This window comes from Elaeis guineensis, chromosome 13 (assembly GCF_000442705.2).
Source record: "Elaeis guineensis isolate ETL-2024a chromosome 13, EG11, whole genome shotgun sequence".
In the NCBI taxonomy this organism is placed as follows: domain Eukaryota; kingdom Viridiplantae; phylum Streptophyta; class Magnoliopsida; order Arecales; family Arecaceae; genus Elaeis; species Elaeis guineensis.
This window is the reverse complement of record NC_026005.2, coordinates 53,014,075-53,158,253: the sequence shown is the minus strand read 5'-3', so window position 1 is coordinate 53,158,253 and position 144,179 is coordinate 53,014,075. Positions and strand designations below refer to the sequence as shown.

The window sequence follows — 144,179 nt, the reverse complement described above, 5'->3', positions numbered from 1 at the left end:
AAATCTGGCAGATGGATGTGAAGACAGCTTTCTTAAACGGAGAGCTGGACGAAGAGGTGTATATGATACAACCTGAAGGATTCACATCCACAGATGAGTCTAAGGTGTGCAGACTACAGAGGTCCATTTATGGACTTAAGCAGGCATCCCAGAGTTAGAACATACGTTTTGATAGGACGATCAAGACGTATGGCTTCATTAAGAATGGAGAAGGGACCTGCATTTATAAGTGGGCTAATGGTCCAGTAGTGGTATTTCTTGTATTGTATGTGGATGATATTCTCTTAATCAGGAATGATGTCTCTGCATTACAGGAAATAAAGATTTGGCTGTCGTCACAGTTCTCCATGAAGAATTTGGGAGAAGCTTCCTACATCCTAGGGATGAGGATCTATAGGGATAAATCTAAAAGGTTGCTTGGTTTATCCCAGTCTATGTACATAGATACTATGCTGAAGAGTTCAGCATGGAGAATTTCAAGAAAGACTATCTACCGATAGGCTATGAAATTTCTCTCTCGAAGAGGGATTGTCCGACAACACCTCAAGAGATAGAGCGTATGGGTAGGATTTCATATGCTTCGGCAGTGGGATCTATCATGTATGCCATGACATATACACGACCAGATGAGGCATACTCACTAGGGGTAGTGAGTAGATTCCAATCTGATCCAGGGGAGAATCACTGGAAGGTTGTTAAAACCATCCTGAAGTATTTAAGAAATACTAAGAACCAGTGGCTTGTTTATGGTGAATCGGACTTGAGACTTATAGGGTTTACAGACTCTAGTTTCCAATCTGATCACGATGACAGTAAAAGTGTGTCGGGATTTATTTTTATCCTTAATGGTGGGGCTATCTGCTAGAAGAGTTTCAAGCAACACACAGTGGCTGATTCAGTTTGCGAGGTGGAGTATGTCGCTGCATCAGATGCTGCCAAAGAAGTGGTGTGGCTGAGAAAATTCATCATCGAGCTCGGAGTAGCACCCTCCCTTGTTGGTCTAGTTTTGCTCTACTGTGACAGCTCTGGAGCCATTACTCAGGTGAAGGAACCCAAGGCACACCAGCGGACGAAGTATATTCTGCGCCGCTACCATCTCATCCGAGAAATTATGGATCGCGGTGACGTCGATCTTCAGAAGATCGACGGAAAGGAGAACCTGACCGACCCATTCACTAAAGCCATTGCGGTGAAGGAGTTCGATGACTACAAGTCGAAGATGGGTATTAGATACTGCACCGATTGGCTTTAGGCCAAGTGGGAGATTGTTGGGAATAGATCTCAAAGCCAATCGTCAGCCTGTTGACGGTTGTGCTCATTTTTGTATATGTACATGAATTATGAATTAATAAAAAATATTTTGATATTTTTCATCACAAAATTTTTCATCTTCTAATGAACTCCTATGTTGTGGTGAAGTTCTTAGGACTATTTAGCCCCGACAAAGAAGGATTTGTTGTTTAGTCCTTAAATCTGTTCGTGACCAAATGATATGTTGTTACCAAGGATGACAACGTTTATCAAGTATAGGTCATTGTATGCCATATAGGTTGGTTGTCCTCTTAACCAATGAGTGTGGAGACACTGGTATGGCATACAGGTGAAATATAAGGGTACATCTGCACTGAACGTGACCGACTCCGGAGCTATTTCTGCTGTCAAGATTTGCTCCGATGGAATATGGATATAAATATCTCTCCGATCTGAGACCACCACGGTGACTTGCAAGCAACTCACTGCACTTAGGCACTGGACTACTTAAATTTCTAATTCAGTGACGGAAGGCTGCTGGGTGTAGTCAAGTACTTGACTTATTGGTGCGTGTGTCGAGATGGGATTGACCACTCCAGTTTAGGAGCTATGTACAGTCATGTTTTAATTTAGCAAAACCTTGGCCAGGGTAGTCTTTGTGAGAAGTCACAGGGCTGTTTGAGTTGAGCACAATTCGGATGATCTAATCAGGGTTGATAGTTTAACCCTAAGTCGTTCTAAACACAGAGGTCAAAAGGATGAATTATACAGTAACCATATTCACGTAGGTTCTGAGTGTTGCGATTGTGACCATTCGACCTATCCGATCATCGGGTACCATTGCTAGATGGTCACTTCGATTAGTACAGAAATTGGTTCCTGTGCTACCGACTTAGGTTCGAACCTGCGGGGTCACACATATTAGAGGTTCCTATCTGATCTGATGGCTGATGAAGAGTCCTAATACTCGTAGACTATGAGTCCTATGTGTCTGGGACTCTGTGATCGAGAATCAAGATTCTCTGATCACGAGTCTCACACATTTTGGGTACCGGGGTCAAGAGTCCCACTGGTTTGGGACTCTTCGATCAGGGTTACATATCAATGAATTCTGATGCCCGATTATCCATCAGATTTGGACTCAATATTTATGAGAGATTTAATTAGTGATTTGATTGCTAATTAACTCAATTTGATTGAGTAATTATTTTTTGATCAAGTCCAATTGAATTGGATTCAGTTGGGTTTGACCCAATTAGGTTAAGAGTTGACCTAATCGTCGAGATGGTTTGGTCCCTGATTTGATCAGGGGTTGGGCTTAATCAATTTTTGATTTGATTAGGATTTTATTGAGCCTAATTAAGCCTAATTTAGTTAAGTTTAAATTAGTCTAATTGGGTCTAACTTATTTGGTTCAATTAGGTTGGTTTAAATAATGAAACCACCTTGACCCATTCTCCCTGCGCCACCTCACTTCCACTGTGCCCTTTTGATTTCACGAGAAGGAAGTTCTTATGAATTTTTTCTCATGCAAAACCCTCCTCACGTCCTACTTTAATGCACCATATGAGTGGATAAGGATGATTGGTTGGCCATTCAAATTCAAAACAAAGTTTGAATTTGAATGAGCAACCAATCTTAGCGCCTTGACCTTATCCTCTTTTAATGCCCCATTTATTACACGAGAAAATATTTCTCATAAAATCACTCATGCACAAATTAAGCCACACCCTCCTCTTCTCATGCCCTTTGTGGATAGGAATAAATTGATTTTCATTTGAATTCAAAATTTGATTTGAATTCAAATGTGCAATTACTCATTTTTATCCTTTCACGTGGATAAGACGTTTAACATTATTTTAAAAGGAGGAGAAGAGTGGGCCGTGTGCAAGAAAAATTTTGGAGGGAAAATTTGGACATGAGGAATCCTTGTGTGCAAGGTGAAGGTCTATACCCTTCCGAGAGAAAAAGAAAGAAAAGAAAGAAAAAGTGTGCGCAGGGTTTCAGTGAGTTCTTCAGGGTTTCAGCCTGGAGTTCGAGAAGTGAGAAGGTGAGCTATGAGTATCGTGAGCCCACCAAATTTTAGGAAGATCTTCAACATCCTCTCAAGCATGTTTGCTGATGATCTGGAGCATCCAAAGAATCGACAGACATCAATCGAAAGAGTTCGATCAGCATCAGCCATCGAAAGGGCTCTACAACGAGCTAGCACTCATGAGGAGTCGATCAGATCGGGAGCTTCATGTGGATGATCCACAGAGGCCAGACACGCTGTGTAGCTGTATCACAATGATCAGACTCTTTCAACGATGATCAGATTGCGGTGATCTACTATCCGCACAAAAGTATTATGTTCTGAACACATTACAGTAAAGTGTTTACTGTTCAAATTCGAATTTTAAATTTAAATGCATGCATGCTATATATCATATTTAGATCCTAGTGTAGGATAAATTTATGTTAATTAATTAATATTTTTCACTGTAAAATCATAATTTTAAAAAAAATTTAAAATTATCATTTTACCCCTGCACTGAATTTTTCCAACATTAGGAACATGCTAGCTTTCTAAGAGTGCTCCATCCTGACAGCAACCCATAGACAGAAAAATCGCTAATGGTCCACATCAATGTAGCTTTTGTCATAAAATTCTACTTCTTCAATGCATCAAAAGTACAAATGCCATCGGATTATAACAATTTTAGCTCATCAATAAGAGGCCTTAGATATACATCATTGTTTCCACCAAGATGTCATGGTCTAGGAATAACTAACGTAAGAAAAATGTTATGTTCTTTCATGCACATCCCAAATGGTAGATTGTATGAAATAATAAAAACTAGCAAACATGAACAAAGTGTTAGGAAACAGATAGGCTTGCATGCATGGATTTTAAAATAATTTTGAAACAGCAACAAAAGTAGATCTAGGTTAAATTTTTTAACCCCACATACAATAGATCGAATCTATTGACTATCCATGTCCCGATCTACGACATGCATATAATCTAAAAACAAAATAAAATAATATTGAGATCGGATCTCAATATCTTTGCACGGGTCGTACTACACCATAGCCGATGATCAGGGATCTAAACGGTTCCTCTAGCCATGCATGTGCCCAATCTCCACAGGTATCCACATGTGAACTCATTTTGATCAGAGGTGGGTGTCTTCACCGAGGTGCTAGCTCCTTTGTAGAAGACTTCTCTTTGATGGCTGAAGTAGCTTCCTCTCAGATGTCACAGACTCTCTTGAGATAGAGAAGAACGCGGGAGGAATAGGGAAGAGGAAGAGGAGAGGAGGCTCGGCTTAGAGAAAATAATTTTCTCTCTTTTTCTTTTCTGATAGGCATCCAACCTTTTGGAGCCTATTTACAAGTGAGGAAGAAATTAGGGTTAGGAAGGGGTGCCACCTTTCTTACATCCCACATCACATGGGGTGGCCAAAATATTTTTGCACCAAGAATAAGAGTAGCACGAGAAATCAGATCTGATTTTTCACGTTGCATCTTTCTCAACGCACAAAAGAAGAGTGGATAGGTGCCACCAAATTTTCCTACAATGTCTTGATTTGTTTCCATCCTTATCCATATCCTTTCATTTGAATCAAATTCAAATTTGAAACTGATAAGGATGATGACTCAAGAAGAAACCACCTTCCCTTCTTATCATTATCTCTTGATTTGAAATGAATTCAAATTAGGCAAGAGATAAGGTAATGACTCACCATGAGATGCCGCCCACTTTTCTTACGCCCTCTCCCTTTCATGCAAAACAATTTTTTCATGAGACATCTTTAGCATGGACTCCTAGGGCATGCACAAGGAGAGAGAGTCTCAGCTCCTTAGGACTCTAGAGTTTCCTATTTGGTTCAATCTAAATCTGATTTGGTTTGATCCAAATGAGAGAAAAGAACCTAATCCAATTAGAAACCCAATCTTTTGAATAAATTTCTAATCTAATTAGGAATTAACTGAACTCAAGTCCTGATCAAATCAGAAATTAGTGTCTCTCGCATCAGACTTGATCTAATCAAATCCAATCCAAGTCAAACTGAATCCAATTCAATTAGACTTGATCTGAACCTCATTGCTCAATCAAATTGAGTCAATTAGCAATTCAATTACTAATTAATCCTCTAATAATTTACTAACACTTAGTAAATTACATAATTATAACTTTTGCTCAGGATTATTCATCAATCATATTGATGATTTTATTCTTCAATGATTCATAATCATTAATCAATCATTTGATCGGATAAGAATTTTTTTTGTGTGTGACCCCATAGGTTTCCTTCTGATTGGTAGTGAGATATATTGTGATATCCATCACAATATCATCGAAACTCTATTCGATGGATTGGAATAATTCCAACTTTACCCTTCGAGGATCATCGATCATCTAGACGGTGCTCGATGGATCCCACAATCCATTAGTGATGTCTAGCAATATATAGTGGCAATCCAGTAGAATGAAAGTAATAAATTTCTAGATGTAGTTACCGTGCAGTTCAGTTCTTCTATCGTGAGTTCCAACAAGATGCAAGTCAAGGATAACTCGTCAACCCGTTTGTCTATTATATGTCAGATTCAATCGACTCGAGTTCATGTGAAATCTTATAGAAACTCTTTTCCATCATTCACCTACCATGACTATGAATTTTAGAACTTAGTCTCATGAATTGTATAGAATCTCTTCCTATCTATCAAGATCGACAGATCCCATCCAGGTGCACATCCTATTCCTACAATGGACCTACTGTAGCCAACAGACATCGCAAAATTTCGAATGGCTAGATAATCAAGTGATTGTGCAGTCAAACTACAGCAATCCTACTGTAAATAGTCGAGACACCATAGGTTAAAGAACTATCTACACCACTGCAACTTTGAGTAAGTCACTGACGAGTGGGTAGCCATCCTTGTGACTTTTCGTGTTGGTCCTGCTCAGTGTCTTTGATCTCTATCAAGCACCTGCACTCTCACTCCAATGTTCCTACACTATCGACTTAAGACTCGTCTACCCATAAATCAAAATGATCTGTGCACCGATCTATACAGATCAATCACCATCTTCGTGATGATCTATCAATTGAAAGTATTTAAAAATTAACCACTAATGATACATTCTTCAAATTCTCAACTCTTAAGAATATGTGTCATCATCCGTTAATTCTTCAGATGATTCATGGACACAATTAAAACACAATATTAAAGAAAAAATGATCCAAATTTTATTTATTTCAAAATTTAATTATAAAGTCATGCCTCTAGAATGTGTATATGTGTCAGCCTATCTGGCTTCTAGGATATACATCTAACAAACTCCTACTTGATCTAAAGCCAATTGGCCATGTACCTAAACCCCATCTTCTCGAGGTGAGCTTCAGTCTTTTATTGGCTCAGTGGCTTGATCAGCAGATCAGCCATATTCTCTGTGAAGTCGACTCTCTGCACTTCGATGAATTTTTTCTTGAGGTATTTGCAAATCAGATGAAATCATCGCTCGATGTGCTTGTACTTCTGGTAAGACCTCGATTCCTTAATGAGCACTATGGAATCATTGTTGTCGTAGAAGAGTAGAATGATATCTGATGGCATCACATCCAACTCCGTAATGAACTTTTTGAACCAAAATCCTTCTTTAGCAGCCTCCGATACGACGATGAACTCTACCTCCATGGTAGAATCTGCAATAATCAATTGCTTGAAACTCTTCCAGCTAACTGCACCATCGTTACACAGGAATACAAAACCTGATGTAGACTTTCTATCATCAATGTCAGACATAAAGTCTAAGTCTGTGTATCCTTATACCCGCAAATCTCCTCCTCTAAAGACCACGAAGAGATCCCTAGTCCTTCTCAAGTATTTAAGGATATTCTTCACAGCAATCCAATATTCTTCATCTAGATTTGACTGATATCTACTTGTGACACTCACAGCAAGAGCAATATCAAGTTGAGTACAAAGCATTGCATACATGAGGCTTCCTATAGCCGAAGCATAAGAGATCTTGCTCATATGCTGAATCTCCTTAAATGTGCTAGGGCACATCTTCTTGGAGAGATGAACTCCATACCTGGACCCTCTTGGAGTTTTTCATGCTGAACTGCTTCAACACTTTCTTTATATACAGTCGTTGTGACAAACTTAGTATCTCCTTAGATCTATCTCTATAGATCTTTATCCTCAAAATATAGGATGCTTCTCCAATGTCTTTCATTAAGAACTCTTTAGACAATCAAAGTTTCACAGAAGTCATCATAGGAATGTCATTCCCAATTAGGAGGATGTCATCCACATATATTATGAAGATTGTGACAACCCTCCTACTGACCTTCTTGAATATGCATGGTTCCTCCTCATTCTTGATGAAACTAAATAATTTGATCGCATCATTGAATCAAGTATTCCAACTTCAGGATGCTTGCTTTAGTCCATGATAGATCATTGCAATTTGCAAATCTTATGATCTCTATCACTGGATGTAAAATCTAGAGGCTACTCCATATAGATATCTTCCTCAAGATATCCATTCAGGAAGATAATATTTCTATTCATTTGTCATATCTCATAGTCATGAGCTGCTACAATAGCAAGTAGTGTTCGAATGGACTTCAGCATGACAACCGATGAGAAGATCTCCTAATAGTCAACATCTTCGCACTGACTATAACCTTTGACAACAAGCCTCGCTTTAAAGGTCTCCACCTTTTCATTCGAACCGATCTTTCTCTTAAAGATCCATTTACATCCAATAGAAACTACTCCTTCTGGCAAATCTACTAAGGTCCAGACCTGATTGGTAAGCATTAAGTCAATCTCTGACCTCATCACTTTCAATCATTTTTTGGAGTCGATGTCTGACATCGACTCATCATAGATTTTAGGATCATCATCATGGTCCATATCACCTATGAGAAATATTTTCTCTATATTCTCTGTCAGCATACCCATGTATCTTTCAAAAGAACGTGAGATCTTAGTGGATCTATGAGGTGGAATGGGTTTTATAGGCTTTATGGCTCGTCGCTCTTCAGAGATACTCTCTTCGAGTTGAATCTTCCTCTCACTACCTCCATCTTAGATAAAATCTCTTTCCAAAAATTTGGCATACCGGCTCACAATCATATTGTGATCCTTTGGGAGATAAAAATAGTATCCCAAAGACTCTTTTGGGTATCCTATAAAATGAGCTCTCATAGATCTAACCTCTAACTTGTCTGTCTGTTGTCGTATAACATAGGTCGGACATTTCTAAATTTTAAGGTAAACAAAATTTGATTTCTTATCATGCCATATCTCATATGGTGTGGTAGGAATGGATTTAGAGAGAATTTTATTAATTAAATAATTAGCTGTCATTAAGACGTGTCTCCAAAAAAATAAAGAGAGATCGGTGAAGCTCATCATAGATCGAACCATATCCAATAGGATCCGATTTCTCCGTTCTGAAAGTCTATTGAGCTGAGGTATTCCAGATAGAGTCTATTGAGAGACTATGCTATTTTCTTTGAGGTAACAGACAAATTCTCCACTCATATATTTTTTTTCTCGATCTGATCGAAGTATCTTGAATGATTTTTTAGTTGCTTCTCCACTTCATATCTAAATTCTTTGAATCTTTCAAAAGCTTCAGATTTGTGTCTTATAAGAAATACATATCCGTACCATGAAAAATCATCGATAAAGGTGATGAAGCAGAGATAATCTTCTCTGATCAGCACATCAAATGAGTTGCACACATCAGTATGTACTAGAGCCAGTACCTTAGTGGTCTTTTCCCCATGTCCTACAAAAGGAAGCTTGATCATTTTTTACCTAAAGACAAGACTCACAGACTGAAAATGACTCATCCAAGAACAAGTCTGAAAGACCATCTTTCACCAATCTATTGATCCTTTCTTCTCCAATATGACCTAGCTTAAGGTGCCACATGTACTTCAGGTTAACCTCATCTCTAGATCTCTTAGATCCAATAGCACTCATAGTATGCTCGGATAGATTAATTGACTCATTTGCATCAGCATGCAAATGGTAGAGTCTATTGATTAAGTGACCACGTGATATCATTTTATTTTCAAAATAAATGGTATAATGATCCTTATTAAAACTAATTTCATAATCATCCTATGTTAAGCATGAAACAAAAATTAAATTTCTGCTCGCATTAGGCACACAGTAACAGTCCCTTAGTTCTAAATAGAAATCAGACGGTAATCAAAGAAGATAGGTCCCCATGGTCATAGCAGCAACTCTTACTCTGTTGCCTACACGTAGGGTCATCTCTCCTAGCCTCAACCTTCTATAATTTTTAAGATCCTGCATTGAAGTACACAATGTACACTAGATCTTGAGTTCATTATCCAACTGGTAGTAGAAAAAATCATAAGATTAGTCTCAATCACGAGCAAGTCCGACATACCTCCTAAAGGTGTATCTTTGGAACTCTTCAAGGTCTCTATTAGCATTTTCTGGTCTAAGATACAACCTAGATTTTTAGAACTCGAAACACCTTTCAAGTCTCTTAGCCAATCCTTATATTTGAAATCTGATATTTGGTTGATTTCTAAAATTCGGGCTAGATTATTGGAGGCAAACAATTTCTTACAGAGAGAAAAAATTTCTAGTTAGACTTTTGTCATTGATTTTAGTTTATTTTAAAAATTTTATTTTAAAAATAAACTTAGCTCCCACTATTTCTATAGAGCTTCTATTAATTTTTTGGATCCTAACACTCCTTGGGTTAGGAAGCAAAAACCCCGTCATGAGTTAAGGATCCCAATGGATACTGCGGTTTCATCGATTGTCACACTATCTCACCTGATAGATCTTGACGAATGTGTCAAACAATAGGTGGATAATTTTTATCCAATGCTTTTCAAGTAAATTACAGCAGACTTGGTCTCTTAAGTTCTGAAACCTCACCTGACAGATCTTGACCTTATTCCTTAATTAAGTCAAACCCACCATTGAGCATGAGTGAAGCCGTCATTAGATCCTTACCTGATAGATCTTGGGCCCAACTGTATCTCCACCATGCATTTAGAGTGGTTGCTTCTTCCCTGATGCAACTGGCCCACTATATCCAGTCGAGTACAATCAATATCAGAGAGGGCATGATACTCTACAACGATGGAAGACCCCTCAACTTAATATTATTAAAGATGTTTTAAGTTCAGATCTCTTCTATATAGTCACATATATCTCATGTAAATGACAGGTCAGATTTAGATCAGCACATCTTATATCTGGCTAACTAGGTTCAGGTCAGCATATCTCATATCTGATTGATCTGGTTTAGATTCGCACATCTCATGTCCGATTGATCTGGTTTAGGTCAGCACATCTCATATCTGATTAATCTGATTTAGGTCAGTACATCTCATGTCTGATCAATCTGGTCAGCATGGGTGAACTTGAGTCAACAAGTAATTTAATACAAAATATAATCTTCCAAAATGGCCAGATAAGTTAAGATGAGTAAGGGTCCCCCTGTTACTTTTCATAAACACCAATGAATTAGCCAAATTAGACAATGAAACCAATTAAAGAACCACCATCTAAATACTTATCTTAGACACCAAATTAGTTGATTTGAATCAATCAGGTGGGCCTATTGATCCGGACCTGAACCACTGAGCCAAATTTGATTTTTGAGTCAATCAATTCATATTAAAATGTAAATCGATGTGATCAACTATAACTAAACTCGATTTTGAGTCTCTTTGATCTAATCCTAACCAACCATTGATTAGGTTCGATCAACTGCTCAAAATTGACAAAAGGTTCTAACCTGATTTAATCAATTGATTTTAATTGTAGCTTGATCACTAGACCTAATTTATTTAATCCATACCCACATGCAATAATATAAAATTTAGATTCTAAAATACTTTTTAGATTATATTTCATTGTATGCATTAATGACTTATATTCATGAAATTTTTTCAGATCTAAACCTAAAGTCATATATCTCATATATGCAGTTTTAGATCTAAACAACAAAATATATATCAAATATACTATTTTCAAATCTAAAACTAAAATTACACATATCTCATACGTGCTAAATTAGATCTAAAATAATGATTAAAATATCTTTAAAATATTTTTCAAAAATTGATTCGCATCGAACTAGGATAATCTTTTCAATATAGGGGTTAAATCCTATATCAAGACAACCTTATAGCAGTCCGATGCATTATTTAATCATTCTAATTTCAGATCTAAATATGAACAAAGATATATCATATATATTTATTTTTAGATCTAAAAGATTGATTTAAAAGTTTCAAAAATAATTTTCAAAATCGATCAACCTTGTGATAGGACAACCTTTTCAACATAGGGGGTAAACTTTATATCATGACAACTTTATAGCAGCACAAGATCGATTTTAAACACTTCAAACTTTCAGATCTAAAACAAAATCAGATCATACATGTCTAAAAAAAAATAGTGGCTCTAATACCACTATTAGAAAATAGATAGGCTTACATGCATAGATTTTAAAATAATTTTGAAACGACAACAAAAGTAGATATAGGTTAAACCTTTTAACCCCACATGCAATAGATCAAATCTATTGACTATCCGTGCCCGAATCTACGACATGCATATAATCTAAAAATAAAAAAAAAATAATATTGAGATCGAATCTTAATATCTTTATAAGAGTTGTACTACACCACAGTCGATGATCATGGATCTAAACGGTTCCTCTAGCCACGCACGTGTCCGACTTCCATAGGTATCGACACAAGAACTCGTTCTGATCAAAGGTGGGTATATTTACCAGGGTGCTAACTTTCTTGCAGAAGACTCCTCTTTGATGGCTGAAGTAGCTTCCTCTCAAATCTCATAGACTCTCTTGAGGTGGAGAAGAATGCGGGAGGAATAGGAAAGAGGAAGAGGAGAGGAGGCTCGGCTTAGAGAAAACAATTTTCTCTCTTTTTCTTTTCTTATAGGTGTCCAACCTTTTGGAGCCTATTTATAAGGGAGGAAGGAATTAGGGTTAGGAAAGGGCGCCTCCTTTCTTGCATGCCATATCATATGGGGCGACCAAAATATTTTTGTGCCAAGAATTAGAGTAGCATGAGAAATCAAATCTGATTTCTTACATTGCATCTTTCTCAACGCACAAAAGAAGAGTGGATAGGAGCCACCAAACTTTCGTACAATGTATTGATTTATTTCCATCCTTATCCATATCCTTTCATTTGAATCAAATTCAAATTTGGAAAGAATAAGGATGATGACTTGAGAAGAAACCACCTTTCTTTCTTATCATTATTTCTTGATGTGAATTGAATTCAAATTAGGCAAGAGATAAGGTAATGACTCACCATGAGATGCTGCCCTATTTTCTTACACCCTCTCCCTTTCATGCAAAACACTTCTCATGCAAAACAATTTTTTCGTGAGACATCTTTAGCATGGACTCCTAGGGCATATGCAAGGGGTGAGAGTCTCAGCTCCTTGGGACTTTAGAGTTTCCTATTTGGTTCAATCCAAATCAGATTTGGTTTGATCTAAATGAGAGAAAGAAACCTAATCCAATTAGAAATCTAATCTTCTCAATAAATCTCTAATCCAATTAGGAATTAACTGAACTCAAGTTCTGATCAAATCAGGAATTAGTCTCCCTCACAATCAGGCTTAATCCAATCAAACCCAATCTAAGTCAAACTGAATCCAATTCAATTAGACTTAAGCTGAACCTCATTGCTCAATTAAATTGAGCCAATTAGCAATTCAATTACTAATTAATCCTCCTATAATTTACTAACACTTAGTGAATTACATAATTACGATTTTTGCTTAGGGTTATTCATCAATCATATTGATAATTTTTTCCTTCAACGATTCATAATTGTTAATCAATCATCTGATCAGATACAAATCTCTTTTATGTATGACCACATAGGTTCCATTCTGACTGGTAGTGAGATATATTGTGATCTCTACTATAATATCATCGAAATATTTTTCGATGGGTTGGAATAATTTCAACTCTTTTCTTCGAAGATCATCGATCATCTAGACGGCACTCGATGGATCCCACAATCCATCAATGATATCTAGTAGTATGTAGTAGCAATCCAGCAGAATAAAAGTAATAAATCTCTAGATGTAGTTATCATGTAGCTCGATTCTTCTATCATGAGTCTCGACAAGACGCAGGTCAAGGATAACTCATTAAATCCATTTGGCCATTATATGTCAGATTCAATCGACTCGAATTCATATAAAATCTTATAGAAATATTTTTCCATCATTCACCTACCATGGCCATGGATTTTAGGACTCAGTCTCATGAATTGTATAGAACCTCTCCCTATCCATCAGAATCGATAGATCCTATCTAGGTGCACAACCTATTTCTACAATAGTCCTACTGTAGTCAATATACACTGTATGATTTTGAATGACTAGATAACTAAGTGATTGTATAGTCAAACTACAGCAACCCCACTGTGAACAGCTGAGGCACTGCAAGTCAAAGAACTATCTACACCACTGTAATTTTGAGTAAGTCATTGATGAGTAGGTAGCCATCCTAGTAACTTCTCATGTTGGTTACGCTCAATATTCATGATCTCTATCAAGCATCTACACTCTCACTTTAATGTCTCTATACTATCGACTCGAGACTCATCTACCTATGAAGGAAAGCGATCTGTGCACCGATCTATATGGATCAATCACCATCCCTATGATGATCTATCAATCAGAAGTATTTAAAAATTAACCACTAATGATACGTGTTTTAAATTTTTAACTCTTGAAAATATATACCATCATTCATTAATTCCTCATATGATTCTTGGACACAATAAAAACACAACATGAATGAAAAAAATGTAAATTTTATTTATTCCTCATATGTCAGCCAATCTAGCTTCTAGGACATACATCTAACATAAGGAGCTGCTGTATGACCGAATGGTATAAAGCCATCTGTAGATAGACCCAGTTAGATATCGCATGATTTTTGAGTAAATAAAGGATGACAAGCATCAAATTGCTTTCATGCCTCACTATCCGATGGATGATACATCATATCGAAGTGCTTGCGTGGTTCTTCTTTGTGCCATCTCATTTGCCCAGTAGTACTCTTGAACAAATAGAGCCTCTATAGTCTAGGAGTGAGGAAAAGATATCGAAGAACCTTGTATGATATGTCCTTCTGATTCCTACACTCTTGCCTCGACTTAAATTGATTTGCATCGCATACGCCGCATGAGCTCTTCTGTTGGTCCTCTTTATAGAAAAGCATGTAACTATTATGGCATGCATCTATCTTCTCATATTCCATGCCTAACCCTTTCACCATTTCTTCAAAGCATAGAAGCTCCCAACAAGCTTCTCATCCTTCAGTAGTATTTTTTTTTATTATTACTATCATCTTATCATAATAATTGACTATCATATTAAACTCGACCTTCAAGTTCAACAATCTTGATACACCTGATAGTACAGTGTGTGTTTTACATCACGACCATAGTAGTTCTTCAGCATTATTCAACATATAGTAGAAATCACCGCTGCCAGCTTTTGAATCATCCTCTACATCCTAGTTAAATTCAGGACCAGCCGCATCCACAACCATATCTACTATTTTATCCGTGTCCATGTCCTACTCGGTTCTAACCCTTGCAATTTTCTCCCATATCTCTCTATACAAGTACCAATGCTTGTAGTTGGACATAAATCCACTCTTATACAAATAGACAGTAATTGTATTCCTATCAAATATTTTTCTATTGCCACATTTGTTATAAGGGCAACGAGCCTGTCCTTGATATAAGAGTATCGCATTCTCAAAAATAAAATCGCAGAAGTACTCTACACCCTCCTTGTATTCAGCAGAAATCTCCTTGTTAACTACTCGATGGTCCATCCAACTATGGTCTATGGCAGACTATCAAAAAATTCTGCATATACATAAATATAAGATAATTGCTAAATACTATTTTATCATTCAAAATGGCTTACATAGTAAATGCATCCTATCATCAACTAATATATAAAAATAGGTCCTATCCCATTCAGAAAATATATTAATTCTATAGGTCTATTACAGTAATCAAACAATATGCAACAGAGATTGAAAGAAATTTCGACAGTATTTTTTCTTAGTTCTTTCGTGTAAGGAGAACAAAAAAAAAATACTATCTAAAAATTTTTTCAAACCCTCAGTATACCGTTTGATTATTGTAATGACCTATAGAATTACTTGTATTTTTTAAACTATCCATAGTAGACAATTGATTAACCAATGATATAATTCTTTTATCCATACAAAAATAAATAAATGTATGGATACATTAAAATATGTATATCAATCAACTGATGGATCTATCGCACTATGCAATATAAATTTTATTAAAATTAACATATAATTAATGCTATCCGGCACCTTCCATCGGCCTGAGCGTATAGGGCGCGCTAGGACTAGATGCCTTGGATGTCAACTATGACTCAAGGCTCGGGCATGTCTCGACCCTATGTTTGCAATGCTGTCCGACATGTTCCCTCGATCCAAGTACTCTGCATGTCGAGACCCAAGTCCCATACATCTAATTAATTAATTAATTATCTAACTAATTAATTAAATTAATATTTAATTAATTTTTAGTAACTGTACTAGCCATCGCTAATGCTATCGCTAATACTAGACAACATTAGCCAACGCCAATGCCATCGCCAATACTCACAATAGCGTGCTGGAGGGAACAGGGCTACGGGGCAGGGGCCATAGGGTCAGGGTCGTGGGTTAGGGGCGATGGGGCAAGGGCCATGTGATCAGATCGATGGGGATGGGGCCATGGGGAGGTCGGTGGGATAGGGACCACAGGGTCCGACCAACAGGGTTGGGGTGGCTGGCTCGGGGATACAGTGTAGGAGGCACCAACGGGGTCGAGGCAGCCATGGGCGAGGCAGTGTCGGGGTGGCGGTCGTGGGTGAGGTGGGGCCGGGGTGGTGGGCTCGGCGCCGCGATATAGGAGGTGCCGGTGGAGTCGGGGCAGTCGCAAGCGAGGCAGGACCGAGGTGCCAGCTCAGAGCCACAGTGTAGGAAGCACTGGTGGGATCAGGGCGGCTACAGGAGAGGTGGGGCTAGGGCCACGACGTAGGAGGCACCGATGAGATTAAGATGTCAGAAAGGAGGATGCGTGAAGAGTGGGGAACGTCAGAAGGATGCACCGAGGAGCGAGGTCGTCGTTGGTAAGGAGGAGGCACCGACGAGGTAGCACAAAGTCGAGAAGGAGAAGAATGAGAGGGGATTTGCGGGAAGAAAGAGAACGAGCACAGAATTTTTTTTCCCTCTGATGGGCTGGGGGTGTATTCTAGCAGGACTATTATCGATGGCAAGATTGCCGTTCGTACTATGATCAGTAAAACCCAATTTTACATGCCAGGGTATTAACGTCGGTAGTTTCCATCGCAAATATTCATTCACCGTCACTAATACTATTAAATTTTTGTTGAAATATTAAATTTTAATATAATTTTTTTAAAAAAAATTAAAATAATATTTTTTAAATTATTAATGATGGTAAATTATTCCATCGCTAATGCCGTAGCTAATACTATTAAATTTTAATATTAGTTTTTTTCTTCTTCATCATTTTTTGGGTGGTTAAAAATCATTATTAGATTTTATTAAATTTTTTAGCTTAATTAATTTATGGATTAAGTTCTAATTGATTTAAATTAGATTTAATTTAATTAGGTTTGACTTAATTTGAAGCTAATTAGATTTTAATATTTTAAATAGAATATAGATTTAAAGTCTAATTAAATTAAGTTTGATAGAATTTCGAATTAGATTCGAATCGGATTCGAATTGGATTCAAATCAGATTTGAATTGGACTCAAATTGAATTATAGATCAAACCCTAATTGATTTAAATCAGACTTAACTTAATTAGATTTTACTTAATTTAAAATTAATTAGATTCCATAATCCAAGTAGAACTTAGATTTAAATCCTAATTGAATTAGATTTGACAAGATTTCAAATTGGATTCGAATCAGATTCAAATTAGATTTGCATTGAATCAAGGATCAAGTTCTAATTGATTTAAATCAGATTTAATTTAATTAGATTTAACTTAATTCAAGGCTAATTGAGTTTTATAATCTAAGTAAGACTATGATTCACAGCTTAATTGAATTAGGTTTGACAAGATTTCAAATTGGATTCCAATTGAGTTCGAATTAGATTCGAATTGAATCATGGATCAAGTCTTAATTATCTTAAATTAGATTTAATTTAATTAAGTTTAATTTAATTTAAAATTAATTAAATTTTATAATCTAAGTAGAATTTTAATTTAAAGCCTAATTAAATTAGATTTGATAGGATTTTGAATTGGATTCGAATCAAATTTGAATTGGATTCGAATTGAAATATAGATCAAGTCCTAATTGATTTAAATTAGATTTAATTTAAGTAAATTTAATTTAATTTGAGATTAATTAGATTTTATAATTCAGATAAAATTTAGATTCTAAGTATAATTGAATTAGATTTGACAGGATTTCAAATTAGATTCGAATCAGATTCGAATTGGATTCGAATTGAACCTAAATTTAAAATTATTTTTATCTAATTGATTTAAATTAGATTAAATTTAAATTAATTTGAGAATAATTATATTTTACAATCTAATTAAGACTTAGATTTAAAGTTTAATTAAATTAGATTTGACAGGATTTCGAATTAGATTTGAATTGAACTCAAATTAAAAATTATTTCTTTTTAATTGATTTAAATTAGATTAAAGTTAATTAGAATTGATTTAATTTGAAAGTAATTAGGTTTTAAAATCTGAGCAAGACTTTGAATCATAGTCTAATTGACTTAGGATTGGCAGGATTTCGAATTAGATTGGAATCAGATTCAAATTGGATTAGAATTAAATTTAAATTTAAATTTATTTTTTAATTGATTTAATTTAAATTAATTTTGATTTATTTTAAAATTAATTAAATTTTATAATTCAAGTAGGACTTGAATTTAAAGTCTAATTAAATTAGATTTGACAGGATTTCGAACTGGATTCGAATTAGATTCGAATTGGATTCGAATTGAATCCAAATGATTTTCTAAAATATTAACAATAAAAAAATATTAACATCATTAATTCGATCACTAATAATATTTTCAAAAAAATTATTTTTTCAAATTAGTGTTCAAATTTTTTAAAAAAATTATTAGCGACGGTAAGATGTTCGTCGCTAATAACTCCAATTTATCATCGCTAATAATTATTTTATCTTTAAATATTATTAAAAAAATTGAAAAATTTAAGCACTTTTAGTGATGGCAAACACTATCTCTAATAGTTATATTACCATCACTAATAATATTAGCAATAGCAAGATTTTTGATTAATTTTATAGTGGTTAAAAGGTATTATTAGCGATGGAATTTTTTTCCATCACTAATACCATCATAAATATTCAATATTTTTGTAGTGATGATTATAACAACTCTCACTTATATTAAATTTTGACTTACAATTTAGAAGTTGTGAAATTGCAAACAGTTTCATATGCTTTTTGCAACCCACCTATAATAGCTTATCAGCATCTCTTAATAAATCATAAAATTTAGCAGCCTATGGATTAGGAATGTTAGATGTATGCCCCAGAAGCCAATATGACAGACACATTGTAATAAATTTAAGATAAATTTTGTACTTAAAATTTTGATTTGATCAGTAAAAGGATGAGTTTTATTTTCATTCAAGTGTGATATTGAAGAAAAAATTCGTCTGATCACATCAGATGTCAGGAAGAAAAATAAATTAGTAATTAAAATTTTTTATAATATTTATAAATTCATATCTTCATTCACAATGAAAAAAGATCAAGGTTGAAGAAGCTCCTCAATCAATATGCTTCATGTGATCCAGATGCACGGATCCTCTACTTCGCGTGCATGCCAAACTCTGTAGAAGAGAGAGATGAATATCTTCTTCTAAGATGAAGGGAAGAACCCTTGAGGTCTAATTTCAAAGCCTTGGAATAGCCCACACACTACCACAAAGGGAGGGAGCATGCCAAGAGGAGAGAGATGCCCAAGGAGAGGTGATGCCTAAGGAGACGGGATGCTTTCACCAAAAGGATATCCACGCTTAGGCCAAGGTTGATTCATTAATTATTTCTCTTCTCCACACTCCTCTTTATATAGGCAAGAGGTCCTAGATCAAATCAAACTTCTTTAGGTGCCAGGAAAAGGACTCTCTACATTTGAATCAAATACAAACTTCCTAAAGTACAAGAAATCCCAATTCAAATGGGAGAGGCTGAAAGAATTATGCCCTACAAGTCAATCACATATGGGATATGATAGGGTATTTATTGTAATTTATCTTTCAAACTCATGTAATTGATATTAATATTATTAATAAAATTGATATTTTTGATTCATTATATGCTGCATCTTATTAATTTTAAGATTATAATGAACCCCATAGGTCTGGACAATGATTTTAGGATCGTGATGAGATTATGTCAGTAAGATCTAAATTCTTAATAGTCCTGATCTAAAATATTTTTAATCATTGGTACATTGAATCAGAGATCAATGATACTGATAAGACTGGCATGTCCTATATATACTCAGAAATGAGGGTAGTTGATCTCATAACTACTTGTATGGTGACACTAATACAAGGATTTGGTGCTCATTAGAGAATGAGTTCACTGAATTGACCTACAAGAGAATAATCAGATGGAATCTTATTTACATGTCAATTGATAATTCTTTAGTGAGAGTTGTATAAATGATCCTTTGACCTGAGGTCACCATGGTACCTTATGTACATGGATCCATGTTTTGGTTCACTACCTAACTTGATTCTCTGATGCTTGCATGGGGTGTTCTGGATATGGTGAAGTATGCATGAAAGTTGTGAGTGATCAATAAGGGATCAGTCACTCCTAATAAGGGAAGCGAATATCTTATGTGATCTCATAGGATGGTGATTCTGGAAGTTTTTGACCAAAGCCGGATGATAATTAGAAAAGAATTTTTAATGTATCATCAACTAAATCATCACCTTCAGATCGAGATACATAAAGATAAGTAATTAGGTTTGACATATTTTCACACCTACAGCTCATCTGGGATGTTGTTTGACAGAAAGATTGAATTATACGGAAACTTGCCACTGAAGGGTATTTTGGTAATTTTTTATTAAAATTTTAAATCTTTCAGATAGTCATAACATATTGCAAGATGTCAATCTTAACTTATGAGCTGGACAAAAATTAAAAAAAATTGATTTTGAAATCAATTTGGAAGAGTCTAAGTTGATTGGGACTCTTCGAGTGACCTAATCGGATTAGGGTTACGTCGAAAGTTCGGATCCACTGCTGGCTAGATTTGGAATTCAATGGATCACACACTTTAAAATTTGACTTTGATCTAATTTAATTAGAGTTTAATATAAATTTTATGGATTAATTTGATATGCTAGCATATTGTATGAACCAAAGTTTCCAAATTGGTTTGGTTCAAAGTATTTGAGCTAGTCTAGACCAGTTAGCTTTGACCTAATGGGATTGGATCAATTTTAGATTGGATCCTTATCCAACTTAGACCAATTTTAAGTGAAGAAGGACTCCTCCACATTCACCAAAAGTCACACAAAAATATAATTGCCGCTCACCTCAAATCAGCATGAGAAATAAAGAGTCCTTCTTAAAGAAGGCTCTTTATTAAACATGTTGCCTTAGAAGATAAATCAGAAATCCTATGTTTTGATGCCAAAAATTAATAAAATTTTTTTGGCATGTAGAAAAGAAAGAGTTATTCTACTCTAACTATCTGAATCATTAAAAATTTACTCAATAAATTTATTTGGTCTCTGGGAAGTTGGAGTGCTAAAAGTTGGCACCCCTTCATCCCACGTAATGTCTCTTGGTCCCCTATTTATAGGAGATGCCCCAGATGGCTTCTGGTTGAGATTTTTGGGTGATCTAGAGAGAAGGGATGTAAAAATTATAAAAAAAAATTTAAAAAAATTCTTAAAAAAAAGAGAATAATTTCAGTGGCAAAAATTGCTACAAGGGTGGTGAGATTTTCAGCAAGTGTTACTAGAGTGCCCTAGGATTTGATTTTTTCATATGTTGAAGCTAAAAATTAAATCTTAGATTATATGATATCTGAAGAGTATCTTCTTGGTGTCATTTTGGTGGTAAGATCAAAAGCAACTGGACTTTGATGCGATCGTGATGCAAGTTTGAAGCCGACAGTGTTCTTGAGAAGACAAGGCTGCAACTGCGCACCGGTTGGGAAAGACCTTGGCCATCTTTCGTGTGGATCACTATTAGAGGACTTCTATCTTGGAATCCTATAGAGAACACCAATGTGCCACTTTTCTATTTTGGTTAAAATATAATATTCTATCTCTTTATATGCTTGAATTTGCTTTGATCGTGTTTGGCAAGGTGATTCTAAAGATTTTGGGTTTGGCTCGATAGTTTTATTTGATAAAGCTATTGATTTGAGTTTTTTAAAAAAAAATAAAAATTATTTTTTACTGCATGATCAGAATCCAATAGTGGTATCAGAGCCATCCTTATCTGATTCGATCAAACAAGTGTAATATCGTAGCTTAGAATTGTTCTTATTCATATCCTGCCAAAAATGTAGCATTATTATTGCATCGATTCTTCAAACTTAAAAAAAATATATTTTTAACTTTTTGTGAACCATGATTCTAAATATTAATTATTAAATTATAAATTTATGATAATTTAGAATTTTATTATCATGGTTGTATGATGATTAAATCGGTGTATAGCTAATAAGGGTGTTATGTATGCCTAATTAGATTAGAGTATGTTATATTATATGAATTTTTTAGTCATATATTATGACTTTGAATGCACCCTTATATATTTTTTGGTATGATAATGTGATTTTCATTTTGAATAGTAGAAGCATACAAATTTGCATAATTTGTAGTGTACATTTTATGTACTTATATAGTTAGGATGTGTCGAGACCAGTTTAAAGTCCCTCATAAAATTATATTAAGTTGTATTATCGGGATTCACTTTTAAATCAAAAGTCAAATTCTTAAGATCAATTGGTGTTGAGGAAAGTGTGAAAGTTGATTTTCTAATTAGGTCCGTATGCTGGCCTGACCGACTCTATTGGTGTCTAGAAAAGCTACGGGGAGCCTCCCACCTACTTACCTGGTCAATTTGGTCTTCTTGAATTTCGGACTTAGATAGATTAGTGATGTAGACACTACAAGGACTTTTCTTCAAACTTGGTTGATAGAGTATGTCAAGATCTTAGTAAGCTTGTTGTGCTATCCACAAAGCTTACTATAGAAATTGATATGATGTTGATCAAATACATATTGATGCTTATGTTATATTTGAATAGTGTTGCTTTGTTGTGCTATCCACAAAGGCAGCATTGTTTAAGTATGACTATATGGGATTGAAGGGTCAACATAACTACAACACTATAGTTTGTTGTGCTATCCACAAGACTATATGTGATCTAGAGGTCAGAAGGAAAGATGTTGAGAATTGTAAAGGTATAATTGGTAAAGAGTTACCTACTCCTGAATTCATGAATATTTGTTGTGCTATCCACAAGATGTTTGTGAGAAATAAAGATCTCAACCCTACTAAGAAATATTAGTATGTATCTCGATTTTCATATTTGAGAGCTATGAAATTCGATAAAATAGTAGAAGACATAATTAGATAAAAGTCCTAGTCTAGTTGTGAATATCTTCATGAGTTGTTCGCTTATATTGTGTTCTTGTCATTGTAGATTAATTATACTTATGGCATCCTCACTGTTCCTTAGAGGTACCCTAGATACTAACAAGTTGATCGAACCCAATTATGTCGACTGATTAAGAAACTTGAGAATTATTCTCACTCAGGAAAAAGTCTCCTATATTCTGGATACACCTACTCCAGATTCTCTTGGAGAAGATGCTTTCGAGGAGGAAAGAACCACATACAAGATATGAAAAGATGACAGTATGACTGTCAAATGTATCAGGCTTGCCTCCATGAGTAATGAGCTCCAAAGGCAGCATGAGGATATAGACGTTCCCTTTATTCTCCTTAATCTTAAAGAGTATATGGGGAGCAAAGTCGAAATGCTCGATATAAAATATTGAAGCAGTTGTTTCGTGTCCGTATGACTAAAGGCTCTTCCGTGTAAACGCATGTCCTAAAGATGATTGATTTGATCATTCATCTGAGATAGCTGGATTTTGCCATAGATGGTGAACTGAGCTAGAATTTGATCCTGCAGTCTCTTCCTAACTCTTTTTCTCAGTTTATCATTAATTATCATATGAACAAATTGAACATCAGCTTGTCTAAGCTGCTGAATATATTAAAAACAGCAGAGAGCCATTTCAAAGGTGAAAAGGCTCAGGTTCTTTATGTTGATAAGATTAGCAAGAAGAAGATGAAGAAGGGTTCTAAGAAAAAGTTGAACCCTAAGGCTGGCATCTCTAAGAAAAAGGTGAAAAAGATCTCCGCCAAAGATACTTGTTATCACTGTGGCAAGGAGGGTCATTGGAAGAGAAATTGCAAGGAATACCTTGCAACCATGAAATCAGCAAACGTTGCTAAAGATTTGTATATGAACAAACTAATTTATAATTAAGTACTTCAATATCAGATTCTTGGGTATTGGATACCGTCTGTGGTTCACATCTTCGCAAATCATTATAGAAACTATAAAAAATAAAGAATCTGAATAAAGATGACTTCGAGCTATTCAACGTAAGTGGAGAGTCCATTCAAGTCGAAATCGTTGGAACCAGAATTTTGAAGTTGCCTTCAGAAAAAATTTTAAAACTAAAGACTTGTTATTACATTCCAAATATTGTTAGAAATATTATTTCTGTACCATTATTATTGAAATAAAATTTTGAAATAATTACAAAGAATAATGGTTGTTCTATATATTTTTCTAATGAATATTATGGAAGTACTTTTATTGATAATGGTCTAATATTTCTTTCACTTAATGATAATATGCTTCATATTGATAATATGAAGAAAAGAAAGAGAGGGGATGTGAATGTCACATACTACTGGCACTGCCGACTTAGCCATATAAATGAGTCAAGAATTAATAAATTATACAAAGATAATTTCTTTGATCCTTATGATTATAAACCATATGAAACTTGTGAATCTTATCTCATAAAAAAAATGATCAAGACTCCACTTACTGGACATAGAGATCGGACGAGTGACATTCTGAACCTTATACATACCGATGTGTGTGGTCCAATATCGATTCCAGTCAGAGATGGATACTCTTACTTCATCACATTTACTGATGATATGTCTAGGTTTGGATATGTATATTTAATAAAATATAAATTCAAAGCCTTTGACAAATTTAAAGAGTATCAAAGAATGATCGAGAAACAAACTAATAAAAGTATTAAAGCTTTTCGATCGGATCGAGGAGGAGAATACTTGTCTCGTGAGTTTCTCGATTATTTGAAATAAAATGGTATACTCTCTCAATAGACACCTCCTTATACTCCATAATTAAATAATATTGTGAAAAAGAGAAATCGCACCTTATTAGATATGGCACGATCCATGATGTGTTTCACAGATCTTCCATTATCCTTTTGGGGATACATCCTCGAGGTTGTAGCGTATATTTTAAATAAAGTACATTCAAAATCTGTTTCTAACACTCTATATGAAATATGGAAAGAAAAAAGACCCAATCTTAAGTATCTTAAGATTTGGGACTGCCCAGCTTATGTGAAAAATATTGATGGATATAAGCTGGATGCTAGATCAGAAAAATATAGATTTGTAGGTTATCTCAAGGAGAGTATAGGATACTACTTCTATAACTCTACTCAACAAAGGATGTTTGTTGGTAGGCATGCTATTTTCTTGGAGAAAGAGTTTATCAAAGAAGGAGGTAGTGGGAGATCTGTTGAACTTGAGAAAGTTCAAAAACTATAATCAATCCAGGATTCACTAGATGGTTCTCAACCAGATGTGCCCATTGTTGAGCACAGCCACTACACACACCTCTCAGAAGGTCGAATAGAGTACGTAATGTACCACACAGGTATAAATTTATTATTGAGAATGACAACACAATCCATATCATTGAGAATGATGAGCCTACGACTTATTCAGAAGCTATCATGAGTAGTGCTCTGACAAGTGGCTCAATATTATAAAATTTGAAATAGACTCTATGTATGCCAACCAAGTTTGGACGTTGGTTGATGCGCCTGAGGGAGTGACCCCAATAGGCTGCAAATGGATCTTCAAAAAGAAGATTAGAGCAGATGACCAGGTAGAGACCTATAAGGTTAGACTTATGGTAAAAAGTTTCAGACAGAAACAAGGTGTTGATTATGAAGAAATTTTTTTGTCAGTAGCCATGCTCAAGTCTATTCGGATAATGCTTGCTATTACAGCATACCATGACTATGAGATCTAGCAAATGGATGTAAAAACTGTCTGTTTTAATAGGCACCTTGAGGAAGAAGTCTATATAACTCAGTCAGAGAAATTTATCTTTAGTGAGAGAGTAAATCAGGTATGCAAGCTGAATAGATCCATATATGGATTAAAGCAAGCACGAGGAGCTGGAACATCTGTTTTGATGAGACAGTCAAATCGTTTGACTTCATCAAAAATATGGATGAACCTTGTGTGTACAAGAAGAGTAGTGGGAGTACTATTATCTTCTTGATCTTGTATATGGATGACATGCTGCTCATTGAGAATGATATCCCAATATTGCAGTCAGTCAAGACTTGGCTATCATAAAAAATTTTCATAAAAGACTTGAGTGAAGCATCCTATATACTTGGTATAAAGATCTATAGGGAAAGATCGAAAAGGATGCTAGGCTTGTCTCAGTCTAGGTACATTGACCTTGTGTTGAAGAGGTTCAACATAGAGAAAAGTAAAAGAAGTTACTTGTCCATAGGTCATGAAATACAACTCTCTAAGGAGATGTCTCCTAAGACACCTGAAGAGAGAAATAGAATGAGTTCTATTCCTTATGCTTCAGCAGTAGGATCAATAATGTATGCTATGTTATGTATCAGGCCTGATGTGGCTTATGCCTTAGACATTATAAGCAGATTTTAGACTAATTCTGGGGAAGATCATTGGAAAGCTGTGAAAAACATACTCAAGTACTTGAGAAGAACTAGAGATATTTTTCTAATATATGGTGGATCTGATTTAAAACTGAAAGGTTATATCGATTCTATTTTTCAATCTGATCTGGATGATAGCAAATCAATATCTGGATATATGTTCACCTTGTATGGTGGTGCAGTAAGTTGGAAAAATTCCAAACAGTAAACTGTTGCTGACTCGATCACTAAGGCTGAGTATATTGCTGCAAGTGAAACTACTAAGGAGGCCGTCTGGATGAAAAAATTCATCACAGAGTTGAGTGTGGTTCCAGAGATTGAACAACCAGTGCTTTTTTATTGTGATAATACTAGGGCAGTTGCTGAAGCCAAAGAACTAAAGTTTCATAAAAAATCCAAGCACATCCTAAGATGGTTCCACCTCATTCAGAAGATAGTCGAAAGATGTGATGTGATTGTAGAGCGAGTTGACACCAAGAATAATATAGCGGATCCATTCACTAAGACCTTGTCAATGCAGTAGTTTGACTGCCACCTTGATAGCATGGGTATCAAGTATAGGAGCGATTGGCTTTAGTGTAAGTAGGAGATTGAAAGAATTATGCCCTACAAGCCAATCGCATATGGGATGCGATAGAGTATTTATTATAATTTATCTTTCAAACTCATATAATTGACATTAATATTATTAATAAAATTGATATTTTTGATTCATTATATGCTGCATCTTATTAATTTGAAGATTATAATGAATCCCATAGGTCTGGGCAATGATTTTAGGATCGTGATGAGATCATGCCAATGAGATCTAAATCTTTGATAGCTCTGATCTAAAATATTTTTAATCATTGGTATATTGAGTCGGAGATCAATGATATCGGTAAGACTGGCATGTTCTATGTATGCTCAGAAATGAGGATGGTTGATCTCACAACCACTTATGTGGTGATACTAATACAAGGATATAAGTGCTCATTAGAGAATGAGTTTACTAAATTGACCTATGAGAGAATAATCAGATGGAGTCTTATTTACATGTCAACTGATAATTCTCTAGTAGGAGTTGTATAAGTAATTCTTTGACCTGAGATCACCATGGTACCTTATGTACATGGATCTATATTTTGGTTCACTACCTAACTTGATTCTCTGATCCTTGTATGGGGTGTTCTGGATATGATGAAGTATACATGAAAATTATGAGTGATCAATAAGAAATCAGTCACTCCTAATAAGAGAAGCGAACATCCTATGTGATCTCATAGGACGGTGATTCTGAAAGTCTTTGGCCAAAGCAGGGTGATAATTAGAAAAAGATTTTTAATACATCATCAACTGAATCATCACCTTCAAATTGAGATACATAAAGATAAGTGATTGGATTTGATATATTTCTATATCCATAGCTCATCTGGGATGTTGTTTGACTGAAGGATTGAATTACACAAAAATTTTCCACTGAAGGGTATTCTGATAATTTTTTATCAAAATTTTAAATCTTTTGGATAGTCATGACATATTGTTAGATATCAATCTTGACTTGTGAGCTTAATAAAAATTAAAAAAATTTGATTCTGAAATCAATTTAGAAGAGTCCAAGCTGATTGGGACTCCTCGGGTACCTAATCTCATCGGATTAGGGTTACGTCGAAAGTTCGGATCCACTGCTGGCTAGATTTGGAATCCAATGGGTCACACACTAGGATTTAGTCTTGATCTAATTTAATTAAAGTTTAATATAAATTCTATTGATTAATTTGATATGCTAATACATTATATTAACCTAAGTTCCCAAATTGGTTTGGTTCAAAGTATTTGAGATAACCTAGACCAGTTGGCTTTGACCTAATGGGATTGGGTCAATTTAGATTGGATCCTTATCCAACTTAGACTAGTTTCAAGTGGAGAAGGACTCCTCCACGTTCATCAAAGGCCACATAAAAATATAATTGCCGCCCACCTCAAATCAATGTGAGAAATAAAGAGTCTTTCTTAAAGAAGGCTCTTTATTAAACATGTTGCCTTAGAAGATAAATCAGAAATCCTATGTTTTGATGTCAAAAATTAATAGAATTTTCATGGCATATAGAGAAGGAAGAGTCCTTCTACTTTAAGTATCTAAATTATCAAAAATTTACTTGATAAATTTATTTGGTGCATGAGAAGTTGGAGCACCAAAAGTTGGCGCCCCTTCATCCCATGTAATGTCCCCTGGTCCCCTATTTACAGAGGATGCCCCAGATGGCTTCTGATTAAGATTTTTGGAAAAACCAAAGAGAAAGAATGTGGAAATCATAAGAAAAAAATTGAAAAAAATTTAAGAAAAAAAAGACAGGAATTTGAGTGGCAAAATTTGCTACAAGGGTGGTGAGATTTTCAGCAAGTATTGTTGGAATACCCTAGGATTTAGTTTTTCTATATGTTAAAGCTAAAAATTAAATTCTAATTTGTATGACATCTGAAGAGTGTCTTCTTGATGTCATTTTGGTGGCAAGATCAAAAGCAACTAGGTTTTGGTGCGATCATGACGTTAGTTTAAAGCTGGCAGTGTTCTTGAGAAGACAAGGCTACGACTGCGCATCGGTTGGGAAGGACCTTGGCCAACTTTGTGTGGATCACCATTAGAGGACTTCTACCTTGGGATCTTGTGGAGAACACCAACATGCCACTTTTTTATTTTGATTAAAGTATAATATTTTATCTTTTTGTATGCTTGAATTTGCTTTGATCGTGTTTGACAAGATGATTCTAGGATTTTGAGTTCGGCTCGATAGTTTTATTTGATAAAGCTATTGATTTGAGTATTTTAAAAAAAATTTAAAATCACTTTCTGCTGCATAGCCAAAACCCAACCGAGGTGTCAACTAGCACCTCTCTTCAAAATGCCGCATGCCCAAGTGGAGGGGACTATTTTCTGCCCCTTCCCAACCATCTTGGTCAGCCTACATAGTGATAGAATGATTGGAAAAAATATCTAAGTACATCAATCAAATTTGGTTCAGATTTGGATCAATTCGAATCCAATACGAATCCAATTCGAACCAATTTCAAAAAATCTGCTGATTCTAATCTAATTAAAATTCTTGTTCAAGTCTAACATGATAAATTAACCCAATCAAACCTTAATAAAATTAAGTTCAATTAAATTAGCTAAAGTAATTAAGACTCAAATCAAATCTCTCATAATTACTTAGATCATTGATTTAATGTAATTCATCTCCAGAATTAAATCCGTACCTCATGTGCAGTGCTAGCTGAACATAGTTAGTATTTAATTCTGTATGACCTATAATTTAATTATCAATTAAGTTAAGCTATATGTTCAATCAAGTCTCATACTTCTAAATTGAACACATAAATATTTGGTTAATTCATTTCTTTATTGTTTGATTTTTGTGTGCGACTCCATAGGTTCGAATACTAAATCGATAGCATAGAAATTTTTTTCTACACTAATCGAAGTGACCATCTAGCAATGATATCTGATGTCTGGATAGGTGAAATATTTGCAAAGCAATATTCAAGAACTTTAACATATGGTTACCATATAATTCATCTCTTTGATCCTAATGCGCAAGATAACCTAGAGTTTAATTATCAACTCTGAAATAGTCATCCATATTATATTTCAATCTTTCAAATCCATCACATAGATTACCCTAGTCAAGATTTTACTAAATTAAAATATAGTGATATATTTACTCCTATAATACGGAGGGATCAATCCCATCCTGATCCACACACAGACTTTATAAGTATTTGACTGTACCCAGTAGCCATCCGTCACTACATTAGAAATGTAGGTAGTCCGACACTAAAGCACAGTGAGTTGCTTGCAAGTCATTATGGTAATCTCAGATCTGAAAGACACATGTCCATATATTTCACAAGCTGTTCTTGATAGTAGAGCGCTCAGCAGGTGAGTCACTTGTTCAGTGACGATATACTCCTACATCTCAACTATATGCCATATCAGTGTCTCTATACTCTTTGATTATGAGGACAACCAACCTATATGGTACACAATGACTTATACTTAATAAACATCATTATCCTATTAATGATGTATCATTAGATCATAAATATATTTAAGAACTATTCGATAAATCCTCCTTTATCGATCATAATATAGTTCTAAAGACTTCATCATAACACAAGAGTTCTAATAATGAAGATGCACACCTTATGATAAAAAAATCAAAATTACTTTATTTATTGATCAATAATTTATATATAAAATTTAATTATTTACAATAAATCAATTGGCATTAAGACATAATTTTTAACAACTTCCACTTGAACTAAAGCCAATTGAGACAGCATCTTATACCTATTTTTCACTTATGGTCATCGAACTCTTTGATCCCGAGAGCTTTAGTGAAGGGGTCGGTCAGGTTCTCTTTTTTGTCAATCTTTTCTAGCTCAACGTCATCTCGATCGATAATTTTATGGACAAGATGATAGCATCGCAGAATGTGTTTGATTCTGTGATGGGACTTGGCCTCCTTTGCATATGCTATGGCTCTAGTACTATTACGATATAGTAAAACTTGACCATCAAAAGAAAAAACCACTCTATAAGTTCAGCGATGAACTTCTTCAACCAAATAAATTTCTATAAAAAATCAGATACCGCAACATATTCTGTTTTGCACACTAAGTCAGCCACCATATGTTGCTTGAAACTCTTTCAGCAAATCGCTCTATCATTCATAGTAAATATGTAGCCCAACATGCTTTTGCTATCATCGTGATCTGACTGAAAATTAAAATTAGTATATCCTATAACTTTCAAGTCAGTGTCTCTATAGATAAGCCATTGGTCCTTAGTATTTCTTAAATATCTAAAGATTATCTTTACAACCTTCAAATGGTTCTCTCCCGAATCAGACTGATACCTACTTACTACTCCTAGTGAATAGGCCACATCCGATCTCATATACATCATGATGTACATGATAGATCCCACTATCGAAGCATATAGGATTCTACTCATATACTCTCTCTCCTGAGGGGTTGTCAGATAATCTTTTTTGGAGAAAAATTTTTTTTGACCTATTGATACATAGCCCTTTTTAGAATTCTTCATGCTGAACCGCTTCAGCATGGTATCGATGTACGTGGATTGGGATAATTAAAGTAATTTTTTAAATCTATCTCTATAAATCTTTATCTCTAGGATGTAGAATGTTTCTCCCAAATTCTTAATAAAAAACTATGATGATAGCCTTAGCTTTATATTTTGCAAAGCTGGGATGTTATTTCTTATTAACAATATGTCATGTACATACAGCACAAGAAAGATGACTACAGAATTATTAGCCTATTTGTAGACGTAAGGCTTTTCTCCAATCCTAATGAAGCCATACATTTTGATCATATTATCAAAACACATGTTCCAATTCCTAGATGCTTGCTTCAGTCCATAGATGGACCTATTTAGCTTACATACTTTAGATTCATCTAAGGATGTGAATCCTTCAAGCTGTATCATATACACCTCTTCTTCCAATTTCTCATTAAAAAAAGTGGTTTTGATATCCATTTGTCATATCTTAAAATCTAAGTATGTTGCTATCATAAGCATGATTCGGATGGACTTGAGCATTGCTACAGGAGAGAATACCTCATCATAGTCAATACTATAATGCTGACGGAATCTCTAGGCAACTAAACGGACTTTATAGGTCTCAATCTTTCCGTCCGCTTCTCTTTTTCTCTTGAAAATCTATTTACACTTTATGGATTTAATCCCTTTAGGTTGATCAATCAATGTCCATACACCATTGATTTTCATGGACTCCATCTCGGATTTCATAACATCAAGCCATTTCTAAGAGTCGGGCCTTTGCATAGCATCCATGTAGGTGATTGGATCCTTATCATTCTCATCTCATTCGATAGGATCACCATTCTAGATCAAAAAATCATAGTATCTATCTGGTTGACGCGGTACTCTATCGGATCTTCTTAATGGCACCTCTACAGACTCTGGATTTGATTCTTCAATCAAATCTGATTCTGTATGTGTCGGTATTTCTACCTTACAAACTTTATTAAGTTCAATTTTAATGGCATTAGTTCCTTCCCCAAGAAATATATTTTCTAAAAAGACTGTCCTATTGCTGATGAACATCTTCTGTTCTTCAGTGAGATAGAAGTAATACCCTTTAATTTTCTTTGGGTACCCTACGAATAAGTATTTATCTGACCTAGGTCTAAGCTTGTTTGTCTTTAAATGCTTATATAAGTCAGACATCTCCAAACTCTAAGGTGTGAGAGCACTGAATTATGTTGTGACCATATCTCATATGGTGTTTTATTTATAGACTTGCTTGAAATTTTATTATATATCAGGTAGTTTCAAGAGCATATCTCCAAAAGAAGATTAGCAGAGTCGCAAAATCCATCATAGATCGAACCATGTCTAACAATACTCGATTCTTCTTTTCAAACATCCCATTACATTGTGGTATTCCAAGAGGAGTCCATTGTGAGAGAGTTTCATTCTCTTCTAGATATGTCAAAAAATTACTGATGAGGTATTCACCTCCTCGATCTGATCGAAGAGTTTTAGTATTTTTTTAGTCTATTTTTCTACTTCATTATGAAATTATTTGAATATTTTAAATGATTCAGATTTATACTTCATAAGGTAGACATACCCATACCTCGATAGATCATCGATAAATATGATGAAGTAATAATATCCTCCTCTAGCGTCTCTGTTTATAAGTTCCCATACATCACTATATACTAGGCCTAGAATATCACTGGCTCACTCACCTTTTTTCTTAAAAAGTGACTTGGTCATCTTACCAAGAATATAGGATTCACAGATCCGTAATGATTCGTAATCATTAATCTCAAGAACACCCTCCCTAATTAACCTATCTATCCTATTCTTGTTCACATGACCCAGCCTACAATACCAAAAGTAGGAATCGCTGAAATTATCTATCCTGAGATATTTGTTCGATGTGAACATTACACTAATAAGCTATGATAGTAAGTATATGTCATATTTCAACTATCCTCACATGATTTTAGTATCATTTATAATGATATCATAAAAATTATTTTTTATTAAAAATTTAAAATCAAGTTTGGCCAAAAGACTTGCAAAGTGATATTCATCATAAAAGAAGAACAATAATGATACTCATCTAACATGATACTACTAGACTCAAAAATAAGCTGTTAGTTTCTAAGACTAGAACTGGAACAAGGCTTCCATCTCCAACGTTCAAGAACAACTCACCTTTTCTAAACTTCCTACTAACTTATAGTCCCTACAAGAAATTAGAAATATTAATTTAACTTTCGGTATCTAATACCCAGGTAGCAATATCACAGACAGAGAAATTATAAAGAGTTATTATATAAGTACCTTGTGACGCAACAAACTGCTTGCTTCTCTTATTCTTTGGCCTGTTTGGGTCAAGAGAAACTATATATGCAAGATAGTTCCTCTTTCGATGATTCAACTTCTTATAGAAGAAGCATTCTGCCTGACTCTTGTCGACCTTCGACTTTTTGCTCTGCTTTAGTTTTGGATCGACGGCACGACTCTTCTACACCTTCTTCTTTCCTTTCTTGGAGGAATGATGATCTACAGATGATCCTCCCACAACATGCACCGACTCCTTCTGGAGCTAATGATCTTTTTTGAATATCTACAGCAATCCTAACAAACTATGGTAGTTCACTGCAGGCTTGATCATTTTATAATGACTCAAAAAGAATAGGTAAGACTTCGGTAGCAAGTTTAGGATAGCATCTTTGCCCAACTGTTCATGTAATGAAAAGTCAAGTTTGCTCAAGTATTTAATCTACTCAATCATATACAATACATGATCGGTGATCAATTTTTCTTCTAGCATACGGGTATTAAACATAGCACAGAAGATTTTATATCTCTCGACATCCTCAAGAGTACCAAAGCACTCATTCAACAATTGAATCATCTTCTCGGATTGTGCATCCTTAAACTTACAGCTAAGTTTGTCGTTCATGTCTGCCCTTATGATGCAACGCACTATAATGCAGTCATTGAGCTACTTCATATAAGTTTCTCGTAGTATAGGGTGCGTTGGCAGTAGGTTCTTTGGGTGCAGGATCCATAAGCACGTACAAGATCCTTTGATGCTTTAGGATGATCTTAAGCTTTCGATATCAGCTATCGAAATTTGGTCCGATAAGCTTGTCACTGTCCAACAGCGATCGGAGTGATAATGTATTGGTCATTACTGAAAAAATCAAAAATCTATTGGTATATGAATTATTTAAATTCTAAAGATAAGGACTTTAATCTAAAAGTTTTTTCATTATTTTATACGAATTGATAGCCTCTACCTTCAATTCGAGAAATTACATTAATTTCATAGTGGGTACTAGAATCCACATAGACTGCATCGGACCTCAGTGTGGCTCGACCAACCCTAATACATCCATGGATAGGTTCTTAATCAATTATTTTATCAAATAATTTTCAGCAATTAGATTTTGCCTTAGGCATCTTTTCAGCAGACGTGTGGCACCTCCACTAAAAATTCTGATTGGGTCCAATCATTAACATGACTACACCAAGTGCATCCAACAAACGAATGCCCAAGTCTGAGTATGGCTCAGCCAATCTGATCATTGATCCGAAAGGCACAATAAGGTGATCATATAATGAATGATAATTTCAATACCCACTAGATACTAGGCATGTGGTGCCTCCAATGCTATTTAGAATATTGGACGTATTATCACACACTTTAATGGGAGGCTATGAACTAGTTATCTCCACAATTGTATTATTTTAAGGACCTAATAATTTAGAAGATTTGATAGAATGATTAGAGAATAAGAGAAGAGATTGACTTGCGAGTCATAAATCCTCCTATTGACTTCACCAAGTTATGAAGAGGACTTGATACAAGTTGGTTAAGAGATACCGAAATCAGTCACACTGATTTATCTTAATGGTATGGATTAGCTCGAATCAATTAGTGACCTAATCAAAATATGATCTACCGAATTGGCCAATTTAGTGAGATTGGTAGGAGGGTCTGCCTCGACTTGCCTTAGACACCATCGAAATGGGCAGGTAAGCAGACTATCAATTAAAAACCACCGATCGAATCATCATGCAATATTATCAAACTTATCTTAGACATCAATTTATGGATTAATTTTAATTTAGTCAGCCAAAGGACTCGAACTAAACCTTTGAGCCATGATCATGGTTCAATTGGTATGGTCAAAAATATGAACTTGATCAAGCTACAACTATTGAAGTTGATCTAAAAAAATTTTAATCTAATCTAATTCAATATTTAATAAGATATAATTAATTTTTTTAATTGATCCATATTTATTTCTAACCATAGATCTAATCCAATTAGATGATCTGATTCATGCTAACCCATTGCCTATTGATTTATGAAGTATCTTAAGATCTTCAATTCTCAAATCTAGATCTTTTTAAAACTTAATTTCAAATTAAGTGTGTGAAATATGTGTTTCAGTTTGTAAAACTATTCTACTAAGATTTTAAGTGAAGCATACTATATGTTTCAAATTAAAATCTAATTTTTAAATTTATGTTTAACAATTAAACATGTATCAATTTCTTGTATACATCATATGTATCATAGAAAATTCAGATTTTTACATCATATGCAACATACAATTCAGATCATAAAATTTAATTTTTATATATAAATTTATTTTATCAAAATTATAATTAACCATAAATCACATTAGATCTAATCTAAATATATTCATAATCAAAATAATTTTAAAATTTTTTTTACTGTTCTTCATCATGAGACTTGATCACAATGGCATCTCTACACATCATAAGAGTACTCCATCGAATAGAAAGAGAGGGCCTTTAAATCCTACTTGCTCTAATGATCGAATGATTTGGTGATCTTCTCAATTTGAGTACTGGACTACTAAAATCTAATTTCAAAACTAATTACATAAACATGTAAATTGTCATACAATCCATGCATGCACATGATCATACAAATATAATGTACATCTAATCTTATTATATCAGCACATAAGTATATTTTAGATCTGAACCTACTTTTATACAGTATATAAAACTATTAATTTAGATATGAAATAATATAGAAATCTATTCTAAATATATGAATGATTGCATAGAAAAATTTTGATTAGCGATGTGATCAAATATGCACAGATATTATGTTGAAATCAGATCTGAAACTTTATCAAACAAATTCAGATCTAAGCTTGATTCAAACATTAATTTTCTAATTGAATTATATCATAAAAAATCTATCAAAATAGATTTAAATCCATGCATAATCAGATATTAAATAAGCATAAAAATCTACACAAAAAATTTTAGCTAAAATAGATTTTCAGCAGACCGAATTCAGGGGCTGATTTAGATTCGATACTCTGATTAAAACTAGATGAAAAATATATAGAAGATATCAAAAGAAATCAAGATTTAATCATATCAAAAATCTTGATTTAAAACTAGATCTAAAAAATTAGAAAAATCTCAAAATTTGACTATGCGATCATGATATACAGGACTGGTTCTGATACCAATTGAAGAAAAATTCGTCCGATCGCATCGGATGCCAGGAGGAAGAATAGATTAGTAATTAAAAATTTTTCATAATATTTCTCATCTTGATTCACATTAGAAAAGGATCAAGTTGAAAAAGTTTCTCGATCAATATACTTCACGAGATTCGAATACACGAATCCTCAACTTCGTATGCACGTCAAACTCTGTAAAAAAAAGGGATGAATATCTTCTTCAGAGAGAAAAGAGAAGAATCCTTGAGATCTGATCTCAAGGCCTTGGAATAGCCCACACACCACCAGAAAGGGAGGGAGGATGCCAAGAGAAGAGAGACGCCCAGGGAGAGGTGATGCCCAAGGAGAGGGGACACCCATACCAAAAGGATCTCCATGCCTAGGCCAAGGTTGATTCATTAATTATTTCTCTTCTCCACACTCCTTATATAGACAAGATATTCTAGATCAAATCAAACTCCTTTAGGTGCTAGAAAAGGGATCTCTATATTTGATTCAAATCCAAACTCTCTAAAGCACAAGAAATCCCAATCTAAGTAGGAGAGGCGCCAACTTGCGCCTCCCTTCATAATGCCACATGCCCAAGGGGAGGGGACTATTTTCAGTCCCTTTCCAATCACTTTTGGTTGGCTCACATTGTGAGAGAATGGCTGGAAAAAGTGGCTAAGTACACCAAATCAAATTTGGTTTAGATTTGGATCAATTCGAATCCAATTCGAATTTGATTCGAACTAATTTTGAAAAGACTGCTGATCCTAATCCAATTAATATTCTTGTTCACGTCCAACTTGATAAATTAACCCAATCAAGTCTTAATAAAATTAAGTTCAATTAAATTAGATCTGATCTAAAGTAATTAAGACTTAAATCAAATCTCTCATAATTGCTTGAATCATTGAATTGATTTAATTCATCTCCAGAATCAAACCTGCACCTCATATGCGGTGCTAGCTAAACATAGTCAGTATTTAATTTTGTATGACCTATAACTTAATTCTTAATTAAGTTAATCTATATGTTCAATCAAGTATCATACTTTCAAATTAAACACATAAATATTCGATCAATTCTTTTCTACATTGTTTGATTTTTGTGCGCGGCTCTATAGGTTTGAATACTAAGTCAGTAGCATAAGAATTCTTTTCTATACTAATCGAAGTAACTATTTAGCAATAATATCCGACATTCAGATAGACCAAATATTTGTAAAGCAATATTCAAGAACCTCGATATATGGTTACTGCATAATTCATCCCTTTGATCCTAATGCTCAAGGTGACCCAGGATTTAACTGTCAACTATGAAACAGTCATCCATATTATATTTCAATCTTTCAAATCCATCACATAGATTATCCTAGCTAAAATTTTATTAAATTAAAATACAGTGATGCATTTACTCCTATAATTTGGAGGGGTCAATTTCATCTTGATCTACACATAGACTTCATAAGTACTTGACTGTACCTAATAGTCTTCTGTCACTGTATTAAAAATATAGATAGTCCGGCACTAAAGTACAGTGAGTTGCTTGCAAGTCATTATGGTGATCTAAGGTCAGAAGGATATTTATGTCCATATATTTCATGAGTTGCCTTTAACAGTAGAGCGCTCAGCTAGTGAGTTATTTGTTTAGTGATGATGTACTCCTACATCTCATCTGTATGCCATATCAATATCTCCATACTCTTTGGTTATGAGAGCAATCAATCTATATGGCATACAATGACCTATACTCGATAAACATCACCATCCTATTAATGACATATTATTTGATCGTGGACATATTTAAGAACTATTCGATAAATTCTTCTTTATCGATCATAATATAGTTTTAAGGATTTTATCACAACATAAGAGTTCTAATAATGAAGATGTACACCTTGTAATATGTTTAAGAACTATTCGATAAATCTTTCTTTATCGATCATAATATAGTTCTAAGGACTTCATCATAACACAAGAGTTCTAATAATGAAGATGAACACCTTGTGATGAAAAAATCAAAGTTACTTTATTCATTGATCAATAATTTATATACAAAATTCAATTATTTATAATAAATCAATTGGTTTTAGGACACAATTCTTAACATATGTGTCCTTGAATCATCTATAGAATTAATATTTTTGATATATATTCTTAAGATGTTAAGAATTAGAGGCATGTATATAATTTCTAAATGCTCCTAGTCATAGTATCATCATTAGGACGATGATCGATCCGGATAGATCGATGCATATATCATTTATTTCGGGATAGATGAGTCTCTGATTTACAGTGTAGAGATACTGAGCGACGAGTGCGGATAGTTATTAGAGAATAACTAGTACTGTGCATAATCATAAGAGAGATCACTTGAATTTTTACTCGATCATCAATAATCATCTCGATGCTGTAGTTATATGAATAGTTCTTTGATCTATGATAGTATGACTACTCGTAATGAGACTGTTGGAGTTTGACGGATACATAAATATGGTCTCATTGAGATTTTGTAGTGAATATTGATGATAGTTGATCTACTATAGGAGTAGGATGTGCATCTAAATAAAATCTATCGATCTTGATAGAGAGGAGTAGTCCTATGAGATTTAAGAGACTAAATTTGAGAGTCTGTGATCATGGCAGTGTGATTGATTGAAAAAAAAAATTATGAGGATCACAATTGGATTTGAACTAATCGAATCTAACATATGACTGATGATGAGATTTGACGATTTATCCATGACCTGCCATCTAATCGAGACTCACGATAGAGGGACTAAATCACATATGAACTATATCTTGAGGTTCTATTCGATTCTACTGGGTTGCCACTACATACCACTAGGTGTCACTATTTGGATTATAAGAGATCACTAGGGTTGCTTAGAATCGACAATCTTTGATGAGTTAGAGTGAAATCGTTTCGATTCATTGAAAAAAATTTCAATGATACTATGATAGAGATCATGGTATATCTCACTATCAGATAGAATTGAACATATGAGATCACACAATAAAAGAATTAGATCTGAAATAAGTAATTGGGCTTATGAAGTCTCAATTGAGTTTAAAGAAACCCTATTGGATTTAGGATAACCTTGCAAGCACATGGTTGAATCCAATTTTTTCTTTACACTTGAATTATTTATTTAATAAGATTAATTTAAATTAATTATCTACTTATAATCTAAATGAATTAAATTTATTGGACTCTAATTATTAGGTGCCTAGAATTTTAGATCATATGCATTAAGGGTTCAAACTCTTAATCAAATTTTTTGATTGTTTGCATGGGGCGTCATTTGATTTGATCAAGTTGGGTGTGCCCACTAGATCGAGGGTATGGAGGACCAGCTAGGAGGTATCCCAAATCCCTATATGGCATGTGAGGGAGTGGACTAAAGGGCGCCAAGTGTTGGTGCCTCATGGATCTCCTAAAGGGGGTCAAAAATTTAAAGCTACAAGATTCCTAATGCAAGTAGGACTTACATTAAGGAGCTATTTGGTTTTGAATAGGATTCAAACCTTTTGCCTATTTAAAGGACCTTTCTTTAAGGCTCTTATGATCAGAATTTTAGAAGTCCCCATGCCTCCTAAGAGCTCCCCATGGCTCCTTATCTTCTCCCTCTTGACTCCAACACCCAAAAAGGGTTGGGCGTCCATCATCTCCATGCCCAAGGAAGCTTGGACCGCACTTCTTTGGGGCAAATTTCAGAGCTTGGTTGCTGTACAATCAAAAAAAGAAGAGAAAAAAAAGAAGAAAAAGATCAAGAAAATGATCTAAGAGTTTATCGCGATCCAGACTTCCTTTAGATTCGCAGGGTGATCATTCTTGAAGAAGAAAGATCAACACCAAAGAGAGCTGTTCTAGGCTGATCCTAAGTGGATACCTATAGAGATCGAGCACTTGTGTGGTTAAAAAAAAATCTATATTCTTTCAGATCCAAATTTGAAAAAAAAAATACGAAGATCCTAAGTGGATACCTATAGAGATCGAGCACTTGTGTGGTTAAAAAAAAATCTATCTTCATTCAGATCCAAATTTGAAGAAAAAAATAGTGAAATAGGTATATGATTCGATCATATATTTAATTTCAGTATAAAATTCAGCATGTATTCAGTTTCAGCATATAAAGTAAATCCATGTGTTCTTTATTTTATGCATACATGATCTAAATTAAAAAATATTTTAATCTTCTATTCTGTTATATTATTTAAAAAAAATAAAACATACATGTATGCTCCTACACGAAATTCCAACAGTGATATCAGAGCCACGGATTTCATATGCATAAAATTGACAGAAATATTTTAAAAAAAATTTAAAATTTGATTAATTATAATTGATACATGAGATGTATGAATATTTAATTTAAATCTAAAATTTATTTTAAATTTAATTTTCAATTCATATATTTGATATATGAAGGCATGCACAGATCTGAAATTTATTTTAGATAGGATTCTAGTTCATATATATGTGATATATAAATACATACATAAATTTGAAAATTATTTTTGACTTGATTTATAATTTATATATAAAATATAAGATTATATATTTAGATCTGAAAATTAGTTTCAATTTGATTTATGATTTGTATATGAGATATATATAATATCATGATGTTAGGATTTAAATTTTGTTTAGATCAGAATTTTACATACATATATAAGATATATGCTTGCATGTTAAATCTAAAAATTAATTTTATAATTTAAAATTTATTTTTAATATAAAAAATTAGATCTAAAATTTAGTTTTAGAATCTCAAATTTATATTTGTGCATGAGGGTTCTGGTCATGGATAAATCAAAAATTAAGTCATGTAATTAGACTGCATCTAGGATTTTTAATTTGAACATAATGGGTCTAATTCGATTAAATAATTAATCAAACTGAGCCAAATATTGATTAGAATTAGATCAATTAAATTTTAAGATCATATAATTATTGTTGATCAAATCGATTAAATCCTATATATATAATCGATTCATCGAAGGACCTAATTTGGTTCGATGGCTAGAGCTTGATTCGCTTAAGCTAACCTACTTGGACCAATTAACCTATTAATATCTCAGATAAGTAATTGAGAGGTGGTTATTTAATTAGTTTTGTTCACTGATCTGATCAATTTATTGGTATATAAAGAAAGCAACAGAGAGACCCCGATCGATCTCCACTTATCTGGGCAATTTGGAAGATTGAGTCTTAAATAAAGTTGTTTGATGGTTTGGTTTAGCCCATGTCAATTAGATCGATCATATGATGACTGATTAGATGAGATCTAAACTTAAATCTCTCCATATATATTAAGTCCACAGATCTTTCATCATTGTAGATAAGCAGGCATGGTACTGGTGTTGATTGTTCTCGACTGGCTACAGTGGTTCAGTTACACCAGAAATATACAACACTTTATTAGCAAAGAGTTGCTCCAAGATAAAGATGAGATTAGGCTCAATAACTGTTCTATGAGGGATCCAATGACAGTTTTGCACCTACTTGTAAACAGTGGGTCAAATTTAACTACACAATGTGGTTAATAACTGTTAGGGAGTCCATATAATTTAGAGACCAAGTTGTTGCAATATGCTTAGAGAAACATCTAGACAAAGAGTTATCCATACATCAGTGTGCGTATTATCAATAACTATTAGGTGAGGTGCATAGCATCAGTGGGACTGCAGCACCCACTAGAAATTCAGTTGTCATGTTAAAATTTTGATTTTTCATCTAAAAAATATAGAAATCTAAAAAAAATAGGAGTCTTTGATTGCTTCTTAAAGTCCCTAGAGTAAATATTAATTTAAAGTATAAAAGTCTAACTTGAATCTCTACTCTCGCAGTTAAACCATGTCAGCTTCAAACCCTCTAGCCCGCATCCTTGAGTCTAATCGTATGATTGAAATCAATTTTAAAGATTAACTTAGAAACCTCAAGATTATCTTGACTTCTGAAAAATTAGGCCTTGTACTTGATCAAAAACCCCTAGTATTACTAAACCATCCTACTGTTGAGCAAAGAACAGCATATGAAAAGTGGATGGATGAAGATAGTCAGGTTAAGTGCTATGTACTGGCTTCCATGTCTAATAAATTATAGAGCTAGTATCAGCATATGCCCACTATCAAGGCTATAATCACTATCAGGGCTTATCCAATTGGTTTATTGGATAAGCCAAGTGGAAGAAAAACTAGTCCTAGTTCAATTAGGACTTGGATCAATCTAATTTCTAATTTGATTAAAAAATTAAATCTAATTTAAATCTAATTTAATCTGATTAAATTAGATTCTTAATTGGATTAAGATCTATTTTAATTGAGTTGATTTAGTTTTGATTTGATTTGGTTTGAGAAACCAGATTGGAACAAGACATAGATTGAATCCTAGTAAGACTAGGATTCCACCTTGCACCAATTTAGCCCCTACGCCCACTCTCTCTTATCCCACACCCACTCTCTCTTATTTTGTGCGACAAAACTTCTCTCCCAAATCTTCACACATGCCCAAAACTTTTCTCTCTTTTTCTCTTACATGAAAAGTGGTTGTGGATCAAGTCAAAGTAGGAATTAGTTTGGATTTCAAATTCTATGAGATAGAGTTTTAGGAAACCAAAACTCTTTCCTTATGGCATTGATTTTATCTAGATTTTTAAAATCTAAAATTTTTGTGACTTTTATAGCATATAATATGTGCCCTTTGTTGGTGGTCCACACACAAAAAGAAAGAGGGGGTGCCCAAGAGTTGGACGCCCCTTGTCTTGCCATGTTTGGATAATCCTTGACTAGGTATTTGACCTAGACAAGGACTCTATAATATCTCTCTATTTAAAATAAATTTCTTCATAAAATTCTTGTATATTATAGAGCATTGAGAGACCTTTGGGGCATCCAAAAATCAAGAAGAAAGAAGATTGGGGCGTGGAGATATAATAGGCACAAGACAAGGTGTCTAGGTGAGAGCAAAGAGAAAAAGAAGAAGAGGATCTTCTTCTAGAGTTGCTGGGTTCATCTCTTTCCTTTCTCCATCTTGAGTTTTTTGAGAGTGTCTCAGATTTAAAACTCCTTCTCATACTTCTCATCTTTGAAAGAGTCTTAATCAAGAAGGAGGCATCTGATCGACCATCGAAGAAGGATCAGTGCAGTACTAGCATACTGTGCTGATCTTCTGGATCAGGATTTCTGATCGTGATTTGTGGGCTCGTATGGATGACTCTTAGAGATCGGACGTATGTACGGCCCTCAACATCATCCTCAAGCCTGGATCAGCAAAGTTAGAACGTCTAACTTGCAAGGTAATAGATCTGATCTATTATATTTTACATACATTAGATGTAGTATAGAAACATGTTGATATGATCAACATGTAGTTCTTGCTCTTTATATTTTAATTTTTAATTTAATATTATGAAATAATCATATAATAGGATCATAGATCTAGAGATTCTCTGATTTTATAAGATAAATTTTAATTTATTTTAGTCTTCCGCTGCCTGATCTTGAAAAAATTTCAAGATCTAACCCTGAAACCCTAGATCTGGTTCCTTCAATTGGTATCAAAGTCCAGGTTATTTATTACATGATTATTTATACATGCTTAGATTATTTTTTAGATTAAATTTAATTTATAATCTAATTATTAAATCTAAAATTAAAATTTTTGGATCAATCACGAACTGTAGATTGTCCTGCTGTAAGGTTTACCCCTTACAATGCAAAGATTGTCCTAGTTTGTGTAGATCTATCTTTAATCATAAATTTGTTAGATGTAATCTAGATTAAATTTATGATTTATTAAATTTAAAAAGTATTTAAATCTAAAATAAAATCTCTTTGTTAATAATTCTCGCACAAAGAATCATCATATATTTGTTTGAAAAATTTGCGTAGTTTAAAGTTGAAATTATTTCAATTACATGAACCTGTTTAGATTAGATCTAAAGTAGTTTCATGCTTTTTTACTTGTATTTTGATTATAAATCAAACATGCAACTTGGTTGGTAAGAACCATATTATAAAAATATTTTACAAATATGAAAATTATTTTCGAAAAGCCGAACCCCAACCCTCAGCCCAAAACTTAATTGAGAATTAAGAAGTTGTTTGATTAGGTTCTAGGATTGTGAATTGAAGAATCTAAGACACAAACCATAACACATTGGGTTAATGGGTTAGTGGGAATTATATCCATTAATTGGGTTAGACCTAAGGTTAGATTAAAGATGGACTTAATTAGAGAATTGACTAAATCTAATTAATTATTATCCTAAATCAGGTCAAGGATTCTCTAGATCAATTATAATAGTTGTAGTTGGTCAAGTCCATATCTTTAACAAGAACCAAATGGACTTGATTCTTGGCTAAGCGGTCTAGTACGAACTGTTAGGTTGATCTAATCAAAACTAATTAAATCAGTTGGTGTCTAAGGTAAACCAGACTGGTAGTTTTTAATTGGCAGCCCACTTACCTGGCCATTTTTGATGGGGTCTAAGGCAAGCTTTGGCAGATCCTTCCATCGATCGAACTTACCTGACCTCTTGGTGAAATTATATTTTGATCGGATCATTTGACTATTCGAGCTGACCCATGTCAGCTAGGTAAATCAATGTGACTGATTCAGGTGCTCCTAGACCAGCCCTTTTAATGGTCTCTCTTAAGCTGACCTAGTGAAGCCAGTAGGAGGATCATGATAAGCTGGTTCATTTGACCTCATCCTCCAAATCAATTAAATCTTATAAAATTATTAGGTCCTTAAAATGAAATAGTTATGGTGATAACTAGATCATAGCCTCCCATTAAGTGGATGATAATGGGTCCACCAATTGGATAATCATTGGAAGCCCAAAGGCCTGGTGCTTATCGGCTGATAGAATTGTCATTCATAATATGATTTCTTGACTACATCTTTCTAAATGATGGTTAGGTTAGCCAACCAAAGTTGGGCCTAATCATTCATTAACTAGATGGGCCAAGTATGGTCATGTTAATTGTTGGACCTAACCAGACCTTTTCAGTGGAGGCCAAAGCCTACTGATTAGGGACTGGGGCAAAATTAAAATTACTAAAAATTATTTAGAAAAATAATTGGTTATGAACCTACCTTTAGATGTACATGGGTTAGCCAACCAAAGTTGGACTTGTATGCAGTCTAAGTGGATTCTAGCACCCACTAAGGAATTAGGATAATTCCTCAAATTGGAGGTAGAGGCTATCAATTTGAATAAAATAGTGGGAGAAATCTTTTGATTGAAGTCCAAATCTTTAGGTTTAATGAATCAATTACTAATTAGGTTATAATTTTTTTTGTGCAGATATGGCCATTTTCCTATCGCTCTAATCATTGTTGGACAATGATAAGTTGGTGGGATCCAAATTCGATAGCTGGTACCGAAAGTTGAAGATAGTCCTGGAGCATGAACGGATCTTATATGTGATAACAGATCCTGCACCTGAGGAGCCAACTGTCAATGCACGTGGAATAGTTAAATACACTTACCAGAAGTGGCTTAGTGACTGGACCACGGTGCGCTGCATCATCTGGCTGTCATGAGCAACGAGTTCAGTCACAGATTTGAAATGGCTCAGCCAAAGGACATGCTTCAAGTGTTGAAGGATATCTTTGGCACACCCGATGACATGGAGAGGCACAAGACTAGTTGTGCCATCTTCAGTACCAAAATATGGGATGGTGCCTCTGTCACTGATCATGTATTGTACATGATCGAGCTGATGGAGCGTTTGAGCAAGCTTGACTTTCTCTTGCATGAACAGCTTGAAAAAGATGCAATACTGAACTCGCTGCCCAAGTCTTATCTCACATTCCTCACTCATTATAGAATGACAAAGCTTGAAGTAAACTACCACAGGTTACTGGAGTTGCTTCAGAACTTTGAGAAGGATCACCAACTCTATAAGGAGTCGGTGAACTTAGTGGGAGGTTCGTCTTCTGGTTCTCGACCCTTTAAGAAAGGAAAGAAGAATAAGAAGAAGAAAGTGAAGAAGGTACAAGTTCAGGCTGGGACATCAGTGCAGGGCTAGATCAGAAAGATCAAGCCCGATAAGAGTCAAGTGGAATACTTCTTTTGCAAGAAGTGGGGGCACTGGAAGAGGAACTGTCCTCACCTGGATCCGAACAGGCAGAGAAAGAAGCAAGCTATTGCTGGGCAAGATATTTATATGATAATTCTTTGTAATTTCTCTATTTGTGATATAACTGACTGGGTATTGGACACTGATAGCCCTTACCATATTTATAATTCGTTGCAGGGATTACATGTCAGTAGGAGATTCGAGTAAGGCGAGAGGTTCTTGAACGTTGGAGATGAAAGACCAGTTCCAGTTCTAGCATTAGAAATCTTGAAACTTATATTTAAGTCCCATACTGTTGTTCTTAATGATTATCATTTCTATCCTAGATTCTTTTTAAATGTTATTTCTGTAGGCCTTCTGGCCAAAAATGATTATGAAATTTCAATAAAGAAATAAGTTTGTAATATCATTATGAATGGTGTTACTATATTTTGCGGATATTTGAACAATGGTGTGTATATGTTATCACAACCTGTTAACGTAGTCTATTCTATTGGCAAGCATCCTAGATTAGATAGTGTATCAGATATCTATTTATAGCACTGTAGGCTAGGTCATATAAACAAGAACAGGATAAATATGTTAACTCAAGAGAGAATTCTCGAAGTCTGTGATTGTAAATCACTTCCAACCTGTGAGTCCTGTCTTTTTGGTAAAATGACCAAGTCACCTTTTATTGAAAAAGGTGAGAGAGCTACTGATCTCTTGGGCCAAGTACATACTGATGTATGCGGGCCCATGAGCACAAGTGCTAGAGGTGGATATTTCTACTTTATCACTTTCACGGATGATCTATCCAGATATGAATATGTCTATCTGATGAAACATAAGTCGGATTCATTTGAAATGTTCAAATGATTCTGATGTGAAGTAAAAAAATAAATTGGGAAGAGTATTAAAACTCTTCGGTCTAACCGAGGAGGAAAATACCTTTCTGATGAGTTTCTCACATATTTAGGAGAGAATGGGATTCTCTCCCAATAGACTCCTCCAGGAACACCACAGCATAATGGTGTGTCTGAAAGGAGAAATCGGAACTCTGTTAGACATGGTCCGATCCATGATGGGTTTTGCCAGCTTGTCGATATCCTTCTGGAGATATGCACTCGAATCGGCCTGTTATCTGTTAAATAGGATTTTACGTAAGTCTGTAATTAAGACTTCATATGAGATATGGATAGGACGTAAGCCAGCACTTTCACACTTAGGGTCTGGGGGTGCCCAGCCTACGTCAAACGATTAGTTATCAAAAAATTTGGACCTAGGTCTGACAAATGCACATTCATAGGGTACCCCAAAGAGACCAAAGAATATTTTTTCTACCATGCTGATGAATAAAAGGTGTTTATTAGCCTTAAGGCAACCTTTTTAGAAAAGAAGTTTCTTGATGAAGGAACCGTTGCCTCTAAGGTTGAACTTGATGAAGTTCAACTGGTAGAAGGAGCGACACTAATAGCTGAACCTGAGTCGGATTTAATTAGATCAGATCGAAGCCCAATGTACCAGCACCATTAAGGCGATCCGGTAAAGTACCGCATCATCCGAACAGATACTACGATTTTTTGATCCGAAACGGTGATCCCATCAAACTCGATGAGAACAATGAGGATCCGAGCACCTATATAGATGCAATGCAGAGATCTGATTCTGAGAAATGGCTTGAAGCCATGAAATCCAAAATGGAGTCCATGAAGGTCAACGATGTATGGACATTGGTTGACCCATCTGAAGGGGTTAAACCCATTGGGTGTAAATGAGTCTTCAAAAGGAAGAGGGGCATAGATGGAAAGGTGGAGACTTATAAAGCCCATCCGATTGTCAAGGGGTATCGTCAACGTTATGGTATTGACTTTGATGAGACGTTCTCTCTTATGGCAATGCTCAAATCCATTCGGATAATACTTGCAATAGCTGCCCATCTAGATTATGAGATCTGGCACATGGATGTAAAGACAGCTTTCCTGAATGGAGAGCTAACCGAAGAGATGTATATGATACAACCTGAGGGGTTTACATCCATAGATGAGTCCAAGATGTGCAAGCTTCAGAGATCCATTTATGGATTGAAGCAAGCTTCTCGGAGTTGGAACATGCATTTTGATAAGGTGATCAAAACGTATGGCTTCGTTAAGAACGAAGAAGAGTCCTGCATCTCTAAATGGGTAAATGGTCCAGTTATGGTATTCTTTATCTTGAACGTGGATGACATTCTCTTAATCGAAAATGACATCCCCGCACTACAGAGAATAAAAATTTGGTTGTCATCGCAGTTCTCCATGAAGGACTTGGGTGAAGCATCCTACATCCTAGGGATGAAGATCTATAGGGATAAATCTAAAAGGATGCTTGGGTTATCCCAGTCCACGTACATAGACACTATGCTGAAGAGGTTTAGCATGGAGAATTTTAAGAAGAGCTATCTACCGATAGGTCATGGAATTTCTCTCTCTAAAAAGGATTGTCCGACAACTCCTGAAGAGAGAGAGCGTATGAGTAGAGTCCCATATGCTTCAATCGTAGGATCTATCATGTACTTCATGACATGTACAAGGTCAGATGTGGCATACTCACTAGGAGTAGTGAGTAGATACCAATCTGATCCTGGAAAAAACCACTGGAAAGTGGTTAAAACCATCCTTAAGTATTTGAGAAATACTAAGGATCAATGGTTGGTTTATGGCGAGCCAGATCTGAAACTTATGGGGTTCACTGACTCCAGCTTTCAATCTGACCATGATGACAGCAGAAGCATGTCGGGTTATATCTTTACTCTGAATGGTGGAGCTACCTGTTGGAAGAGTTCCAAGCAGCATCTGTGGCAGACTCTGTTTGCGAAGCAGAGTACATCGCAGCATCGAATACCGCGAAGAAAGCTGTGTGGCTGAGAAAATTCATCACCGAGCTCAGAGTAGCATCCTCTCTTGATAGTCTGGTCCGCTCTACTACGACAGCACTGGTGCCATAGCTCAGGCGAAGGAACCCAAAGCACACTAGTGGATGAAGCATATTTTGCGTCGCTTCCACCTGATCTGAGAGATCATAGATCGAGGTGACGTCGACCTTCAGAAGATCGATGGAAAGGAGAATCTGACCGATCCCTTCACTAAAGCCCTAGCGAAAAAAGAGTTCAACAATCACAAGTCAAAGATGGGTATTAGATACTATGTCGAGTGGCTTTAGGATAAGTGAGAGTTGTTGGAAAATATGTCCCAAAAGTCAATCGTCAACCTGTTGATGGTTGAGCAACCTTGTATTGTAATTGATTTGTTAATAAATAAAATATATTTTTGATATTTTCATCATAAGTTTTCATCTTCTAATGAACTTCATTATTATGATGAAGTCCTTAGGACTATTTAGGTTTGATAAAGAGAGGATTTATCGATTAGTCCTTAAAATTGTTCACGATCAAATGATAAACTATTAATAAGGACGACAACCTCTATCGAGCATAGGTCGCTATAGGCTATATGGGTTGGTTGTCCTCTTAATCAAGGAGTGTGGAGACACTGGTATGGTATACAGATGAGATGTAAGGGTATATCATCATTAAACGTGACTAACTCTAGAGTATTCTGCTGTCGAGAATGTCTCTGATGGGATATAAATATAAGTATCCCTTAGACCAGAGATCACCTCAGTGACTTGCAAGAAACTCACTATGCTTTGGTACTGGACTAACTGAATTTCTAATTCAGTGACGGATGGCTTCTAGGTACAGTCAAGTACTTACGAAGTCAGAGTGTGATCAAGATGGGATTGACCACTCCAAGAGTTGGAGAAGAATGAGTCGCTGTATTTCAATTTAGCAAAACCTTGGCCAGGATAATCTATCAGATGGATTTGATATTTTAAAATACAATGTGGACAATTTGATCAGAGTTGACAGTTGAACTCTGAGATATTCTATGAGCATTTTGGTCAAGGGAATGAATTATATGAAAACTATAACCGTATGGGTTCTAAGGATGTTGTTCTACACATTCGACCTATCCAGCCGTCGGGTATCATTACTAGATGGTCACTTTGATTGGTACAAAAATTTATTTCTATGCTATCGACTTAGGTTCGAACCTATGAGGTCATACACATTAGAGTTTACGATCCGATCAGATGGTTGATCAATGATTAAGAATCGTTCTAGGGTTAAATGATCAATACGATTGACATTTAACCTAGTGCAAGTGCTGCAGGAAGATCGATTAGCAATTCGATTGCTAATTGGCTTAATTTGATTAAGCCAATGGACTAAGATTAAATCTAATTAAATATAATTTAATTAGATTTAATTTAGATTTGATTGGATCAAATTCAATTGATTTATTGGATAAGCCAAGTGCAAGAAAAAACTAGTCCTAGTTCAATTAGGACTTGGATCAACCTAATTTCTAATTTGATTAAAAAATTAAATTAAATTTAAATCTAATTTAATCTGATTAAATTAGCTTCTTAATTGGTTTAAGACCTATTTTAATTGGGTTGATTTGATTTTGGTTTCATTTGGTTTGAGAAATCAGATTGGAACAAGACATAGATTGAATCCTAGTAAGACTAAGATTCCACCTTGCGCCAATTTAGCCCCCACGCCCACTCTCTCTTATTTTGTGCGACAAAACTTCTCTCCCAGGTCTTCACACATGTCCAAAACTTTTCTCTCTTTCTCTCTTACATGGAAAGTGGTTGTGGATCAAGTCAAAGTAGGAATTAGTTTGGATTTCAAATTCTATGAGATAGAGTTTTAGAAAATCAAAACTCTTTTCTTATGGTACTAATTTTATCCAGATATTTTTTAAGATTTTTATGGCTTTTATGGCACATAATATGCGCCCTTTGCTGGTGATCCACGCACAAAAAGAAAAAGGGGGTGCCCAAGAGTTGGGCGCCCCTTGTCTTGCCATGTTTGGATAATCTTTGACTAGGTATTTAACCTAGACAAGGACTCTATCATATCTCTCTATTTAAAATAAATTTTTTCATAAATTTTTATGGATTACAGAGCATTGAGAGGCCTTTGGGGCATCCAAAAATCAGGGAGAAAGAAGGTTGGGGCATGGAGATACAATAGACACAAGACTAGGTGCCTAGGTGAGAGCAAAGAGAAGAAGAAGAGGGTCTTCTTCTAGAGTTGCTGGGTTCATCTCTTTCCTTCCTCCATCTTGAGTTTTTTGAGAGTGTCTCAGATCTAAAACACCTTCTCCTATTTCTCATCTTTGGAAGAGTCCTAATCAAGAAGAAGGAGGCATCTGATCGACCATCGAAGAAGCATCAGTGTAGTACTAGCATACTGTACTGATTTTCTGGATCAAAACTTCTGATCGTGATTCGTGACTCGTGGGCCTGCAAAAGGTGATGTGTTCTGAATATAATACAGTAAAAAGTTTACTGTTTCAAATTTGAATTTCAAATTTAAATACATGCTGTTGTATCATATTTAGATCCTAGTGTAGGGTTAATTAATATTAATTAATGAGATTAATTAATAATTTCACTATAAAATAATAATTTTGAAAAAAAATTAAAATTACCATTTTGCCCCTGCACTGAATTTTCGCTTCAAATGGTATCAGAGCATGGTTCTAGAATATGATATACATATACATGCGTAGATTAAGGTGTAATCTATAAGTTTAAATTTGAAATTCAAAATTTTAAATTTGAAATTCAAAATTCAAAATTTAAAATTCAAAGATTGAAAATTTGAAATTTGGTTGAAATCTCAAATTTGAAATTTGAAATTTGAAATTTGAAATTTAAAATTTGAAATTCAAAATTTAAAATTTAAAATTCAAATTTTAAAAATTTGAAATTTGAAATTTGGTTGAAATCTCAAATTTCAAATTTCAAATTTCAAATTTCAAATTTGAAATTCAAAATTTAAATTTTGAAATTGGTATATTTAGATATACTTGATCCAAGTAGCAAGTAATCTAATTGGGTTGGTTGCCATGGCCGTCCGGTCATAGGAGAAAAGTAGGATTTAAAGGCCCTCTCTTCCAATTCGATAGGGTCTCCTATGGCGGTAGGGGTGCCGATGCAATTATATCCCATGCCGATGAAGCAGTGAAAGGACTTAATTATAAAATTTATCATGAATGTGTTAGATTAGATCTAAAAAAAAATTTATGATTTATTTTGAGTTATTTTCTATTATAAAATGAGCAATAAGATTGCTGTTTATGAAATGTGCTGACCCGTTTGTGAAATGAGTCAACACATTTGGTGAACAAAAAATAAAATCTTTCAAAATTTAAAAATTATTTTTGAAATGTCAAACCCTGACCCATCAGCCCAAGTACTTAATTAAAAGAATTAAGTGTTGTCTAGTAGGTCTAGAATTATGAATTAAGACCTAAGACAATTGCATAAACTTGTGGATCAATGGGTTAGATGAATTAGGTCCATAATTGGGTTAGACCTAAGGTTAGCTTAAAAATGGACTAAATGGAGTAATTGGTCAAATCTAATCAAAAGTTGAATTAGATTAGGTCAAGGATACTCTAGACTCAACTTCAATAGTTGTAGTTGAATGGGTCCATGTCTTTAACTAGACCAAGATGGACTTAATTCATGGCTACGCGGTGGAGCCTTATTTACTAAGTTGATCAAAATTAAAACTAATGAATCAGTTGGTGTCTAAGGTAAGTTCGGCAGTTTTGACCAGTGATTCTTAAGCGGGAGCTACTCACACTGATTCGATCATTGACGAGTTAATGGCAAATCTCTACCACTGATCTCACTTACCTGGCCAATCTGGTAAGTTAGATTTTGATTAGATCACTTGGTGATTAGAGCTCACCCATGTCATTAGGTAAATCAGTGTGACTGATTTAGGTGCTCCTAATACCAGCTTTAATTAAATCCTTTTTAATCTGACTTGGTGAAGTCAGTGGGAGGATTGAAATTGGCTGGATGATTTCTTCTCTACTATCCTTTAATAAAATCTTCAAAAATTATTAGGTCCTTAAAATGATTAAGTTATAATGATAACTAAGTTATAGCCTCCCATTAAGTGAGTGATAATGAGTCCATTAGTTCAATGATCATTGGAGGCCCAAAGGCCTGGTGCTCATTGGCTAATGGAATTATCATTCATAATATGATAATTTGGTTAAGTCTTTCTGATAGTGGTTAGGTTGGCCGGCCAAAGTCGGGCCTGATCATTTATTGGTCTGATTCACCAAATTAAGTCATGTTAATGGTTGGACCTAACCAGATCTTTTCAGTGGAGGCCAAAGCCTACTGATTAGGTTCTGGGGCAAAATCAATTACTAGAAGTTGTTTAGAGAAACAACTTGTTAAGAACTTACCCATAGATGCACATGGGTTGACCAACCAAAGTTGGGCTCGTGTGTAGTCTGTGTAGATTCTAGTACCCATTAAGGAATTAAAGTAATTTCTCGAATTGGAAGTTGAGGCTACCAGTTCGTAAAAATATTGAGAAAAACTTTAGACTAAAGTCTAAGTCTTTAGTATTAATTTATGTACTAATAGAGGTCTGGTTTTCCTTTATACGGCTATGGCCACTACCCTATCGCTGCGGTCATTATTAGATAATGACAAGCTCATGGAACTTAATTTCGATAGCTGGTATCAAAAATTAAAAATCATCCTTGAGCATGAGCGGATCCTTTATGTAGTAACGGATCCAGCACCTGAGGAGCCAGCTCCGAACGCTAGTAAGGCGATCCGAGACACTTACCAGAAGTGGCTCAATGACCGCACCACCGTCCGATGTATTATGCTGGCAGCAATGAATGACGAGTTCAGCCGCAGGTTTGAGAACGCCCAGCCACAGGAAATGCTTCGAATGTTGAACGACTCCTTTGGCACACCTGACGATGTTGAAAGCCATAAAACTAGTTATGCCATTTTCAATGCTCAGATGAGGGATGGGGCCTCAGTCACTGATCATGTACTGTACATGATTGAGATGATTGAGCACCTAAGCAAATTGGGTTTTCCTCTGCACGAGCAGCTCGGTAAGGATGCGATCCTTAATTCCTTGCCCAAGTCCTTCTTCCCATTCCTTACTCATTTTCGAATGACAAAGCCTACAGTAAACTACCACGGGTTGTTGGGGTTGCTGCAGAACTTTGAGAAGGATCACCAGCTCCATAACGAGTCAGTGAATGTAGTGGGAGGGTCTTCTTCTCGTCGTCGACCCTTTGGGAAGGGGAAGAAGAACAAGAAGAAGAAGAACAAGAAGGTGCAGCCTCATGCTGGGACGGTTGCACAGGGTCAGACCAAGAAGCGCAAGTCCGACCAGAGCCAGGCGGAGTGCTTCTTTTGCAAGAAGCAGGGGCATTGGAAGAGGAACTGTCCTCAATACATTGCCTCCCTGGACCTGAACAGGCCGAAGAAGAAGCAAGGTAATTATATGATAACTCCTTACAACTTTTTCATTTGTGATACTACTGCCTAGGTATTGGATACCGAAAGCCCTTATCATATTTGTAATTCGATGCAGGGTCTGCAGATCAGTAGGAGATTTGATGAAGGCGAGAGGTTCCTGAACGTTGGAAATGGAAGCAAAGTTTCAGTTCTAGCTTTAGGAATCATGAGTCTTGTAATCAATTCTCGTAATATAATTCTGAGTGAATGTCACTATTGTCCAAGCTTTTTATTAAATATTATTTCTGTAGGCCTTTTGGCCATATACGGTTATGATTTTTTAATAAAAAAAAATATTTACAATATCATTTTGAATGGTGTTACAATGTTTGTTGGACAATTAAATAATGAAATTTACTTACTATCACAGCCTGTTAATGTGGTTCAAAACTTTGATAAACGCTCTAGAATAGATAATGTGTCAGAAGTCTATCTTTGACACTGTAGGCTAGGTCATATCAATAAGAACAGGATAAACAGGTTGGCTCAAGAAGAAATTCTTGAACTTAGTGATTGTGAATCACTTCCAACCTGTGAGTCTTGTCTTCTTGGAAAGATGACCAAGTCACCTTTTATTGGAAAAGGTGAGCGAGCCAGTGAACTCTTGGGTCTGGTACATTCTGATGTATGTGGACTTATGAGCTCAAATGCAAGAGGTGGATATTTCTACTTCATAACCTTCATAGACGACCTATCGAGGTATGGGTATGTCCACTTAATGAAGCATAAGTCGGAGTCGTTGGAAATGTTCAAACTATTCCGAAATGAGGTAGAAAAACAAACTGGGAAGTGTATTAAAATTCTTCGATCTGATCGAGGAGGTGAATACCTTTCCAATGAGTTTCTGACGTAGCTAGGGGAAAATGGGATTCTCTCTTAGTGGACTCCTCCTGGAACACCACAGCATAATGGTGTGTCTGAAAGGAGAAATCGGACCTTATTAGACATGGTTCGATCCATGATAGGGTTTGCTGGTCTGCCTATCTCCCTCTGGGGATATGCACTCGAATCGACTTGTTACCTTCTAAATAGAGTTTCGAGTAAGTCTGTAGCCAAAACGCCATATGAGATATGGGTAGGACGTAAGCCAGTACTCTCGCACCTTAGGGTTTGGGGGTGTCCGACTTATGTTAAACGTTTAATTACAAACAAGCTTGGATCTAGGTCTGACAAGTATAATTTTATAGGATACCCAAAAGAGACCAAAGGATATTATTTCTACCTTGCTGATGAGCAAAAGGTGTTTGTCAGTCTTAAGGCAATCTTTTTATAAAAGGAGTTCCTTAGTGAAGAAACTGTTGCCTCTAAGGTCGAACTTGATGAAGTTCGACAGGTAGAAAAATCGATACATGTTACTGAACCTGAATCGAATTTGATTAGATCAGATCCGGAGCCCAATGATTATGCACCCTTAAGACGGTCTGATAGAGTACCACATCAACCGGACAGATACTATGGCTTCTTGATCCGGAATGGCGATCCTATCGAACTTGATAAAAATGATGAGGATCCGATCACCTACATGATGCAATGCAAAGATCTGACTCTGAGAAATGGCTAGAGGCTATGAAATCCGAAATGAAGTCCATGAAGGTCAATGATGTGTGGACATTGGTTGACTCACCCGAAGGAGTGAAACCCATAGGGTGTAAGTGGGTCTTCAAGAGGAAGAGGGACGCAGAAGGAAAGGTGCAGACCTATAAAGCCCATCTGGTTGCCAAGGGATATCGTCAACGTTATGGTATAGACTATGACGAGATATTTTCTCCTGTGGCATGCTCAAATCCATTCGGATTATGCTTGCGATAGCTGCCCATCTGGACTATGAAATCTGACAGATGGATGTGAAGACAGCTTTCCTAAATGGAGAGCTAGATGAAGAGGTGTATATGATACAACCTGAAGGGTTCACATCCACAGATGAGTCTAAGGTATGCAAGCTACAAAAGTCCATTTATGGACTTAAGCAGGCATCTCGGAGTTGGAACATACGTTTTGATAGGACGATCAAAACGTATGACTTCGTTAAGAACGGAGAAGAGCCCTGCATTTATAAGTGGGCTAATGGTCCAGTAGTAGTATTTCTTGTATTGTATGTGGATGACATTCTTTTAATCGAAAATGATGTCCCTGCATTACAGGGAATAAAGATTTGGCTATCATCACAGTTCTCCATGAAGGATTTGGGAGAAGCTTCCTACATCCTAGGGATGAGGATCTATAGAGATAGATCCAAAATGTTGCTTGGCTTATCCCAGTCCACGTACATTGATACTATGCTAAAAAGATTCAGCATAGAAAATTTCAAGAAAGGCTATCTACTGATAGGCCATGGAATTTCTCTCTCGAAAAGGGATTGTCCGACAACACCTCAAGAGAGAGAGCGTATGGGTAGGATTCTATATGCTTCGGCAGTGGGATCTATCATGTACGTCATGACATGTACACGATCAGATGTGGCATACTCACTAGGGGTAGTGAGTAGATACCAATCTGATCCAGGGGAGAATCACTGGAAGGTTGTTAAAACCATCCTGAAGTATTTAAGAAATACTAAGGACCAGTGGCTTGTATATGGTGAATCGGACTTGAGACCTATAAGGTTTACATACTCTAGTTTTCAGTCTGATTGCGATGACAGCAAGAGTATGTCAGGATTTATTTTTACCCTTAATGGTGGGGCTGTCTACTGAAAGAGTTCCAAGCAGCACACTGTGCCTGATTCAGTATGCGAGGCGGAGTATATTGCTGCATCAAATGCTGCCAAAGAAGCGGTGTGGCTGAAAAAATTCATCACCGAGCTCGGAGTAGCACCCTCCCTTGTTGGTCTAGTTTTGCTCTACTGTGACAGCTCTAGAGCCATTGCTCAGGCGAAGAAACCGAAGGCACACCAGCAGATGAAGCATATTTTGCATCACTACCATCTCATCTGAGAGATCGTGGATCGAGGTGACGTCGACCTTCAGAAGATCGATGAAAAGGAGAACCTGACCGACCCATTCACTAAAGCCATTGCGGTGAAGGAGTTCAACGACTACAAGTCGAAGATGGGTATTAAATACTGCACCGATTGGCTTTAGGCCAAGTGGGAGATTGTTGGGAATAGTATCCCAAAGCCAATAGTCAGCCTGTTGACGGTTGTGCTCCTTTTGTATTAGTACATGAATTATAAATAAATAAAAGTTATTTTGGTATTTTTTTCATCACAAATGTTTCATCTTCTAATGAACTCCTATGTTGTGGTGAAGTCCTTAGGACTATTTAGACTCGACAAAGGAGGATTTGTCGCTTAGTCTTTAAACCTGTTCGCGACCAAATGATACGTTGTTACCAAAGATGACAATGTTTATCGAGCATAGGTCATTGTGTGCCATATGGGTTGGTTGTCCTCATAACCAAAGAGTGTGGAGACACTGGTATGGCATATAGGTGAGATGTAATGGTACATCTGCACTGAACGTGACCGACTCCGAAGCTATTTCTGCTGTCAAGATTTGCTCCGATGGGATATGGGTATAAATATTCCTCCGACCTGAGACCACCACGGTGACTTGCAAGCAACTCACTGCACTTAGGCACTGGACTACCTGAATTTCTAATTCAGTGACGGAAGGCTGCTGGGTGTAGTCAAGTACTTGACTTGTCGGTGCGTGTGTCCAGATGGGATTGACCACTCCAGTTTAGGAGCTGTGTACAGTCGCATTTCAATTTAGCAAAATCTTGGCCAGGGTAGTCCTAGTGAGGAGTCATAGGACTAATTGAGTTGAGTACGATTCGGATGATCTCATCAGAGTTGATAGTTTAACCCTGAGTCGTCCTAAACACAGGGGTCAAAAGAGATGAATTATACGGTAACCATATTCATGTAGGTTCTGAATGTTGCGATTGCGACTATTCGATCTATCCGATCATCGGGTACCATTGCTAGATGGTCACTTCGATTAGTACAGGAATTAGTTCCTGTGCTACCAGCTTAGGTTCGAACCTGCGGAGTCACACACATTAGAGGTTCCTTTCTGATCTGATGGCTGATTATGAGTCTTATGTGTCTGGGACTCTATGATTGAGAATTAGGATTCTCTGATCATGAGTTCCACACATTTTGGATACCGGGGTCAAAATTTTGAATTTCAAATTTTGAATTTGAAATTTGAACTCTTTGATTAGGGTTTCATATCGATGGTCTCTGATGCCTAATTGCCCATCAGATTTGGACTCAATATTTATGAAAGGTTTAATTAGTGATTTGATCACTAATTAACTCAATTTGATTGAGTAATTATTTTTAGATCAAGTCCAATTAAATTGGATTCAGTTTGGATTGACCCGATTAGGTTAAGTGTTGATCTAATCGCTAAGGTGGTTTAGTCCCTGATTTGATTAGGGGTTAGGCTTAGTTAATTCCTGATTTGATTAGAATTTTATTGAGCCTAATTAAGCCTAATTATGTTGGATTTAATCTGGTCTAATTGTGCTTAACCTATTTTAATTAGGTTGGCTCAATTTGAATCAAACCATCTTGTTTTAAATTCTCTGCGCCACCCAACTTCCTTGCGCCCATTTGAATTCACGAGAAGAAATTTTCTTGTGAATTTTCTCCCACGCAAAGTTCTCTCACGCCCATGTTTCTGTGCGCCAATTATTTGGATTAACTTGGTTTGTTACCCATCCAAATTCAAAGGGGTTTTGAATTTGAATGGATAACCAAATAACCATGCACCAGCTTATCCTCTTTTGTGCGCCCCATATTCCACACAAGAAATGATTTCTCGTGAAAGTCTCCATGCACAAAAAAAAAAAAAGAAGAGATAAGGGGCGTGGGGAGGTTCTAAAAAAATTTTGAAGTGTTCAAAATTTATCGAGAGGAGAGAAAAAGGAGAGAGAAGTGGGCGCAGGGTTTTTGGTGTGTACCCTATGGTTTCTACCTAGGATTCGAAAAGTGAGATTGGTGTGCCACGAGTGTCGTGAGTCCACCAAATTTCAGGAAGAGATCCATCAGCCTCTCAACCAATCATGCAGATGATCCGAAGCGTCCGAGGAGTCGACACACATCGATCAAAGGAGTTCGATCAACATCAGCCATCAAAAGGATGAAATCACGAACTAGCATTCGTGAGGAGCCGATCAGATGAAAGCTTCGTGTGGATGATCCGCAGAGGCTAGACACTTGTGTGACTGTGACGTGACGATCAGAGCCCCCCGACGGTGATCAGATTGCGGTGATCGACTACCCGCAAAAGGTGATGTGTTCTGAACACAATACAGTAAAAAGTTTACTGTTTCAAATTTGAATTTTAAATTTAAATTTTAAATTTAAATACATACTATTGTATCATATTTAGATCCTAGTGTAGGGTTAATTAGTATTAATTAATGAGATTAATTAATAATTTCACTGTAAAATAGTAATTTTGAAAAAATTTTAAAATTACCATTTTGCCCCTGCACTGAATTTTCGCTTCACTTAGATCTCAGGATTCTCTAATTTTATAAGATAAATTTTGATTTATTTTAGTCTTCCACTGCCTGATCTTGAAAAAGTTTCAAGATCTAACTCTGAAATCCTAGATCTGATTCATTCAGAAGGTTGAAGCAAAGAGAAAGTATTTCCATTATGATGCTAACAGCCATTGAAGAAGAAATTTTCCACTCTAATTGGAGAGCCTAAAAATCAAAAAGAATGATAAATCTTTAGAAGGTATGCTCGTAATTGAATCTAACCTAATAGTTTCTTTTACTTCTAGTTGGATATTGGATTCTGATTCAAATGCTCATATATGTACTTCAATGTAGGATTTCATAGAAAGTAGAAGGTTGAGGGAAGGTGACAGGATCCTTCGAATCGATAATAGAGCAAAAATTACTGCAGAAGCTGTTGGCATCTATCTTCTTCAATTACCATCAGGATTTAGATTAGATTTGAAAGACTGTTATTTTGTTTCTATAGCTAGTCAAATTTGATTTTCGTGTCTATGCTAGCACAAGATGATTTTGATTTTAATTTCAATAAAGATTTTATTCTATTTATTTATGAAATAAATTAGTTGTACATGATCTTTTAATTGACAGTCTTTATCACTTGCATGTGGATATGAATGTGAATTTAAACGAGCAAATAGTAAGTATCATAAATCAAAAGAGATTCAAAGATGAAATTAACTAAAAGTACTTGTGACATCATAAACTAAGCTATATTAGAGAGGACAAGATAAACAGACTGAAAAAGATTGAGATCCTTGGCTCTTTTGATTTAGAGTCATACCTAACTTGTAAATCTTATTTTCAAAATAAAATGACCAAGTTACTCTTTGTGGGATATGAGAAAAGGGCCACTGAGTTACTTACCCTAGTATACATTGACGTGTGTGGGCCATTTGATATATAGGCCAGCGATGGTTATAGCTACTTGATCATCTTTATCGATGATCTGTCATGATACGCGTATGTGTATTTGATGAAACATAAATCTGAAACTTTTAAAAAATTTAAGAAATTTAGAAATAAAGTAGAGAAATAAATAAGTAAATCCATTAAGATTCTTCAATCTGATCGAGGAGGTGAATATTTTAGTCAAAAATTTTTGAGATATCTTAAGGACAACAATATAGTCTCTCAATAGACTTCTCCTAGAACATCTCAGCTCAATGGGATATCCAAAAAGAAAAATAGGATCCTATTAGATATGGTCGGATCTATGATGAGCTTCACTGATTTATCCTTATATCTTTGGGGACATATGTCATTAACTATAATTCACCTATTAAATAGAGTTTCATCAAAATTCGTTCCTACCATACCATATGAGATATGACACGGTAAGAAGTCGAGTCTAGATTATTTAAAGACTTGAGGATGTCCGACTTATATCAAAAGATAGATGACTTATAAATTAAAAGATAGATCAGTAATAGCTCATTTTATTGGGTATCCAAAAGAATCAATGGGATACTACTTCTATTTTTCATAAGATCACAATATGATTATGAGTCAAAATGCTATATTTTAAAAAAATAGTTTATCTAGGATAGTGATAGTGGAAGGTTAGTTGAGCTTAAAGAGAAAATCTCTGATAAGCAAGGAGTTATGGATCCTCAGAAACCCATTATTCATGAGTCAGTAGTTAAAGTTCCTCCACCATCTCATAGATCTAGTAGGATCTCCTGTCCTCCTGAAAGATACATGGGTATGCTTACGAAGAAAGTAAAAAAAATATTCTTTATGGGAGATAAGGATCATGATGATGATCCTAATATCTTTGACAAGATGATGTCTAACATCGATTTCAAGAAATGGTTAGATGTAATGAAGTCAGAAATTGATTCAATGCATTTGAACTAAGTATGGACCTTAATGGATCCATCTGAGAGTATAGTACCTATTGGGTGTAAATGGATCTACAAAAAAAAAATACAGATGGTAAGGTAGAGACCTATAAAGTTAGGCTTGTGGCAAAAGATTATAGTCAGCGCAAAGACATTAATTATCAGAAAATCTTCTCAATTATAGCCATGCTGAAATCCATCCGTATTCTACTTACTGTTGCAGCTTATTATGATTATGAAATCTGATAGATGGATGTAAAAATTACTTTTCTAAATAGATATCTTTTTCAAAATATTTATATAGAGCAGCCTTTAGATTTCATAGTAGGTGATAGTGATCACCGAGTCTGTGAGCTACAAAAGTCCATATACAGATTAAAGCAAGCTTCTCGGAGTTGGAACCTTCATTTTGATGAAGCGATCAAATCATTTAATTTTGTTAAAAATTAGAAGGAACCTTGTGTATATAAAAGGATCAATGGGAGCGCAATAACATTCCTCATATTGTATGTGGATGATATTCTCCTCATTAGAAATGATATTTTCATGCTGACCTCGATCAAAAGATGGTTGTCTAAGAAATTCTCTATGAAAGACCTAGAGAAAGTATCTTATATTCTTAAAATAAAGGTCTATAGGTATAGATATAAAAGGATGCTAGGCCTATCACAAAAGCTGTATATAGAGAAAGTATTGAAAATATTCGACATGGAAAACTCTAAAAGAAGACTATAACCTCTAAGGCATGGTATTCATCTTTTCAAGATGATGTGTCCGATCATATCTGAGAAAGTTCAGTGTATGAGTAGGATTTCTTATACCTCGATCATAAAAAATCTCATTATGCCATGCTGTATACGACCTGATATTATCCTTGCTGTGAATGTCACGAGCAGGTATCAGTTGAATCCAGATAAGGAGTATAGATAGTTGTAAAGAACATTTTTAAGTACTTGAGAAAAACTAAAGATTTATTCTTGATCTTTGGAGGAGGTGCTGAGTTACAAGTCGAGAGGTACACTAATTTAGACTTCATGTCTAATTTTGATAATAGAAAATCTACGTTACAATATGTGTTCATATGCAATAGTGGCACAGTCAGTTGGAAGAATTTCAAGCAACCATCATAGCGGATTTGACTATAGAAGCTGAATATGTTGCTGCTTCGAATGTTGCAAAAGAAGGCTTCTAGTCAAGAAGTTTGTTGTGGAGCTTGGGGTTACGACATTGGATGCCATACCACTATATTACGATAACAATAGAGCCATAGCACTTGCTAAGGAGTCGAAGTCTTATCAGAAATCAAAGCACATCGAGTGGTGGTTCCATATCATACGTGATTTTCTCGAAAAGAAATATGTCAAGGTGCAAAGAGTAAACTCTACGGACAACGTAGCAAATCTACTGATAAAGTAATTGAGCCAGCTAAAGATGGAAGTCCACTTTGAGAAGATGGGACTTAGATTAGTGGCTATTGACTTTAGTCCAAGTGAAAGATTGTTAGATGTATATCGTAGAAGTCAATATGGTAGACACATTGTAATAAATCTAAGACACGATTTTATACTTAAAATATTAATTTGATTAATAAAAAGATAAGTTTTATTTTTATTCAAGTGTGATGTGTCTTTGAATCGTTCATGAAATTAATATTTTCAATACATATTCTCAAGGTATTGAGAATTAGAGATATGTATATAATTTTTAAATACTTTCGATCATAGTATTATTATTACGATGGTGATCGATTCAGATAGACTGATGTACAGATCATTTTCTTTGAGATAGATAAGTCTTTGATTTACAGTGTAGAGATACTGGATGACGAGTGCGGATAGTTGTTAGAGAATAATTAATACTGAGTGTGATCGTACGAGAGATTATTTGTATTTCTACTCGATCATCAGTAATCATCTCGATGCTATAATTGTATGAATGTTCTTTTGATCTATGATGGTACGATTGCTCGTAACGAGACTACTATAATTTGACTGACAAATAAACATAGCCTTGTTGAAACCTTATAGTGAATGTTGGCGACAGTTGATCCACTATAGAAATAGGATGTGCATCTAGATGGAATCTAGCGATCTTGATAGAGATGAGTAGTCCTATGGGATTTGAGAGGCTAAGTCCGAGAGTCTGTGGCCACAGTAATACGATTGATGGAAAAGAATTTTCATGAGGATCATAATTGAATTGAGCTAATTGAATCTATCATATGATTGATGATGAGATTTGACGATTTATTCATAACTTGCCATCTAGTCGGGACTCATGATAGAGAGATTGAATCATATATGAACTACACTTTGAGATTCTATTTTGATTGTATTGGATTGTCACTATATACTGTTAGGTGTCGCTGATGGATTGTAAGAGCTTACTAGGGTTGCTCAGGATCGACAATCCTTGATGAGTTAGAGTGAAATCATTTCGATCCATTGAAAATAGTTTCAATGATACTATGATAAAGACCATAGTATATCTCACTATCAGATAGAATTGAACCTATGGGATCATACAACAAAGGGCTTATGAAGTCTCAATTGGGTTTATAAAGTCTCAATTGGATTTAGTAAAATCTTATTGAATTCAAGATAACCTTGCTAGTACATAGTTGAACCTAATTTTTTCTTTATACTTGAATTATTTATTTGATAAGATTAATTCAAGTTAATTACTTGCTTATAACCTAAATGAATTAGATTCATTGGGCTCTAATTGTTAGGTGCTTGGAGTTTTGGATCATATGCATTAAGGATTCAAATTCTTAATTAAATTCTTTGATTGTTTGCATGAGATGCTACTTGATTTGATCAAGTTGGGCGTGCTCACTTGATTGAGGGCATGGAGGACCAGCTAGAGGGCATCCCAAATCTCCATGTGACGTGCGAGTAAGTGGGCTAAAAAGTGCCAAGTGTTGGTGTCTCATGGATCTCCTAAAGGGGGTCAAAAATCTAAAGCTACAAGCATTGCTAATGCAAGCAGGAGTTATGTTAAGGGGCTATTTGGTTATGAATAGGATTCAAATCTTTTGCCTATTTAAAGACCCCTTCTCTAAGGCTATTATGATCAGAATTTTAGAAGTCCCCATGCCTCCCAAGAGCTCCCCATACCTCCCTCTCTTCTCCCTCTTGATTCCAATGCCCAAAAGGGGTTGAACATCCATCATCTCCATGCCTAAGGAAGCTTGGGCGACACTTCTTTGGGGCTAATTTTCAGAGCTTGATTGCTGCATAACCAAGAAAAGGAAAGCAAGAAAAGAAGAGAAGAAAAAGATCAAGAAAAAGATCAAAGAGTTGATCGCGATCCAAGCTTCATTCAGATTCACAGCATGATCGTTCTTAGATAAGAAAGATCAATATCAAAGAGGACTATTCCAGACTGATCCTGAGTAGATACCTATAAAGATCGGATACTTACATAGCTAAGAAAGAACCTACCTTCTTTCAGATCCAGATTCGAAGAAAAATTGTGAAACGGGTATGTGATTCGATCACATATTTAATTTCAACATAAAATTCAGTATGTTTTTAATTTCAGCATATGAAGTAGATCCATATGTTCTTTATTTTATGCATGCATGGTTTAGATTAAAAAATATTTTAATTTTCTATTCTACTGTGTTGTTTAAAAAAAAAAATTAAAACATACATGCACGTCCCTACACAAAATTCCAACAAGGAGTTTCATAATCAAACCCAATCACATCAACTCTATTCATAGGCCACTGATAATCATTACCTACTGCATCCATTACTATTATTTTGAATGGATTCACATCATCTCTTGCATATGTATACTCATTTCTGCTTGTTGAAGATTTTTCCGGCACCCATTGTTCTTCATATATTGGATTCACTATGTAAAAGCCACACAATATCTTCTTCAACAAATCTTTTTATATAATTATACTCTCACTTCATCACGAATACTCCACTTTTGATTGCGATACTTGAAGGATGGACATTTTATTTTGTTCTCACTCAAATACGTAGATTGAGAAAAAGCAAAATAAAGAAACTCTTCAACCTCCAAAATAATTTAGCATTTAGATGCACATTAGTTATTGATTATACGTCCAAGTACGATCCTCGGACACATTTTAGTTCTTCACTAATAAAAGAAACAAGATAAATATCATATACTAGTATAAGAAATAGGCTAAATAACATGTTTTAAAGCATCGGAATTCACTAAGATGGTAATAGATTTATGTCGGTCAATACTAAATCGTGACATTTATTGTAAACTTTGTTATATATTATTCAAAAAAAAAATTTATCTGATTTTAAAATATTTATACTCAATTTGAAGTTCCTTCTCCCTTTAGTTAACCTGATCATATTTTGTAGTGTCCCTTTTTATTTTATCAAAAAAAAAATATAAAGCTAGCATCGTGGGAAATATATATCTATGTGCTTATGCAGTTTGTTATTCCTATATGATATTCTTTTAAACATATTAGAGATAAATAAAGTTCTCAATTAAAAAATTTATTTTATGACTTTAGATAAATGAAACAATCGAGATATGGAAGTTGCTAAACTAACCAATATCTCTACCTTTAGACTTATCAATATTAGGTCCTTGTTGGTTATTGATCCATCGAAAGCTTACAGCATTTTTTTCTAGAAAGATTTGTTTTATATGATATCTTTCTATATTAGTAGATTCATACTTTTATGCCTCGGAACTCTAGATGACATCAATCCAAAATTGGAGAAAATTTATTTTCTACTTTGAAACTTGTGTTAGCAAGGACCAAATCATTATGATTAAAATTCTTGGCCATTACAAAATAATGCATATGTCTCATATACCAGTTTCTTCTACATCGTTAATACATTCGTTTGAACTAAAATGTTAAAGTCATTACTTAGATTAAACACTTGTGCCCATCTCAGGCATCTGGATGATATCCAAAAAAAAATGCCTATTGAAATACTAGGAATCAAACTAGCTAATTTTTAGCATGGTAGCTAGTTCTATGATGAATTTTAATCTTCAGAAGTCTAAAGCAAAACCCTAACCCTTAGAAGACCATGGTTCTTTTCCTTCCATTCTTGAGATCATATTTTTCAAAAAAATAGAAAGTATTTTCTAATCATTAAAAGATCATAGTTCAAAACCCTAATCCTCCAAAGACCATCAGATTTAGATCAAAATCCTAACCCTAGCAAGCGTAGAGAGGGTCAAAATTTGAGCTTTCTTTTAAAAATTAAAGCTTGAAATGGTGGGGTCGAAGATGAGGAAAGGGAGGGAAGAAAATCTTAAAGATTCAACAACATCCCCAAACTTTTGATAGGGTTTGAGGACTTTTTGTTTTTGCATTTGAAAAATAGTACAAAAAAGAAGGATATTCAAACTCTAATACTAGATATTCCTATTGACAAAATCTCCAAATATAAGAATTTTGAGAGAATCAAAATCCCATTTAGAGGAAAAGAAGCAAAGAGAAATTTCTAGAAAAAGGTCATACCTTTTAATTTTTTATCTTTCCTTTGTTTTCCTCTGATTTTTTCAAACATTTCCTCTGAATTTTCTAGAGTTTTCTGTTAATTTTTACTCAGTTTCTTCCATCCTCAAGAACCTCAATTGGATGAAGTTGGAGTGATCGAATAGAAAAATGTGGTGGCCGAACAGAGAAGCTTAGTCGATGGGGTAATAGTTTTGAGTTGGATTTATTTGCAAGGATTTAAATGGTATAAATATTTTATCAATCATGATATAAATAAAACCCAGTTAGGCCTTCCAAAGATTTGAAGTTTAAATCATTCCATCCATCTATTATAAATTTATTTTATAAAAAAATAAAAAATATATCTTAAATTTTATTTTCAAACTTGTAATATCAATTTCTAACGAATTATCGTTAGAAAATCTACTTCTATTTGTTAAAATATTTCTGACCACCTTTCCATCAAAATTAACTATTCCAATAATTTAAAAATTATTGAAATTATGCTTCTTATGAAAGTTTTTGTCAGAAATGTTACTAATAAATAATTATCACTTAATCTATTACAAATAAATTTTTATATTTTTTTATTTTTTATAAAGTTTTAGATGAATTTTTTGATGAAGTTGTTTTTGATAAATAATTCATTAAAAAATTATCAAAGATTTTTAGATATATCAATTATATTTTGTTGCTTCTTTTTTGATAAAAATCTATCAATTATTTGTTAGAATTCTGTCTGAAAATTTCATCAGTAAAGTTCTCATTTCTATTAGTAATAGAAATGAGTGGTACCACTATAAAGAGTAACTTCTATATCCTTTAGCAACCATCTAAGCTAAAGAAATTCATCAGTAGCATCAACAACAGCCTTATATTGAGTCTTGATACTAGATATGAAGATAATAGTCTACTTCTTACTATGCTAAGAGATAGAAGAGTCATCTAGAAGAAAATAATAACCTGTATAGAGTGATTATTTGTAGGATTACCAGTCTAATATATATAGGATCATTAATCTAATCATCATCAAAGTAAGCACTCAAATGTAAGGAGAATTCCACAATAAAATACAAGTTATAGAATAGAGTACATTTGACATAGTGCAGAATATGTAAAATAGTAGCATAATGAGCGGATCAAGGAGATATCATAAACTATTGATGATATGAACAATATAAGCTATGTGAGGAAAGAAGACTTCCATTGGAAAGTGGACTTCCACCTGCAAGTAATCATGAGATGTACAAAACTATCAACTATCTAATGAGTAGCATAATAAAGAGAACTTCCATCAATGAGTGTTAGTTTGGCATGAGTTTGAAGAGATATAGAAGTAATCTTGCTATCTATTAATCCAGTTCTAGAAATGAGATTAGATGCATGCTTTGTCTACGAGAAATAATATCCATCGGAGTTAGATGAAACCGCAAGGCCTAAAAAGTAACTCAGTTCTCTCCAGTCTCATTCTCCAACTTCTTATTTTTCTAGATCAACTTTTTAATGACCTCTCTTATATATTGTGAGGATGGAGGATAATGCCATTGTAAAAGACCATATCCTATTCATATATGTAGCAACAAATTGTATAAATTTTTGAGAAATTATAGATGAAAAATCGATGAAAAATCAATTAAAAATCAATTAGCACCATACCTCGTATATCAAACACCTATACAATAACCATCCAAGATTAGCTGTGGGCCATGAGGTCTTTAAAAGAGCCTTCAATCTATAATTGCAATATTGGAAGAAGCTTTGAATCAAGCTTTACTTAGAACTTTAGCTGGAGTTTCTTGCACGTGTTGTAGTTTTGGAGCTTTAGATGAAGTTCCTCTTCATCTCTCTCTCTGCTCTTTCTCCATCTTTCCATCCTCATCTAATTCAAACAAATTGAGATGACTTGTTGTGTTAGAAAATCCTAGTTGAAAAATTAGTGGGAAGGGAGAAAAGAGTCACATGAATGTGACATGATCTCTTTTCCTTTGTGCCAAAACTACATCTTGATTCTAAATTACTGAAAAGGATATTTTTCAGGAGGAGGCTTGTTAAGTTATCATGTGATGATCATGTGATAATGATCTTTTAATGAGGATGGATGGATACACCACATTGACACAAAAAATATGCTATGGTGACTATTGAAAAAATTTAAACTTATGGGATCAATGTATTTTTTGCTCAAATGTATGTCTTAATATTTTTTCTAAAAATTATTTAGAGGTGATATTTTGGATATAAAATAATGTTCACAATGTTGTAACAATTGCTTTAGTCTTGATTTTTTTGTTTTCTATAATTTTTTTTATCTTTACTACATTTGTTCAACTATAATCTACTTTAATTCTCTCCTTCTATATAATTTATAGATATCTATAATTTTATCATATCAAAAATAAATTATTGAAATAGAAATTAGTTAAATAAAGAAATTATGAGATAACTATATTACAAACTATTGGTGGGGTGATGGTAACCCAATCATACTAAAATATTAGCTATTTGTTCTTATCTTTACTTCAATTGTTCAACTATAATCTACTTTAATCATCTCTTTTTATATAATTTATAGATATTTATATTTTAATTTAGCATGTCAAAAATAAATTATTGAAGTAGAAATAAGTCAAATAAATAAATCATTAGATAACTATAATATAAATTACTGATGGGATAATGGCAACACAATCCCACTAAAATACTAGCTAATTATCCTTTTGCTTCAAAATCATGAGAAATGAGAGCTAACACCTAAATGTAAAAAGAATAAGAATAAAAAATCTAATTCTATTCACCCACATATTAACAACAGACTATCCTACTTGAGAGCTAATATTTCCAAAAATTCTTTTCTCTTCTCTCCTTACAATGTCCTATGCAATAAATGGCTAGCAAGCACTAAAATAGCAAAACATCAAGATATTTATCAAACATAAACTAATGTAATTAAATAAATTATAAAGATTTAAAAGATATTTAATGAGACTTTTATTCATGAAAGTCGTATGTACATAAACCAAAACAAGATCTATGATTATATGGCTAAAAAAAATATTATTCATCACCACATAAAAATTCAAATGTGCTATATGTCATCATGCAAATATATAATTCTCTACTTTGAGTAAAAGATAAAATTTATTCCAAATTACAAGCCATAATATACTTGGAAAATAATAGTTTTAGATCTCATTGAAACCTATAGTTAGTTGATGTCTTCCTCATCGATCACTTTCTTGAAGTCAACAATAAGCCTCAATATAGAGCAATTTAGGACAATTTTTGAGAACAAACACAGAGATTTTAGGTTTTAGATAAACAAAGCCAATTAAAATAATGGCATAATTGTTCCTATCAATAATAGATTGTAGAACTTTTGGAGCTATATACATTTTAAGTATTAAATAAACATATTGTGTGCAAAATCAAGTTAGAATTAATTTCATATTTAATCCATACCATAATAAACAATACATGTGAATAGTAAATTAAAGAGAGAACCAAAATAAATAAAACAAATTACAAATAATGGCTTGTCAAAATGACATTGCATTCAATAGAATCACATAAAAACTATCAAATAATTATATATTTTTATGGTTTAGAGACCAAAATAAAAGTACTCTGTATCCTTGTGCAGTATAGGATGATCTATGTAATAATTTTCTATGATGTTAGTCATATCAATTGTATCATTCTTGACTTAGTTCACTTATTAATTAAAGAGATTTTTTTTTAATTTCTATATTTTGTATGGAACCTTGTTAATTATATGTTCATATTTTATTTGCTTAGCTATTGTTATTGTTATTTGTTTACACAAGATTATGTATATTTAGTATTCTAAAAGGAGAAATATTGACTTGACTTACAACAATTCTATAAGTTAACTATTAAGTTGTATATCCTAATCACACATGCGATTCTCAAAGATTGATAATATCAAATATGAATTTGCACATAAGTTGATAAAATTAAACATAATGTTATGTTTTTTTTAATGACTCCTTTTTCAACCTTTCAAACATCTAATCTAACTAGAACTTTTATTATACCCTTTAGTGGTGTAAATGGTGGAAATTAAGCTTGAAAGCCATAATTGTTCTACATTTCAATTTGTTAACCCAGTTGCACTAAAAAAAGTTTCTTTTTTTTAATTTAATAGTATTGCCAAAGTCTTGACATACCTTCTAATGTGAGGGGAAGTTAGGTATGATATATATGTAATTTCCAATTTGATTTTTAGCATGGATATGCACATATAAAAGATAGAAAATTGGTGTTAAATTTTTAAAACTATAAACTTGGTTATTATCTTTTTCTATTTCAATAACAATTGTGCATAGCATACATCAAGGAAAGTTCTAATAAAAGGAAAAAAATGATCTATTATTGTTACTAAATACAGTCTTTATAAGAAAGAATACAATCTTTACCTATTGTTAATCTGGTGATATATTAGATCAAATTACTTATATTGTACACACTTAATCCAATCAATTAAGATCCTGTTTTGTAACCAATGTATCAGCCATTGAACATTATTTGATATAGATAAACTAGAATTTTGATGATTGTTAATGTTTTGTAATCAGAAACTTCATAGATTTATTTATATTTATAGGTGGAGTCTGAATCTTTGATACTGCAGTCCCTATAGCAAAACTATGAGTATCATTGAAAAGTTTGACATGTACTATAAAAATTTTGAAAGCCCCACGCATCATTTTGGAGGAAGATTCTTCGATAGCTATCAAATGATTATTAATTTCATCACTTCCAATGACTGGCTGCCACCAACTGGTACAAAATTGCTAGTAAATAGTTGTTGCTTTTCATTCTTTTAAAATGATAAATATTTATATATAAGTCAACAGTGTGGTTGATTGGATGATAGATTATATCTCCAATCACATAGGGCTATGGAGCTCTGTTGTATTCATGGCTTATATTTTGTTTTTGAATATTTTGTACGTCAACTCTCGTGGATATATTTATACAAAAATTATATAATATATCTAATTGATTAAAAAATTCATACTTTGATATTTTAAAAATAAAAATATTAAAAAAATGGAGGTGCTCGGGATGGAGTTTAATCCTAAGATAATGTTTGGTTATTCGGAATAAGGTGGAATAAATCCTTATTCCACCTTATTCCTCCAAATACACGATGAAATGGTGGGGCTCATGAGTTTAGCAATTTCAATCAAAAGTGCATTAATCGTACTTTATTCTCTTTTATCTGGTTTAAGCTATTCCATGTTGGATTATGCAATAGCTTATTCTAGATCCATCATGAGAAAAAAATTTGCTTTATTCTAAATTAGGGAATAACATCATTTTATTCTCGATGGACTTCGCAAATTTTCAACTAAACATAAAATTGGAATAGAGGCCGTGAATAGGTATTTTAAAAAATTTATATTCCTATTTCAGAAATATGGTTTTGACTACCAAACACTATTTAATTCAAAATATTTTTGGTAGAATCATTTTTATTTTAATAATTCAAAATATTTTATACCAAAAATAATTCAATATATATATATAATAATAATAATAATAATAATAATTATTATTTTTTTAATTTGCTGTCCCTTTTTTTTAAACCTTTTCTGTATCTCCGAGCTCTATTGCTTGTGCCCTCGATACTACCTGACGGTCAAGACGAGTCAGCACAATTTAACGCTTTACACAGGTCCCTCTATCCCATTCAAACAGAAGATCTGGTACTCCTGCAATCTCTGCCATCCAATTGGTGTTTCCAGATCCGTCTGCCATCCAACGGTCGGTCGAGATGAACCTTCTCAACCACAGGATTCCCTAGCCCACGGCATAATAATATATACACATTCGCGTACGCCGACCCCAAAAAAATATTTTTCGTGTAACCCATCTCGCTACCGATCCCCCCCCCCCTCCTTTCCTCGGCTTCCTCTCTGTTTCAGAATAATCCCTACCTTATTTCCCCCACTTATTATTATCATTATTATTATTAATTATTTTATTTTCTTTCTAATTCCTCCCCAATTTTTTTTCAAATCGATCGCGGGAGCGACATCCCCCCGCCAGAAAAACCCCTTCCTCTCCCCAGATCTGATGGCTTTTCACGTCGCTTGCCCCGTTACTTGGTCTTCTCCTTCTCTCTCGAGCTCTCCTGCGTCTCAGTTCTTATCTCACTCTCTTTCTCGCTCTCTTTGGTTGGCAGCCGTAGGATTTGCTACTGCGAGCTCGGATTCCCGGCGGAGCTGCGGAGCGAGAAGGCAAGGGCGGAGTTCTTGGAGGAGGTCGAGGCGCTCGAGGAGTTCCTGCGGGATCCGTGGACGGTGAGGGCCGATGGGGGCTCCCCCGTGGCCAGCGTCCGGGTGCTGGTCCCCCGGGTTGTGCAACAGCTGGCCCCGCCGCCGGGGGCGGAGGGTGGGGAAGGCGGCGGCCGGGAGGAGGCCAACCGCTCGGCGATGCAGCGGCAGGCGGTGGTCGCATCGCTGGCGGCCGAGGATTATGTCCGGAGATTGGAGGCTGCGGGTGCCGCGGTGAGTGCGGTTCTCTCTCTTCTACCTCTTGCTGTTCTCTCTTTTCTACCTCTTGGTTTGATTTCTGTTAGGGTTTTCACGCTCTTGTTGTTGCTTCTAAAAAAAAAGAAGTTTTAGCTATTTTTGTCAATTGGATCGGCTGTTGGTTTGGTCATACCTCGTGATACCTGGAGTTCGGGTTTGAGAAACATAAACATGCTTTACTGAAGCGGATCTTCAAGTCCAATTGTATAAATTTCTTTCTTATGATTCATGCAGAATTTACTTAAGCATGCTGCTGACAACTTTCCGTTACTTATTTTCTCTTGTTCTGGTAAGCACAGCTTTGGTACTAATGTTAGCAGGAGCATATGTGGGATTGTGATTGCAGAATATGACAGAATTTTGGACATATTATTTATGATCCACTAGTTTGAACTACCCTTGTTTGAATTGAAATGGTTGCGCGCTAATGTTGTACCAATACACCACCTACTTTATATCGACTTTCAACACTTTGTTTTGTAAACTAGATCAAAATAAAGCTTCTTTGTGTGGATGTAACAGTTCTGGATTGGTACCTGATATCAACGCATGCAGGGTACATGTCATGCTCATAGTCACTTGTCAAACATTTCTGAATTTTGATGGATCCTATCTCCATACATTGAGCTTATTTAGAGGGTCTAAAGCTTGTTAGTTAAATTTTACATGCTACCACTGGTACATTATCATTTCCTCTCAAGCATACCAACTTCAGGCAATGCATTTTTGACCTCATGCGAAGTCTAGTGTTATAGCAGATGACTTTAGCAACATTTGGGTTCATATACGTTATCAGTTTAATGGGATCCTTGGTCACATTCTGTTTGGGATATCTCGAATTGTTCAAATTGTTGTATGTTTAGTTAAAATGCTCTTGATGTGTCCTTTTCTGTATTTCCATAACTCTAGTGGTATCTGGCATTAAGTGCATGAATTAAAAAACTTTGTATGGAAAAAAATCTTGTGCATTGTGCCATAAGTCTAGTTTCCAATTTGACTTAAAATAAGAATGTCATACACTTGATAACATCATGCTTTGTGAAGTATGAACTTCAATTTCCTTTAGGTGTGGAAGGGAGGCTATGACACATCTTCAGTTGTGGACACCATGCAGAATTCGATATGTCATAGACATAAGCAAATAGCTGGAACAAGCAACAGAGTTTATCTGCGTTGATAATTGGAGGACAAGTTAGTGGCACTGCTTCATCTGTATAGATATGAAACATCATGGAACAATGTAATAGCCTGCACCAAAACATAAAACTCCAAGTCAAAGGTGAAATATTGCTGTTTAGAATAAGATCACTTCTCATTAAAAATTTCGACCAGTCTTCCATCTTGGCTAAGAACGGTCCCAATTCCTAGATGTGGTGCATCCCACTCCACAACAAACAACTTCTCAAAATCTGGCTGTTAGCAGGAACTGGTGCTTCTATCCTCAAAGTTTTGATCTGTTCAAAGTCTCTTTGTGAAGAATTTGACCACTCGAAACTGTTTTGCTTCAAGCATTCAGTCATATGGCATGAATAAAGCTGAAATTCCTTATGAACTTTCTATAAAATGTGGCTGATCCTCAAGAACTTCGAATTTCTTTGATTGATTGAGGAGTTGGCCACTCTTTAATGGTGCACACTTTTCTAGGGTTTGATTTCAATCCATTTGCTAATATAATAGATCCTGGAAACACAACTTCATTGCACAAGACAGAGCATTTCTTTAAGTTTATAAAGAGCTTCTCCTTATGGTGTACCTCTAAAGCTTGGTGAACTGAATCAAATGCTCCTCTTTGGTTTGACCATACATTAAAATGTCAACAATGACAAATGATTTCAAGGCTTTAGTACTATAGACATAGCCCTCATAAATATACTCGGTTCAAGGCCGAACAGCATCACTAACCACTTATAGAGCCCATCTGGTGTTTTGAATGTACTCTTCCATTCATTACTGCTCCTCAATCTGATTTGGTGATAACCACTTTTCAAATCAATTTTAGAAAATACTCTCAATCCAGCCAATTGATTGGGCACGTCTTCAAGATGAGGAATGGGAAATCAATATTTGATGGTGATTTTGTCAAAAGCACGATTGTCCACATACATCCTTGAAGAATCATCCTTTTTATTAGCGAGTAAGGTTGGATAAGTACATGGATTTTTGCTTTCACACATTGAACTTTGGGCAAGAAAATTGTCAACCTATCTTTGCATTTTAGTTCATTGCATAGGCAACATTCGATAAGCTGGTAGATTTGGTAAAGATGCTTTTGGAACCAAATAATGGCATGTTAAATTCTCCTCATTCACAGTAAACCTCATGGAAAATCATCACAAATCAGCTCCTCAAACTCTGTTAACAATTGCTGAATTTCAACAGGATGTTCATGTGATTCTCCAATCTGGTCACCTTTTACCAGTTTGCTAACCAAAGCATACATAACTCCTATTTATCTACTTTACTGATAAAAATCCATTAACCTTGCTGCCTATAGAATAACAAGCAGCTTCTTTGTTAACCTCTTCCTCAAGAGGATGCGAGGTATACTTCTTATTATATCTATTAAATGGATAAGTATTTGGCTTAGTATGATGATCCATGTCATGATCATATAACCATGGTCTGCCAAAAGAATATGACCAGCATCCCTTGGCACAATATCACACAAAGCTTCATCATCTAGATCACCACCCATAGTAAATTTGACCAAGCATTGGGATGTAGCTGGTATCTCATTTCCCTTTTTAAGCCACCTGATTTTGTAGGGAAGGATGCTTCTCAATAGGCAACTTTAGCTTTTCCACTGCATCTTTTGAAATAACATTCTCCATGCTTTTCCTATTAATAATTAGATTGTACACCTTGCCAGCACAAAGAGCATGTGTTTGGAGAATGCTACACCACCGCTAATCTTCCCCTTCTTTGATTGTTGTTATCATCACTCTTCAGATCACCGGAGCTCCCTTTGAACTGGATAAACATGAACTTCTTCATTCTCGCCAACATATTCATCATAAAAAGGTTCTAGAGCCTCCTCGACTTCTTCAAACTCAGCAAGGTTCACCCTTTTTTGTGGACAAGTATAAGAGTTGTGTTCCATTTCACCATAAGTGAAACACTGAATTTTTGATCCATTGCCCTCTTTAAAAGCATGAGGACCAGAATTGTTTTGTTTGTGCATCATATTGCACTACATTCTTGCTTTTCCTTATCACTCTTATCAATAGTTGCTATGGTCTCCCAACTTGCTTTGTTGGTTGTGAGTTGTGACAAGTCCTGGACCACTCTGCTGGGCTTTTGATTATTCCGAGTGCCCTGAATAGCACTAATGCTACTCTGTAAGCTGCCATCAGTCCTACCATACATTGGTCTTCTTGCACTGTAATGCAAGATTCGTTTTTCAGCCATTAAAACATGTGGTTGAGCACCTTCAAGATTAAATAAATGTACCACTCCCATTAATCTCTAACAGATTAATTCAAACCATCGAGGTAATTGGAAGTTATTTGCGTATTTATCTTATTTAACAACCCCTAATAGAAGGGTTATGGAACTTTGAAGTATATTCCCCTATTGGCATACTATTTTGTTTCAGTAAATGAAATTTCTGATACAATTTCATTGCATAATCAGCCGGCAAAAATTACCTCGTCATCTTCGCTTTCCTGTGTTCCCAATTGCAGATATTTGTCTTGTCTTGTATGCTACTTTTCAACTCTCTTCCGCCATTGAAGTACAGTGCCCTTCAATTTAAGCTTCACAAACAGCACCGGCCTATTTTTTTGCATTGGTTTCCATTCAAAATAATTCTCTAGGTTAGTTTCCCAATCTGAATAATCTTCTACACACAGCTTTCCCAGAAAATCAGCAAGTTCTATCTTGGTTCCACAACTACATAAGTCAAGGGCATGTACTAACTGCTCTTCTAGTCTACCTTGTACTGGATGACTTATTGGTCTGGTATCATGAAAGAGGTTTTCATTTCTTTCATCATCAGTTTCATCCTCAAGACCACCTTCCAGCATGTCTAATGGATCATGTCACCCTCAGGATTCTCCATTTAGGCTCCCACATGTTCGTGCCACTATAAAGATTGTATAACCCACGATAAGTCTTCAATCATGTGTCACATCTCAGCTAATTCTATTTGTTGGATTTGATTTCCTCTTCTACGGCCTCAACCGCTTTCAGCCATGGCTTATAAACAAAATCCTAATGCAACCTTAGGATAATTTGGCTCTGATATCAGTTGGTGTAGTGCCTGAAGTAAAGACAGTCAGTGGACAGCCAAAAGGGACTAAAATTCAGCAATATTGGAATAGGAACAAGAATGATCAATTTGAGGGTTTGTAACCCACTAACATCTGAAACAAGAATAGGACTGTTGCTCAATTAGAGTCTAGAAGACTTTATACTTGGGTTACAGTACCTCTCAAATCTCAACTCTTGATAACAAATAACCCCATCTAATCTTAGACATCCATGCTCATTAGAAGTCGCACGCCAGTCACATGATCACTTATGCAATTAGAGACATAACTACTGACCACACACTAAAATAGGGTAAGAAAAGAACATATTAAAAGTAGCTAATTGGACAAACTTCTTGGATGCTCTTCCATTAGAAAGGGAGAGGGGAGAGCAAGGAAGTGCTTGCCGCAATATGGATCATGCTGCTAGCTTGTCGCAGCCCACAGTATGACATCGTGTGAGCTTTGGATGACAGTGGACTGGGGAAAGGAGAGGTATGGGAGCCCTTGGTATGGCAGGGGCATTGAACCTAATCACCTCTTTAGCTTCCTTCTTCCTCTTTGGGGTTTGTTGTAACCCAATCTGAGTTAGACAGATTAGCGGTTTGATTTGGAGTCCAGCAAGCTAGGCTAGATGGCTTCCTAGCGTAACTAAGCAGCCCAGGCAGGCACCCATAACACTGGGTGTGTGCCCATGTTTTGAGCTGTCTTGGTTGCCCTAGGGATCTAGGCCTAGCTAGGCACCTAGGTGCCTAGGCGGGCACTGTGACAACATTGGTTGTCCTTTGCCAATAAATAGCTCACTTTCTCATATTTTTATGTGAAAGTCATGGTGGGCTAATTGGATCTGTAATCTACATCCTTTATTGTCGTATAAACATTGTAAAATACTTAGTGCTAACATTGGTTAATGGTGGATATTTTCCATGTTCAGGAAATCCCCTTTGCCTTGTTGTTTGTAAACTTTTGTTAGTGCTGACTTTGATACATAGGCTACAGTTTCCCTAACAGTTATAATTTTGATTTTTATGCATTTAGGACTATGCAAATCATGATGAGTGGTTTGAATTATCTGCTTGAGTGACTCATCGTTAGCTATCATAACATGGTTAGTTATGTTATTGGAACAGTATAGGCATCGCCATGTATAAAAGAGCAAGCAATCAGAAAAACTAAATAAGAAAGATACTGATGATTTTCTTATAAGTAAACTCCCTATTTATAATGTTCTGTTCCTTTTGCAGCTAGTCCTAAAATGATGGCTATTGACACGCCTTTGAATAAGGGAACCTGTCTCAACCCATTGTTACTTGCATTTTTTGCTCCCAGTGTTCACTACAATCAAGATTCTGCTATTGCTTCATGGACATATCTTGGATTCATGCTCTTGCAATTCTTAATTTAACTAGTGCTTATTTATTTGCCATCTCTGATTTGTATTTCAACTACTTTTTGTGAGGTGATTGTGCTGAATTATTCTTTGCCAATTATATCTCTTTGTTTCTTGGTGAACTCTTTGCTTTGACAACCATTTTTACAAGGCAAAGCTTGCTTTACTTTCTGGAAAGGCTGTAGATTCCTGATCTTGGATATATCTCTGCTGGTTGAAAGTAGTTTTGAATTGTGTTATGGTGACATCAAACACTTGGATGCCTATGGTGTTTAGTTTCCTTTGATAGTTTGGTGAAATGTTAAGCTTACTAAAATTATGTTGGTTATTGATTTTATACTTTTGCCTTTTCCCCTTAATCTTTTATTGTTAAGAAATATTGTGTAACAAACGAAAAATAAAAAGAGATATATCTTCATTTAGAAGAAGTATATGGATATGCTTCTTTTCTCTCTCAGAAGGCACCAGGACAGGGAGCTAGCCGTCTTGTTATAGAAGATCAAAACTTTTCCACTGCCAAGGTTACGTGCAGAATATGCTTTTCAGGAGAAAATGAAGGCAGCATAAAAGCTACGAAGATGCTCTCTTGCAAAATCTGCAGCAAGAAGTACCATAGGAGTTGCTTGAAACGTTGGGCTGAACATAGAGGTTTCTGGTTCTAGACTTCAAACTTGGCAATTTGTTTTGATACTTCCATTGCTAAACATATTCTCTTTGCAGATCTTTTTCATTGGAATTCATGGGCTTGCCCCTCTTGCCGCATTTGTGAGGTTAGTACTCTTCTTGCACAGATTAAGGAACACCAAGATGTCCTTCAGAGCAAAATTGTATACAATGATACATTTATGCATTGTTCCAACCTTCTTACATAATTTGTATTTGGCCTGCATCACTTTGTAATGAATCAAAGTTATTAAAAACGCAAGGCACATCGAGGTGCAAAGGGTGCCAGAAGCCTAAGCGCAAGGTGCAAGCGTGCGCCTGAGCAAGGCGAGGTGCTCATTTATTGAAAATAAGATGAAATATGCATATTATGTAAAATTATATATTTTCAAACTACAATAAAAATATCATTAATATTAAAATGCAATCTCATTAAAGTTTCAACACAAAACATGTAGCATACGAACATTCAAGCAAAATATTGTTCACAATAAGCACACAACAACAAAATAAAAATCACACTAATACAAGTATATAACTAAGTAGTCTAAAATCTTAGTTAAAAGTTCTAGCTAATCTCGTAATAAACAAGCAGTAGATGTAATCTCCTAATAGTCCTCATCATCATCGATAATAAGATCTTCTTCTTCATTAGACTTGTGATCTTCAATGTCTTGCTCTTCTTCTGAGTCCTCTAACTCTTCATCTGCAAGTTCTGATTTTGATGCTCTAGGCCTTGAGAGTAAAGACCCCCCTCTTGATGAAGAAGTATTCGTACTAATTCGTGTGCGATATGTTGGCTCATCAACTCCAGCAGCCCTAGCAACAGCATCCCAAGTCAAATCATCATCATCATACACCAACTTTATCATCAGAATCCCCATCCATTCTTCCCACCAACCACTCATTACTATTATCAATGTCCTTCAAAGAAATACGATCAACGGTATCACGCCTATTATATTGGCACCCCAAGGCTCTATTGTATTTTGCAAATACCAAATCATTCAAGCATTGTTGAGCAAGTCTATTCCTCTTTTTGCTATGAAGCTGCAAGAATAAAAAAATAAAATTATTTGATAATATAACTATATCCAATCTAGAACATCTTAAAGCTATCACATATAATAATAATAGAGTTACTTAGTACTTACATGTGAAAACACACTCTAATTTCTTTCACAACCGCTAGCACTACAAGCGAGGCTAAGAACTCTTACTGCAAACTTTTGCAATTTTGGAGTTGAAGATCCATATGCAACCCACCACTTAGCTGTTGATTAAACAAGTGTCAAAGTGTTTTTAAATTACAAATATAAACAAGTGTACAACTAAATCTATAAAGCAAAATAAACTAATTTATTCACCTGGTGATTGTCTTCCTTTGCCTAGCAGCCATGGGTATTCCAAAAAGGCCTTAGGCACTTTTATATTTGTTCAGCTCATCTGTAATCTTATCCTGCACTTCAACACTTGGAACTAGCCTTTGTATACATTTATATAGGCCATCCATCACTTCTTTATCTTGCTCAATATTGGAGTTTTCATAAAAGAACTCAGAGTTCAAATAATGGCCAGCTACGTGCAAAGGACGATGTAGTTGAGATTCCCACCGAGCATCAATAATTTTAAAGACCTCCTTGTACCTTTCTTCTCTACCATTGAAAGACTTGGTAATAGTTTCTTTTGCCTATCCATAGCCTCATAGATATATCCCATATGAGGTTTTTTCTCCCCATCCACCAATCGAAGGACACGAACAAGAGGGCCAGACAACTTAAGGATATAAATAATGCTAGTCTAAAATGTAGGCATCAAAATAGTACAATTGCTGTCTTGGTAGCTGACTCTTTTGCCCAAGGTTTGGAGTTTCACTCTTCAGAATTGAACATCTTCCTCAAGTTGTTCTTCTGATTATGTATTGATTGAAGAGTGATGAAGGCAGTTGTAAATCTAGTTTTAGCTGGTTTAAGCAGCTTTCTTTGCCCTGTGAAACTCATCATCAAGTTCACAATGCTCGTTTTGCTATAGATGTACCTATTGAAAAAAATTACCCTCTTCAATGCTTTTTTAATTGCTGGAATTTCAGCAATATCCTCCAACATCGAGTCAATACAATGGGCAGCACATGATGACCAATATAAATTTGGCTTCTTTGCCTCCAACAATCTCCCTGTTCAAAATTTAGAAATTTGAATATTAAATTACAATTATACTAAACAATTTCTTAAAACTTAAAGATGGAAAAGTTATTCAAATTGAATTCTACCTGCAGCTACATAATTAGAGGCATTGTCGGTTATCATTTGAATGACATTTGCTTCTCCAATTTGCTCCACCATGTCATCAAGCAATTTGAATAAGAGATTTTCACTCTTCACAGTATGGGAAGCATTAACAGATTTGATGAATACTGATCTTTTAGGAGAGTTCACTAAAAAGTTGATTGTCTTTCTTTGCAATCTCATCCTTCCAACCGTCTGACATAATCGAGCATCCATTTCTTGCCTACTCTTCTTGGTGGCCCTTCATCAAATCTCTAGTATGCTCAACTTCTGTTTTTAACAAAAGGACCCTAACCTCATGATAACTTGAAGGTTTCATGCTAGGACCAAATTATCCAATTGCTTCAATTGCAATAGCAAAGCTTGGATAATTCACGGCATTAAATGGAATGCCGGCATCATACGTCCACCTAGCCAACTCTCTACAAGTCTTGTCTCTTAATTCTTTTTTACAAATTTCATTGAATGTAGTTTGCTTCTCTTTGCCTTTTTTTCTGCTTTGAGCAACCATTTCTGCATTAGGAGGAAAATACAAGTCTATAGGACCCTTCTCTCTTGGTTTCTTTGAGCTAGGTGCCTTGCTACTAGCCATAAAACTTCTGTTTGTACCACCACTTCTTTTACTAGAGGACCAACCACCTGAATTTCATCTTCTTCGTCAATACCATAGTCTTCCATATCATCAAAATTAGGCAACAAATTACCTTATTTCTTTTCCTCTGCTTTCCTTAACATATAATCTTTAATCTCTTCACAAATATGTGGTAGACATTTTTGGCAACCTCTAGCATTTCGAAACCCTCTAACTACATGTTGTTTTGCCCGACAAATCCCTCCTTTAGTCATTTTTCCACAAAAATTACAAATAATATTATTTTTGCTTTTGCCTGTTGGGTCAGCCAAATGTGCATACTTCCATGCTGGGTCTTTTTAAGATGATCCATGGCTTTCAGAATCCATTTTAACCTCCTAAAATAAGTGCCAAACAATGATAACGAAATCAACCCCCCCAAAAAAACAAAATTCTATTACACACACTGTGGGTTATGTGACCCCCCCCCAAAAAAAAGATAAGAAAAAGAAGAATGTAACAAAAAAAAAATTGCTGTGTCACAAAACCGGATGAACAGTAAACGATCCAAAAAAAATTCCCTGTAGACTGGTAAAAAAAAATACTGTAAATGAAAAAAGAATGTTACTGTAGATGAAAAGTAAACGACAAAAAAAAGTTTCCTGTATACTGATTAAAAAAATATTGTAGATGAAAAAAAAGGGAACATTACTATTAATGAACGGTAAAGAACGTTCCCGAAAGTCCGAACAATGGGGAATGTCGGCCCAAAAAAAAAGGGAATGGTAAAGGCTAAAGAGGTCGGTCACGGTGAAAGAAGAAGGAAAGAAGAGAGATCACGGGAACGATAAGAACGTCGCCTCAAAAAAAAAAAAAGAGAGCAGGGACCGTGGGTCTTCGATCGGCGAAAGAAGGAAAGAAGAGAAAGAAGAAGGAAAGAAAAGGAAAGAAGAAAATAAAGAAAATATCTGATGGGTGGGGTCATCGGTCAGCGGCAGTGGGTCTTTGATCAGCAATCGTGGGCCTCGGTTGTGTCAATCGACGAGTGTATCCTCTCCTCTCATGGTTGAGGCCGTGCTCCGATGGCTGTGGGTCTTCGATCGGCGATCGTGGGTCTCGACGAGTGGGCTCTCTTCTTTGGTGGCTGGAGCGGTGCTCTAATGGATGTGGATCTTCGATTGGCGACCATGACTGGGTTTCACTTTTTTTTCCTTTTTCGTGTTTGTCTGACTTCTCAAAATGTTGCCTTATTTCCCTCCTAAGATTAACAGCCACTGCCTCAGGCGCACCTCTGGAGTTTAGGTCAGGTGCGCGTCTCTGGAGTTTAGGTCAGGTGCGTGCCTCAAGCGCCTAAGCGACGCTTCAGCCACCTCGCCTCGCCTGAGGGGGCAAGAGTCGCAGAGACCCTCGCCTCGAGCCTCTTGCGTCTCAGGCGCACCTTTAACAACCTTGTAATGACTCTTAAGCAGATATGTACATACACACACATAGGGGTGGCAATTTTTGACATGACACCTGAACACGACACGAAACCAACATGAAAAATGCGGGATTGGGTTGGGCTTATGTGGGTTTGGGTCGAAAATGGGTTGACACGATTGCAACCTGCAAAATTCATGCGTGTTCGTGGGTTAACCCGCAAACCTGGATCCAGCCCGCCTAACCCGTTTAATAGTTTTGTAAAAGTTTTAAAAGATAAGGTTATTTTTGGAAAACTTTAAGATAACCTTAACTCCACAAAATAAAAACATAGCAAACACACTCTCAAACTTATTCCTTCTAAGCCGTTTCTCTCTCTCTCTCTCTCTCTCAAACTTAAACACAAACACACCTTCCTCCATAGCCATAAGTTATGGTAAGAACTGTTTAATGTTGTGTAATTTTAATGTTGTATAAGAACTGTTTATGGATTTTTCATGGTTATGTTAGTATGGATGGAAGGATTTTTCATGTTGTTTTGTTGCTAGTTGTATACTTGTATTATTATATTGTTTGCATTATTATTAAATTTATTAAAATAGATATTTTTTTTTTGTAATTTCATAATCATGTCATAAACGGGTCGTGTTCGTGTCAACCTGACACGACCCATTTAATAATCGTGTTTATGCGGGTGACCTATTTATTAAGCAGGTCGTGTGCGGATTGCAAATCTTGACTTGTTTAATAAACGGGTAGTGTTCGGATTTAGCTTATGCAGGTTCGTTTCAAAAATGGGTTGACCAGTTTATGACCCCTGAACACATGAATTGCTAGCCCCACACACACAGATTCATATTGGCTTTTCATATTTACTTATGGTTGTCTTAAAGAGCACATTTTACCAATATTTTAAGGATCTGGACCCAGTTAATTCCTACATGTCAGAATATGAGATAGACAAGAGTAATATTTGCAGATGCTATGTATCTGGGCCCATTGATCATGTAATTACAAACTCGTGTTTGTTGAATGGTTAGATCACTGCCTAGTGTGTCTGGTTTTAGCAAGGATTTGATTGCATGGAAGTTGATTTGGAATCTACTTATCATGCAAATGGTTTGCCAAGGTTTTTTTGTGTATGAGTAGCTTATTACCCTTCTAATTTCTTGCACATTGTTTTGGAAAGTGAGACTGGCCAAATTATTTGTAGTCGCTTTGCTACCCTACAGATGGCCAAATGAAGCTTTGTTCCACCTTGTTTGCCCAACCTTACCATGTTGATCATGAAGTCATAAGTCTGATTATGTTTGACCATTTTACATTATGTTTGATTTCCTTACCTTTCTAAAGTCATGTTCTATAGTGTCACATACCTATGGTTGGAAATCATTTTGCCTAGCAATCATCTATACAATACATTAAAGTGCATCCTTGCACTCTCCCTGCGTGCCACCTGGCATGCGTTGATGTGTCACCACATGTCAGCTTTTTTTCTTCTCTTCCTTCTTGGCTTCAGACCTTTCCCTAGTCTTCTCGAAGCTCCCCAAACCCTCACGGATGCCAACCTCCTCCCCGACACCTTGCGGATGCTAACCTCCTCCCCACATCGCTCTCATCACTACCATCTCCTGCCGGTCTCTGCCGTCGTCTTCCTTTCGGCCTTCCTCTTCGATCCATCGCTGCTGTGCTCCTCTTTTGCCTGGCCGCAGTCGTGGTAGCTGCTGTCGTGCCTGACATGTCGATCATCAGCAACAACGAGGTCCACGGAGTGCAGGGGCTGAAGCGGAGCGAAGAGGAGATGCGGCTCCTCTACGAGGGGTGGCTTGTGAAGCACGGGCGGGCATACAACGCGCTCGGGGAGAAAGAGCGGAGGTTGGAGATCTTTAAGGACGTATGTTTTATCGATGCCCACAATGCCGCCGCCGACTTCGGCCACCACTCCTGCCTCGGCCTCAACCGCTTCACCGATGTGACCAATGAAGAGTACCGCACCGTCTATCTTGGCACCCACCCTGCCGACCAATGCCGTAGGGCCTGCTTTGGGAGCGACCGCTATTGCTACAACATCGGCGAGGAGCTGTCGGAGTCCGTCGACTGGAGGGATAAGGGCACCGTCACCACCGTCAAGGACTAGGGCAGCTGCGATCAGTTCCCTTGCCCCCTCCAATTTTTTCTCTTTATCTGCTTTTCCTTCCGGCCAAATAAAGTAAATTTACTATTTTACATCCCACATATCATCTTTTTTTTTGTGCTTGGAACTTTCCAGATCCCTCGCAGCGGGTGAGACGTGGGGGCGAGGTGCGGCAGCCGGCAGAGCCACGGGGGGACGGGGTGCTTTTTTTTTTTTTTTCCATGGACCGTATGGGGGGTGGGGGGGAGGCACGGCCGGTAGAGACCATGCGGTCCATGGGAAAAAAAACCCCACCCCTCCCCCCCGTGGCTTCGCTGGCCGTGTCAACCCCCACCTCCCCCCCCCCCCGCATCTCTGTTGGTCGCCACCCCCACGGCTCCGCCGGCCATGCCTCATCCACTGCGAAGCGCGGGTGACATCCTAGTTATTCACTAAATTTGCTAGTAACACTACTCACAATTGCATGCAACCAAATCAATGGTTAATGAAACCAAATTGACATGCTTAAGTTGGGAACCCTTATTCTTTTAAGCCATAAAGAGTTGGAAGGTGTATTCCTCCTCAGTCCAATGGCTGGGAGGTGTCTAAAGTGCTAATCATGCAAAACCTTTATTGTCGTATATAATTGAAGGAAATGGAGCCACTTTTCTAGGTGTAGAAAGTGATCATGCTAAATGGACTGCAAAGGTAATTTGGTTGCTTGTTCTTTTAAAAATGAGCAAATAAACTTTTAGGGGGAAAACTTTTTGATATAACATAATTGCAAATGCTATTTTGTGCACAAAGTCCAAGAGTTAAGTGTTTACTAATTAGAAAACCATGGTCATTCAAAGTCAATAAAGTTGTAGTGCAAGAGTCAGGTGGCTTTTTTTTTATAATAAAATGTCTTTAAATATCTGTTATAGGCCATGATAGAAGACTAGGAATCATAATATGAGTTTGGTTTGTAGTTCTCTCTCTATCTTTCTCTCTAGCGCACATGATTTAACCAACCCCATCATCATTGTCTAATTCAGGGTTTTTTGTATCATGCTGAATCGGCCGGTACATCCGTACTGTATCGGACCGATGGAGAACCGGTATGGTTCGGTCGGTTCAAATGGTATACCGGCGGTAATTGAAAGGGAAAGAGAGAAAAAGTGAGAAAGAGAGAGAGAGGAGGAGAGGAAGGGAGACGGGTTCCGTCGGAGGTCGGCAGTGGTCTGCTGCGGTCGCCAGAGGGCTTCCGAGCCCTTATCACCTGATAGGGCACTTGAAAGAGTAAGCAAGAGAGAGCTCGACCGGGGGGGCAATGTATCGGACGGATGGTGCGTCCGTCGCAAGGTCTCCGGTGGCCGATGAGCCGACATCGACGGCCTGAGGGTGGTCGAGCGGGCGGAGCCCCTCTGCGGCTCCGCTTTGTTCTTTTTCGAAACAGATGACGGCCTGTTTTTATTTTTTTTGGTTTTAAACTCATGAAGTTGGCAATTCAGTTGCCGACTTCAGGATTTTTTTAAAAAAAAACTGGCTGGCTTCACTTAAAATCCGATTTTTTAAAAAAAATTTTCGTGAAACAGAAGTGTTGCTCCTGTTTCATGCCCGCGACACCGCGTGCGTAGACTGCACCCTCCGGCGGCCGTCTGACGGCCCCGACGCTCTTGTTTCACGCCCGCGGCACTGCGCGCTTGGACTGTGCCCTCCGACGGCCGTCTGACGGCCCCGCCAGCTCCTTCTCCTCTCTTTTTTTCTTTCTTCCTCCCTCTCTCTAGTTCTCTCTCTTTTTCTTCTCTCGGTTGGGCTCTGGGTTCCTTCATCGGTTCGTCTCGATTCGGTATGGTACGGAACCATATCGTACCGAACCGTCGGCCGATCGAAACGGCCGCCAGTACCGGTATGGGAAACTTTGGTCTAATCTTTTTTATTTCCTATTTCACTCTCTACCTGTATTCTTTACCTTTCTCCTTCTTTGATCCCTTGTCCTCTTTTCTACTTTTTACCTTTAAATACCCCTCTCGTTCTTATTATATGATACTTTGAATCTATAATCACTTGTGCAATATTTGGTTTAATAAATTTGAAAGCTTGGGAAACTATTTTGATATGATATGGGAGCTTTAGATGCTCAAAGTCGGTAATAATACTGGTAGAAGAAAAAGTAAAACTTACCTTAGAACCTTGACTTTATTACTTGCAAAATCCCAAACCATCAAATATTGAATTCGAAAAATGACTTTTTTAGTTTCATGAGATTCTTTATTTGGTTTAACAAGATTACTGCTGGAGGTAATTTTCAAGTGGATATTGTATGAAGTTCTACATTTTTGTTGCTGCAGTTTTCCTTCTAAGTCTACTTTCATAATGTTCTTTTAGAGTTATTTATTGAGAGGCACGTAGAGAAGCAATCAAAACTACATAAAACATTTGTATTCAGGGTGCTTAGTTAAAAATTTATGTGGGGTTTGGGTTGTCTGTGTTTCTTCTTTTTGCATGTGCGTTCATAACTGATGGGTCTTAGTCTCATATTACATTCTTGCCAGTTTTTTCTTTTTTGTTTTTACTGCAAGTCTAGGATTGTGTCCAAGGTCAAAAGAAAAAGCGGTGATTGTTGTGAAATTTAGTGAAGGTCCTTGAGGAAAGTTTAGAAGCATCTTTAACTTAAAAAATTTGGTGAATTTCGGAATGTCTCTTAGGAGGTGTTGAAAACCATCTTTTGCAAGATCCTTAAGAGGGTTTAAAGTACTGTTGAAGTGGTCAATTGATTAGCTTTGCATTCAATACTACCAACCCAAAACTGCATGTTAATCTTGTTAGTGTAGGAGTTAATCCAAGGTTCAATTGATTTTTATGTCTATTTTTTTATCTAGTTATAGCTGTAGCTCCATTAAGTTGTACAATGCTAGATTTTTCCTTGTTGCAATCATTTTGCATAATGAATGCTGTGCATTTGAGGGTGTCAACAGGCTAAGTTGGTAAAGTTATTGGATGCTGGATGCTAGGGCTAAGCATGGGTCGGGTTCGGTCAGGTTGAGAGAAAAATTTCATCCGATCGAACCCAATCGGATTGAAGAAAATTCAACCCGCTGCCGATCGTTTATCATATATAAATCATTTGAAACCGAAGTGAATGGTCTGTAGCGGGTTAGGATGGGTTGTGTCGGTTTGGACTTCAATATTGATCTAATGTTGATTTTAAGTCCAATATTGGCCCACTTAAGCTTATTTGCTTTTTTTTTTTCTGTCAATTTAATGTAAAAAAAGCCTGAACTTTATAAGTTACAAATTTTGGGCTTATTCTTGAATCTGTACAAAATAAAATAGAAAAATGAAAGCTTTACTCATCTGAAAGCAACTACATCTGAAAATTTTCACTTTAGAATTATCTCAAATTGATGTGCTTCCATCAATAATTCAACATTAATATTCCCATGAATCCAAATAGGTGATAGGGCATTTTTTAAAATGAAGTATTGAAATCTAAACGACGCCGTCTCAAAATGAAAGTGAGTTTATGAAATACTACATTGGTTGGATTTTGTTTTATACGGGTTAAAAGTGTAGAAACCGAATCCGACCGTAAATAACCAATATTTTATAAATTTCAACTCGATTTCATCCGATTTATGTCTTTCAACCGATCGAAACCGATGTTTATTGGATCGGATTGGGTGGGTTTCTTCGGATTTCGATTATTTGCTCAGCCCTAGTGGGTGCTATTGACCTGCGTTTGGTCTTGTCCTCACCCTGATCACGGCTTCCACCAATGCTAGTTCTTCAAAAATAAAAAAAAATGTTGAATTTTTTAAGGTGCTCGTGCATGTGTGTTTCAAAACTTTTTCAAAATCAAAATACAGTGGAATAATAAGATTAAAACCCTTTTAATCAATAATATGCATTTATCATATGAAGGTACATAAGGATCTAGTTCATATGCAGAAAATAACACAATTTGATTTTTAGTTTGAAAAATAAATATACGATCAGATCGCGTACTTGTTTTACTTTTTTTCAAATTTGGATCTTTGCACGGGCTGACCTTCACCTACGATTTGATGATCTTGGATGTCTTCAGAAGGTTCTTTTGAAGCCGCACAAGCGTCCGGCCTCTATGGGTATCCACACAAGGTCTTGATCTGTTCAGAAGCCTTTGATCTTACCGATGTGCTAGCTCTTTTGCAGAGATCGCATTTTGATGGTTGATGATTTTTCTTCTTTTCTCTCAAGATTCTCTTAGAGAATAAGAAAAATAGGAGGATGAAAAAGAGGATGAAGAACAAGAAGACTTTCTTCTTTTCTTCCTAAAACTTACGCACAAGATTTCTACACTAGAGATCTAGAGAAGAATCTTTTTTTTTTCTTCCACGCACAAAAGAACCCTTTCTCTTGTTTTTCACACCTCCAAGAGGAACCTTTCCTCTCTGAATTCTCTATGGTAAAAATAAGATCTCAGCTGATTTTCTTCGCTAAAAGTCTCTACAACCCAAGTATCAAGAAGCAAGACGCTCTTCCTTTCTCTTTTCATGAGGAAGACATTCTTCCTCTTTTTCTCACTCCCGTGAGCTCTCTTTTTTTGATTTTTTTCTTTTTAAGACCAGCAACATATCAATGTTGAAAAGCCCCCTTTTTAAAGCGTGGAGATAGAGTTTGGGAAGGAGACTTGGGCGTGTAAGGAATCCTAGTTTGTATAGGAGTTTAGGGCGGCCACAACCCCTAACTTTTAGGTGTGTAAGAAAGATGGCGTGCACTCCTTTTAGCGTGAAAGAGGAGTGCATGAGAAGCCTCTTTTAGTGTGGAATAATTGGTGCATTTTAGGTGTGGCATGGAGATGTGTGGTCGGCCAAGAATAGGATGAGTCCTAGTCTAACTAGGACTTTCTTGGTTCTTAGTCAAATCCCTAACTAATTGTTGGACCAATCCTAACTAACTTAGGAATTAGTTATAATCAAATAACTAATTAGGTCTTAAGCCCAATTAGGAATCCAATTAGGCCCTAATCTAATTAAGAAATTAGTTAGGCTAAAATCCACCAACTAGGGATTGATTTCTTGGATATAAGGTCATCTCATAATCAAAAGGGCTTGATCCAATCAAGCCTATTATCCAATAGTGTTTAATCCAATCAAATCCAAACCAAACTAAATTGAATCTTATTCAATTAAATCTGATTAAAACCCCATAGCTTAATCATATTGAGCCCTATTGCAATCTAATTGCAAATTAAATCCTCCAACATTTCACTAACCCTTAGCGAATTGAACATTGCAACTTTTGCATTGGATCAACTATCAATCATATTGGTCATTAGATCCTATTGCAATTCATAATCGTAATTCATCCATCTGATCAATCAAAAATCTCTTTTATATGTGACCTCATAGGTTTTATTCTGTCTGGTAGTGAGGTATATTGTGATCCCTATCACAATATCATCGAAACTCCATTCAATGGATTGGAACCATTCCAACTCTACCCATTAAGGATCATCGATCATCAAGATGATGCTCATGGGCCCCACAACCACCAGTGATACCAGTAGTATGTAATGGCAATCCAGAAGAATAAAAATGATGAACCTCTAGGTGCAGTTACTGTGTGATATAGTCTCTCTATTATGAATTCCGATTAGACAGAGATCATGGAAAGCTCGTTAAACCCCATCGTCAGTCATATGTTAGATTTATTCGACTCGAGTTCATACTATGAATATCTATGGAAATTCTTTTCTATTAATCACACTGCCTTGGCTAAGGATTTCTGAACTCAGTTTCATAAATTACATAGGATTACTCCTTTTCGCTAAGATCAATAGATCCCATCTAGATGCACACGTTGCTCTTACAGTGGATCAACTGTCGCCAATATTCACTACAAGGACTTATTGAGGTTATGTTTATGTGTAGTCAAACTCCAGTAGTCTCACTGCGAGCAATAGTGGCACTGCAGGTTAAAGGACCAGTCACACTACTGCAGCATCAAGAAAGTCACTAACGAGTGAGCAGACATCCATGTGACTTCATATATTGGTCATGCTCAGTGTTAGTTGTTCTCTAACAACCACCTGCACTTTCGCTCCAGTGTTCCTACACTGCAGACTCGAGACTCATCTGTCCGAATAAAGCGATCCATGCACCGATTTGTCTGGATCAATCACTATTTCCATGATGATCCTATGACCAAGAGCAATTTAGAAATTAACCATCAATGACACATGTCTCAAATTCTCAATTCTTTAAGAATATATGTCATCATCTTGTTAATTTTTTGGATGATTCATGGATATATACAATATGAATAGAATTAAAACTGCCCGTTAAGTACAAATCATGTCTTAGAAATACGATATGCATCAACCAAGATTTGCTTTTAGGGCATACATCTAACAAAAAAAATTGCCATGTGTTTGAAAAATAAAATACAGCCCAATGGCAAGAAGTGTTCCATTCTGCACACTTTTAAACATCCACTTGTTAGGATTCTTATAGTGTTGTTTGCCCATTGCTTACGATACCGATCTGTGCTGCATGCCGAACATGCTTATATCTGTGGTTTCTATCAATTTGCTTGGCTTTGTTTTATATCCACTTTTCTGTGATCTGGGTTCAGTGACCTTAACTGTAAGTAGCTGTTTTGCTCAAATCAGGTTTGCCGAAGAACAGGTGATCCCAATAAGTTAATGTTTTGTAAAAGGTGTGATGGTGCTTACCATTGCTATTGTCAGCAGCCTCCACATAAGGTATGCATTATTGTTGGTATTCATCCAATATAGGCCTCTTTAAGATATCAACTAGTCAATTTACTTTGCAGAATGTTGGTCATGGACCATACTTGTGTCCAAAACATACAAGGTGTCACAGCTGTGGATCCACTGTCCCGGGAAGTGGTCTTAGCACAAGGTACTGGATGTCAGTGTCCTTTCATATAAATCGACATTTTGTGCTGTGTTGAGTTCTGGAACATAGTACTGTAGATTTCTTCAGTTCTACTACTACAAACCTCAGTAATACAAAATCTGTATATTTTTGGAATGCAATTATTCATAATTTGACATGATATGGTATTGGTTTGCAGGTGGTTTTTAGGGTATACCTGCTGCGATGCTTGTGGAAGATTATTTGTGAAAGGAAACTATTGTCCAGTTTGCTTAAAGGTATGCATTTGTTTGCCCAAGATTTCTTTTTTCTGTCTCGAAAAGATGATTATATGTTATTGAAGAATATTATATATGAACCAATAAATTGTAATTGGGCCAGCCTCTGGTTGGAACCTACCATAGGTCAGTATTTTGATTGATCATGGACACATTCAATTTTTGAACAATGTTATTCCACCTTGTGGCATACTCAGAACAGGATTGGGAAAATGGAGAAGCCATGATTGCCAAGGATTTTCATACAGAACAATATTAAGGATTGTATAAGAACCACTTAATTAATTAGCTGTTTAATTGTTTGAAGATTTGCTTTGTTTGAATTCAAAAAGAAAAAAGATTATATATATGAAGTCAAAATACGACAAAATAGTATGAACTGTGACTTGGGCTAAGGTTGTTTTTTCTTGAGTATGGTATCAAGGTAAGTTGCTTTGCTAAAGAGTTGGATGCAAGCATTGTGAACTGAGTGTTGGTGTGGAAGCAAGAATTTGAGGTAGTATAGCATCTTGAGTAGAAAGTTTTGTTTAGCGAGGACTTATCTCAGAGATCTGGTAGTTATGTCCCTTCAAATTCCCTCAAAATAATGCTGTAGATTAAGTCCATCATGGAGATTGACACCCTATGCACCTCACAATCTAAGAGCTTGATGAGAGGCTGTCTTAGCTAAGTCAAGGTATGTAGGCGCTGTGTGGAAATCTCCCTTTAACATTCAGAGAGAGTTAACATGCACCCCAAGTTTTCGTAATGTTATCATGGAGGAACTTTTACTAGCATACCATTCTGCCTCCCACTTGAGTACCTCCAACCTTTTTACTGTCATTTTCCCCCCTTTAGATATACCTTGTCACAAAACTTAGGGTGCGTGTGGTTTGCGACCGGAGTTGGAATCAGAATCGGAATGGACTGGAATGGGAATCTGAATGGCCATATCCTCCAGCATGTCTGGTTCGTGATTGGAATCAGAATTAGAATAGGAATGGGCTTTGAATATCAAGGAGTAGGGATTGGATTTTGTGGGATTGGGGCATTCCCATTCCCCCTAGAATTGGAATGGGCTTTGTGTTTGCACTAGATCTTTCGACCATATAATTTTTTTTTTCTTTTCACTTTTCCCATTGACCAACTCTTCCCCGATCCCCACTGAAAAAAAAAAGAAATGAAACACAATATCCATGCGGCAAATCTTCTATTAGAGGGAGAACTAACTCAATCAGCATCTATGTATTCTCAAGTCATCGAGGTTCCCTGTGTACCATACAAACTCCCTAGGCTGTGTCCTTTTAACATATCAAAAAGTTCAGTATATAGATCCAGAAGAAGAGTGTCAAGATTATGCATAAAATTGACTAACCACACCTACATTCTGAGTAATATCAGGTCTTATAATATTATAATGTCCAAGTGCATCAACCATCCTACCAGCCATCAATGAATTTCTGGGTCAGTTAGGCATGCTTCTTGATCAGCGTATCGCTTGAAGCTGTGCTTTGTCGGTACCTTTGAGTTTGCACAACACAGAAGCACTTTGTCCTTAATAACATCTAGGTCATTTTTTTTTCTTTATTTTGGATGAAAGAACCACTAGTTTTCTTGAATGGGCTACTCAATTAGTAAAAAGTAGCGAAGCTATCCCAAATATTTGATCTCAAATTTCTTATGCATGAATTGTTTCAAAACATCTGTCTCCACTAGATCATCTCTTGGGAGAACAAGATCATCAATGTAAAGAATAATACTAATTGTACCATGACGCATGTTCTTAATAAATAGCAAGCAATCAGTTTCATCTTATTGGTAAGCAAAGTGAAAAAGAGCATGACTGAACTTATAAACCAAGTACGAGATTGCTTCAGTTCATAAATGGAATTTCTTAAGCTGTTAGATGGAGGTAATTCTAGGGTTGGATCTACTTATACATATGCACACACACACACACACACACACACACACACCCACCTTTTAATCCAAATCTGATGCAACTAAGGCTGCAAGTGGGTCAGCCTGGATCAGGGATGTAGACAACCTATGATCAGATACGAGATAGAGATGCGACACAATAAGCATATGACAATATGGCAAATCTTGAAAAAGTAGGGTATTATATATATAGAATATATCAAGAAATATACACACACACACACATACATACATACATATACGTATATATTATATGTACACACACACACACACACACATGCACATACATGCATACATAAATACATACATTCATATACGTATATATTATATATATGTATATATTATATATATGTATTATATGTAATTATGCGCGTGCACACACAAACACACACACACACACACATATATCTGTATGTGTTTATGTATACTATGTACGTATGTATACATAAACAAAGCATTCATAAAGCATAGCAGGCTATAAAAAAAAATATATATAGCCCATACTTCATATGGCAGCACTAACTTTTACAGGTTCACTGTTAGTCATTATTCCATGTTACTGTAATCCATACTTTGTATCTTAATGTTAATATCAATATACTACAAAATTGACCCTCCCCCTCATTTTTGGAGGTATTGGAGAAGTATCTAAAATGTATTGGGGAAGTATCGAGTATTTTCTGATTTTTGATAAATAGGAAAATAGGATACCTAACAAGTGCTACACACATACTCTAATTTTCAATAAATATGGATACGGCATATGATTTGAAGCATAAGCACCTTTTAGGGCACAATTCGAACCCAATCCACAGTTGAATTGGGTGAAAAATTGAAGGCAAACCTAATCCATTTCCCTTTGAGTTGGATCAGATTGGATTTAATATTAATTTTATCAGTCCATCAGTTTATTTTGGGTCAAATTGGTTCAAAAATAACCCAACCACAAGTCATAATAAGTATATATAAATTGCATACCTTAAATATATTGTGCAATAAAAAAATAATAGTAAGAAACATGTAAACTTTATCAAAACATATTCTAGAATCTACATTGAATTTAATTGATAATTACACATGATTATGATTAACAGCATAACTTATTGAGAAATTATATCATGAGAAGAAGATAATCTCTTATATTTGAGGAGGCCTTTTGGAAATATACAATATACTGGTTTTGAAGTGGTGATCAGTTCATTTTCAGATTCGGAGCTCAAGGATCCAAATTCAATCCACATCTGAAAAGGGTCATGTTTTCAAATCCAAGCCTAATCTAAATAACCTCGGGTTCCGTTGGGCCCCATTAATTTCGGATTGGTTTCCAGGAGCAAGTCAATGCAATCCACTTGCAGCCCTAGATGCAAATGAAGGACCAAAAAAGAGTATCAGAGCAAACCCATCTGTGCAGTCCTTCTTGGTCAAACAACAGTCAATATTATGTATATGTATATGTACACACACGCACCCATACATATACATATACATATATACACATACGTAATTACATATACATATACATGTACATATATACACATAAATATAATGTACATATACATATACATATATACACATACAGGTACATATACACATACACATACGTATACATATACATATATTGCACATATACATATACATATACATACACATACAGCCTTTAGTTAGTTTATGTTGTTACACTATCTTCAGACTTTGATGGTGTTTGTCCTTGCTGATTTTTATGAATATTTTAGGAGTGTTATAAGATTTGTATGGGCTGGTTTAGGCATCAGTGGAGTCTTTAGTTTATCTTTTATGCAGGAGTTCTTATAGAAGTCAACTTGGGTTAAATAAGTGCCTAACCAAGCATTTATGCTCCCCATGATTCTTGGTTGGGGCTTGGGATTTGTTTTTCGAATTAGTAGGACCTAGTTAGTGTAGGACAAAAATCCAGCCAAGTCTTTTAAAGTTTTAATAGACTCTATCAGCCAAGTAGCCAACCAACTTACGGTTTCTTTATTTTTTTCCCTTTTATCAGGTCCAATTGGGAACAGGAAAGATGGCCAATTAAAAAAGAATATAATGAGTGATAATTTTTTTAGGGGATAGAAGTTGGTGCAAGAGAGCTATTTTTTAAAAAATAAAGAGGTCAGATGCCTCCCTTTCTTCTTCCACTATTTTTCTCTAATTCGTTTCCTTTCCCTCTCCGTTTACAGCAGAAAGAAGACTACAAGATGCACAGAAAATTAGATCTAAAATTTGATCATAACCTGATTTCGGCTGGCTTACACATCCATTTGGTAGTAGGGTCATCCAGTCTGGTGAGTGGCCTTGTTTATGCAATTTAGAATCAGGTATTTTATCAATGGATGTGTGCTTCAAGGTCAAGGTTCTAGAGAAGTAACAAGATTATCACTTTAAATTTGGTCGATTTAGAAAGGTGGTGGATGATTTAATGGAGAAGCTTGCATCCACAGTGAGTTAATTAAGAGGAAACCATTAATTCAAGGTGACACATCAGAAAACCCTGAAGTTCCACTAGACATTCTCCAAGGTAGTCGTCCAAGCTCATCTTGTCGTCCAGTTTTAGAAGCCAATGGATAATGGGTTCCTTGTCTGGGCCATATGCTAAATGCTACACCTGCTTTAGGTGATTTAGTTTAGTGTAATCCTTTGAGGAAGATTGGACAGCAAGGGACTCATCTATGGTTTGGTGGACAGAAAAAAATAGTGTGAATTTTCAGGACAGCAGACTGGTGGATTCAATTTAGAGGGCAGGGCATCTGCTCAGGGTGAAAGAGGCTTATATGCTTCTAATCTTCCTGTGATGTCAAACTCATCATGTTCACAGTCCTCGGCATATGTATGATCCCTCTTTGGTTGCTGAAAAGGGGAGTCAACTTGAAGTTGACTTCTATGGAGGTTTGAGTCCTGAAGTCTTTCTAGATTAGATTATTAGATGTGATCAATTCATTTCATGTTATTAGCTGTGTGAGGGAAAGATTATTTTATTTATTTATTTTTTTGCTGGAGCAAGATTGAAGGGAGTTGCTTATATGTTGTATGAGTCTGTCAGAGTTGAAACTACGACCGCCCAAGATGAATTGCAAATGAGGTTGCCATTATAATTGGATGGAGGTTTTCTACTGGCGGGGATGTCTCTAAACAGTCCTATCAAAATTATTCAGTTGATAGGTTTGGGTATAATCCTTGGCTACCTGTCCATGTTTTGTGTAGTTCTCAATAGAGCCATCTAGTTTATATCTGATGGTTTAAGCGACATCTGATGGCATGTTTCCCTTCAGGTAGGCACCAATTCCTAAGCTTCTATGAAATGTTTCTATCTCATGCATCATAGGCTTTTTCTAGTTAAGATTAGAAACAGCTTCTTGAAAAGTCCTTGGATTGGGCATAGAAGAAATTGCAAGAGCACAAGGCTTAAAAGTAGGAGAAGAAGAACCAAATGATACCAAGTGGGTAATAGTATGAGAATCACATATTTTCTTCTGATTTCAAGGAGCAACTTGCAACTCATCATAATAATAGGGATAGATATAGGGACCATACCTACAAAAGGGTCTCCAGGTGAGTAAGTTGATTGCTTAGGATGATCTCTTCAGGATATATTTTTCTTCTTTCTTTTGATTTCTACAATTGTTTAAGGAGATTTCTTGATGGGATTCATGTCTAGAGGCTTGTCAGCAGGTAAAGGAAGAACATAAGGGAACCAGATGACTTCATTTTTTCAAGGATGAATTATATCCTCAATAAAGAAACTTTCTTTAAAGTAGTGCAACATATCTTCTCAAGGTAACATCTAGAGAGGTATATCATTAGTGATTGGGTGATTACATCATCCCATTCAAGGATGAGAATGTCATAAGAAAATACATTAGAGTGACATGGTATGTTATTTTTGTCTAGGACTTAGATTATGCACGAAACAGAAACAATGAAAGACCCTAGACACCAAAGCAAAATGATATCTTGTGGACATAAACACTTAAAGGAGACACTTTTACCTAACAATCTGAAGGAACTTTATCAAGGAAATAAGCAGTTAGCACAGTATCAACATAAATATTCTGGAATATTTCTTCCAAATGAAAGAGCACACAGGACCTCCAAAAGATGTTGACTTTTCCTTTTTTACAACTCCATTCTATTGATGGTGGAAAACAAGAGGTTTGAAAAAAAAAAAAAGCTTGGTCTTTTAGATAAGATGAGACTCGTTAGACATGTATTCTCCACCATTATCATTTAGAAGAGTTTTATTATTTATTCTAAAACTTCTTTGTGGAAAATATTTGGACACCAAGTACACTTCATCTTTCTGTTTCATAAGATAATGCCATGTCATATGAAATAATTATGAATAAATGTTTTAAAATATCGGAATTCTTTCAAAGATAATACTTTGGCATTTCAGGCACCACTATATACTAAATAAATTGTTCTTACCACATTTATTTGTTTGTGGAGGAGATGCTGTTTGATGATGCTTAGCAACTACGCATACTGGATGAGGTACCTGACATTTGTAGACCATTACGAGATCCATGACCTGAAAAATGAAGGGATGGATGTGTTAGGTGACAATACCATCAAACTATGGATTCCTTATGACTTGATAAAGCTAAGGGAGAAACCCTACTAGGATCAAGAAGATATAATGCTCCTTATTCATTTCCTTCACGATTTCTCTCCTCGTCTGGAGATGCTGAATTTCAAATGGTAAGGGTAAATGAGAAATAGGAGCTCAATAACTTGGTTAATTGGTTCAGTAATAAAAAATTTCATGAAACTTAACAACATGCACCACAAAAGGAAGTGATTAAGAAGGTGAAGCCTGAACCTCTTCACGCTGGAATGGGAGATAAGGTCTAATCGGCAAGTGCAAGGATTCAAGTCCCGATGGGGCATCCCATGGGACACCAGGATAGGGTATCATCCCATATCCTAGGATAGGACCGTCCTGCCATCGTCCTAGCATCCTGGTCGGCACATCTTGGGACATCCCATGTCCTAGGTGTCAGGATGGGTTGGAACGGCAGTGCATTCCGTTCTGTGGAAAAATTGGGACAGCCTTATCCCACTGAATTTAAAACCTTGAGCAGGATACTAAAGAACAATGAAGCATTAAGAAAAGGATGTAGTGTGCTATTCATATGAATGTTGAACAGTCTAAGTGATTGGTTCATAAATCAAAACACAAAAGGCTGAACTCCATTACCGATAATTGTGTAGCTGTTTGCTGCAAAATTTTCTGAAGACAGTTCGAAGATTGATATTGAGACAACTCATTAACTTGCCTGAAACCCTTTTGAGAGGAAATTCAAGGAGTCAATAGTTGTTTTGAAAGGAAGAGGCTGATAAGGTGCAGTTTTATTGATTTAACCCTTCAAAATGGAATATTCCACAATCCTGTTATTAACAACAGAGACCTAATGACATATGGACATTCTTAGCATGCAATACCCTAAGTGCAATAATCATTGTTAGCATTGTTGGTACAGTAAAGCACTATAGTGTGAAGGAAGAGAATATGATGATAGCCCTTGTAAACTAACTAATCTTAGGATAGGATACCTTGTATTACCTAACCTTAGAGAAAGGTCTGCAGATGTTGCATGGGTTTAGATATGTTTTGAATTGTTGGTTCATCTTTTTTTTTTTTTTTTTTTTGCATGGTTGCTTCTTTTTCTGTTTCCTTCCCTTTTTTTGGGTGGTTGTTGTCGGTCCTCATTCTAAGGCATGCTTCTTGCAATCTGTCATGTTAATCCCCTTATCTGGACTGCTTCCTTGTCTTTATGCACCGAGTTATTTGATATTATAGGGTAGTTTTTGAATTCATTGGTAGTCTGTTATTCAAGGAGCTTTGCCACTTTATCCTGTGGGATAATATTCTTTTGTTCTCCACAAGGCACTCTTTCTATAGTCTTCTGTAGACTCTTGAAGAGAATCGGAGGTAATCATGCCATAAGGACCTTTCAGACTCATCCCACAGACAAATCTCCTTGATTTTTCCACTCTAGACCTCTTTCCTCTGCCAGACCAAGACTTCATCCCTCCACCCTTCAATATTATGGATCATCGAATGTCCAATATAATATACCACCACTTGGAGTACAATATCGGTTCTTAGGGCAAGATCTCATTTTGTCAAAGTCTTCTTTCCAATCCTTTTATCTATATAACTCTAGAATGTTGCACATTTTCAATTAATTTCAGTATAAATTTTTATGAAGCATTCATATCAGATGGAAATATTTCTCTTTTTTTTTTTAATTTTTATTTCTTTAAGCCTTTTATGTTTCTCCTTTGTAACTTATTTTTTATTTTTTATGCTGATGCATAAGAATCTTGAACCATCTAACATGATGCATAAAGTTTAACTGCGACTTTTTTGTGCTTACTTCTGTAGGTTTATAGAGATTCTGAAATGATACCCATGGTTTGCTGTGATGTTTGTGAGAGATGGGTGCATTGTGTATGCGATGGTATTAGGTACATTTCAACATATTGGATTGCTTTTCTATTAATGCGATGGAAATTTGTGTCGAAGTTCCATTTTCTTACACTTTTTTGCCTAGGAGATTCTTTGTCATGTTGCATTGACTCGCTGTAGTATTTATTGTACCTGCAACTAACAGGATATCTTCTTGTTTTTTCTTAAACACAATATTTTGGGAGGTTTTACTTGAATTTAATCCACATTTATTTTTTCCAGTAGCTATTTTAAATATAATTCTTAATGTTACAATGATATTATAGTGATGTTCCTCAGTATATTGTGATATAATAAGGTTATTATGATAATCTGTGAATTTAATATTCACTTCCTTCCCGACATCCAACAGTTGCTAAATTTTGGAGCATATCATGAGAAGGTGAGAGGGGTGATTTTGGCGAGTCATAAGGCATAGGACTGAAATAGAGAGTTGTAGACATAGGACATATCATGTGCATTTGAATCCAGCTTTCTTTTTCATCCTGTGGGAAAACTTATAAAATGGGTCTTCCCCGTTGTGCCTAGAGATTGTACTGCATCACAACACTCACTTCCTGCATATTGATATCCAACCTGAAGTTATCTGCGGTACCACCAGCATCACAAGAAGTACACTTGATTTTGACTGCTTAAAATTTATAAGCTTATTCATCCAGCCAAAGTATATGGATGAGTTGGAGAAACATAGTGTACTAAAACACAGCTTAATTTTTATTTAATTTTAGTTGTTTTGGTGTTTGAGTGATTTTTTTTTTCTTTCTTATGATTTTCAATAAGTTCCAATTATGCTAACATACACATGCACATGTAATTCTAATGGTACTAACTCAGAATTAAAAAGGTAGGTGTTACACTAAGTTTGATTTTATTTTCATTGTAATTCTTTTTTAGATTATTTTGATTTTGCATTAGTATATTTTTGACATTCTCACAGGGACAACATGAGCTAGTGATATTGTTTCATCAAGGATGGTTCGCTTGGGGCAAGAGGCAACTAGTTGCTTAGTACTTGCACTATTTGATCTCAATTAGTCCAAGTTGGGATATGTTGGAGCTTCTGATTGAATGATAAATAGATATAGATCATAATCTAAGATCAATGCTTCTCTACTTCCAAAAGGTCCAAGAATTATATTGTCTGCATCACTATATGCATGTAGATTTTTTCAAGAAAAATGCATAGTACTGCATATAGATCGAACATCGTAGATTTGGAATTCTCAACTATAAAACCAAAAGTTTACATCAAAGCGAAATCATAAATCATTCAACCTATGATTCTGCAACCTTTGCCCTTCAAAGTTAGCATGTAATCAGACAAATTGTTAAACAAGTAGTCTGCATGTTTCTTATTTACACTTTGCAGATAATTTCAACTTTGCCATCTTCATGCCTGTTCTTGACTCAACCACATGGAAGTGGTTCTGTATGAGGTTGGAGCTTAATACTTATCTAAAGGCATTCCAGAACTTGCTGATGACCATATCTGGGTGATGGACTTCAAGGTTAAGTCTGCTGAGGAGCTACTCATGTGGCCTTTTGATGCTTTGCTAGAATGGTCTTAAGTTTTTGAGCCATGTAAATTTCCAGTTTTGGAAGTTGACCATTGAGGTCTTGGTCCAACTCCATGTAGACCTGAGTTTGCTAGTAAAGGCATGGTGATTGGAAACCTAGAGATCCTTTGAGAAGTTAATCCCAAATAGCTGGGACAAGGCTTGATATTTATGGTTATTTTGGATGCCAAAGGTTTCTAAATCCAGTTTTTGTTCTCAGTTTGCCACTGCTTTTCTCCCTCCTCTCTGATTCTGTCCTTTCTTGGTTTTCTGAAAGGGTATCGGGATTTTGTCTTTCTTTTTTTCTTTGATTATCCTTAAAATCTTTTATCCTATGCTGGAATTGGCATTCTGGGTTTTGAGCTTGCTGATCTCTTTTAGCTGAATAAAGCGGAATCTGCTGATCTTGAATTTCTCCTTGCAAATCCTTAGATTATTCTTCAGATATAGATTCTGGGTGATGTGATCCATGGATCTCCCTCAGTAGTTGGCAATCCCAAGGGTTATGTGTCGCCATGGATCAACAGGGAAAGAAATATTTTATGAATGGGAGTGATTTGTTAATAAAAAATTAGAAATTTACATGCAGGAGGAGGTGTCGAGACTTTTATATAATTTAAAAGATATTTTCTAGGATATTAAAACTTAAAAGTACCAGTATTGATACCTTGTCTTGTACAAGATGCCTTCTTACACTACATGTATTTTCATTTATGAAAGCAACCTCCTTAATCCTTGCATTAATTTGTTGCCTATTTTTCGGTTCTATTGTTTAATAAAGTACTGCTGGTCATTTGATGCTGACATGATCCTTCTCTGTATTTATGGAATCATGCCTTGTGTTGCTACATTTTGTGACCAATAACCAGCCTGTTACTTTCAAATGCTATTTTCTTAGAAAAAAATCTTTTCTTTGCTTTCTAATTTACATTTAAAGCTAGTTAATCATCTGATTCTTCGTTCATGAAACAAAGGAATTTCTGTTCTTCTCATCACATGTTACACTATATTCTTAATCTTTTCTTTTCTACATCTTATGCAGTGATGAAAAATATCAGCAGTTCCAAGCAGATCAGAATCTATACTATAAATGTGCTGCATGCCGTGGCGATTGCTACCAGGTGTTATTTTCTGTTCTCTAAATTTTAGGGGATATATTTTATGCAATTTGATATTTTAAGTCAAATGTTTCACAATTACCAGGTTAAGGATGTAGATGATGCTGTCCGGGAACTTTGGAGGAGGAGAGATATAGTTGACTGTGATCAAATTGCAACCTTAAGGGCTGCTGCTGGATTGCCATCTCAGAAGGAAATATTTTCTGTGTCTCCGTATTCAAATGATGAACAAGCTGGTCCGATCATACTAAAAGATGATAGTGGGAGGACCCTTAAGTTCTCTGTTAAAGGTATCAGTGATAAACCATTGGAGAATTTTAAAGAACATGGAAAGAGCATTTCCAAGAATTCAGCATTGAATAAGAAGTATGTAAAGAAGAAAGGATATCAATTAAATTTGGTTGGTAAAGCAGAAGAAACATACCAAAATATTGAAAGGCATCATGAGGCAAGGTCATTTGATGGTACTTTCAGAGATCAAAAGATTGATGATATGAATGCATTAAGAACTAATGGGCCAGAAATCATTTCATCTTCCATAACCAGAACTACTGTAGATGATGGTATGAAATCCCATGATAATCAAGTGGGTACTCATAACAACAGCTGTACCAATGAAGTTGCCATGCATGATGCTGATACAGCACCCATAGTAAAAATTAAGGATGGCAAATTACAAAGTTTACATTTCAAAGAATGCAGCATTAAAAATGTGAGCAAAAGTGAGAGTGTGAGAGGTACTAAGTTAGTTATACATATTGGTTCAAGAAATAGAAATGTGTCTGGATCTCCAAGATCTGAAGCTTCCAGCTGCCATAGAGATCAAGATCTAGCTGCCTCCAATGGTACATCTTTTTACCTTCCAACTGTTCATTTGCTTTTATTTCTTTATTGTGCATGAAATTTTTGTGCTGTATCTCGGAAATTACTTTATTTGAATTAGTCTATGGCACTGTTTGGATGCTGGAAGCCCCCCCGTGTTATAACCTCTGATGGGTAATGGTTCCTATTTGAGGCAAGGGATGCAGTCAGAGAGGGATCAAAGAAGCTTGTTGATATTCCTCTATCTTGATTTTTTCCCAGGATATCAGAAATCAATTTGAAAAGGATTTGTGGTCCTCAAAAATTGGATTTGGTGATTGATGATGGTCGGCTTTTTTTTTTTTTTCCTTTTTTTCTAATTTTGTCCTCTTGCCTTTCTGTATTGGAGGGAAAAGAGGAGCAGGAAGGGGAAGGGTGTGTTGTTTCTGATATCTGAGTAGACCCTGTGATGCGAGATTGCCTTTCTTTGGATTAATAAAAGTGATGGGACTCAGACTTCGGACAGTGTGTTGTAGTTAATCATACATTTATATTTAGTGCTTTTCTACCTCAGTGCCTTTGTGCATTAATACAGTTTGTTTGCTCTAGAAAAATGTCTAAGCTGTCAAAAGCTGTCTAAGGACAATTTAACTTGCTACTGTTTTCTGATTGTTGAACATGCTTCGTAACTGAATGAATTGACAAATGACCTGTATCATGAACCTGAATTTCCATTCAGATCAATAAATTGGTAAATGCCTTTGGTTGATGAAATGCTTATGCACTGATATCTTATGAGTCTTCAATTGATAATGGTTAGTTTATCTGGTCAGAATAAAAATTTGATTTAGAACTACTGGTCAATCAGCTTTCTGTTAACATGTATTCCTCATCTTGAAAATAGTTATTGGCTGACTAAGATTCAATTTCCATATTAGTTTTTCATCACTAAATGTCAGAAAAGAAAATATATTCATTTTCCTTTCCATGTATATCTTAAAGGCACTTACATCTTAACTTTTAACTCATTTTTGTATGTTTACTGATGTAATTGTAGTTAGTCTTGTGATGAATTATTTATGCAGTACATAGATTGGTTGCTTTTGAGAGGACTTGGTCCCAAATCATTCTCAATCTTTTATTGTTAAATTAAAATTTGGATGGCTCATATAGCATATGTAAAGCAAAGAAGATAAGAAAGAAAGCCTTTTCAAATTTCTAGAAATATCTTCCATCTCTTGTGGTTTGACCCCATCCATATTGGGATCCTTTGGTTTCTCCAACCCCTCTTTCTTTGCAGCTGACCACTATCATAGCTAGCTGTCTGTTGGCACTCGGTTACCCCAATTTCTGCACCATAGTGCCCCTTCATTGTAGCCCTTTGTCTATATGTCCCTTGGCCAAGTAATTACTGCTATTTATGACTGCATCAGCCCCAGCACCTGACAATTGCCTTCTCACTTGATAGTCATGGCTAGGTCGATATGGTTAGCCCAAGTCAACCAATAATCACCACCAACCTTGTTTGACCCATTACTTATCTTCATCATCATCTCCAGCCACCAGTTACGTGGTTAGGGAGCAACATGGAGGGAGGAACTGGAGTGTCAGCTTTGGCTTATAGAGAAGAGCAATGGGGATAGAGAAGAGTCCATTGAAGAGAGGGCTTACCTTGTAGGGATGGTAGTGGTACAAGTGAAGATGAAGGGAGAAACTGAAAGGAGCTCTTGGAATGAGAACTTAGTTGATTGGGGGGGGGGGTGGTGTAGGGCAAGCGAAGGAAGAAGAAGATGGGGTGGGGTCTTGATCAAGCAAGAGCCAACAAGAAAGGTAGAGGGTAGATTGGTCATTTTCAGAAGGTAACTGTCTTTCATGGATCTAAAGTTGATTCGATGGTAGAAAATGGAGAAGCTTTTGGTGTCAAATGCTCTCAAAAGCAATCCACTTAACCGTCTACCCTATATATAATAATGTTGGGTAGACTAACACTAAATGTTAGATATTTGTTGAAAGATTTAATTTTTCAAAATCAATGATGGGTGGTGTGAAATGAAGATTTACAATATTGATCATGATTTCACAATTATAAACACTTAAAAACCAAAAGTTACGCCTTTTAATGGTCTCTCACTTTTGGGTCAACTGGGTGCAAAAATGCATGGTACCACTTGTGATATGTGAAATATATGATAGGGCATATAAATTCAAAATCCACATCATTGATCTTGATTGATGCATTGTAAAACATGTATATATTGAATTCTGTATATTTGGCTATCAGATCATAACAAAACATCATATCATCCCTCAAAATCTATCCATTCTTCAGTCACTGGATGCATAGGTTAGAGACATCCAAAATATGTGATTTTTGGTGTCTAAACACCTTTGATAGTTTAAATCATGATTTGTGGTGTGATTTTCCAATTTCAATGGTCCATTTATTTTGGAGCAGTTAAATCTTTTACCAGAGGTTTAATATTTAGTGTGTTGTCCAACACAAGTTATTGTATGCTGTATCTGCATATGTACATATAACATCTTGACTTCACCACCAACAGACTAAATACATACCCCTTTTTTAGTTTCTGATGAATGTGTGTCCTTTGCATATTTTGCTTGTTGGAATTTGAAATGGCAGCAAATCATAATGAAGTCTCAACTAGACTTTTGTTATTTTACTTGGTATTCTTGATTTCCTTTTGACTGTATTGTGACTTAACAATGAATGCATATGATTGTAATATGACTCAGCCTTAAATCATTATGCCAGATAGTTGCCTGGAATTATGTTCACCATACTAGTAGCATTAGCTGGGAAGCTTATCGGAGAATCAAGTTAAACTAGGTTCCCTGAAAATGAAGAAGCAAGGGCAAGAAAAAAAATCCAGAATGCCAAGGAAACTGGTTTGAAGCAAGTTTAAATATGTAAAAAATCATAAAGAAACAATTGTACACTACTTTTCAGTGATTTCCTTTGGTTTTCCGCATGTTCTTATGGTAGTTTGTTCCATGTTCGGTCCGTGGATTTTCATTTCCTACAATATAAGCTTTATCTAATGCTCTACCAGTTCCAATTCGTGTGTCATTTTACACTCATTTCTTGAAATGGCACCGTAGTACTATGTTAATTTGTTTCACGACTAAAATCCTAACCATCAGAGGTCAAGACCTTTCTGTGTTTGAGTTTGGTCTTGTAGTGTTTCTCTATGGATTGGTGCTGAAATCCAGGTAGCAATGACTTAGGGGAGATTGGGGTTTGTTATAAAGCATAAGATTAGTTGGAGGAATGTAAATTGTGCTGGTAGTTACACAGTTTAAGATAATACAACTAGGGTGAAACTCCTAATTTTTCTATAGACAGCAATAGTCTTGACCAAGGATTGGTGAACTGGAACCGAATGCCATGCCGGCCGGCGGTATGGTTTGGTATGATTCCATACCGGGCCGAATCGACAGGGCAGAGAAGGGGAGAGGGAGAAGAAAGAGAGGAAGAGAGAGAGGGAGGGGGGAGAAGGAGAGGGAGAGGAAGAGATAGCCTTTAGCAAGAGCTTGGTAAGGATAGAGGGAGGGAAGGATCAAAGGAGAGGGGGAGATTCTCTTTACCGGATCTCTGGATGGGTAGCGACGCCGCCATGACATCTCTGATGGTCGGCGAGCAAGCACGGAGGGTGGCCGAGGCTGGAGGAGGGCCTCCACCCTCCTCCAGCATGGAGTAGGGGTTTGCCCCCATTCCATATTTTTTTTTGGTTTCATCACATGAGTTGCCGACTTTGTTGTAATTTATTTATTTTTTATAATTTTAGTTGAAGTCGGCAACCAGAATTCAAATTGGGCAGGATTCGCTCAATTAAAGATGACTCAATTTTATCTTAGCCGATCTAAAGGTTACCGTCTCTTCGGCCCCATTTCGATGCACTATTAGAGAGCTTACTGGACCCCGCCACATTCTCAATCGAAAATGGAAACTATCAAGATTAGTGTATAAGAAAGCTTCGGGGCAGTGGGTTAATAAGCGGAAGTGCTCTTTCGTTGCATCCCTCAAGATGTCTCATACTTGAATTCATCAAATTGCATACCTTACTGGTTTCTGTCATGAATCTAAGTTCGTTATCCTAACCGTCTCCCCTACTCTACTAGGAGCCTAGCCCCTTCTTCTATCTTATCTATTGCCTTGCTCCTCAGCTCCTTACTGCTCTGGCCACTCGCTATAATAGCTTGCTTCTCGGATGGCTCGCACCTTGACTCCAGGGGTTGCCAACTTCAACCAAAATTATAAAAAAAAAAATTATGGTGAATTCGGCAATTGTGTTGCCGACTTCGCACGATAAAATCGAATAAAAGCATGGAATTGGGGTGAACTCCTGTTCTGCACTGGAGGAGGGCGGAGGCCCTTGGCTCCTCTGGCCTCGGCTGCCATCGGTGCTCACTCGCCGGCCGTCGGAGGTGTTGCGGCAGCGTGGCCATCCATCCTGAGACCTCCGACGGACTCCGGACATCCAGTAAGAAGGATCTCTCCCTCTCTCCTTTGGTCCTTCCCTCCCTCCGCCATCGAAGGCCTCTTCCTCTCCCTCTCCTTCTCCCCCTCTCTCTCTCTTCCTCTCTTTCTTCTCCCTCCCTCCGAGACGGCCGTCGTGCCGTTTTGTTCCCAGAGTCGGACCGGTATTTTGCCGGTATGGTTCGGCACGGCTTGAACTGTCCGGTTTGGGATGGTTCAGAAAACCCTACTCTTGACAAAGAGCAAAGATCAAAAGGCTTGTTATTGGGAATCCATTCAACAATGTGTCTACAAAATTTCTAATGTTACATACGAGATAAAATGTATTCTTTTTTGAGCTGCAATTCTTGCTGTACTGATGAACAGACATCAGGAGAAAATATCAGAAACAAGATATATTTTATAATAAATATGTAATTAGTAACAATCAAAGTGGTGGGAAAATTATATAAATTTCAATAATGATATCCCATAATAATTTGCAGTTAGCTTTTAACACAAGTGGGTTATGGTATGGCAGTTCCTGAGTTAGACAGCAGAACTGGTCTTATATGAAGAAAATGAAAGCGTTATTGCCAGGCACATGGTTTCAGAATTCCAGAAAACAAAGAAGGATCAGTGTGGATAGAGTTCATAAATTTAAAAAAAGGAATTTGAGCTGGGTTTCTAATAATTATACTGAAATTTTGAGCATTTGATGGAGTTCCTTTTAGAGCAGTAAGGCCTTTTAGGCAGTAAAGAGATCAATTGTTGGAAGATACGAACATGATGAACACCAGACTGGTATGTGATGAGGAAACTTATGTTTAAGACTAAGTGTATCAGCTATTCTTTCATCTTGTAAAGGAATCAGAAGCAACAATTCAAATGCTATCAGCAAAGTAATTTAGTTTACTGTTTGAGATTTAGCATAGGTGTTACATAGCCAAATAATTTGTCCATGTGAAAAAAACAGTTGATATTGCATAATTCTGGAGATGGATACATAGGTAATATAAACCAAATGTGGCAGATGGGCATTTCACTGTTAACCTGCAGCTTTGTCGCTTCTACAGGTTTGCGATCTGCAGGGTATGGAAGTATACAACAACATACATCCCAATCAAAATGATTGATTGTGGCTCAAAAATGATTGATCTTCACAAGGGTGGGTGATTTCTGATTTGATGTGTGCTTTGTTAGAGCGGAAAAAGTACACTTGTAACTTGCTACAAGTGGGAACCAATGTAAACCAACCTGGATTTTGAAATGATTTTGGAGGAAGTAGGGAACTGGTCATCAATGAGAAGACGAATTGAATTTCTGAAAGTTGATACCTCATCCCATTGAGTCCATGAACACTAGTCATTCTCCACAAACAACAATTTAAAGATAAATGCAGATAGGTAAGGGTTATAAACTTATAATAGAGCAAAGAATGTTAAGAGCTATTTTGCAGGTCATGAGGATGTAATAAAGTACAAATGCTACTATGAAAGGCTTGGTAGGCTTTATTTGCATTGTCTAGCAGATAAGATTACTTTCTGGCAAGTTCAACCACTCATCTTAATATTTGCAGTCATTAAGGATCCATTTATACATCCTTATCTATTTGGTTTTATTAACTCATTTTGAAGTCAAATATTGAGTGATGTCCTTCTTTAAAATAAACACTTATTGGTTCCTATTATAACTTTAGTTAATGAGTGACATCCAATCTTGTTTGAGGACCACTAGATCCAAAAGTTGAAATTGGTGAAGTTATCCTTTTCTAAAGGCTTTTCATTCTGATGGTTCAAAACTTCAATTTGTAGCATTACTACCAGACATGACTGCATTGAATTTTAGCATTGAAGTAAAAGAACATATATGGTGACTAAGTTGGTTTTGGGAAGCTATAATCCTCTGTGTTGTTTATTACTAACCGAAGGTAATTGAATGAGGTTGATTATCTTCATTTCTTGCAAAAAAAGGCACACAGTTAGTAGTATGGGTCGAGTAGTTTAAAAAATGAATTTAAAATAGTAAAAGGATTGTAGTTCTATATAATCATAGCAACATCAACTTTCTTTAAATGTTTATCTATGATGCACGCAAGGTTCTAAGGAGTGGCTGTGACATGTAGCTGGTTTGGTTATAGTGTATGCCCAGGTGGTATATGGATGTAGATGAGGAAGAGGATGGGAATAGGAGAGAGAGGTGGTGGAAGTGAAGTAGGAGAAATCGGAGGATAAGGAGAGGTGCAGTTGACAAGTGGATGATGTGGGGTGGGGAGGAGACGAGAGGATGATGAGAATGATGTGGAGAAGATGGGGAGGAGGTGGAGTACTGCTGTGCTTCTCACCTTGATTGAGATCTTGATTTGTACAAACTATAGTTATTTTGGGCAGCCTCAGATATGAGAGATAGATGATCTTAGCCTCTATTACTCGGTGGATGAAAATAGATGAATCCCAATATATCAAGTGATATGATATCAACATATTGACTTATGTTTTGTAATCACAATGGATCATGCACCAAATTCTCTATTTTGATAATCTAAGCCCTCATCTAACTTCTAGGAGCATCAATAGAATATATTGGAGTATCAAAGTTATTTAGCGATCCAAAATATAATCATAAAATAATTTTATATGTGTTTTAGATATATGTTATTAGATTACTTGGCCCTTAAGTAACTTGATATACAGGTTGCTTTGGCTCTCAAGGTACTTTTTCAATATATTAGTTTAGGCACCCTAGTTTCTTAATTTATTTTATTTATTAGTTAGTGCAGAGCATATATGTGGTGCATGGGATAGTGAAGGAATGGTGATGAGTTGTATCTTATGAGTTTGCTTTGTTGAGAAAGAAGATTGTTTCTTGCCTCCCCTCTAGTATCCCTTTCTCTTATCTTCGTTCACTCTCTCCTCTCTCTCTATTGTCTTCTTTTCTTCTCCTCTACTCTCTAAACTCTTTGTTTCCATGATTTTTCTCATCTGTTTGGCCCATTTATGCAAAAGAAAGCCATCTCCTAGTATGGAATGCATCACATATTTCTTACTTTATATGATAAAAGCAAAATCAATTTTAATGCCTTGAAATTATTGCTAATCTTGGATTTACAATATGAGCTGTGATTTTGATAAAAAAATAAATATTAATGCCTCAAAATAATTTCTAATCTTGGATTTACAAATCAGCCGAGATTTTGATATCTCAATCCTAAAATATGAGTCAAAATATTAAAAATCTTTGATCTTTTCAAATATTCCCACCTTCCATCTCACGCCAAGGTAAACTAAGATCTTAGTTCATCTGTGTCTTCATCACCCGCTGAGATGACTAATATGAATATTGCTTCAGGTATGGGGTCTCAAGCCTATTGCGAGTGCTTGACTGATAGGTATGCAAATTGACCATATTTATGGCCATTTAGGCCTTTTGTGTTGCTCGAGTGGCCACACACGTATTTGCGGGCTTGAAGACCATTAAGTTTCCTAAATATTGTTGTGCTACATTAGGAAGTCTCTTTCGCTATCTCCACATACTAATTTATTATCCATCAGGCTCCAAGATAAGCACTCAATTGGTTCCAATTAAATAATAGTACATATTAAGTCTCCAGCAACCACATATTTTTTCACTTTTTTGAATTCTTTTGAGCATCATCAATGAAATTTGTCATCATCAATGAAATTTGGATATGTTATTGGTAGTACTAGTTGGTTAAGAACATATTGGATAAGTTGTTGATAGTACTAGTTGGTTAAGAACATAAATTGAAGCACTATATTTTGTCAAGGCATATTTTATAGTATGTGTCATATTAGTGATGCATAGATATGGTACAAGGAAAGATCTGCTATCTCGGCATCGGATGGTACTGGATATCCTATCGGTACCTTATCGGTTTGGTATAGTATGGTACAGTCGGTATGGTACGGTGCATATCCTATGCCGAAATAGCTTTCAAATCATTTTTCTCAATTTTTATTTTGGTATATCTTGGTTCAGGTCAGTACGCTTCGTTACGAGTTGGTGCCATAGTTTTTAAAGGCAAAATGCGCACTAAGGCGCAAATGGCTCTTGGAGCCTGGTGCAAGGCGCAGGCGCGAGCCCGAGCGAAGCTAGGCGCACCTTATAGAATATATGTATCTAGAATTAATACTAATAAGATACTAAAAAAAACAATATCTAAATGTTAAATATGGTCAATTAACAGAACTTGTGTGCCAATATGGTCAAGCACATGCATATCATCAAAAAATAAACAATATTCAAATGCAAATATCCAACTTCATTACAATAAAAAAGGTTCAAATGCAAATACATATCAAAATATCCAAATAACAATATCAAAGGCTGAAACCACATACTTAAAGAGTTCAAACATCAAACATTAAAGTTCTAACTTAAACTAACAAGTACTAAAAGCCTAAGAAAATTTAATAGCATCCTCAATCATCATCAAATCCAACAATATCATCATCTTCCTTATTATCTTCCTCCTCATATCCCTCAACATCTTCCTCAGCTTCTTCTGAACCTGCTTCTTCCTCGTCATCTATAAGACGAGGATGAACAAAAGAGGATGATGAAGCAATAGAAGTTTTTGTTGCAGTGGTGTTTGTTTTGGAAGTTTGTCTTGTAGGATGAGTATGCTCTTGAGTCCCCACAGCTCTTGCTACATCACTCTATTGCAACAAAAGATCATCATCGAACACAAATTCAGAATCTGAATCATTTTCATCATCCATTCTTCTAGTCAACCATTTATTGCTTTCATCAATATCCTTCAAGGAGATAGGGTCAATTTGGTCTCGAATGTTATGACGTCTCCTTAGTGCTCCATTGTGCTTGATGAACACCAAGTCATTCAATCGAGTTTGATCGAGCCTATTCCTTCTTTTGGTATGAAGCTGCATTATTACATGTGTAATTAGTATGAATTCACCAAAGATTTTTAATTATTTAAGTGTGAATGTAAAGATATGATGACATAAAGTAAGAGGTAGTGAGGTACTAACATTTTCAAAAACACTCCACTTACGCTCACAACCAGACAAACTACATGTGAGGCTAAGTACCTTGACGGCAAATTTTTGCAAATTTGGTGTTGAAGACCCATAGGAAGCCCATCATTCAGCAGGTGCTTTTGTATACCTTTGCCTAATTGCCATAGGTATACCAAAAAGATCTTTAGCTCTCTTGTAACTAACCAACTCATCAGATATTTTATCTTAAATTGTAGAATCAGGATTCATCTTTTGAATGCAGTCATACGAACCCTTCATCACTTCTACATCTTGCTCAATATTAGAGTTTGAGTAAAAGAATTCTGGGTTTAAGAAGTGCCCAGTTACATGTAAAAGACGATGGAGTTGCATTTTTCACCTCTGTTCAATGATGGTAAAAATTGCAATGTATCTCTCTTCTTTATGATCGAAGGTCTTTGCTATGGCTTCCTTTGCTCTATCCATAGCCTTATAAATATATCCTATTGGAGGTTTCTTCTCACTATCAACCAAGCGAAGAACCCAACTAGCGAGCTTGCCAACTTGAGAGCATATACAATTGTCATGCCCCGATCTCGAAATTAGAAATCGAGGACGTGAACAGCCACTGCAAACCTACAAAGAACTGTCCTTGTAGGCATGCAAGGCACACAACCTGTCATTAATATAACAAACTGACAAGTAATGTTTGTAAATTAAGATCCTTTAGCTCAAATTCTAAAACAAAATATTCATATCTGCCATTCACAAATAACCTTAGTTACATAGTTGACATATTTATACAAAAGATAATATAAAGAAGATTCTACAAAATTTGGAAGGTTGGTATGAAATGGCTAACTAAATCCTCGCTCTATTCTCACATGCCAACCGCTAACCATTTTCATCATGCTTCGGACTTTGTAAAAAACATAGGAATTACAATAATGAGCTAACAACCCAGTAAGTAACCAAAACATAATCAAAGAAATCAAGTTGCTGAAGCTAAATATGCACTTGATTTAAAAACTGAAGGAACAATACGATATCTATAAATAGAGTCAACTTACAGCTTTACAATATTGGATATAACTATGCAAATCAAAGAGATCTCATATATAAACTAAGGTATTTCACAATCCATATAAAAAAAATATATGATTACCTCCAAGTTTCCGATGATATCATGAGATCATATTTGTCAAAAGCATTATAATAACTCATTAGTCTATACGACTACGGCCACATATAATTTCTATGACAGGGCCCAGTATATCGCATTTAACCCCTGCGAAGTAGGTCCAAAGTACCGCATTTAACCCCTGCGGAATAGGTCCAGGGTACCGCATTTAACCCCTGCGGAATAGGTCCATAGTGCCAAGTTCCGGAGCAATACATATTAATTGCCAACGTACAACCCCCGTGTGCCAGGGTCTAGGATGTAGGTAGACTGAGAGTTCAGTATATATATACAAACTTGATTCAAACAATCTTTATTTTAATATATATATAAGTTGCAACATATATACAATTCTGAACCAGTATAGAAAATTCATAAAAATGACTAATCATCAAACCTTCAATAATTTATATGCAATATAATTTTTCAAATCAATGTATTCACATTTGTTAACATGAAATCCAAAGATTCATACAAGTTTTCCTAGAATTTTATCAATTAGAAATCATTCGAATAAACCTGTAAGTATTAATTTGGGAAGATGCTATGAACACTTGATACTTGAAATATTCATAATTCTATGATCATACTTGGCTCAATAAGACCAATATAACAAACAAATGGCATGATTTCCAAAGCATTTGGCAGCAATTAAATCAATGAATATTCTCAAATTATATGTAATTATCCTTTTATGTGTTTGCCTTGATTAAGTAAAGGTTACTTACCTTGCAGAAGTCTCTTATCAAGTTATTTAGTGGTTCATCGGCACTCCTCGGAACCTAATAATCCAAACATATACATGTAATCTGAAATCAGTATCACTTTATTCTGTTGAAATAATCTATAAAACTCTTTAAAATTTCTAAAACCTAAATTTCTGGTTGACTGCTCTTTCCTGCACAACTGCCCCAATCCGAGATTTATTTATCCTATCAAATAGCATCCAAAAATTCCCAAACTTTGCAATCTGGTTGGGTATTCAGTTGATAATCCTCAGTTAAATTTTTAGATTGAATTACTTAGCCAATAAGGAATTAAAAATCTTGGATTATCACAAGCAGGTTTAGTCTGCCCCAAAATCAGCAATCATTCTTTCCCTATTACCCTAAACCATTTAACAATTAAATTTCAGATTTAAATCAGATTAAATCAAGAGAGGTTTAGGGTTTACTCGCGTGGATGAGGGGAAGCACCAGGGCAGCAACCACACGAAAGAAGTGAAAAGCAGAAAAGAGGAGGAAGAGGAAGAAGAGGAGGAAGAAGAAGAAGATGGGGAAAGAGAGCGATAGGCGTGCAAGAAAGAAGAGTGCGTGCGAGACAGAGGAGAGAGGGGATGTGTGCGTGAGAAAAACAGAGGGGGTGGGGGCGTGCGGGAGAGAGAGAGATGGGAGAGGGGTGTATGTGAGAGAAAGAAAGAGGGATGGGGAGTCTTTGGTTGGAAGGTGGTGGAACAGGGGATTTTTTCCCTATTTGGTTTGGGGTAAAGGTGGGCACTGCCTCACAGGCAGGCCCCAAGGTTGGGTTGGGTGAACCCAACCGGGTCTTACAACAATGTTATTCCAAAAAGGACTTAATATTGTTTTGGTAAGTCCTTTATCTATTTGCTCCTTTGCCCATTTACTGGTGGACCATTCTTCTGAAATGAACATCTTTCTCAAGTTGTTTTTTTGTTTATGAACACGAGCAAGTGTTAAAAAAGTGGTTGCAAATCTAGTTTTTGCATATCTCGACAACTCTTTTTGATTTGTGAACCACCTCATTCAAAAACACGAAGTTCTCCTAATGCTTGAGCATATGAATCTGTTTGGACTCCCATCCCAAATCGCATCCTCGATGCACCGGCTACGGCTACAGAGCCATCTAGCTCCCATGAAGGAAGCTTATCCGGTCCTGAGATTCAATTCTTTCCCCCTCGAGGGCGACTTAACTCTCTTTTTCGTTGGTTCATAAGGATAAGTAAGGTAGCCATTTCTCGTTCGTCAGGTATTCTTCATTGTAGAAGATCATATGGCCAGCTCCCATAGTGTGGCGGGCGGTGTGTACATGGCTCGGGAATGAATCTTCCAGCAGTACTCCCACTGGAAGTCGAACTACCTTCATTACGGTTGGCGATACATAATCAACTAAGCGATGGATGGTCAAAGAGTGAAATTACGGCTCGATCATGATCAAAACCCCTTGATGATTATATATAAAACTTGTCAATGCTACCTCCTTTTTTATTATTTTATGCAAGAGTGGGATTTTGAAGATATCCTCCAACATTAGATCTATGCGATCAGCGGCACAAGGTGACCAGTACAAATGTGGGTATTTTGCTTCCAACAATTTTGCTGCAGCAACATTGTTTGAAGCACTATCAATAATAACTTGAACCACGTACTCCGGCCCAAGCATTTGAATAAATTTGTCAAGCAACTCAAATATTTTCTCTCCAGTTTTGGAGTAGGAGGCATCAACTGATTTAAGAAACATTGTTCTTTTGAGGGAATTCACCAAAAAGTTAATCAAAGTTATCTCCTTTCTATCTTTCCACCCATCCGCCATAATAAAACATCCCATTTTTACCCACTCCTTGAAACTTTTCAACAAGTTGTGAGTAGTCTCCACCTCCTTCTTTAGGTAAGTAACCCTAACCTTATGATAAGTTAGCGGTTTCATACTAGGACCATATTGGCCAATAGCTTCAACTACTGCAGAAAAACTATCATAGTTGATGGCATTGAATGGTATCCCCGCATCATACATCTATTTTGCACATTGTCTAACTACTCTCTCCCTTGCTTCCTTCTTGCATGCATCATTTATTGTTGTTTGCTTTCCCTTTCTAGTCTTTCGATTTTGAACTACTACAGGATGCGGGGTGAAAAATGAATCAATTGGCCTTATTTGCCTAGGCTTTTTCAATGGAGGATTTACTTTACTACTCCCACTTGAAATGCTCTTCTTCCCACAGCTCTCTACCTCAATAGTATCATCATCCTCATCTTCTTCATTGCCCATCTCATCAAAATCCGGCAACATATTCAATTGCTCCTTCTCTTGTTTCTTCTTACTCATGTATTCCCTCAATTCTTCTCTAATATGTGCAGGACATTCTTTACAAGTAGTATTTCTAAACCCTCCAATCAAGTGTTGTTTAGCCCGGCATATACCTCCATTGGTCACCTTCTTATAGAAACTACATGTCACCAAATTTGTATTTTTGGGATCGGCCCAATAAACATACTTCCATCTCGGGTCCTTCTTCGCATTTGAAGTGCTTATTTTCACCCCTATTATTAACAAAGAATAATGGAGAAATCAACAACAGAAGGACAGCGAAAAGAAAAGTGTAATAGAAGCAAAGAAAGCAGAAAAAAGAGCACATGTCAACAATAAAATGTAGAACATATCAGCAGCAACTAAAAAACAAAAAATGAAGCATATCAGCAATAAAAGGAACAACATATCAGCAGCCAAAAAAAGCAAACAATGAAGCATATCAGCAGTAGAAAAGGGAGCATATCAGCAGCAAAAAAAGAAGAAAGGAAGCATACCCATAGCAAAAAAAAAAGCATATCAGTAGGAAAAAAAAGAAAAACAGTAAAAAAAAGAGCATATCAGCATATCAGTAGGAAAAAAAGAAGAGAATAACAGGAAAGAAGAAAAATAAACCAAAAGGACAAAGAAGAAGAAAATGAAGAAACATAGAGTAACAATACAGAAGAAAAATGAACCAGAAAAAGAATAAAAAACAAAGTAATAGGTAAACCAAAGGAAGAAAAATAAGAATAAAAAGAAAAATAGAGTAATGAGAAATCAGAAAAAGAAAAATAGAAGAAGAAGAAGAAGAAGAAGAAAACAAGTATCGAGAAGAAAGACGAGCAAAAACAAAGCATATCAGTAGGAAAAAAATGAACAACAGTAAAAAAAAAGAGCATATCAGCAGGAAAAAAAAGAGAATAACAGGGAAGAAGAAAAATAAACCAGAAAAGGAAAAAGAAGAAAAAAAAAGAAAAACAGAGTAACAATAAAGAAGAAAAATGAAACAAAAAAAATAGAGTAATAGGTAAACCAAAGGAAGAAAAAGAAGAATGAAAAGAAGAAAATAAAGTAATGAGAAATCAGAAAAAGAAAAACATAAAAAGAAGAAGAAGAAGAAGAAGAAGAAAATAGAGTGTGAAGAAGAAGAAGAAAATAGAGTACCGAGAAGAAGAAAGACAAATCAGAAAAAAGAAGAGGAGGTGGAGGAGGAGAAGGAGAAGAAAAAGAAGAGAACACTGACTGGTCAAATGTTGGAGCTTTGGAGGCTTGCAGCCGTTTGAGTCTTGGGAGGCAGGAAGACTAGGGTTTGAGATTTGAGTCTTCTCTTTCTTCTTGTTTTCTTTTTTTTTCTTTGCCTCTTCTTTTTTTTTTTTTCACATGACAGACTTTTGGCCTTCTTTTCTTTATTTTCCTTTTTTTCTCCTCTTTTCTTTTTTTTCTCATTTTTCTCTATCTAGCGCCTCTCCTGAATATGGCTAGCGCCTTAAGGACCTCATGCCTCTTGCGTCGGCACTCAAGGCCTATGCCTCTTTCAAGGAGCCTCGTCTGAATCTTAGGGAGGTGCTTGGGTGGAGCCCGGGTGCGCCTTGTGCCTAGGCCCTCGCCTAGGCGTGCCTTTTATAACTATGGTCGGTATGTACTTCGGTATGGATTGGTATGCCTCGGTATAGGGTGGTATGCATTGCTACGGGTGGTTGGAGCTTGTACCGATTCCAAGTGGGGTTTCGTACCAGTTTTCTCCCGGTGTAGTACCGGTATGTGGTGGTACGACAAACCATGGTCCAAGGAGTATACCCTTATGTGGCGTGTGCTTGTTCATGTCAGTTCATGTCAATCTAGCATGCATCAACACGTTCTAATTACTAATGAGGGTAGGCACAAAGCTGTTTTGTTTGACATGGTCTTTGGCACATGACTGATATGGCTTAACATAGCATGACACCAATGCAATATTTATCATGCAAGTTTCAAATCTCCATGGTTACGATATGCTTTCTTGGTCAAAAATAGTCTATGAGAGTATTAGAGTACATATGTTGAGGTATGCCATAGAATCTTGGCTAACTGCAAATTGCCAAGTTGCAACTTATTAAGGTTAATCATTCAAAGGAAAAAAACTTCTAAAGGTCAAGTTTCGATTTCTAATAATTTGTGGACCATGTTTTTTGCAAACTTTTTCCTTAAACCTATCATACACTACTCGGTACAATTTTTTATTGTCATAACTCATAATTTGCTATTGTCTCCTGATTTATTACATCAAATCCAATTTTGAACCTACTTCCACACTTCACAGATGCTAAACCTTATCTTTGCCACATATGGTCGATACTATGCATGTTCTTTTATATGACAATGCATAATGACATGAGAATGGTTTCACAGTTTGAATGTCCAAATCAAGTGCTTTCTTTTTGGAAATTAAAATTGCAGTGAAACCAAGGATTAAAGTCTTGACAAGATGAGGGCCGTCATAGCCATCCCATCCTATTTCTTTGAGATTCCGGCACTAGGGACAAGTGCGGGACCCGGAATGCATTTTCGGCCTCCGTCTCAGCCGTTCCACCTTTATTCCTCCTTTTTGTCTTCATCCCGATCGGATCAGGCATCGGCACGGCTGTCTCGATTGTGCCTTAATTATTTTTTCGTTGCTAAATGTGAACGGGCCATTCGTCATTAGGAGGGGAGAAGAATGAAGGAGAAGGGTCAAGGGAGTACTAACCTCTTTTCGCTGGTGCGTCGGTGTCGGCATTGTTGTCGGAGGGAGCACGATCTTCTCCCTTCGATTTCAATTTTTCGAGAGCAAGTTACATCAGGAGGGAGGCAACTTGGGAGGAGAAGGGAGGAGAGAGGACTGGAGGGGAAGGAAAGAGGAATCTTGCTTGGGGCTTTTGGGCTCTGATATGGAGTTTTCTCCCCAACGCCATCCATTCGATCACAATCTCGCACTCGACATCCACGTGAACCAAGGTAAATCTCGGAGCATATGCACAGTGGATAACACGCAATCGCGAATTGGTGACATATAAGGGCTAGCATGGTGTGTTATTGATCATGGGATTTGATGTGGTCCAGTTGCACCAGGTGCATGCAATATGGAAGCCGCACCCACAGTGGTGCGGACACCAGAGCCATCAAAAATCGGCAACATGATTTAAGTTCGATTTGGATCGAAGAAGCATCATTAAATTGATTCTACTTCAATTATTTATTTTCAGTCAATAAATTTTAATGCATTTGGCTTTGGGTCCATAGGGCCATACTTGGATTTGTCCACGTCACCTTTGGAGCCACCACTCTCCACATGCCAAGAGAAGAAATATGCATGCCAGCATGTGCCGTGCTCATGCCAAGTTGTGTCAAGCATCAAGCACCCACATGGAGTTCCATTTCTTCCTTAGAATTCCTTAAGAGTTCTTGGCTACTTATTTATTTTGTTGAAGGTTGATTTCTTTCCTATGGTAGATTATAATGCTTTACTTTTTTGTGGAGGGTTGATTTCTTCCTTGTAAAGATAAGAGATTCCTAAACAAACAGGACCCTTAGAGTCCTATATAAATCCTTCTATCTTTCATGAAAAAAGACAATGAATGATTTTACAAACTCCACAAATACTTGTGTCAATCGCTCCGAGAGGGAGAGGGTGTGAGACCCAAAACTGCCCCACAAGGGGAGGGTGTGAGGCCCACTTTCTATCATATTCCTTCTACTTAAGATTCAGTATTCCTACGACTTTGATCGACTCCACCATCTACCCACGCAAGCCTATTCCGTCAAGAGAAGATCTGTCTCCTCCAGAATTTTCATCTGTCGTGCTGAGAGGAGTGATTTCTTATTCTACAGATCATATGCTGTCAAGGACCTTCGTTCCTTAACAGTTGATCTTTGATTTTTTTTTAATCCAATGTTGGTAAAGACCTAGTTCTTTATCGATGGATCTGTTTGGTTAAAAGATTAAGAGCCCTAATCAGAGTAGTTTCTTAACTACCACGATCCGGATTCTTATCATCTTCTTGGATTTTCTCACGGGTTTAATGTTTTATTTTCTTTCATTCCATTCTTATTTCTTTTTTTGCATTTACTCGTGAGCATGTTTAATTTCTGCTATCTGTTTATGAAATTTTCTATTGCTAATTGTTTACTGATCTCTCGAATGGCATTCGTCTGTATCATTTAGATTGATCTCGCTTTAGTCTCGTATCAATCAATCACGCCTCCTGAGCAGAGTATATGCAACTATACTGTCTGTCCTGGGAATAATGAGCCCCTGGCCGGACGTGATTTGTTGTTGATGAACAGAAGAGAGCTTGATTATTAGGATTGATTTTCTTTTTAGGATTGTCCCACATCAATTTGGTATCAGAGCAGGTTGATTAGGGCTTTAGTTTAAATTCAGCAATTTTAATTTTCGCAAGTTAAATTTTCGCACTCTAAATTTCGTACTTTACTTTCAAGCATTTTAATTTTTATTGCACCTTATTTCTGCATCTTAGAGTTGCATGACCACTAGATCAGGTACCTGGTACCAACGTCCTACTTTCCCACCCAATACCAATATGGATCCCAATATAGCAGCCATCATTAATGTTCTGACTGAAAAGTTTGATGACATGAAAAATTTTATGAAAGCCATAGATGAGAGAATAGTGGTATTAGAAGAAGCTAGGCAGAAACAACCTGAACCTGAGTCTCCCCGGCTACCTATAGGACAAAGAGGTAGGAATCTAGAACTTGATCGACTTATAGGGGCACGCCCGCACCATAACCAGTTCGATCAAGATGAGCATATTCTTAGGAATGTGAAAGTCGAAGCCCCAAGTTTTGATGGTTGTCTAGATCCGAGAGAGTACCTAGATTGGGAATCAGGTATGGACCACTATTTTGGATGGTACGAAATGTCTGAAGCAAGGAGAGTTAGGTTTGCTAGGATGAAATTGGTGAGGCAAGTTCGACTTTATTGGGAAAGTGTTGAGCGTCTTCTCAATCAGAGAAGACAAGATCCGATAGAAACCTGGGATGAGATGAAAGAAAAACTCAGAGAGAAGTACCTCCCCACCTCTTACCAACAAAGACTTTTAGATCAATGGCAGAGGCTTACTCAAGGGAATAGATCAGTCACTGAGTATATCACAAGATTTGATGAATACCTATGAGATGTGGAGTAGCTGAAGATAGAGTTGTTACCTTATCTAGATTTAGAGCTAGATTACGAGAGGATATTCAGCGTGAGCTCTTTCTGCGAGAGGTAACCACGTTGGAACAAGCTTATCAACTTGCCTTAGATTTTGAAAGATTTTCTAGATATTCGACTTCCCGTCGTCCTGAACCCAACCGAGTAATTCCTTCTGGATCGAGACCTAATATTAATCAAACTCCTAGTAACAGACCTCCACTTACAAATCCTATTGGGAGAAAAGAAGATAAATGAAAAGGAGCTATAGGAGAGTTATCAAAAGGAAGTAGTTCTCGATCTCATTGCTTCAAGTGCTATGGTTACGGTCATTTTGCTGCACAATGCCCCAACCGATCATTATTCGTAGAAGAATTAGAAGGAGAAACTCTAGAAAATATGGAGGAGGAAGTTTATGAAGCTGATCCAGATTTAGCCGAGCAATTTGAGAGTATGAGGACATCCTAGGTTATGCCACACTTGAGTCAGACCTTAGGCTTGGAGTCGTTAGGTATGTCCTAGCCCAAACTAAGGAAAGTGAAGACTGGCGTAGGACCTCTATTTTCCATACCTTCATAAAATTTGGCGATAAAATTTGTAAGGTGATCATTGATAGCGGTAGCTGTATCAACGCCATCTCCACTGACACGGTTAAGCGATTAGGATTAGCTCCTGTAGATCATCCTAGTCCATACCGTGTGTCTTGAATTGATTCCTCCTCTATTCCCATCAAATTTAGATGCCGTGTGCCCATCCAGCTTCATTCCTATCAGGATCATGTGTGGTGCGATGTCTTACCCATGAAAGTCGGAAGTATCATATTAGGTCGGCCTTGGCTATTCGACAATGATGTTACGATTTATGGCCGTACCAACTCCTGCAGCTTTACTCATCAGGGTAAGAAGATCACGATTAATCCTTCCCCACCTAAGGCTACTAATAGAAAGATAGGCGATGGACCAAAAGAAAATCTTAAGAAGAAAAGCCTCAATCTGATAGGTGCTAAAGAATTAGAGACGATCATGAGTGAAGGATCACCAGTTTGGATGCTTATTGCTAGAGAAGTTCGTGAGGATTCTAAGGTGGATTATCCTAAGGAAGTAGCTAGCCTTCTTACTGAGTTTCATGATGTCTTTCCTGAGGATCTTCCAGATTACTTACCGCCTATGAGAAACATTCAACATGCCATTGATTTAGTCCTGGATCTACCCTACCCAACTTGCCCCACTATAGGTTGAACCCTAATGAGCATGCCGAGCTACAAAGACAAGTTGGAGAGCTGATAAAAAAAGGATTTGTGAGGGAGAGTTTGAGTCCTTGCGCAGTTCCTGCACTACTGACTCCAAAGAAGGATGGTACATGGAGGATGTGCATAGATAGCCGTGCCATTAATAAGATCACCATTAAGTACCGCTTTCCCATCCCTAGGTTAGATGATATGTTAGATATGATGGCCAGATCCACTATCTTTTCTAAGATCGATCTTAAGAGTGGTTACCATCAAGTAAGGATTAGACCGAGAGATGAATGAAAACTGCTTTCAAGACAAAAAATGGTTTATATGAGTGGATGGTGATGCCATTTGGATTATCTAATGCCCCTAGTACCTTCATGAGGTTGATGACCCAAGTACTACGATCATTTATAGGAGTATTTGTAGTCGTATATTTTGATGACATTTTGATCTATAGTCGAACTAGGGAAGACCATTTAGATCACCTCCAAAGAGTGTGTCAAGTTCTTAAAGCAGAAAGCTTGTATGCTAATCCTAAGAAGTGCGCTTTTATGACAGACCATATCATCTTTTTAGGTTTTGTTGTTACCCCCAATGGTGTATCTGCTGATCCTGAAAAGATTAGAGCAATAGTTGAGTGGCCGGTGCCCAAGAGTGTGCATGACGTGCGGAGTTTTCATAGATTAGCAACCTTTTATCGTAGGTTCATAAAAGGGTTTAGCACCATAGTCGCTCCCATCACTGACTGCATTAGAAAGGAAAATTTCGAATGGACTAGGGCAGCCAATAGAGTCTTTCTAGACATTAAGGACAAGATGACTCATGCCCCAATCTTACGTCTCCCTGATTTTTCTAAGGTTTTTGAAGTAGCGTGCGATGCGTCTGGAGTTGGGATTGGTGGTGTCCTTAGTCAAGAAGGTCATCCGGTAGCATACTTTAGCGAGAAACTTAACGATTCTAAATTCAAGTATTCTACCTATGATAAGGAGTTTTATGCGGTAATTCAAGCTTTAAGATATTGGAGGCATTACCTACTACCGCAAGAATTTATTTTGTACTCTGATCATGAGGCCCTTAGATTCCTGAATTCTTAAAAGAAATTGAATCATAGATACGGTAGGTGGGTCGAGTTTTTGCAAGCCTATACTTTTGTTTTGAAACACCGTGCAGGTGTAGAGAATCATGCTGCTGATGCCCTGAGTCGTCGTCATACTTTGCTGTCCACCGTTAGTATAGAAATTGTTGGTTTTGATAAGGTTAAAGAAAATTATGAGTGTCCAGATTTTGGTGACATACTTACCGCTTTACGTAAGGGGCCATCTAGAGAACGTAGTGAATATACCCTTTAGGATGGTTACCTATTTAGAGAAACTAGGCTGTGTATCCCCCGTACATCTTTAAGAGATTTTTTAGTTTGGGAATTACATGCTGGAGGATTAGCTGGATACTTTGGCAGGAATAAAACTATAGAGTTGGTAGAAGCCCAGTTCTTTTGGCCAAGCTTGAAAAGAGATGTCGCCCGAATTGTTGCCCAATGTAGAACATGTGCCGTGGCCAAGCAGAGAAAACAAAACACCGGCTTATATACACCCTTACTATACCAGACTGTCCTTGGCAAGATGTTAGTATGGATTTTGTTTTGGGATTACCTAGGACAGCTAGGAAGCATGATTCTATTCTAGTGGTTGTAGATAGATTTTCAAAAATGGCCCATTTCTTGCCCTGTTGCCAAACGTCTGATGCGTCGAAAGTTGCAAGGATATACTTTGATGAGATTGTTAGACTACATGGATTGCCTAAAACCATTGTTTCTGATAGGGATGTTAGATTTATGAGCTACTTTTGGAAAATTCTATGGCATCTTTTAGGCACAAAACTAAAGTTTTCTTCTGCCTATCATCCGGAAACAGACGGTCAGATCGAAGTGGTTAATAGAAGTCTTGGAAATCTTTTGCGTTGCTTGATTGGGGAACATATGGGTAACTGGGATCTTTTGCTGCCCCGAGCCGAATTTGCATATAATAGCTCTGTTAATAGGTCCATTGGCATGAGTCCTTTTGAAGTAGTTCATGGATATCAACCTAGAAAACCAATAGACCTCATCCCACTACCCATGCATGCTAGGATTTCTGAATCTGCAGAGTCATTTGCACAGCATGTCAAGAGTCTGCATAAAGAGATCAGTAAAAAAATTAGTATGAGTAATAAAGTTTATAAATAGAATGCAGATTCTCATCGACGTGTTCAAGAGTTTGCAGAGGGAGACTATGTGATGGTTCGATTGAGGCCTGAACGGTTTCCCTCCGGAACCGTGAAGAAATTACATGCCCGAGGAGCAGGTTCGTTTAAGATCATAAAGAAAATCGGATCAAATGCGTATGTTGTGGACCTACCTTCTGATTTTGGAATTAGCTCTACTTTTAACATTACAGATCTTGTCGCCTATAAAAAACCAACTCGGATACCTAGTGAGCCATTTGAGCCTGAACCAACCTTTGAGAGCGAACCTATCCCTGAGTGTCCACCAGCCAAAATGTCAGCAAAACACGATCAGATTGAGAGAATTTTGGATGAGCAGATCCTTTCCACCCGGAGTCGAGGCTATCAGCGGTATCTGGTCAGATGGCGAGGTCGACCGGAGTCTGAAGATACTTGGATCACTCGAGAAGAGCTGCAACGCATTGATCCCGATCTACTTGAGCGTCACCAGAGCGGAATCGACCCACACTCGACAGGGTCGAGTTTTTCCCACCCCGGAAGAATTGGTGCGGACACCAGAGCCATCAAAAATCGGCAACATGATTTAAGTTCGATTTGGATCGAAGAAGCATCATTAAATTGATTCTACTTCAATTATTTATTTTCAGTCAATAAATTTTAATGCATTTGGCTTTGGGTCCATAGGGCCATACTTGGATTTGTCCACGTCACCTTTGGAGCCACCACTCTCCACATGCCAAGAGAAGAAATATGCATGCCAGCATGTGCCGTGCTCATGCCAAGTTGTGTCAAGCATCAAGCACCCACATGGAGTTCCATTTCTTCCTTAGAATTCTTTAAGAGTTCTTGGCTACTTATTTTGTTGAAGGTTGATTTCTTTCCTATGGTAGATTATAATGCTTTACTTTTTTGTGGAGGGTTGATTTCTTCCTTGTAAAGATAAGAGATTCCTAAACAAACAGGACCCTTAGAGTCCTATATAAATCCTTGTATCTTTCATGAAAAAAGACAATGAGTGATTTTACAAACTCCACAAATACTTGTGTCAATCGCTCCGAGAGGGAGAGGGTGTGAGACCCAAAACTGCCCCACAAGGGGAGGATGTGAGGCCCACTTTCTATCCTATTCCTTCTACTTAAGATTCAGTGTTCCTACGACTTTGATCGACTCCACCATCTACCCACGCAAGCCTATTCCGTCAAAAGAAGATCTGTCTCCTCCAGAATTTTCATCTGTCGTGCTGAGAGAAGGAGTGATTTCTTATTCTATAGATCATATGCTGTCAAGGACTTCGTTCCTTAACAGTTGATTTTTGATTTTTTTTTAATCCAATGTTGGTAAAGACCTAGTTCTTTATCGATGGATCTGTTTGGTTAAAAGATTAAGAGCCCTAATCAGAGTAGTTTCTTAACTACCACGATCCGGATTCTTATCATCTTCTTGGATTTTCTCACGGGTTTAATGTTTTATTTTCTCTCATTCCATTCTTATTTCTTTTTTTGCATTTACTCGTGAGCATGTTTAATTTCTGCTATCTGTTTATGAAATTTTCTATTGCTAATTGTTTACTGATCTCTCGAATGGCATTCGTCTGTATCATTTAGATTGATCTCGCTTTAGTCTCGTATCAATCAATCACGCCTCCTGAGCAGAGTATAGGCAACTATACTGTCTGTCCTGGGAATAATGAGCCCCTGGCCGGACGTGATTTGTTGTTGATGAACAGAAGAGAGCTTGATTATTAGGATTTATTTTCTTTTTAGGATTGTCCCGCATCACACAGGCCTCCAATCTTGCGCCCGTGACTTGATTTGGTCTTTGTGCTCATGTTGTTGCACTCAATTGTAAATTATAAAAAAGAATCACTTCTACAGCAGTGAGACATCAACGTACATGGTACTTATATTTTGAGGTATTGAATTTTTGACTCGATTCACATCCATACAGCTAAAAGAATTGACGTGACTAATTTTGTCGGACGAATTCACATGGCTGTTGTTTAAAGAAGAGTTAAAAAAAATAATGATGGGACTCTCGCATGGCCGACAGTCCGACACTCGACATAAGTGATGAATTTGATATGTTTATCTTAAACTGATGAATCTATTTTGTGTAACATTGAAATTATTAGTATAGTTATGTTTTCATATAGAAGTGACTAAGCTCAAGTTATATGGATTGCAACTTTTTCATCAAATTTCGACATTTTTACCTTATCAAATACTTGTAGTTACGTCAATTATGAAAGATCTTTGCTTTGTAATTAAGAAATGATCTTCAATAACTTGAAAGATCATAATTCATCAGTGTTAGTATTAAATAGAACCGATTTATTATAAATATATTACTTTTAAAATTCAAATATATTTAAACAATAAATAGATCAGTAAAACTTCAAGATAAATACAAAAAAAATATTATTTATATATATAGAAGGGTGTCCTAAGTGTGTACCGAGATGCTTGATTGGGATGGGGCGGGACGTGGGGTGTCTTGTTCGAGGTGAAAACCAGAACGCCCCCATCCCATGGGATTTAAAACCTTGAGTGAAACCTCCAAAATGTTTGATGATGACACCAACCATGATGCCAAACAAAAGCTTCAAAGAGTGAATTCCAATTATTTTTTTATATCTAGATAGAATAAGAGAATAAGTTAACAATCTCCACATCCTTACAAGAAAAGAGAATGTCTAATTTGCAGCAAAATAATTGTAATAAGAACAAATCTTTTTTGAAGCTCCCACAATCTCTCTTGTTGCTTATCTTGGCATTGCACTAGATTTTATAATGGATAAACTGATTAAGTTTAGGAGGTTATAGTTTTGGCGTTATGTGGGACAAGTTTATGCATGGAGGCTTCATCTTTTTTTTATTTACTTAAGAATAGTCTAGTGATAATCAACCATGAAATAAGTGCTAGCATTTTCATTTTGACACACCTGACCATACTAGTGACTTCCATTGGAACTGCATGGCATGAAGTTGTAATCCAAGTGCATACAATTCTAGAAAGAATTAAAGCACTTGTATCCAGGTAACATTGTTGTTCACATATTTGAATTCACCTATTTGAATTTTGTGGGTATTGTGGTTAATTAGTTGGCAATTTAGCTAGTCAATCACCTTATTTATTTCCATGTGTGTTGCCTATATTGTGAGTGTTTGCACCAATTCTTTTCCAATTCCTACCTTGTAAAAGATGTTTCGTTTAGCCGATACTTCTTGCTTTACTTGTTTAGGGTTGTGAGAATTTGTTAGAAAACAACATTGGTTCTCAATAAAAATTTAATTAGCTAACCATCATTTCATTCACATGCCCTTTTCTTTTCACATCAGTTCCTCCCATATCTATCTTCTCACAAAGATTATGATCTTATGTAGGAGTTTCTATAAAATATGTCCCATATGTCAAAACCTAAAACAATTTAATATTCATTGTTTTGTTGTGAACTATCTTTCAGAATAACCTTGCTTTCTGTTTTGGTCGAAGTCATAAACATCATATCCTTTAGCTTCATGAACTAGACATTTGTGTATTCAGTTGAATTGTCACCTCATAATTAATTGATTCTAAATATTTAATTCTAAATCCGCTAAATTTGTTTGCATAGCAGTTATAATTTGAAAGGCTTCACCAATCCTTCGACCTTTGTATATACCTCTTAGGTTTGTTCAGCATTTTCATGTATTCTTCGGTTGATGTTCCTTGCCAAAGTGTGGCCAGAATTTTAACATGGTTCTTTATATTTTGGATCCAGAAATCTTTCTTTCTGCTTATGTTTCGCATCTTCTCATTATGTTATTTGTGGCGACACAGAACTCTGAGCTCCATAAAGGAAAAAGGAAAGAGAAAGCAGTGAGATTATTGAGATGCTATAAATTAGTTTTAGAAAGTATGTTAGCCCTTTATGGCTGTAATCTCAACCATATTTAAAGCTTAGATGAAACAAAAAAAAACTATTTTTGCAAAAAAGAAATTAGAAAAAAAATCCAAACCAAGATTCAACTATGCAACTTCTTATGTACCTTTTTCTTTTTTAAGGAACTTTTGCAACTGAATATTAGCTAACTACTTCATGTTCTGGTACTAAAAGAATCTAATTTTCTGCAAAAAGCAAGAAAATATTAATAAATGCACAAGCCTCTTGCACTAGGAATAATGTGCTTTCTCGTGACTGTTCAACCAAATTTTTTCCCCAATCATCGCCCACTTGTTCCATGTCATGAAAGGTCTATGGAAGTTCTAACTGCTGGAGGATTGTTCTTGAGCTTTCTGACTTTCCAAAACCTTATACTGGACAAACACAAAAATGGTAACCCAATGATACTAGGCTTGTTCTAATAACTTATATGGTTAAATAACATCAATATGCCAAGTAATGTTACTTGATCGAACTATATATTTGGTTACTTTACTGGACAATATGTTAATTTTGTGGTACCACACTCCTGAAAACTTTAATGTTTGTTAAGACCTTTTTTCTTCCACGTGTTAAATCTCTATGTGCATTGCAGATTGATGGAACACACCTCACACATCTTCCCCACCACACCTCTCCTTCTTGCTGGCTGTGGTTTGGCTTACTTTAGAGGAGGAATTCTAGATCATTGTTTGACATGGTTTGATTTTCTGTTCATGAACAGCTCGGACTGAGCTTGATCCCTGACTCATTTGGGTTCATTCATCTAGGAAATGAGCCAAGCTCAAATGTCTTTTAAAGCTTGATTGGGAAAAGATCTAAGCCTGGACATGCGTTGGCTTGCAAAAAGTCTTTGCTCAGTTTACATAGAAGCTGAACTTGGACATGTGTTCTCAAACTTAGCTTGAATTTAATTTCTTGTTTCATGTTATGTGCTGAGCCTTACTGAGATTCTCTTTTGTGAACCCCAAGTGCCTTCATTATCCACAAGCCTCCTTATTCATGCTATTTGTCATGAATCAGTGATGAGTCCTTTTCTTTTATCATTTTCTGAATTTAAATGTCCTTACCACTCTTTGGCTTTGCACACTGTCAATTTTGTCTCATTGTGGACCTCCCTTATAGTTTTCTCAAACAAATAACATTGAAAATACAGATGACAAATTCAATTCTTTGTTATTAAATGATCCCTCAAATCCATCCATGAGTTCCTTCTAAGGACATACATTTGTTAAGGGATGGACATGCTGAATGACATCCGTGCTACTTTTGGCATCACGAATTATTGAGAAAAACTGAATTGGTGTGGTTTATCCATGCCAAGGTCTTTTCCAAGAAATTTTAATGGCTTACCATGACATTGGAATTACTACTACATTTCTTTCTTGCCTTTTGATGTTTTCACCTTCACACATCCATAATTTCAGGATCTTCTTTAAGGCCTAAATAGTATCTAGTGCAAACCTACTATTCAATAAGGACAAGGCAAAACTTGGACAGTAATTTAGTGGAGTGAAACCTTGTATGTGAAAGTCAAAATTTAGAACGCAATTATTTGTAAAGCTCACTACTTTCTTTTACCAAATGAAGCTCCAAGACTAAACAAGGGCACTAATAACTATCCTAGCCCGTTGAGCAAAGCCAATTTTTTTTTTTAAAAAAAAATTGACATAAAGCATACTTATATGCTGGTATTCCAAACTTGAGCAGCATGGTTTCATGACTACGGCTAAAAGATCAATTATAGTAAACTTGTGTTGGATGCATGCTGATCTTGAACCTGAAACTTTTTTTGCTAGAGAATGTTTAATAGCTGTTAAATTTCCCTGATTTGTCTAGATGGTTCTTTCCCCACCTGTAGTGGCTTCCTGTTCTGTATTTGCTCGCAGCTTTATTAGCTGTTCTTGTGGTTATGTGATCTTGTTTTAAATTATTGATTGAAGAAACATGCTGTAACGATCTACAGTCACATATGCTGTACAATTTCCTTTCTTATTATTGATTAGCTTGGCCACACTTTTTAATGCGTACAGGCAGTGAGGACTCCAGCCAGTGGAGAACAAAAGATAGTGGGAATCATATGCTTGATGATCATGGTGGAACTGTCAGATCTGATGGTGGGTGCTACTCTGTCTCAGCATTGATGAACATCATATAGGATAGTACTCTTGTATGACTTATTACTCCTGTTGTGGACTGGAGTATATGACCTACATGCTTACCACATCAGGGTCTATTCAGATAATTAACTGCTTGTATATATGTCAAATTAACGAATGTTCCTTGGTAATTTCAGGAGCTAAACTTGATAATTCATGCTTCACAAGAATTCCAAAGCATGGATTCAAAGAAAAGAATTTTATAAAGCTTGGAAAAGTTTATGCAAGGCAAGGAAACAGTAATAGTGGCATTGGTGAAGCTTGTGAACTTACTACGGCATGCAGAAGCCATCTTGTAGTAGGAAAAAGGAGCACAGAAGTAGGCCCTGCAGCAGAGACTCTGGCACAAAGAAATGATGTGGTTCTACAAAAGAAGCAACCTGCAGATACACCTGTTAAATCCTTCACTCAACCCAAGCCATTGCTGAAGCTGAAGTTCAAGAAATCATATATTGAACAGCAGAGCTCTTGGGCCCCACAGGGAGAGGAAGTGAACTCTGTCAAAGGGCAGAGATCAAAACGAAAGAGACCTTCAGCAGAAAAGCTCAGTGTTGAAGATGATGAGAACCATCTGCAGCTGCATCAGGAGAATTCAATGGATGGAGCCATGGATGCAAACTGGATATTGCAGAAGCTAGGCAAGGATGCAATTGGAAAGAGAGTTGAAGTTCATCAATCATCAGACAATTCCTGGTTAGTTTTTGTCTCTAAGCATTCTAGATTAGCTCAAATTAAACAGCCCCACCCCTCCCTCCCTCAGTCTTGCTTCACTTTTGCATGCACAGGCAAACATAAACAAATACTTCAATTTAACATTGCAAATACTAATTTATCGTTTCTTTCTATGATCCACAGTTCTGGTTTGCTAACTGATTTGTGCTGATAAGATTCCAACAAACACTGATAGCTCTCAAAGACTCAAAGTGTTAACATGCTTTAATAATCCTGAAGTATTCTTTCTCTGTATCAAGGCTTCAGTTGGCTTTTAAATATTTTACTTGCTCGATGAATATTATAAGCGAACATTCCAGTTCTGTAATATTTATCTTGCCATGTAATGATCATCCTCCTGTTTGAGCCAATATTAACGTTTAATGAAGGGTTTTGTAAACTTAAAAGATGCTCAACAGGTAGGGACATGATATTGATAGCTGATAAATCTTGTGTAGGCATCAAGGTGTGGTTTCAGATATCAACCAAGGCACGTCAGCTTTGTCAGTCTGTTTAGATGATGGAAGATCTAAAACCTTGGTGCTTGGAAAGCAAGGAATTCGTTTTATTTCTCAAAAGCAAAAAAGGACCAAAACGTGAAACTATACCTGGTGATTGATGCATTCTCGTGGGAGAAAATTCAACTTGCCAGGTATGGTGGGAGCATTGGAAAATTGGAGCTATTCATGTTTAATTCTCTCTGGTGAAGCTGTTCATGTAGGGGTTGATCAGTCTTGATATAGTTGAATATTGAGAGCCACCAACTTACACTAAAAAGTCATAAATACCAGACGGCACCCAGTTGTTATAATCATTAATTGTATCATCTGTTCTTCTCATTTTCCAGGAATCAATGGTCTCATTGATCGCTGTTGCCAGGGATGTCTCTGAACTTGAATAAATGACACCATTGGAACTAAGTTCGATCACCCTGTAGTTCTCATGAAGGGGAAGCCCTTATCAGCCCCATACTCATTCTTCTTATACGCAGACATTACTGGAGTTGCAAATGAGGATGCATTTCATAAACAACTCCTTGACTTTTAACCAGGGAAGGGAAATGAAGCATAATTTAGAAGGTAGTGTTATGTAATTCTAGTACAGTGGTGACTGATGAACAGAAATTAATAGTATACTTATTCTGCTCGATAAAGTTATCGTTTATGATTATTTTGAATATTTAAGTATTGTCAATAATTTTGTAGCCTGCTCATCATATAGTGAGAAAACTGATGGCAGAAACATGATCGTTTGATTTTACTGAATAGGCAATGGTGACCTATGTTGCGTTGAAAGAAATCTATGTACTGGATAAACAGGTGACATTTTGGTTTGCCTGATCCCTATATGAGTTGAACCATTATATTCCAGTTCACCAGGTATTTGGAGACTTCTCAGCATGGAAGGCTGATATAATGTCTACTTTAAATATTGTAATAATTATTTGCTGCCTTCACTTGAAAAATAATGTTGTGCTGCCATAAGTAATGTTTGTTGTGGAGCATGAGACCTGGGGTATCTATCATTTACGGTTTGCACTTGTAGTCCTATGTATATGGTTACACGCTGCTACCATTTTAGCTGTTTTACAGTGGCATTTTGTAGTTCGGATTAACCATCCTGCGCAAACCCACTTGAAATACATGGTTAAATAAGGATCGGGTAATTCTTTGTGCACTGCACGTGGTGCAGCAAAAATGATGTGGAGCGCACCACGGCCGTTGATTGGTTCACGTAGCATAGATAAACATCCTTTCTAGCCGTCACTTCAGCATCCGACACCGTATTTAATAAAGGAAGCTCAACAATTTTTTTGTAAAAATTTAATGCAAGTGGATATAATTTTAAAAATTTAAAATCGATCAAAATATTCTTTCCTATTAAAGCACCTTCACGTGCTTTATTTTGCTCAAATGATGGTTATTTTGAATGTTATATTCTCTTTCTTTTTTTTTAATTTATTTTATTTTTGTCTCGACATTGGATATTCAAGATTTTTCTGCAGCAAATCATGTACGTTCGAGATTATACTAATATTTTATTTATTCTAATTATTTTAAGATAGTATTTTATATTCGTAAGATTTATTTTTTTTACTGTATATCTTTTTTTAAATTTTTTTTTACTGTAACTCTTTAGGTAGTTAAATAAAGTTAATGTGTTGGTAGGTTGAAATGGAGTTTTTTTTTTTTTGTTAGTATAATAGAAAGTAATAATATAGTCATTGAAAGTCATAAAAAATAAACAAGGTATAATAATAACTATCGAAAAGTCATATAAATCATTAAAAAATAATATATAAGTTTTCTTTTCGCATCCTGCGGCATTTGGATTAAGAAATTGACTTCCTATTTTTTGGTATGACATTAAATAGCTTTGTATGACTTTCTATTTTGTCAAATAAATATTTTATAGATATAAATTATTTCATATAAGCTTGTATAAATATGAATGGCTCTCCATTACTTAATAAAACTGTATAAATAATAATTATAATTTTTTTATATTATTAAAATAGATTTTTTTTTTCTGTTGGTACAACAAGAAATAATAATACTGTCATGAAAAGTCATTAAAAGCAAATGAGATATCATGAGAGCCATCGGAAAGTCATATAAACTATCAAGAAATAATATAAAAATCTTCTTTTTATATCCTATGATATTTGGATCAAGAAATATGACTTTCTATCTCTTGGTTTGGCATTATATAGTTTTGTATGACATGTTATTTTGTCAAATTAGTATTTTAGAGGTAGAAATTACTTCATATGAATTTGTATGAATATAAATGATATCCCATTACCTAATAAAAGTGCATAAATAATAGCTATGACTTTTATTTCTTGACAGTATTTCTGAAATGGAGCTTTTTTTTTTTTGGTGCAACAAAAAGTAATAATACTGTTACGAAAAGTCATAAAAAGCAAACGGGATATTACGAGAGCTATCAAAAAGTCATATAAGCTATCAAAAAATAATATAGAAGCCTTCTTTTCATATCCTATAACTTTCGGATCAAGAAATAAGACTATCTCTTAGTTTGACGTTATATAGTTTTGTATTAATTTTTATTTTATCAAATGAGTGTTTTAGAGACAAATCACTTCATGTAAACTTGTATGAATATAAATGATTCTTTATTACTTAATAAAATAGTATAAATAATAGCAATAACTTTTTCTTTTTAACAGTATTGCTGCAATAGAGTTTTTTTTATTGTTAATACAATAGAAAGTAATAATAATGTTATGAAAAGTAATAAAAAGCAAACAAAATATCATAAAAACTATCGAAAAGTCATATAAACATCAATAACTAATATAGAAGTCTTTTATTCATATTTTATAATATCCGAATCAATAAATATGACTTTCTATTCTTGGTATGATATCATATAGTCTTGTTTGACTTTCTATTTTATCAAATGAGTATTTTAGAGACATAAATCATTTCATGTGAATATGTATAAATATAAATGACTCTTCATTACTTAATAAAACTATATAAATAATAACTATGGTTTTTTTTTCTTAACAGTATTACTGAAATTTAGGTTTTTTTTATTAGTGTAATAGAAAGAAATAATACTATTACAAAAAGTTATAAAAAGCAAATGAGATATCATGAGAGCTATCAAAAAGTCATATAAGCATCAAGTAATATAGAAGCCACCTTTCGCATTCTATGACATTCGGATCAAGAAATATGATTTTTTATCTCTTGGTATGACATCATATAATCTTGTATGCCTTTTTATTTTATCCAATGAGTTTTTTAGAGGTATAAATCACTTCATATGAACTTGTGTGAATATAAATGACTTCCCTTTACTCAATAAAATTGCATAAATAATAGCTATGGCTTCTTTTTCTTAACAGTATTGCTAAAATAGAGCTTTTCTTTTTGTGTAATAATATTATCATGGAAAGTCATAAAAGATAAACTGGATATAATGAGAGCTATCAAAAAATTATATAAGCCATCAAAAAATAATATAGAAGCCTATTTTTCACATTCTATGACATCCGAATCAAGAAATATGACTTTCTATCTCTTGATTTGACATCATATAGCTTTGTATGACTTTTTATTTTATCAAATGAGTATTTTAGATATATAAATCACTTCATATGAACTTATATGAATATAAATAACACTCCATTACTTAATAAAATTGCATAAATAATAGCTATGGCTTCTTCTTCTTAACAGTAGTACTAAAATGTAGCTTTTTTTTTTTCTATTGGTGCAACAAGAAGCAATAATACAGTCATAAAAAGTCATAAAAAGTAAATGAAATATCATAAGAGCTATTGAAAAGTTATATAAGTTATCAAAAAGTAATATAGAAGCCTTCCTTTCGCATCCTATGATATCTGGATCAAAAAATATGATTTTCTGTCTCTTGGTTTGACATTATATAGCCTTGTATGACTTTTTATTTTATTAAATAAATATTTTAGAGACATAAATTATTTTATATAAACTTGTATGAATATAAATAATTCTTTATTACTTAATAAAACTATATAAATAATAGCTATAGTTTCTTCTTCTTAATAGTATTATTGAAATGGAGCTTTTTTTTGTTGGTGCAATAGAAAGTAATAATACTATCACGAAAAGTCATAAAAAGTAAACGGAATGCCATGAAAGCTATCAGAAAGTTATATAAACAATCAAGAAGTAATATAAAAGCTTTCTTTTTGCATCCTATGATATCCATATCAAAAAATATGACTTTCTATCTCTTAATATGACATCATATAGCTTTGTATGACTTTCTATTTTATCAAGTGAGTGTTTTAGAGGCATATATCACTTTATATAAACTTGTATAGATGTAAATGACCGCTCATTACTTAATAAAACTGTATCAATAATAGCTATGACTTCTTCTTTTTAATAGTATACTGAAATAAAATTTTTTTTTAGTACAACATAAAGCAATAATACTGTCATAAAAAGTCATAAAAAGCAAATATGATTTCATAATAACTATCGAAAAGTCATATAAGCCATTAAGAAATAATATAAAAGTCTTCTTTTTACATCCTATGACATCCGAGTTAAGAAATATGACCTCATATCTTTTTGTATGATATTATCTAATTTTGTATAATTTTTTATTTTGTCACATTAGTATTTTAGAAGCACATATCATTTCATATGAACTTATGTAAACATCAATGACTCTCCATTGCTTAATAAAGTTATATAAATAATAGTTATTGCTTCTTCTTCTTGATGATAAGATTACTATTGGATGGTATGCTGAAATAGAATTTTTTCTTATTAGTACAACATGAAGTAATGTTAGAGCAAGAATTTAAAAAAAGGAGCTTGTACAGAAAGTGAATGTTGCTATTGAAAATTTTGAAAGTATTTGAGAAAAACAAAATTTTTGTAATTGATAAAATATTTTTTATTTGATTGTTGTGTGGTAACAAACAATCTTCCATGAAGTATAATTATTCTTTTAGATATAATTGGTCTTGCTGAATGTATTACCATGAAATATAATAATTTAATATTTTTTCTTATGTAATATTTGAAAATGAATATAGAAAGTTAAAATATATATGTAAATATAATATTTTAACTATATGAGATTATTAATTTTTGCAAGATGTCACAATAATTTAGTAGACTTATTTCAATAAAGGTTTACTCTAATACTATATTTTTTTTATTTTTTAGATATTATACAGCATAGAGAGGATGTCATAATTTTCTTCTAAAGTCATATATTACTATAAGATGTCATTCATCATTTTTTTATGAATTTACAGTATGAAATAAGATGTTATAATATACAGTATGTTAGTAATCTAAGTTCAATAAAGACTCACTTTGATAATACACTTTTCTTGTATTGCTTGACTTTCCAAATCTAATACAGTCAATATAGGATGTCATAAATTTTTCTAGAAGTCATAGTTATATATTTTTCCATACAGATTTATTTCACTTCAATATTGTATTGAAATAGATATTCAGAATATCATATTGCTTCTATTGATGTGCTATATAAATAAAGAACTCATAAAATAAATACTGAATGCCATCATAAAAATTGATAGCAAATTATATTCAGAACATCATATTGTATTACAGGCTGTGATAAAATCATAATAAGATATCATGAAATGCTCCAAGTGATAAAACTGTGATAAAAATTTACAAAAATTTATCAAATACACATTAATTCTTTGCTCTTTCATGTATTAAATGACTGCGCATATAAGCATCAAATTCATCCAGCAATCAGAGAAGGGTTGAGTGGTTTCATTTATTTGTTGTACTACCTTCACTACTTTATGGAGAGCTATCCTTTATCTTTTAGCTAGTCTTTTACTATTTTCTTCAGTAGATAGATCACTGGATATCTTCTTCATAACTTTTTGTGATAGTAATATTAATTCCTATTGCACTAATAAAAAAAGGTTTCATTTCAGTAATATCATTTAGCAATATGTCCTACCATTTAGAAGAAGTCAAAATTATAATGATTTATACAAATTTATATGAAGTGATTTATGCCTCTAGAATACTCATTTGATAAAATAGAAAGTTATAGAAGACTATATGATGTTATATCAAGAGATAGAAAGTCATATTTCTTAATCTGAATGTCAAAGGATGCGAAAAAAACTTCTATATTACTTTTTGATGGCTTATATGACTTTTCGATAACTCTCATGACATTCCATTTACTTTTTATGACTTTTCATGATAGTATTATTATTTTCTATTGCATCAATAAAAAAATACTCCATTTCAGCAATACTATTATGAAAAAGAAGCTATAGCTTTTATTTATGCAGTTTTATTAAGTAAAAAGAATCATTTATATTTATATAAGTTCATATGAAGTGATTTATATCTTTAAAATACTCATTTGACAAAATAAGAAGTCATATAAGGCTATATAATATCATAACAAGAGATAAAAAGTCATATTTCTTGATCCGGATGTCATAGGATGCAAAAAGAAGACTTCTATATTACTTCTTGATGGCTTGTATGATTTTTCGATAGCTCTTATGACATCTCATTTATTTTTTATGACTTTCCGTGATAGTATTATTATTTCCTATTACACCAATAGAAAAAAAAACTCTATTTCAGAAATACTATTAAGAAGAAGAAGCCATAACTATTATTTATATAATTTTATTAAGTAGTGAAGAGTTATTTATATTCATACAATTTTACATGAAGTGATTTATGCTTCTAAAGTACTTATTTGACAAAATAGGATGTCATACAAGGCTATATAATATCAAACCAAGAGATAAGAAGTTATATTTTTTGATCCGAATGTCATAGGATGCAAAAAAAAAATTCTATATTACTTCTTAATGGCTTATATGACTTTTCAATAGCTCTCATGATATCCTGTTTGCTTTTTATGATTTTCTATGATAGTATTATTACTTTCTGTTGCACCAACAGAAAAAAATTTCATTTCAGAAATACTATTATGAAGAAGAAGCCATTACTATTATTAGGTAATGGAGAGTTATTTATATTTATATATGTTCATATGAAGCGATTTATGTCTTTAAAATACTCATTTGATAAAATAAGAAGTCATACAAAATTATATAATATCAAACTTAGAGATAGGAAGTTATATTTATTAATCTGGATGTCATAAGATATAAAAAGAAGGCTTATATATTACTTCATGATGGTTTATATGATTTTTCAATAATTATTATGATATCTTGTTTGCTTTTTATGACTTTTCATGACTGTATTGTTACTTTCTATTGCACTAATAGAAAAAAAGCTTCATTTCAACCTACTAATATATTAACTCTATTTAACTCCTTAACAAGTTGCGGTAATAAAGGATTTACAAAACAAAATGGATCTACAGAGGAAAAAACAAACTTTATGGATACGAAATATTGTCTTGAAGCAATTGGAATAGGCAAAATGTTAGTGTAACCTCAAACGCACATGGCTCACTGTAGAAAAATCTGAGACACCCGATGCTAGAAGTAGAACAAATTGAGGAAAAAGAAAGAGAAAATAGCATTCAAAATAGCCATCGTTTGAGCAAAATAGAGCATCTGATTGTGTTTTGAAGGGAAAGAATATTTTGATCAGTTTTAAATTTTTTAAATTAAATCCAATTGTATTAAATTTCTATAGCATTGAAAAAACGTGTAGCTCTCATTATTAAATACGGTGTCGGATGCTGAGTTGATAGGTAGGAAGGATGTTTCCTCTATGCTACGTGGAGCGGCTGCAGTGTGCTTCACATCATTTTTGCTGCGGTGCACAAAGAATTACTTGATATATTTCTGTAAATGAGTTGGGTTTAAGTTACTCAAGGCTAGATCAACCCACTTGGCCATGGTCCAATTTTTTGGGCGGTCTTGGCCCACTTGGGCTAGGATTTGCTAGTGGTTTGGCCCTGGTGGTGCTGAGGTCCATTGACCTGATTTTAAACAGGGCTCTGGTTGGACAAAGTCGTACATTGTCTGGCTCATTCCAAGGCGCTTGGTATTACACACGTGATATGTGGTGTATACAGCATGTGA

At 35.6% G+C, this 144,179-nt stretch overlaps 2 protein-coding genes across 5 annotated transcripts; one reads left to right on the top strand and one right to left on the bottom strand.

Annotated features, from left to right (window-relative positions):
* Nucleotides 1–74,160: 74,160 nt before the first annotated feature.
* Nucleotides 74,161–136,989, top strand: LOC105033142 (uncharacterized). 4 transcript variants are annotated; one of them, XM_073247299.1, is made up of 14 exons: nucleotides 74,161–74,394; nucleotides 74,472–74,796; nucleotides 80,922–81,108; nucleotides 81,181–81,230; nucleotides 94,149–94,241; nucleotides 94,313–94,401; nucleotides 94,577–94,655; nucleotides 102,979–103,061; nucleotides 105,661–105,739; nucleotides 105,822–106,581; nucleotides 134,783–134,866; nucleotides 135,046–135,601; nucleotides 136,078–136,271; nucleotides 136,467–136,989. In XM_073247299.1, the coding sequence occupies exons 1-13, from the start codon at nucleotides 74,363–74,365 to the stop codon at nucleotides 136,217–136,219; spliced, it is 2,559 nt and encodes an 852-aa protein (XP_073103400.1). In that variant the 5' UTR covers nucleotides 74,161–74,362; the 3' UTR covers nucleotides 136,220–136,271; nucleotides 136,467–136,989. The 4 variants fall into 4 exon arrangements, with proteins under 4 accessions (XP_073103400.1, XP_073103399.1, XP_010906121.1 ...); XM_073247298.1 differs by having other exon boundaries at nucleotides 80,919–81,108; XM_010907819.4 differs by lacking the exon at nucleotides 136,078–136,271 and having other exon boundaries at nucleotides 80,919–81,108.
* Nucleotides 115,383–119,924, bottom strand: LOC140853285 (uncharacterized). The gene is made up of 4 exons (XM_073247733.1): nucleotides 119,375–119,924; nucleotides 118,724–118,911; nucleotides 117,902–117,955; nucleotides 115,383–116,629 (listed from the first exon to the last, which is right to left on the bottom strand). The coding sequence occupies exons 1-4, from the start codon at nucleotides 119,922–119,924 to the stop codon at nucleotides 116,390–116,392; spliced, it is 1,032 nt and encodes a 343-aa protein (XP_073103834.1). The 3' UTR covers nucleotides 115,383–116,389.
* Nucleotides 136,990–144,179: the final 7,190 nt, after the last annotated feature.

Excerpts from the sequence above, each read along its gene's own strand:
- LOC140853285 (XM_073247733.1), bottom strand. The coding sequence starts at position 119,924 with ATGTATGATGCGGGGATACCATTCAATGCCATCAACTATGATAGTTTT. Across the intron at positions 118,912-119,374 it reads AAAGGAGGTAGCATTGACAA|AGTTGTCGAGATATGCAAAA; the intron begins GTTTTATATATA and ends CAAATCAAAAAG. Across the intron at positions 117,956-118,723 it reads CTTTTTGGAATAACATTGTT|GTTCCGAGGAGTGCCGATGA; the intron begins GTAAGACCCGGT and ends TTGGATTATTAG.
- LOC105033142 (XM_073247298.1), top strand. The coding sequence starts at position 74,363 with ATGGCTTTTCACGTCGCTTGCCCCGTTACTTG. Across the intron at positions 74,395-74,471 it reads GTCGCTTGCCCCGTTACTTG|CCGTAGGATTTGCTACTGCG; the intron begins GTCTTCTCCTTC and ends TTTGGTTGGCAG. Across the intron at positions 134,867-135,045 it reads TGGAACTGTCAGATCTGATG|GAGCTAAACTTGATAATTCA; the intron begins GTGGGTGCTACT and ends TGGTAATTTCAG.